Raw genomic sequence first — 144,179 nt, forward strand, 5'->3', positions numbered from 1 at the left:
AATGTTAATGTAATGTGCATACTAATGTTTCACATGTATTGCAATGTACTTTCTGGACACTCTTACACATATACATTTAGCATTTTACGGTATGCCCTGTATCATATGAATCTAATGTACTGATCATTCCTATTCATTTGTTTTTAAATATTCACAGGCATATTAAATGTGCACCTTTGAGTTAATATTTTAAGTTGTCTTTAGAAGGCCGGATTAACGTGCTGCATAAAATATTGTTTCCCATTTTCTGCTAACATGACATTTTTTGCAGGTATTCACACTCATTCTTAGTTTAAGACTAAATAGACTACTGTAATGGTGATAGAGATAGAGAGCCAGAGAAGACGACCTTGACGAAAGAACATGGAGAGCCAGAGTGTTATCTGAAAAGCCTATTCAGCAATGTTACAATCTGGCCTGTGTGTGGGATAATTTGCGACTGTTGCAGTCTACAACGTGAGAAGTGGAGAAAGACAGTAGGTCCTGATGACGCTTGTATAGGTGTGTTGCCCAGGAGACTCTTGTGCAATATAACTTGGGACCTGATTTAGATCTTGGAATTGGTTACTCTGTCCCAACGGTGACTGGTATCCCCAACACCAAAATATAAATCTCATAGGATATATTGGGATTTATGTTTCGACGGATGGGATATCCCTCACCGTTGTGATAGAGTAATCCGTCCGCCAAGATCTAAATTAGGCCCTTAGTGTTCACACAGTTGGAGATCAGATCCCTTCAGATTCCCTTCACAGACTTTCCAAAGAATGCTTAGAGCACTTTCCCCTAGACTTTGAGAGGTTTAGACCTCTATGCTTTCTTGTGAGTGTGGCTTAGGCTAACACTCCCTGACCGAAGAAGTCTCTTGACTGAGCTTATTTATTTATTTTATTTAATGAGTTTTATATAGCGCTGGTTAGACCTGTAGGTATCAGAGCGCTTTACATAAGGTTCCACAAAATACACAATACATTAGATTCGGATACCATCAGTTGCTAAAAAAACATTTCAAGAGCATGGAAGCGTAGAAGGGTAAGGGGGCAGGGAATGGGGGTAGGGGGAGATAGGACAGGGAGACAAAGGAATATCTGCCCGAAGACCAGCTGGGTAGGTGACGGCAGGGGGGAAGTCCAATGCCCATCTCCTCTTTAGCTATCCGGTAGCTCCACCGAGCAACGGCCAGAACGCTAGGTCTCTGTGGGAAAACATTAAAAGAGCAAAGAGGATGAGGTAAAAAGAGAGTAGAGGGGATGGGGTAAAAGGAGAGTAGAGTGGAAAGGGTAGGGTCAAGGGGTAGGAGGGAGAGAACAAAGGAGAGACGAGGGAAAGTCTGCCCAAAGTCGGGCTGGGTAGGTGAGGGCAGAGGGGAAGTCCGCGGCCCATCTCCTCTATAGCTAACATTCAGCTCCACCGGGCATCGGCCAAAACGCAAGGTCTCCACGGTCGCTCGCAGGTTCAGTGACTAGATGGGTAGGCCAGAAGAGGGCTATGATTCAAGTTCTGTTCGAAGTCCAGATTTAGTACCCAAGTAGTAGTACAGGGCGGAAGGGACCACTGAGGCAGCCATCTTGAGGTCATGTAAAGGGTTATGTCCATGGTGTTACATACCGCCAGTCCCCAGTTAATCATTCCCTAAGAGAGGGGGGTGTATTGATGTGCAATGGGGCAATGGTGCTCTACTTTTCTGATTAGTCTCTGCAAACGTCACTTTACTTAGGGGCTTGCCTCAACCCGCTTACTGCAGGCATCACGTGTGGTGTGTGCAGGAATGCACTCGTGGCTGCATAGAAGGCGCTTTCTGCCCTGTGCCCCTCCACCGCTCGCTGTACAAGACAATGTGCTCCCGGGTCTTGTTGTTGCCGCCGGGGGCTGCTAGGAAGGTGTCAATAGTCTAGCAAAATCAGACTTCCGTACCTGTAGCGCCGAGTCCATAGTCGCCGCAAATCGTATCACAGAGGTAGGCGCGGGCTGAGATCCCAGTCAAGGACCGGTCTCATGGGACGCTGCGTGTCAGGCTTGTGTGCCCATCCCTCTCCAGCCACAACCATACCTCAGAAGCAGCCACGGGTGCAGGTCGCGATAAAAGACCGGTCTCGTGGGACGCTGCAGGTCAGGCTCGTGTGCCCCTCCTACTCCAGTCGCGACCGAGTTCGGGCCCCGGTAGAAGTCCGGTTTTTGGGATGCAGCAGGACCGGTTTGTGCGCCCCTTCCCCTCCAGCCGCACCCGTAACTCAGTGGCAGTGCGGGCAAACGAGTGGCACAATGCGCGGTAATCTCCCCAGGGGGTGTCAGCCGGCAAGTCGGGATGTGGGCCTAGTGTTGGGGGCGTTTCTAGATGGAAAAAGACGGAGGTCAGAGGCATCCTGGAGCACTTCTTTCGGCCCCGGGAGCGTTCTCAAAGCTCCCCGAGCACCGGACGCCATCTTTGCATCTGCATTGGCACGGAAAGTCACGGCTCATTTCTCAGCAAAGCCGGAACGGAGAAAGTCGATATTGATCTTCAAATGATCAGCCTGCAATCCGGTAGCTGAATCGCTGTTCCGGGAGGAATAACAGTGCAGTGAATGCCAATCCAGAGACTGGTAAGATGGTTCACCGAGGAGCATCAGCTTCAAGAAGCCATAATGGGGTTGGCTCCTCCTCCTTATGACATGAGTGTCACTGGAAGGCTCGCGAGTACAGGCACCGTGGCGACTCGAGTTCTAGGTCGGAGCTGAGCAGAGAGATGAAGTCAGAGGGCATCGCAGCATGGTCTGGCGGGAGGGATACCGCCTCGGGCCCTGGTGCAGCGGCGCGAGGTGCAGGATTGTCCTCCATCGTGGCCCACCGGTCAACAGCACGTGACCCTCAGAGCTCAACCCTCCACGGAACCAGAGAACGGGGAGAGAGACAGAGTAGAATGACTTTGCTACTGGTGGACGTCCAGGGATCAAAACTGCACAGGGGACAGGGTCCGGGCTGCGTGTGCGGGCTCGGAAAGAAGAGCCACTGCTCGTCTCTCTTCGGAGCGGAGACGCGCCTGCGCACTGTTGCCTGCCTATGAAATGCAGACACCTTCCTACTTATTTCCTTGCTTATTTCTATTTTCCTTTTTGGAAATTCCTGATTTTTGAGATCTTTTACACTTTAGAACCATCCTTTTTGCTTGGACTTTACTTTAGGAGATTTAGATTTGCCAATGCATAGACAAGGAAATCTGAGACTCTTCTCTGAGCAACAAATATTTTTCTTAATCTTTTGTATTGCTGTGACTGAACTCCTTGTCTGCTTGATTTTAGTCTGCTTTAGTAGGTTAGGTCTTCCCGTTGTTACTTTGTATCTTTATAGCATGTTGTTAAGAGTCGTGTCTTAACTTGATTCTAAATTTGTAATAAATCTTCTAAATCATAGTTACTGGTCCTTATTGTGTAGCCAAATGTGGTACACTGTTAGTTAGATTTGACTGATGTAATGTTAACTCCTATCACATCTCCGGAGGAAAATAAAAGGTCTTTCAAAGGACCAATGGTAAGCAAGTGGACCCTAAAAACAGTGGATCAAAAACTAGACCATTAACTTTTTACAGGGGAGAAGGGTTAGCCAGCCAACCTCCCCAACTTCTCTCCACTCCCCTCTATCATATTTCTTTAAATAAACTGACACATTCTTCTCCCGTTTTTGCACTTGCAATATGTCAACCAGGCCTGATCACGATTCTCAATGAGATATTGTGCTTTATGTATCCATACGTAACAAAGAATTTTTCATTTTTCTTACTTTGTGCTTCATCCTGTGTTCTAATTATCCTTTTGTTAACAGTCAAGCAACAATTATTTGATCACCATGTGTAATTCATTGATCCCAGTTTGGACCCCATTTTAACAAAGTCAGGAGTCCTACCATCAAAGTATTACCCGATTCATTGACCAACGGTCTCAGTTTACAGAAGGGCTTTAAGTAAGATTAGAAAAGTCTGGGGTCTCTTAAGGGAAGCAGAACCTGGAATAACTTTCCAAAAGGTGTGACCTATATAATTAAAGGAATTTGTTAAAACATGTAAACTAAAATTCTATGCTTTCCATACTGTTAGACCTGGCATAATTGGCATGGGTTTCTCCTGTATGTGTGCCTGTGCCTTCTGTGTTTTTGCTGTGTGCTGGACTTTGTTTTGCTGCTCTAGATGCGTTGGGCACTTTGAGACTGCTGTTCAGTGCCAAAGTGCAAGTGCTCCCTGTAAATTGTTGTAACGGATTAGTGATTCCATGATTGGCATATTTGATTTACTAGTCAGTCCCTAGTACAGTGCACTGTGTGTGCCCAGGGCCTGTAAATCAAATGGTGCTAGTGGGCCTGCAGCACTGATTGTGCCACCCACATAAGCCACCTGTAAATGTAACTCAGACCAGCCACTGCAGTGTCTGTGAACAGTTTGGTACTGCCATGTCGACCTGGCAAGTGCACCCACTTGCCAGGCCCTAACCTTCCCTTTTCTTACATGCGAGTCACCCCTAAGGTAGCCCCATGGTACCCCTGTGGGCAGGGTGCAGTGTATGTGAAAGGTAGGACATGCCCTGATGTGTGTGGCATTTCCTGATAGTGAAATACTGCAGTTTTTGTTTTTCACTATTTTAAAGCTATCTGTCCCCATAGGATAGAATGGGGAGTTTGCCCATAACATCTTATGAGCATTACTGCCCATGGGAACAAGATAGAAAAATAAAGTTTAATATGCCTGAACTCAGAATGTTAAGACTTTTAGAAAGTATGTATTTTCTTGCCTAACCATCCAGCGTGCCTCTGTTAGGTTGTGTATTGACTGTCTGGCTTTGGAGTGAGAGAGGCTGGGTATGTGCATTCTAGTCAGACAGGCACTTGGGGGTTGAGGTGTGTCCTGCTTTTCCAGGGTGAGTCAGGGCTGGGCTGAATAGACCTTGGCTGCATTCAGAGTGGGGGGAGGAGATTTCTTTCACATCTGAATGGGCCTGGTCTGCCTTAGACAATGCTGTCTCCACTTCCTGCCAGAAAGCTGCCCCAGAGAGAACAGAACTAGATTTGGCTGAGCAAAGAGCTTCTCTACCACAGAAACCAAAGAGATTTACTGTATAAAAAGAGAGGCCCAGACCCCAGACTTTTAGATCACTTCTGGGAAATCAAGAGAAATCTTTGCCAAGTAGAAGAGTTGGAGAAACTGAGGAGGAATTCTGCCCCTGTGCTGTTTGCTGTCTGGGGTGTGGCTGCATTGGCTACTTTCTGCCAAGGAAAGGAGAAGGACTTTGCTGTTTGCTGTGTCCCCTGCTTGAGGAAGATCTCCAAGGGCTTGAAATTGGGCTTGCCTCCTGTTCTGAATTATCAGGGACAAAAATACATCAACCCCAGTCCCCCCTGAACTCCTTTGCTGGGAGTTCTGACCTGCTGAGAGGTGCCTGCCAGTGTTCTGGACCACTAGAGGTTGTTTTGGGACTGGAAACTGCAAGAACTGTGAAAATCAACACATCGCGTGTTTCAAGATGTATCGTAGCGGTGCAAGAAGAATTTTCCAATGCATTGCCACCGCAGAAGAATTAACGCAGCGCCTGCTTGCGGTAGAAGTGCCTGCCGTGCGACGAATCCTGTTCACCAATCTTTGACGTCCGAGATCACCGCACCAATTCTGATGCAGGCCCTGTTGGACCAGAGCAAACACATCAAGGGGACACAGCTGAAACCATCTCAGCACAGCAGATTGTCACACATCGCATCGAAGCGCCAAGTCTGTCGCATCGTTGGGGGATGCAGTAAGAAACCATTGCATCACCTCCCCACGTAGTAAGAAACCAACACATCACCTCCTCTCCGGTAAGGAACCGAAGTATCACCTCCCCTGAGCAGCATTACGGAACCAACACATCACCTCCCCCGGAGCAAGGAACTGGCTCATCACCTTCCCTGAGTATAAGGAACCGACCCATCGCCTTCCACGCAACCCTTTTTGCTTGCATTTTTCGACGCATCCAAGGTACTTTGTGTAAAAGTGTTGCATCCAACATTTTCTTGGAACAGAACTGTTTCTACCTTTTAAGAATCATATTTTTAGTACTGTATTGTGGATTTTTGTTGTTTGGTCTTGTTTTGGTTTAGATAAAGATTACCTATTTTTCTAAACTGGTGTGGTGTCCATTTGTAGTGTTTTCACTGTATTACTGTATGTGTTCACAAATGCTTTACACAAAGCCTCTGAGATAAGCCTGTCAGCTCATGCCAAGCTACCAAGGGGGGGAGCAGTTTTTTTAGAAGTGTATCCCCCTCACCCTGACTAGGAAGAAGGGTCCCTACTTGGACAAAGGTACCTACCCCTGCCAACTAGAGACCCCATTTCTAACACATACCATATTCACCGACCAGTACTTTGGTGCTTCTCTGTGCGCTTTTTAGGTTTCACCTGCACAGCGCTAGCGCTATGCTTGAGAAATCTATTGTTTTTAATATAAACTTAAAAGGAGGTTACATACCGCCTCCTCTCTTTCCTGGCTTCTCATTGGTTCTGTGCGTGCCACTTACCTTTCCTCCAATTCTATTGCCTGTAGCATATTTTCCTGCTTCTATCAATGCTTGCTCCTCGTCTGCTTCTCTTATCAAATTCCAGCCACCGAAATACTGTCAACATCCGCTTTTGTGGGAGAAGGTGGTCGTGGACCATGGCGGCTGGCTAACGCCGGTCGGGAGAGCTCCTGTGTGATGCGAGAAAAGTCCAGTGCTAGTGGTATTAGGGATCGGCAGAGAATGTGGGCGGTTTGAGCAGTGCTGCTGGGAGCCGTGATTTGGCGAGTGCGGTGAACGCTTTGCGAGGCTCCGGAACTGAAGCAGAAGTGGGAGAATAAAGAATATATAGTATATACGGCGCTGACGGTAGCCTTCTTACCGCATCATGCCCTGATTGTTGGGGTCATCACAACTACCGCGACCATCGCTTCGCCATGGTAAGGTCTTGTATGGGCCTGATTCCTACTCTCTCTGCTCCTGCCGCCGAGAGACGTGGCTCTGTCCCCTGGGGAGTTGGAGTCGGGCGGCAGAGTGTTGGAGGAAATTCTGCACAATCAAACTACTGTATGCGGGTAAGTGCGGCATTTTTGCTACTCTGGCGCATAAAAAGTGTGTGAGGAACAAGGTTCCTAAGCTTAGAACGGGTCAACCTACACTTCCTGGATTCCCCGATCTGATTACTTGTGAATCCCGAGGGCAAACTTTTTTCGCCTTCGGGTCCTTTTCAACAGCAGGACGGGGTTAACGGCCATATTAAAAGCGGGAAGGTGTGAATGGAGAGCGAGTCTCACCCCCGTGCCCCAGCATCTAATACACATTACCCTATAAGCTCTGGTGAAGGGGGGCTAGGGTACCTACACTAGGTTACGTGTCTTCGGAGGAACTAAACCCTCGGAGTGAGAATATCAATATTAAAGGTGGGAGGTCTCAGCCAGTTAGGAATAGATATCAACTTTGATCAGCTCCCGAAAAGAAAAGGAAAACGACAAGGAATGATAAAGCTGACGAATCCTCTTTGGTGGTGACTCCTAAGACACCCCTCAAAAAGAACCCCAAAAAAGCTCCAATCAAAAAATGTAGGTCAGGAGAACTGCGGACATTACTCAAACCACTTCCTTCTCTCAGGTCATACTTCAAAATAATGGAACAGGTTGCAGGTTCAAAACCCGTCGTTAGAGAGAATAAGAGCACATTAAACCCAGCACCAAACTCAGTGGACAAAACGGTATCCCCTGTGTTTCTGGGTATTCCATTGAGGCTTGAGAATCGTTTTACTCCGCTTGCGGAGGCTCAGGAAAATCTACCCAAGTCATCCCAGAACGGGGGAGGGATTGAAAATTACACGAATGGAGCAACTTTATATGATGCTGTGAGTCCTGTACTGTCGCATGTTCCTCGAGATGAAGCTACTCCAAGGGTCTCAGATGGTCAGTTGGTAGACCTCTTAAATAGTTTGAGACAAGAGATTTTAGCTAAATTTGAGACTTCTGAAAGTAAACATCCGCTTTGGTGGAACTATATTTTCATAAAGTTTTGCCTTTTACTCTTGTTGCATATTTATATAACGATTTTTCACCCGGAGAGATTACATGATTTGCATAGAAACACAGGATTTTACGCTGTGCCATTGAGACTCGAATTGGGATCCCTAGCTCTCGAGTCAGCAGCTCTGGACGCTGCGTTACATCCTCTCTACTCCTGTGTTATGTCAGGGAGCTCTTTCCTACTCCCAGACGATGATTGATGAAAACAGCACTTTATTCATTACATAGGTGAAACCGAAGCATTTCTAATGCTCGTTGTTATTGCATTGAGAGATATCACACAGTAACACGCATACACCTAAAACAGGCCAAACGTATTGGCCTTGCCAATACTTGTTAGCAGTATCAGATAAATGACTAACAACAATGATTTGGTGGTGAATAGTTTGAATTTAAAATATTCAATTGTGAAAAAGGGACTGTGAATTAAACATTACCAAGGTCTGTGGAAGGTGTAGTAGCCTTCAAGATGTCGGAGTCATTCCTGCTCATCCCTTCACAACACTCTTCTCTGCAGTCTCTCTGTTGGACACCTACACCCTTTTTCTCACCACATCTTTCTGAGATCCTCCCCTTTCATACCTCAGACCTCTTACCTCTTCAGCACCCTCTCCTGGAGTGGAGTTATGGACACCTTTGTGAACCTTCTCAAACTTACCTAAGCCAACAAGAACTGATGTATCAGCATACACAGTTTTCTGCTGTAAATTGAGTGCTTTTATTTGGCTCAGTATTTTATCAGGGGCAAAACAAGCATGTATTTCCTGCTGGGGAAAGATAATGCTTGTAGGTGCTGTGCCTGAGTTACTTCATTTGTTCCCCTTTACATCAGTTTCTGAAATTAAAGACTTTTTTTGTACAAATATCTTTTTTTAAGTATGCTCTAAAAGGGAGGGCTGGTCATATTTTTCCAAATGCTGTTGGCAGTATGAGAAGGCTGCTCAGAGTCTCCCTTGGGACAGTGTGTTTGTCTATGAAGGCCAGGATTTGCAAAGACCATGGGTAGGTCTGGTCAGACATTTGCTTTTAAGATTAATTACATGTTTGGAGATAATTGATGATTTTCAAACGGCTCTGGCACGTCTGTTGTCCCATGTTGGCAACTTCTCCTGCTGCCACAAAGCAGACTGGAAGATCTGAGAGAGAGTTGGTCCATTTCTAATCCTTTTACAGTCCCTTTAGGAAGCAACAAGAGAGAATTAACAACCATAAATTAATATTAATGCTTTCTTTGATACAAAAGCTTAAGAAATGCTTCTGTACGGTTCCGGATTACCAAATAGGCAAAGTAGGTAGGTGGGCCCCACTCCTTTTAGGGGCCCGCAATACAGATTTGATCGTGAAAAAAAAATTACAATCAAGCTTTATTGAATTGTTTCCAATTAATTTTGTTTAATGACCTTAATAATTGTTAATGTTTAGTTTTGTGTGATTGAATTGATGAATGAAAAGTGTTGGTTGCTAAAATTAAAAACGTATTAGGCGATAATTTGCGAGAGGGCCCCCGAAATTTCGACTGCCTAGGGGCCTCCACAAGATTTAATCCGGCACTGCGACTGTACATTAAATACATTGCTATAAAAACGCGAAAACGTGAACAGAATTGTTACTGGTCATTTCCCTCTTTGCACTCATGGTACTACGAGGCCTTGCAGATGCTGCAGTCGACCTTGCACAAAACAAAGCAAGCCCAACATGAGAAATACAAGTAGCTGCTTGCAACGAGAAGCTGGGCAGAGCTGGGTCTCGGCGTGGTTGGTACACACGAGGAGCGCGCACTGTGACGGGAGCCATGAATAAACAGGCCCAGATTATCTCGCCCTTTGGCCTCGAGTCACCTGTCAGGATTCAGGCAAAGATGATGCATGAACAACCGTCCAGTCCGTGCAGGAATTCATTTCAGTGTTCACCCATCCTTCCGTTTCTTTGCATATTATATTTTACAAGCACGGAGGGAAGAGGCATGCATTTCCGCTGTAGTGACTCATTGTCAGAAATGCTTGATTACTTTTACTCCGTTCCTGAGAGCATGCCAAACGACGCTGCTGATCCTGAATAGAGGCAATCTATGCGCTCTGTAGGAAATTGTGCTCCCTGTCGTTTTCACGCAATGGCCGCAAATCCCTGTACATTTCTTTTTTTTTTAAATGATCATTACACATTGAGCTACCTAATGTAGGACTGTAATACATGTTGTGGTGTGCTCTCTGCAAAACAATTCAAGGTTTGAAACCTCTAAGATTTCTCACTAGTATGGCATTTGCAGCTTTAGAAACAGTTATTCAACCATTATAGGAGCACAATACCCCTTTTTGAACGTGCTCCTCGTCCCAGTCCTGACATTTTGAGGTGGCCCGCCCCTCCCACAAGCCCCACAAGTATGGCTTTAGACTAGACATGGGGTCTCCAACCTTCTCTGTAGTGTGAGCTACTTCTGATTAGGGAAAATCATTGTGAGCTACTGATGTAAATTGATACTTGTATAGCTCACTACTCACTCGCAAGGGTCTCAAGGCGCTTGTACGAATACCGCTGTGGAACCCATCCTGGCTTTCCTCGTGAGGCGTCCACTCCTGGGCACCCCCAAGGTGGAGGCCAGGCATCCTTAGCGTTGTGGGGGCCGTTGTGGAGATTAAGCAAGCTATTGCCCAGAGTTGCAGAGTGGGACTCCATGATTGGAATGGCACCGAGGCGAGAATTATCAGGTCCGTGGAATTTTTTAGCCCAAGACCCCCCGAGGCGGGGAATTGAACCCTGGTCCCGGGTTAGACCTCTGCATCAGGGTCTGCCGCTCTAATCATTGAGCCACAGTTCTCCATGGCTAAACAACTCGCACATCTTAACCAGACACCCCCATGCCCAGCTTCATTGACTTTAAGCTCAATGTCAATAGAGACAGATGCTAGGGTTTTAACAAAATACTTCGACTAAGGGCACTATGACAGGGTTGCCATGTGTGCCGGTGAGTGTGGTCTTTGGGATTGTTTAAACATGTGTGCGTATGAATGGGATATATTTGTATGGGTAACTGAGAGCCTATGTCGTATGTACTTGCAGCACAGGTCATTCCTTGAAGCATATGTGGCACAGTTATATGTATAACACAAACATACAATTATTTTTAAAGGGGAGAAATTTAAAGTGTAGAACAAATTTCTGCAAAAATGTTCATAATATGGGAAAAATGTCTGTACTTTAAATTCCTCTCATTTAAAAAACATGGCCGTACTTTTCAGTTATACTTATGGCACAGTATGTACTGGCCACTGGGAGTAAGGGGAAACAGCGTTTACAACTCTGTCATTACATCGCAGTGCTATTGCAACAAGGTTGTTACAACGGCCGCGTTGTTAGTACGCGATACCTTTACATCGTAGGTCATTAGAACGACTTGCTGTTTGGGGCGCTAAAGTATTGGAAATGAATTACAACACCTTCCCTTCTGTTGCGCAAACTGGAATAGGAATAGTAAATAATACGATTCCTAAGTCCAGCACGCCCCCAACAGCAAGTCGTTCTAATGACTTGCGATGTAAAGGTGTCCTGTACTAACAACTCGGTCGTTGTAACAACCACGTTGTAAAAGCACGCGGTGTAATAGCATGCGTTGTGACATGCTATATTAGTTGGTAAATGTGACACGTTGAAATCTGAGAAAATTCAAATGGAGAGTTCACGTAACCTTCAGGGTAACTTTTCATTTTATTTTTCTTCCATTTGAAAGCATTCAGAAACATATTTTGTTCACAGCTTCAATATTGAGTTGACAAGTACTTTCATTTAACCCCTTCCATGCGCACGACGGCCGGGAGCCGTTGTGCGCAACGGTGCTCGTGTGCGCACGATGGCTCCCAGCCGTCATGGCACATGGCACCGGAAATCCCTCTGGTGCAGACACCAGAGGGATTTCTTTTTCATCCCCAAAGGCCCCCCGTAGTGTCTATGAAATGACGACCAGCGCGCACGTCGCACTGACGTCATTTCATAGAAACCGAAACTGAAATGAGCCTTTCTATGTGCTCAGAGGGCTATCTCAGCCCCCTGAGGACGTAGAAAGATGGGAGCGGTGTCATTGTAAAGGGGCGAATCTCCCCAGTGGATCCCTGCTTGGGGATCACCCCAGGAGGGCGATCCCCAAGCATGGATCCACCACTATACACCAGGGGGGGAGCGGCCCGTTGGGCAAGGGCCTTTGCTCCCCCGAAACAAATGGCCAAACTCAGTCTTTCTGCCCCCCCGGGGGGCAGATGGGGGAAGTAGCCATCTGCCACCACAGGGGAGCAGAAAGCCCACTGGACACCAGGGATGTTTTTTGGGGCAATTTCAATGCAGGTGGGGCCTGTCCAAAATGGGCATGCCAATGCCCCCACCCTGGCCACAACTACAGCCATTCTGCCCCCCCAAGGGGGGGTAGAAATCTCACTAGACACCAGGGATTTTTTTAGGGTAATTTTAATTGTGTGGGGGCTGCCCAAAACGGGCAAGCCAATGCCCCCACCCCGCCACAATTACAGCCTTTCTGCCCCCCGGGGCAGATTGGGGCAGTAGCCCCAATCTGCTCCCCCTGGGTGTGCAGAAAGCCCCCTGGACACCAGGGATTTTTTTTATATTCATGTAGAGGTGGGGGCTGCCCAAAATGGGCATGACAATACCCCAACTCCCCAGAGAAATTCCAGTCTCTCTGCCCACAGGGGGGCTGATGGGGGCAGTGGCCCCTCATCTTCCCCAAGGGGGGGCAGAAAGCCCACTAGGCGCCAGCGATTACACCGGCTTTTTTTATGCGTGGGGGTGGGGGCTGCACAGAATGGGCATACCAATGCCCCCACCCCCCAAAAAATAGCCACAGTCTTTCTGCCCCATTTCGGGACATATCGGGGCAAACCCCTTCCCCCCGATTCCTCCCAGGGCAGCACAAAGTCCCTTGGCGTAGACTTTTTTAGCAATGTGCATACCTGTGGATTTTGGGCCCTGGCGCAGCTGGCACATAGGGAAACCTATCAAACCTGTACATTTTTTAATGCTAGACACCAAGGGGAATCCAGGATGGGGTGACTTGTCTGGCTCTCACCACATTTTCTCCACATTTATGTGGTGGAAAAGTTCTGGAATCTGCTTGGATCCACAAAATTCCACCCACTCCACATTCCCCAAAATATTCTGAGAAAAATGGTACCTCACTTGTGTGGGTAGGCCTAGTGCCCGCGACAGGAAACGGTGCAAAACGCAACGTGGACACACCATATTTTACAGTGAAAACTGACACTATTTTGCAAAGTGCCTAGCTGTAGATTTTGAACCCTAGCTCTGCCGGCACCTAGGGAAACCTAGCAAACCTATGCATTTTTCAAAACAAGACACCCAGGGAAATCCAGGATGGGGTGACTCTCACCAGGTTCTGTTACCCAGAATCCCTTGCAAACCTCAAAATTTGTAAAAAAAGACACATTTCCCTCACATTTCTGTGATGGAAAGTTCTGGAATCTGTGTGGATCCACAAAATTCCAACCAGCCTGCATTCCCCAAAGTCTTCCGAGAAAAACGGTACCTCACTTGTGTGGGTGGGTCAAGTACCCGCGACAGCCAAAGGCTCAAAACATATTGAGGCGACTTCAAAATTACCTATCACAAAACAACCTGGTTTTGCAAGGGAGGTCCCATGAGTTTTTGGCCCCAGGCTCGGCCGCACCAAGGAAAACCTACCAAATCCACACATTTCTGAAAACTAGAAACCCACGGGAGTCCCCCAACATTCCCCTAACCAGAATTACCTGCAAACCTCAACTTTTGTTGAAAAAATCTTTTTTCTCATATGTTTGTGTGGGAAAGTTGTAGGATCACCGGGCTGATACAAAATTCCTACTACCCAGCGTTCCCCCAGGTCTCCTGATAAAAATGATACCTCACTTGTGTGGGTAGGCATAGTGGCTGCAACAGGAAACGGCCCAAATCATACTGTGGAGACTTCAAAATTACCTGTAACAAAACTACCTGGTTTTGGAGGGGGCACCTGGAGTTTTGGCCTCGGGCTCGCCGCCATCTAGGGAAACCTACCAAACCCACACATTTCTGGAAACTACACATCCTGGGGAGTCCAATGAGGTATGGCTTGAGTGGATCCCCCACCGTTTCCCTACCCAGAATCCCTTGCAAACCTCAAATTTAGCTGAAAAGAACACATGTTCCACATATTTTTGTGTGGAATAACCATGGCGGTACAAATGTCCTACCCCACAGCATTCTCCTTAGTCTCCCGAGTAACATGATACCTTACTTGTGTGGGTGTCCAATGCCGAATCGGCTAAAAACGTATTTTTAAAAACATGTAGCGCATCAAATTCTCGGTCCTTTACCCATATTCCCTATGTTTTGGGCTCTTCCCAGTCACAGGCCCTTGCCCCACCCACACAAGTGAGGTACCATATTACTCGGGAGACTGAGGGGAACGCTGTGGGGTTCCAGAACTTTCCACGACAGAAATGTGAGGAAAATGTGTTTTTTTAACAATGTTTTAGGTTTGCAAGGGATTCTGGTGAGAGCCAGTCAAGTCATCCCATCCTGGACTCCCCTGGGTGTCTAGTTTAAAAAAATGTATAGGTTTGCTAGGTTTCCGTAGGTGCCGACAGAGCTAGGGTTAAAAAACTACAGTAGGCACTTTGCAAAAAAGGGTCATTTTTCACTGTGAAAATCTGGTGTCTCAACGTTGCGTTTTGGGCCGTTTCCTGTTGCGGGCACTAGGCCTACCCACACAGGCGAGGTACCATTTTTCTTGGAAGACTATGGGGAATGCGGGGTGGGTGGAATTTAGTGGATCCATGCAGATTCCAGAACTTTCCACCCCAGAAATGTGAGGAAATTGTGTTTTATTGACAGTTTTTTAGGTTTGCAAGGGATTCTGGGTAACAGAACCTGGTGAGCGCCAGTCAATTCACCCCATCCTAGAATCCCCTGGGTGTCTAGTTTCCAAAAATGTATAGGTTTACTAGGTTTCCCTAGGTTCAGGCAGAGCTAGGGTTCAAAAACTACAGCTAGGCACTTTGCAAAAAAAGGGTAATTGTTCACTGTGAAGTGTCCACATTGCATTTTGAGCCGTTTCCTGCCGTGGGCACTAGGCCTACCCACACAAGTGAGGTACCATTTTTATCGGGAGACTTAGGGTAACACTTAATTGTAGAGCAAGTGTTATTACTTATGGACTTTCTATGCATTTCTGCCTTCCAAATGAAAGACAATGTGTAAAAAAGAAGTGATTTTGAAAAATGACCTATAATTCTCATGCTAGTATGGGTATTCCCAATTTCGGAAATGTGCAAATATCTACTGTTTCTAAACTCTATATTTTGTTCCCATTTCAGAAATACATAGGTGTCTTTCATACCGATTTTTCCATGTATACATTTTCCCAGAATAATTGCTATATACCCGGTACATAATAAAAAACCATTGCAAGTCGCTGCTCAGTTATTGGCTCTGGGTTCGTCGGGATCTCGGTGAACCTACAAGTCCTATATATCCCCACAGCCAGAAAGGTCCAGCAGATGTAACAGTATATTGCTTTCAAACAGCTGTCATACTTAGAAGAAGTTACAGGTGAAAACGTTGACACAAATAGCTGTTTTTTTCAACTAAATTTCAATGTTTCCTATATTTAACTGTTAGTTTCTATAAAGAAACCTTGAAGGATGTACACAAATGACCCCTTGCTGAATTCCGAATTTAGTCTACTTTTCTGAAATGTATAGCTTTCCAGGATCCATTATTGTTTTCATACCCATTTCTACCATTAACTGGAAGGAGGTTGAAAGCACAAAAAATAGCAAAAATAGGCTATGTCCCAGAAAAATGCCAAAACTGTGTGTACAAAATGTTGGTTTTCTGACAAAAGTCTGCTTGTCCCTGAAAGCTGGGAAGATAGTGATATCAGCACCACAACCCCTTTTTGATACCATTTGCAGGAAAAAAAACAGAAGCTTTCATCTGTAGCTCTTTTTCCCCAGTTTTTCCCCCAAAAGTAAAAGATTTGCTGTATTTTGGCTAATTTCTGGGTCCTCTCCAGGGGAATCCACAAACCCTGGGTACTTTTAGAATCCTCATGATGTTGGAAAAAAAGGACGCAAATTTGGCGTGGATAACTTATGTGGTCAAAATGTTACAGGGGCCTAAGCGCGAACTACCCCAAATAGCCAAAAAAAGGCTCAGCACAGGGCGGAAAAGGCCTAGCAGCGAAGGGGTTAAGAGTTAAATATCTCAGCACTTCAGTCCTTCCCCTCTGTGCCCCAACCCCAGCTTGGGTCATAAATCTGACAGAGCACTGCTCATTATCATGCCCTGCTGTCTACAGCCTGATGATAATAATGTAAAATACGGTGAACACCCGAAATATCGATTCCAAAATATCGACTGCCCAGAATATCGAAGTTAAAATATAGAGTGGACAGAATATCGAATTATCAAAATATAGATAGGTCAGAATATCGAAATTGGGGTACGAAATATCGATTTCCATAACATAGAATTTAAAAATATAGAATTTCATAATATCGAATTTTAAAATATAGATTACCATAATATCGAATTTAAAAATATAGATTACCATAATATCGAACTTTTTTTTAGTGTTATGTTTTGTAGTATATGTGTTAAAATTATGTATTATTTTTGTAATGTATGTTTAATTTTTATTTAAACTAATGAATGTTATGTAATTTAATTTTTGCGTAATTTAATTCCGTAGCGGGTTGTGGGTGTATAGGGGAATAGGGTGGGAAGTAATTTAATTATGGTTAATTAAATGTTAATTTTATTTATATGGTTTGATAATTAATTGATTGATAATTAATTATTAATTGGTAATTAATTTATATTAATTGGTAATTAATTTATAATAATTGATTAATTGATAATTATGTTAATTGTCTTTTTTATTATTAGAAGCGGGTTGTGGGTTTGTCGGGGAATTGGGTGGGAAGTAATTTAATTGTAATAAAGTAAATAATATTTTTTTTATGATGTGTATTGATCATTAATTGATAATTAATTATTAATTGGTAATTAATTTGTATTAATGGGTAAATAATTTGTATGAATTGCTAATTAATTTTTTTTAATTGCAAAATTATTTTTATTAATTGATTAATTGATAATGTTAATTGTATTTTTTATTATTGGGAGTGGGTTGTGGGTTTATAGGGGAGTTGGATGGGAAGTAAATTAATTGTAATAAAGTAAAAAAAAAAAAAATTATTTATGTGTATTGATAATTGATAATTAATTATTAATTGGTAATTTATTTGCATTTGGTAATTAATTTTTATTAATTGCTAATTAATTTTTTTCAATGGTAATTAATTGTTATTAATTGGTAATTATTTTTAATTAACTTTTTATTGGTAATGATCATTAATGTAATCTTATTTTAAAAATAAATCATTACTTTCCCTACTTTTGCACTCTCAGGAGTGGGAATAGTATTGTTTACCCTCCCGCTATCCAACTCTTTCCCTACTGTTGCACTCACTTGAGTGGGAATAGTAATTTTTACCCTCCTGCTATCCAACGCTTTCCCTACTGTTACACTCTTTGGATTGGGATTAGTAATTTTTACCCCTACACTATCCAGCGTTTTCCCTACTGTTGCATTCACTGAAGTGGGAATAGTAATTTGTACCCCTACGCTATAAAACGCTTTCCCTACTGTTGCACTCACTGGAGTGGGAATAGTAATTTTTCCCTTCTTGCTATCCAACGCTTTCCCTACTGTTGCACTCTCTGGAGTGGGAATAGTAAATTTTATCCTCCCGCTATCCAACGCTTTCCCTACTGTTGCACTCACTGGAGTGGGAATAGTAATTTTTACCCCTACGCTATCCAACGCTTTCCCTACTGTTGCACTCACTTGAGTGGGAATAGTAATTTTTACCCTCCTGCTATCCAAGGCTTTCCCTACTGTTACACTCTTTGGAGTGGGATTAGTAATTTTTACCCCTACACTATCCAGCGTTTTCCCTACTGTTGCATTCACTGAAGTGGGAATAGTAATTTGTCCCCCTACGCTATCCAACGCTTTCCCTACTGTTGCACTCACTGGAGTGGGAATAGTAATTTTTCCCTTCTTGCTATCCAACGCTTTCCCTACTGTTGCACTCTCTGGAGTGGGAATAGTACATTTTATCCTCCCGCTATCCAACGCTTTCCCTACTGTTGCACTCACTGGAGTGGGAATAGTAATTTTTACCCCTACGCTATCCAACGCTTTCCCTACTGTTGCACTCACTGGAGTGGGAATAGTAATGTTTACCCTCCTGCTATCCAACGCTTTCCCTACTGTTACACTCTTTGGAGTGGGAATAGTAATTTTTACCGCTACACTATCCAGCGTTTTCCCTACTGTTGCATTCACTGGAGTGGGAATAGTAATTTGTACCCCTACGCTATCCAACGCTTTCCATACCGTTGCACTCCCTGGAGTGGGAATAGTAATTTTTCCCTTCTTGCTATCCAACACTTTCCCTACTGTTGCACTCTCTGGAGTGGGAATAGTAAATGTTATCCTCCCTCTATCCAACGCTTTCCCTACTGTTGCACTCTTTGGAGTGGGAATAGTAATTTTTACCCCTACGCTATCCAACGCTTTCCCTACTGTTGCACTCACTGGAGTGGGAATAGTAATTTTTACCCTCCTGCTATCCAACACTTTCCCTACTGTTACACTCTTTGGAGTGGGAATAGTAATTTTTACACCTACACTATGCAGCGTTTTCCCTACTGTTGCATTCACTGGAGTGGGAATAGTAATTTGTACCCCTACGCTATCCAACGCTTTCCCTACTGTTGCACTCACTGGAGTGGGAATAGTAATGTTTCCCTTCTTGCTATCCAACGCTTTCCCTACTGTTGCACTCTCTGGAGTGGGAATAGTAAATGTTATCCTCCCACTATCCAACGCTTTTCCTACTGTTGCACTCTTTGGAGTGGGAATAGTAATTTTTACACCTACGCTATCCAACGTTTTCCCTACTGTTGCACTCAGTGGAGTGGGAATAGTAATTTTTACCTCTACGCTATCCAACGCTTTCCCTACTGTTGCACTCACTGGAGTGGGAATAGTAATTTTTACGCTCTCACTATCCAACAAAATCTCTACTTTTTTTACATTACTTTTATTATGTTTACATTTTAAGCTTTTTTATATTATATTATGTATGTTTTATTGAATTGTTTTTAATATTTAATTACTTTTATATTATTTTTAATACATTAAAAAAATTCGATATTTTAGCTAACTACATTTTAACATTCTGGTGCCGATTACGATCCGATAAAAACCGGGTACGAACCGTCGGTCGGAGAGTTTTCTCCGTCCGACTCGTACCCGGTCGGAAGACTTTACAAACATGGAATTACGATTCGCACGGAAACACCATTTCCGTACGAATCGTAAAAAACACCGACCGACGAAAATATACGTACGAATGTGATACGGGAATGCTGCGACGTGACGTCGGGACGCTTTCAGGCAGCGTTTCACGACCCAGGAAGTACGATTCGAACCGACAGCAGTCCGGACGGCGATATTTTCACGGCACCCAAAAAGTGCCGGAAAAGCGAATTACGGCGCGAAACGACCAGAGTAGGTGGCCCGGTACGCGCCGTACCCCCCCCAGCCCCCGTACGTACGTGTCGAACCCCCCCGTGTATGTACACCCGTGTACGTTCGAGTCGTACCCCCACCCGTCTATGTACACCCGTGTACGTGTCGTACCCCCCCGTGTATGTACACCCGTGTACGTTCGAGCCGTACCCCCACCCGTGTATGTACACCCGTGTACGTGTCGTACCCCCCGTGTATGTGTACATACACGGGTGGGGGTATGACTCGAACGTACACGGGTGTACATACACGGGGGGTACGACACGTACACGGGTGTACATACACGGGTGGGGGTACGACTCGAACGTACACGGGTGTACATACACGGGGTACGACTCGAACGTACGGGGGCTGGGGGGGTACGACTCGAACGTACGGGGCTGGGGGGGTCGGCGCATACATAGGGGGCTGGGGGGGTCGGCGTGTACATACGGGGGCTGGGGGGGTCGGCGCGTACATACGGGGCTGGGGGGGTCGGCGCGTATGCGGGCACATGTCTCCATGGTTGCTATGGGAGTTCGGTGCGGACGGTGTTTTTTCCATACGGTTGTAACATCGGACGCACGGGAAGGATCGTGATTCTGCGGTCGGACTTCACTTTTCACATTTGTACGGTAAATCGTCCGAGGACGTGTCGGATACATTTTCCGACCCGAGGACGTGTGGGGAATAATTCCCAATGCGATTCGTATGGACTTTTTCCCATGCAAATCGTACTTGGCAGTTTGTACGGCACTTGTACGATTCGTATGGTAAAAAGACTGGATACGAGTCGTACGGGGAAATTTTTTTACCGGATCGTAATCGGCACCTTAATATTTTGGAATCGATATTTTAGTACTTACCTGTTTGTAGATAGGGAGTCGATATTCTGTCTTTCTATATTTTGGCGTCGATATTTTGTCTCTCGATATTAAGTCACTGAATCGTAAAATACACACAGCCTTCCCTTAACTTGAAAAGGAAAATATGACCTTGTGCTTATTTAAAAATTAACTCAAGGCTAGGAGCTACTCTGCAGGTGTCTGGGAGATACTGGTAGCTCGTAATCAACTGAGAGATTTTAATTTCCACTGGGAAAGCAGCCCCCGAGAACCACAAGCTAAACAAATCGACATGACAATGTCGAACTTAGGATTTCACCAATTGGTAAACTGCCCCACCCACATCAAGGGGCACACCCTTGATCTGGTCTGGTCATCTAACCAGCAAGACAGGCTCCTAAACTGTCTCCCATGTGCTTGGCCGGACCATTCCCTAATCTCCTGCTGGGTTCCTCTGGATAGCCCTCCCACCCAATCTCTTTCAGAATGGAGGAGAGTGCGAAGCTGGCATAAGATCCAGACGGATAATTTCACAGATATCCTTCAGAGACTACCCTTATGCAGGTCGGAGGGGGGCTACACCAACATTGACTTAGCCAGTCAATCCCTCAGTAACACCCTCCAATCAGCTATTGACCATTTAGCTCCAGAACGCAGGGAAAGAATAAAGCCCAAACGTAAGGGGGCTCCCTGGTTCAATGAAGCTTTGCGGATAAATAGACAGAGCTTGCGTAAAGTGGAGAGACAGTGGAGGAAAGCTTATAACGCCACTGATCTGACCCTTTATAAAGCAGCTCTGGCCCTTTATAAGAAATCTATCACCTCCAGGAAAGCCAAATACTATGAGGCTCGGATTACAGATGCCTCTAATAAACAGAAGGAAACCTTCAAGATCTTAAAGGAACTTAGCAGAAAGGTTGACGCCAAATCAACCTCAATACCTTTCGACGTCAATACCTTGCAGACCTTTTTTCTGCAAAAAGTGATAGATATTCTTCATGAGATCGACAGATCTCCTATTGCTCTGAGCACTCAGGAACTGGCGCTGCCTCCCACCTCACCAGCTCAATTTCTTACACACTTTCCCCCTCTGGACTCAGAAGCTCTGGCTTCATTGATAAATAAAACCAAATCTGGTTCACCGGCCGATCCATGTCCACCTAGGATCTTCCAGATGGCCCTCCCAGTCTTGGATTGTCAGATCCTCACACTTCTCAATAATTCCCTGGCCACCGGCCAGGTACCATCTAATTTGAAGGAGGCTAGAGTTATCCCCTTATTGAAAAAGCCAGGAGCTGACAAGGCTGAGTTGAAAAACTATAGGCCAATCTCGCAACTCCCTTTCTTAGCTAAGGTCATGGAGCAGCATGTCCTGAAAACATTATCCGGCTTTCTTGAAAAATCTGAGCTCCTCCACCCACGTCAGGCCGGCTTTAGAGCCCACCACAGCACGGAGCTAGTTATGTTGTCTGTTCTTGATGATCTTAGATTAAAAGCTGATAACAGAGAGTCGAGCGCACTAGTACTCTTAGAGCTCTCCGCAGCATTCGACACGGTCTGTCATTCTATTCTACTGACTCGACTGGCGGTTTGGGGATTTAGGGGTTCTGTCTACAACTGGTTAAAATCCTTTCTATCTGGACGCTCGCAAAGGGTTCAACTCGGTGATTGTACTTCAAATAGGGGTGATATCCCCTGTGGCGTGCCCCAGGGCTCTGCATTATCCCCTCTGCTTTTTAATCTATATTTGCAGCCCTTAGTGACTGCACTGTCCAATATGGATTGCCGTGTTTTTAATTATGCTGATGACACTCAGCTTATCCTGAGGATCGACAACTCGGCCCATGCTCAAGAGACGGTTCAAAATATCCTAAGATTTACCACTAACTGGATGACGGTTAATTCCTTGAAAATTAACCCTGACAAAACGGAGGTTCTCGTCATTCCAGCAATTAACAACTCCTGGAGTGGCTTGTTCTGGCCCAAAGAACTCGGGGCCCCTCCATGTCCATCACCAGTCGTGAAAAGCCTGGGAATCAAGATCGATTCAGAACTCTCTTTGAGTCACCTGGTCTCCTCAGTGGTGGGCATCTGCACCGGCGTCCTGAGACAACTGAGGAAACTGGTTCCCCTTTTATCAGTTTCTTCCATGAAATCCATAGTCTCGGCTACTATTTTATCGCGCCTTGACTATGGGAATGCACTCTATCTAGGACTTCCTCTGAAACTCACGAACCGACTCCAGGTTGTACAGAATGATGCCGCTAGGCTGATTTTTAGCCTTCCCAGGAGGACCCACGCTTCACCCTTGTTGTTTAAGCTACACTGGCTGCCTGTCAGACAGCGCGCAAAATTCAAAGGCCTGTGTATTGCTCATAAAACCCTTTATGGTCACGCTCCTAGCTATATCAGGGAACGCTTAGTTAAATATGCTCCAGGACGAGCACTTCGCTCTGCAGATGCCTTTCAGCTACTCTGCCCTTGGAGCAACTTGGTCACCAAGGGTGGACGAGCTATTTCTGTCACTCTGCCACGACTTTGGAACCAACTGCCGGATACTTTACGAAAGGAACCGGGTCTGCTCCCTTTTCGGAAACTGCTGAAAACTTTGCTATTTAAAGACACATTTTAACTTTTTTCATCACCAGGACTGTCCGCACTGGTTTGAATGCAACCTCTTTTCTGTCAGCGCTAAGAGAACTGCCAGTATACACGCACTATATAAATAAACTTACAAATACAAATACAAACTGGTTGGAGACACCTGGACTAGACGTTACTGCAGGGCTGGTCCTCTTTCCACTCGTCACACAGTATTAACCCCTCTTCCTCTCCATTCGTTGACCTGTTGGTTTTGCTGTTGTATTTGGCACTTCCCACAGGTAAGTTAAGCATTCTTGTATAATAATCGTTTTACTATAAAGGTTTTGGACGTGGGGTCAAACCTTGGGACGTTTAGGTGCAGTGTATGTTTAAATGCTGCCCACTTATGTGCTGAGCTGGAGTGGGAATTGGGCAGGTTTCACAGTGACTCTCTGTGTAAACCCCTGTGCTTAGAGCAGTACTGGTTTCATGCAGCGCACACACCGCTGACCGCCATCTCGCGAGATGAGACATAGTACTCTGCAAAGAGGCACCACACCACCCTAGACTTTAATACAGAAAAGGTGGTTTCCATGTCAAAAGTGGAATTGGAAACCTTAATTAAAGAAGCTGTAAATGCTGCCTTGGCTGAATCCCAAGACACAAGGTCCAAACTTTGCAGTGATGCTAATGAGGACCAAAAATAAGGGCCTAAAGGAAAGTATGTGCAGAAGAAGCAGTTGGTGGAACTCTTTAAACACATAAAAGGGGTTCTTAAACATGAAGACAAACCTCCAAAACAAGAGGGGAATTTTTGTGTCCAAGTACACTACATTAAGGATGGCGGATTCAGCTTTCCATGATGTAATGATTAATTTATTGCTCGAAGAGTGGAAAGATGTTGGAAAAGCTTCACCTCTGAAACATTTATCATAAAGATACCCATTAAAACACTTTCATGAGAACTTTTCACAGGTCTCTAAAGTCAACTCAGTATTAGCTAGCATGACTTTATCATCTTCTCTGGCATCTGAAGAAGCATCTATCCAGCATGTTGTGGAATTGAAGATTGAATTGTTATTTAAAGGTCATATTTGGTAGCAAATTTCTCTATTGGTGCTGGAATGCACACAGCTTATGAATCGCAAGCCCTATTGAAAGATTTTCAGTCTCTGACTGTGTACAGGAGGCAGCTATTTTTGATAATATGGAACTTTTGGCTCAGTTTTTATCAGACACAACCTTAGATTCATTGTGGTCATCAGCTAGGGCACCTGGGGCTGCTGTCACTATGTGGTGCCCTGTTCATTCTAACAGCCAGGTCATGAGTCCTTTCCTGAATTCCCAGAGCAATGAGGTGGTCCTAAGGTGCATGGGAAGGTTGTTCCTCCCCTGTTAGTTCTGCGAATCCAGAGGCATCTCCAAGGAAGAGGGAGGTGGATCTCAGGTGTCTGGTCCATAGGTGGAATGTCAATCAAGTATTAATGTACGCTGGTCCTTCGTTATGCAGGGGTTTGTATGAGTGGGTAAACATCTTGAACTAACATCTCTTCTGGATTGGGAGCCAGTGTAGTTTCTTGAGGTGCGAAGTGATGAGAGTCCGTCTGGGAAGGTTGCGAATGAGTCTTGCCACTGAGTTTTGTATTGTCTGTAGTCTCTTCAGGAGGCGTGAAGTGATTCCTGCGTAGAGAGTGTTCCATATTCCAGCCTATTGGTGATGAGAGCCTTAGTGACAGTACTTCTGAAGTTGATGGGGGACCACCTGAAAATCTTACAGAGCATGGGTAGGGTGTTGAAACAGGCAGGCTAGACTGCATTTACCTGTTTCTGCATACATAATTTGCTGTCCAAGATGATTGTCAGTGTTGAGCTTCAGACAGTTGTCCTTCATCCAGTCAGATGGCTCTGGTGGTGGAGGGGTCTTCTGACAATGAGAGGATGACCTAGATGTCATCAGCATAGGAAATTATGTTGAGTCTGTGCGATCTGACTGTGTTGGCCAGGGGGGTCATGTACGTATTGAAGAGGGTGAGGCTGAGGTACGATCCTTGTGTGACCCTGCTTATGATCTTCTTGGGTTCCTGAGGAGAACAGCGGGAGACGGATTGTCTGGGTTCTTCCAAAGAGATATGAAGTGATCCATTTGAGGGTGTCTCCCTGGATTCTGATTTGGCAGAGTCTGTTTATTAGGATGTGGTGGACGATGGTGAAGAAAGCAGCTGACAGGTCCAGGGATTTGGGCTGCTGTTTAGACATGGTCCAGGAGGGCCCTGATGTCATTGATGGCTGTGATCAGGGCAGTTTCAGTGCTGTGGATACACCATTTACCTTTTTTAGGATCAAAGGTGTTGGGCCCTGAGCTTAATGACTTTTTGTAGAAGTGAAAAAATGTTGCAGGTATTTAGAACACCTTCAAGCACATAATCATTCCTTCAAAATAAGACATCTCAAGTTCTGTAAGACAACTATCAGCCCTTTTGAGGCCAGGCCTAAGATTGGTAGCCTGCGATGGCAGAAAAATCCCGACCACAGCCAAACACTCATTAACATGCACTGACGATATGATGGAGGCGATTGTATGAAGAATCAACAGTTTCTATCCTCAATGGTAATCTTGGTTTCAGATGGATAGATGGGTCTTATTAGTCATGAGGAACGGTTATGGGATAGAATTTGCTGCTCCTCCACCAGTTCCTCTTTTCAGTATAGCTCAGTTGCCATGGCTAGGGAAAAGGTGACAAGCCATGAAACAAGTGATACAATCTTTCTTACATAAAAGAGCAATTGCACCAGTTCGAAAATTGCAGAAAGAACTTGGAGTATGTTCCAGACTTTTTTTAGTGTGAAAGCCAGACTAGAGCTTCAGACCAGTGTTGGATGGAAAGACAGTGAACCCGTTTGTCCTTTGCACATCCTTATAATAATAAATCTGCAAAGCATAATTCCTCTTATTTTGCAAGATTTTTTGTTAATTCTGGAATAGTATTATGCATATTTCCAAGAAACCAGTGCATCAAGACAGCCAACAGTATTTTAGTATTCACAAAGGTTTTGAACTCTTGTTGTGGCTGCTTTACATTTACAAAAGGCTCAGATCTTTCCTTTATCTTGATGACTGGCTAATTGATGATTCTTCTTTCTTTAAGGCTGAATCCAGTGTGAACCAAGAGTGCAACTGCCTGTGTTCCCTGCGTTTAATCACCAATCGACAGAAATCCAGTTTGATTGCAGAACAGAAGAAAACATTTATCAGGGCCCCGTTTGACACTCGAAAGGGGCATACTCTCCAACTGAGACAAGAAGAGTAATTCAGCAAGTGCAATTGGAGAAGTTAATATTGCTTCCCCAGTCATCAGTCAAGAATTGGTTGAAAGTTCAAGGCCTGATGTCATCTATAACTGGGTTCACCACCACTTAAAGCCACAGGTTGCACATCTTCTCATCGTCTGGCCCCTGGAGTTCAGAGACTTTGATCTTATGAATCTGATACTGAGCAAAGTAAAACAAGACTTACAGTGGTGTTTGATTCCCCAAAATCTATAGAAGGGAGTTTGCTTCAGTTATTCAGTCACGGCAGTAGTGACCACAGATGCAAGTTATTTGGGTTAGAGGGCAACTCTACGGAAGATTCACATAAAACAGAGCTGGTCTCAGAAAAAGAGAGTACAGTCCTCCCCACTTTGGATGCACAGCACGTCCTATTTGCAGTGCTGCAAAACGATCCCACATTGCACAATTCTAAGGAAAATTCAAGATGGCACTGAATTACCTGCCTTTGGAGGGAGCTTGTTTGCCAGCCAGGGAAGCGTTCTTTCTATCTCACCAATGTATATTTATATATCTCAACCTTTTTTTTCTCTTTGCTTCCCTCTACCCCTGACTCTGTCTCTCTTTGCCCCGTGTCATCTAAAGTATTTCTGGGGCCCACAAAAATACATATTTCAAATGTTTTTGTGTGGCCCTCTTTCTAAAACTTTGTTTAGCATGATGTAGGCTTGAATTAGCAGAAATGTGGAACAAAATGAAAAGTTGTTCGGATCAGGGATCATCAAAATATATCTTGCCAGGGACCCTAAAAATCCTTACAACAACACTGAGTGCTGGTGTCAATTTACCAAGTTAAGAATCCCATCCTGGATTCCCCTGGGTATCTAGTTCTCAAAAATGTATAGGTTTGCTAGGCTTCCCTAGGTGCCGGCAGAGCTACGGTTCAAAAACTACAGCTAGGTACTTTGCCAAAAAAGGGTAATTTTTCGCTGAGAAATTGTGGTGTGTCCACGTTGCGTTTTGTGCCGTTTCCTGTCACGGGCACTAGGCCTACCCACACAAGTGAAGTACCATTTTTCTTGAAAGACTTTGGGGAAAGCGGGGTGGGTGGAAATGTGTGGATCCACGCAGATTCCAGAACTTTCCACCAGAGAAATGTGAGGAAAATGTGGGTTTTTTGACAATGTTTCAGGTTTGCAAGGGATTCTGGGTAACAGAACCTGGTAAGAGGCAGTCAAGTCACCCCATACTGGATTCCTCTGGGTGTCTAGTTTTAAAAAATGTATAGGTTTGTTAGGTTTCCCTAGGTGCCGGCAGAGCTAAGGTTAAAAAACTACAGCTAGGCACTTTGCAAAAAAGGATAATTTTTCATTGTGAAAATGTGGTGTGTTCACGTTGTGTTGTGAGCCATTTCCTGTCGTGGGCACTAAGCCTACGCACACAAGTGAGGTACCGTGTTTATCGGGAGACTTAGGGTAATTCAGATTTGTAATGCAACTGTTATTACCTATTGACTTTTGATGTATTTCTGCCTTCCAAATGAAAGACAATGTGTAACAAAGAAGTAATTTTGAAAAATGATCGATAATTCTCATGCTAGTATGATTATTCCCAATTTCGGAAATGTGCAAATATCTACTGTTTCTAAACTCTATATTTTGTTCCCATTTCAGAAATACATAGGTGTCTTTCATACCGATTTTTCCATGTACACATTTTCCCAGAATAATTGCTATATACCCGGTACATGATAAAAAACCATTGCAAGTCGTTGCTCAGTTTTTGGCTCTGGGTTCGTCGGGCTCTTGGTGAACCTACAAGTCCTATATATCACCACAACCAGGAAGGTCCAGCGGATGTAACGGTATATTGCTTTCAAAGGGGTGTCATAATTAGAAGACGTTACATGTGAAAATGGTGACACAAAATGCTGTTTTTTTAACTAATTTTCAATTTTTCCTATATTTAACTGTTAGTTTCTATAAAGAAACCTTGAAGGATATACACAAATGACCCCTTGCTGAATTCAGAATTTTGTCTACTTTTCTTAAATGTATAGCTTTCCTGGATCCATTATTGATTTTATACCCATTTCTACCATTAACTGGAAGGAGGTTGAAAGCACAAAAAATAGAAAAAATAGGCAATGTCCAAGAAAAATGTCAAAACTGTGTAAAAAATGTTGGTTTTCTGGAAAAAGTCTGCTTGTCCCTGAAAGCTGGGAAGATGGTGATTTCAGCACCACAACCCCTTTTTTCATACCATTTTCAGGGAAAAAACAGACGCTTTCATCTGTAGCCCTTTTTTCGCATTTTTCCCCCAAAAAGCTCAATTTTGCTGTATTTTGGCTAATTTTTTAGTCCCCTCCAGGGGAATCCACAAACCCTGGGTACCTTTGGAATCCCCATGATGCTGGAAAAAAAGGACGCAAATTTGGTGTGGATACCTTATGTGGTCAAAAAGTTACAGGGGCCTAAGCGCGAAGTACCCCAAATAGCCAAAAAAAGGCTTAGCACAGGGGGGGAAAAGGCCTAGCAGCGAAGGTGTTAAATGCACCGTTCTAACCATGAGTTATGAAATATATGTCAATAATGCTCTGAATGTACTTTCTTGTCAAAAACTGAACACCCAAAAAGTCTGTATCATGATTTAACGTCAACATCAACACCCACCTGACAATTTCCCATTACTAATTGTATTTTCTATGTGGGTGTTAGTATACAGAATATTATTTTCAGCATCCTCAGACCATGCAAGCATATTTTTACCACGTTGGGTTTTTGTGCTCCCATTATCAAATTGTGTTTATCTAGTATAGGTCCTATCTTGTTGACTTAGGCCCCATAGCCATTAATGTCCCCAGCTGTTCTGATCAGATTTCAGTGAGAAGAGTTATTTTTCAGGCACCAAGATGCCTATTTTGCTTGTTAGTATGTTATGTTATGTCATGTTGTGTTCTGTTATATGACATTTATTACACATATTATCCCCTAGGGTCTTCAGGAGAGTTGACTGAGTGTCAGCCTCCTAACTGAAGGGTAAACCTACAACTGTATTACAAAAAAGCCTGGCCGAAACGCTAAGTTTCGAGCTGACCACAGAACAAAGGTTGTAAGAAAGTGGATTATCATTTGGGATGGGTGGCCGCCGATCTCAAAGAATAATAATACTAACTTGTCAGAGTGAACCTCAAAGTCACTAAATTAAGGTGAGCACAACCCTCAGTAGTTAGAGCACAGAGCAAATAGTAGGCTTAACTTAGGGCAATGTGTAAAGTATTTATGCAGTACCAAAACAGTAAAGAAAAGTCAAAATACCAAACAAGAAAAATACCAAACAAGATTAGAAAAAATAATGTTCAATTTAATAAACCAAATGACTGCAAAATGACAAAAATCAAATAAGAGGAACTGGAGATATAACATTTTCAATGTTTAAGTAAAAAGAGCGGCAAAAAGCCCTAAGGGGACAATGATAGCCAATGGAAGTGGTAGAATGGGACCGAGATATGAGTCCAGGCAGACCTGATATACAAAGCAAGTTTGTTTTCATCAAAGATTTTAACTTCTGACCTAGACTTTTTTATGGAGCTCAATATCATTCAGCTGGGCGAGCCTGAAGATGTATCTAATGAAGCTGCATCGAGATAGGATACCTTTGCTGCAAGGTCCCACTGCAGAGGTCTTGGAAGTCCAAATACTTTCTGTAAGACCTGGTACCATTGGCGTGAGTCTCCCTTCCATTTTTTCTGATTGCCTCCTCTGTTTTTGATATGTTTTGCTGGTTTATATGCTTTGGGCACTGTGCCACTGCCATTCAGTGCCACAGTGCAAGTGCTCCCTATGTTAAATTGATGTATTGATTAGTGACTCCATGATTGGGTTATTTGATTTACTTCGAAAAAGGGTCTGAGGGATCACACGACCACCCTGGACAAGTCCCCCTACTGATAATGTCTGAACACAGAAGTCCAGAGGTGTAAAACTACAAAACATAAAAACAAACAAACAAGAAAGCGATTGAGCTCAAAGTGCCATATATAAACAGAACCTATCGTTGATGTACCCAGGATCCGCTATGAAAACCAGGTTTGGTTGAGAGGAGATCCCACATGATGAAGCATGCCACCACGGTGGGTGATGGGATTATGTCCTCTTTATGAGGACTTTGTTGACTTGGCTTTAGTTTAGACGCATCCAGGCACTTTGAGCTCAATCGCTTTCTTGTTTGTTTGTTTTTTTGTTTTGTAGTTTTACACCTCTGGACTTCTGTGTTTAGATATTTGATTTGCTTGTCAGACCCTAGTACAGTGCGCCATGTGTGCCCAGTGCTTGTAAATCAAATGCTGCTGGTGGGCATGCAGCATTGGCTGTGCCACCCACAGAAGCAGCTTGTAAAGTTTGTCTCAGGCCTGCCATTGCAGAGCCTATGTGCAGTCTGGTACTGCCATGTTGACTGACCAAGCGCACCCACTTGCCAGTCACTAAACCTTCTCTTATCTTCATATCAGACACCCCTATGGTAGGCCCAAGGTCAGGGTGAATTGTAAGTATTAGGTAGGACATGCCCTGGTGTGTGTGGCATGTCCTAATAGTGAATTACACCCATTTTCGTTTTTCACTATTGCAAGGCTACCTGTTCTCCATAGGCCAGAATGGGCAGTTTGATTATTACATCTTATAATTAGGGCTCCCGGTTTTCTGTTTAAACAAATTTTTACATATAAATACAGACGGAAAACAAGTTTTCCTTTATCTGTACTTATACATAAAAATGGGAAAATACTAGTACATTTTGTCATTGACCATCTGGTGTCTCCCCCTCCTTAGAGGGTTAAGAGGTGTCAGCCCGGGCTGAGACAGCTTCCTGGGCACACACTCAGCTGCACCGAGTACTTCACAGGTCTTTGAAAGACCGTTTCCTTGTTAATGAGGCTTTGATGTTCTTTCACCCTTAGCCTCTGCCAATTGCACCAGCACCCGTCTTTTCCTCACAGACTGGGTTTTACAATATCCAAGGCCTGCAGAGAAGGCTCGGCATTAGTGGCTGTTCGGGGACGGGCGGGGAGCAGAGAAGGAAAAGGTCTCCATCTCTTGCTTCCTGCCCAGACAAGACAAGGAAGGTGTCCGCTTCTGCTCTGCCGCTGGCAGCTGCCCGCCTCTCTTTCTTACTCTTATTCCCTCTCTGTCTGTCTAACTCCTCCTCACTTACCGAAAACCGTGACTCAAGAAATGGTTCTCACCCTCTTTTTCTTCCTGACGTTCAATTGTTCCCCTGTGAAATGGATGCAAAAAAGAAAACCGCTTTTGATGGAAATGCCGTTTTGACATTTTTCTATTCCAAAGTGCAGCCACGGAAATAAAAGGTTCAAAATATGAAAAATCAATAACTAAATAAAGCAAGACAGAGTGTTCTTAAAGTGGCCGGATCGGTTTTATTGAAACCCCCAAAACATTAGTGTCACTTTACCGAGTTTGCCAGTGAAGCGCTGTTTTCCCCCAGTGGGGAAGTGCGCCAAACCTGGAGGTACAGCAATACCTGGTTGATGGGTGGATTGGAAAACAAAGTGTACGGCGGCTTTGTGTTCACGAATGTGGTCTTTTTAAACAATACTGATTACGTTTTGTAAGCATATAAGCAGTGGACATTGAAATGGGTCCTTTCTGGGCCCTGTAGTTTTCTGGCATAAGCACTCAGTGATTTCTGAATAGTGAGTGTAAAAGCGTTAAGTTCACCATGTTGTTCCTGCTTATATTTCATTATTTAAACTGTCATTCCCAATGAATGTTTACTTTTTCCAGGGTGGTGTTAATATTTCCTTTAGGGAGCATATTGCTCTTGCCTAGTGCGTAATTTGAATTGAGTCGCATCCAGGTGTTTATAGCAGATCAAATTGAATTGTAGTTGAAGGTAGTGTGAATTTCTCTCTGTGGGGCAGTATGGTGTTCAGTGAGGGAGCGGATGTGGCACTCTGCCTATGACAGAAACTTCAAGGCTCTGAGACAAATGGCTTGTGATAGCACTTTTAGGCATATTTGGGACATTCTGCAAATGGCAAAGTTTTCAGATGAATGTATAGTGTTGACCAAAAAAAAACGAGCGCATGTGTGCATTGTCAATTTAAATAAATGTGGAAAAATACTAGCTGTAGCATCGTCTTTTGCTTGTGGCAAAAATAAATGTGGATAAATACAGAAAAAATGCCCAAAAAATAAATGTGGATAAATACAGACGGAAATGGCAAAAAAATAAATACCATAAAACCGGGAGCCCTACTTATAATCCTAACTGACTCAGGGAACATGGTAGAAATTCGAATTTAGTATGCCTGAACTCAGAATGCTAAAAGACATCTTTTAGTAAAGTTGGTTTTAACATTCTGGTGCCGATTCCAATCCTGTAAAACCCGGGTACGAATGGTCGTACGGAACGTATTCTCCGTACGACTCGTACCCGGGAAATCCACCTTACAAACCAGCAAGTACGATTCGTACAGAAATACCATTTCCGTACGAATCGTACAAAACTACGTCCGGCTAAAAAATACCAACAATTCTGATCCGGGACATCGTGTACGTGACGTCCGTACGGAGTCAGGCAGCGTTTTACGGACCAGCAAGTACGATTCGTGCCTACGTCACTCCGCACGGCTCATTTTTTACGGCAGCCAAAAACTCCTGGGGAATTGAGGACGACGCGAAGAAGGCGCACCGGTACGCGACAGACAGCCATGGACCCCATCCTACGTGTCATCCCGGCCCTCCTAGCCTACGACCTGGTGCACCGAACCCGACGCACACGCCGCAGAAGGTGAGAACAACACCCAGTGGTCAAGGGGGGGTGAGGGGCATGAAACATACCCCCTACACAAATTAAAACATACAATATGGAGGACATACATTACCTCCAGGGTCTGGTCACTTCGGGGGGCGTGTCCACCAATCCCTGCGTACCGCAACAACGGAAGTGGACGTGTACGCGTACCCGTCACCACTACAATGGTGATACGGACCATACCCATGCCCTCAGAGCATGGGTACGGTTCGTACCAGCATTGTAGTGGTGGCATAGGGGTACGCGTGGTACGGACCGTACCCACGCCCTCAGAGCGTGGGTACGGTCGGTACCACCATTGTAGTGGTGACGTATGGGTACATGTGGTACGGACCATACCCATGCTCTGAGGGCGTGGGTACGGTCCATACCATGTGTACTCCTACGCCACCACTACAATGGTGGTACGGACTGTACCCACACCCTCAGAGCTTGGGTACGGTCCGTACCACGTGTACCCCTACGTCACCACTACAATGGTGGTACCGACCGTACCCATGCTTTGAGGGCGTGGGTATGGTCCGTACCACGCGTACCCCTATGCCACCACTACAATGGTGGTACGAACCGTACCCATGCTCTGAGGGCGTGGGTACAGTCCGTACCACCATTGTAGTGATGACGTAGGGGTACGCGTGGTACGGACCGTACCCATGCCCTCAGAGCATGGGTATGGTCCGTACCACGCGTACCCCTACGTCACGACTACAATGGTGGTACGGACCGTACCCACGCTCTGAGGGTGTGGGTACAGTCGATACCACCATTGTAGTGGTGGCGTAGGAGTACACATGGTATGGACCGTACCCACGCCCTCAGAGCGTGGGTACGGTCCGTACCACCATTGTAGTCGTGACGTAGGGGTACGCGTGGTACGGACCATACCCATGCTCTGAGGGCATGGGTACGGTCCGTACCATGCGTACCCCTACGTCACCACTACAATGGTGGTACGGACCGTACCCACACCCTCAGAGCGTGGGTACGGTTCGTACCACCATTGTAGTGGTGGCATAGGGGTACGCGTGGTACGGACCATACCCACGCCCTCAGAGCATGGGTAAGGTCAGTACCACCATTGTAGTGGTGACGTAGGGGTACCCCTATGCCACCACTACAATGGTGGTACGAACCGTACCCATGCTCTGAGGGCGTGGGTACAGTCCGTACCACCATTGTTGTGATGACGTAGGGGTACGCGTGGTACGGACCGTACCCATGCCCTCAGAGCATGGGTATGGTCCGTACCACGCGTACCCCTACGTCACGACTACAATGGTGGTGCGGACCGTACCCACGCTCTGAGGGTGTGGGTACAGTCGATACCACCATTGTAGTGGTGGCGTAGGAGTACACATGGTATGGACCGTACCCACGCCCTCAGAGCGTGGGTACGGTCCGTACCACCATTGTAGTCGTGACGTAGGGGTACGCGTGGTACGGACCATACCCATGCTCTGAGGGCATGGGTACGGTCCGTACCACGCGTACCCCTACGTCACCACCACAATGGTGGTACGGACCGTACCCACACCCTCAGAGCATGGGTACGGTCTGTACCACGCATACCCCTACGTCACTACTACAATGGTGGCACGGACCGTACCCACGCCCTCAGAGCGTGGGTACGGTCTGTACCACCATTGTAGTGGTGACGTAGGAGTATGCGTGGTACGGACCGTACCCACCCTATGAATGCGGGGGTACGGTCCGCATCACCCGTACCCCTAGGGCACCAGTACATTTGTGATACAAGGCATACACACGCCACAAATGTTGGCTTAGGGCCTGGTGCAGCATATAACCAGTATATTGGGGTGTGTGTATACCCAGGACAGCAGTGTACTGCACCAAGGGTGCGGGTGGGTGGGTGGGTGGCTGCCTAGGATTCCCAGCAGTGGACAAAGACATGTGAGGTGTGGGTGCCTATCACTCCCAGCAGTGGACAGAGACATGTGAAGGGTGGGTGCAGAGGAATACCAGCAGTGGACAGAGACATGTGAGAGGTGGGTGCCTATCACTCCCATCAGTGGACAGAGACATGTGAGGGGTGGGTGCAGAGGAATACCAGCAGTGGACAGAGACATGTGAGGGGTGGGTGCAGAGGAATACTAGCAGTGGACAGTGACATGGGGGTGGGTGCCTATCACTCCCAGCAGTGGAGAGAGACATGTGAGGGGTGGGTGCAGAGGAATACCAGCAGTGGACAGAGACATGTGAGGGGTGGGTGCCTATGACTCCCATCAGTGGACAGAGACATGTGAGGGGTGGGTGCAGAGGAATACCAGCAGTGGACAGAGACATGTGAGGGGTGAGTGCAGAGGAATACCAGCAGTGGACAGAGACATGGGGGTGAGTGCCTATCACTCCCAGCAGTGGACAGAGACATGGGGGTGGGTGCCTATCACTCCCAGCAGTGGACAGAGACATGTGAGCGGTGGGTGCCTATCACTCCCATCAGTGGACAGAGACATGGGGGTGGGTGCCTATCACTCCCAGCAGTGGACAGAGACATGTGAGGGGTGGGTGCCTATCACTCCCAGCAGTGGACAGAGACATGGGGGTGGGTGCCTATCACTCCCAGCAGTGGACAGAGACATGTGAGGGGTGGGTGCCTATCACTCCCAGCAGTGGACAGAGACATGGGGTGGGTGCCTATCACTTCCAGCAGTGGACAGAGACATGTGAGGGGTGGGTGCAGGGGAATACCAGCAGTGGACAGAGACATGGGGGTGTGTACATCATCATCAGATGACCACAACTCCATGGGTGTGTGTACGCATCCCTAATTTTCGACTATGTTGATAGTGCCATAACAACACATCACTGACAGCAGTGTCCCACTCCCATGAGGATGGATGTCTTTCCCCCACTGCATGACACACCACATGTGGGTGTGAGGACAAATGACACATGCATACCCACCCCTGGCGGATGCAGCACAATACACACACAGAGATCATGCCACAAGACTGTATAGTCATGTCAATGCCTACTAAACTAAGAGAGCCAAAGGGAACACACACTGTCACGCACATCCCAGGACTGATAGGAATGTACAGGTGCTGGGACAGCCACCAAGATGTTGTCTCTCATGGAAGGAATAGGGTGGAGTTCCCACAGATACAATGCCCACAATTGTGAGTCAGGTGCCCAAATACCCTTCAGAACAAGTACCATATGTGTGCTAGGCTGGGATTACACACATGCATAGTGCGGAAAAGGGAGAATTTCTCCATGAAGGCATGTCAACATACTCAATACACAAGTACAGTGACTAGCAAGGATGGCACAGACGATGCAGCCGGAGACATTGCTGAGCAGGCATGGCCATAGTTGAAGGGATCCGCCACCAACAAAGGGAATGTATACACAGGTCAGCACAACAAATGTGCAAGTAAAAAGAAAATGCTTTAATCAGCATAACACATTTTTTTTCAAGAACACTATATACAAAGGCCAATGGCCAGTCCAGAATAGAAGTACTTGGGGGGACACATGGGCACGCAATTCTCTCCTAGCTTGCCTGCACAGTGGAACCCTCAGGTTCGTCTACTGGGGAGGGGGCATCATGTGGGGAAGGACCAGGCACCGCAGGGACAGGAGTTGTAAGAGTAGGTGTGGTGGGTGCAGGGCCGGACGCCTCCACCACAGGGGGTGGGGCAGCGCCAAAGGTGGAGGTGAGCTCGGCGGTGCACACTTCTGCCAGGGCGTCCAGAGTATCCCCTGCACCCGAAGAAACCACAGGCACAAAGGAGGGGGGGGTCGGAGGGATGGGGTGCAGCGCTTCTGGGGGAGGGGGTGGACATGGGGGGGACTCAACTCCCCTACCCGGGGAGTGCCTTGCCCGCTTGCGGGCTGGTGACACAGTGGGGCTGAGACCCAGCACAGACATGTAGCTCTCCTTGTCTGACTGTGTGGCAAGGGAGCCAATGGGAGTGCTTTTGGAGGGACTGGGTAGTGAGGCATGCAGACTCAGACTGTGGCTGTGTGTATGTCTGTGTGCCCCACACCCAGTGGGTGTGCCTTTATCCCCCTGAGTGAGCGTGCCAGGAGGTGTGTGCTTGCCCTTACGTGGTGGTGTGCTGCCTGTGTCTGGTAGAGTACGTGCTTGGGAATGTCTGGGTGTGCATGGGACAGGCATGGGAGTGGGAAGTGTGGATGGGGCTGGGGTAGGGGGGGACAAAGCGCTGCAGGAGACTCACTGCTGCCGTCAGTGAAGAGTCCATGGACCTCAGCAACATCCGTTGGTCAGACATCGCTGCTGACTTGCCCTCCATGAACGACACCATCTGTGTCAGCAGTGTGCTGTGGCCATGGAGGACATTCAGCATCGATGTCTGGCCAACCTGCAACTGCCGCTGAATGTCCACATACTCTGCAGTGAGTGCAGCAGGGGTGACAGGGGCAGGGGGTGCGGTGCCTGGCACGAAGGAGACATGGTGGTGCTCTGCACGGACAGAAGGGACCGGAGCAACTGGGAGGGCGGTGATGGGAATGGAGGAGGCGGGGACAGATGTTGTGCTGCTGCCAGGTGTTGTAGCAGCCTCCGTCCCCTCGATGAGACAGCCTCAGACCCATCAGCGTCGTAGTCGGTCTCGCCACCAGACAGGTCCTCAGCCTGACTCCGCTCGCCCTCCGTGCCACTTGCTCCCGCAGACTCGGCAGCACTGGTGGCACCGGTGCTGGATCCCTCCTCCAGGTCCGTGCAGCGGTCTCCCTCGGTTTCCTCCGATGATGCTGTGGGCAAGGTGAAGATACAGAAAATAATCAGTCATCTGTATACATCTGACACATGAGTCAAAACAAAATAGGTCACAGTGCATATAAGGCAATGCATCATGAGTAACATCTAGATTACTCCGCACATATGTAAGCCCTGTACTCCCCAGTTGGTTGACCCACCATGCCACTTGGAAACAAGGAAAAATAGGACACAACAGCCAAAAACTTGAATTACAAATATACTGAGAAGCTAGTGTCTGGGTACAGTTGAGCACAGCAATACTATGAAGGCATTCCCCCTTTAGTTTACTGTGAAAGAAACAGTATTGGTGCACCCAAGGCTAAATAACAGACCTCAATGCTGAAGTTGTCCCCACACTCAGAGACCTGTAAGTACTTTGCAAACCCAAACGAAATACATTTTGATCCCTTGGGAATCACACCACTTTACACAATCTACCTGTTTAGAATGTGTGAATGTGCCACTTTGTGAACAGAACACACATGTGCCTGTATAAAAGAAGTCACACAAGAAGGTGCACACAAAACTACATTTACACAGTCATTGTATGAGCTGCCAGCCTTATTCAAAGAAGCCACTGTTAGAAAGAAATGGGGTTTCAGAAAGTACATATACATGGGACCACGGCGGTCTGGATGACTTGACACTCGTAAGTTGGTATCAGCAACAACCAAGGACTTACCCAAATGCCACCACACTGTGGGAACATGGATATGTATAATCTGAAAAACAGTCTTATTCGAACTGTGCCTTTCTTTAAAATGTGCCAGCGTGTTCCCTGAAAGTGTAAAGGTGGTTTCTTGTGCACTTCCTTGGGAGACATCTGTCATGAAGGCACATTATTGTCCTTCACAACAAAACATCAAAGTCAAGCATTGAAAACATGAAGACATGTTGACAAGTGTAGTGAGTGCCAAGGTACAAGACTTTTTGACTAACAACTTGAATCATGCCACCTGTCACATGGCCATCCGTACCATGATGACACAGTTGGCAACACATCTGACCCACTGCCTGTCATGTGGAGTGGCACACATGTCCAAACACAGGACAATGCATGAGCTAATGGGCCTGCAATTGTGTTGGAATAAGGCACACCTGCACTGAGGAGACACCCTCATGGCAAGCCAGAATGTCCACACAGATGTCAGCACACAAAGACAAAACTATGTAGCATCTGGACCACACACTGGTGCCAAAAATGGATGAGCAGGAATCATGTATTTAAACTTTTGACACATGCTGCAAATCACAAACATTAAACCCTGCACAACATCACTGGGTCACTGCATGTTGAGTGTCTGTCCAAACAATTATCACACACAGGTCACACCTGGCAAGGAGACATAAGGTTTGGACATGTAGGCCTCGCCCGCACAAGCCCCCCATACCTGAGACAATGTGATTGAGACAGAAGTGACACCTCTTAATCAGGGTTTACAAAAATGTGCATCAAGAATTCCCAAATGTACTCCATATCACCTCGTGAGGCTGCCAACACATATTTGTGACAAACAACCATCAACAGATAGTTGTGAATAGACACACAGTCACTGCCCAGTGTGAGTATGCACAAGCCAAATGGGGTCACCCTGTCCAGTGGACACATGTAGCACACTTTAGATAAATACAAATGAGGCCAGGGAACAATGCCACAGAGGCCAACCTATGCTGAACACACAGAGAATGGGCACAGTGTTGGATGACACACATGATTACGAGGCAAGGGTGTCTCAGGGGACGGTAGTGGGCACACTGCTCCATGGTCCTGGAATGATCTGACTGTAACATGAGCAACCGTCCCGGCACTATGCATATCTCCCACTAATGCACATCATGCCTGAGGCCACAACATCGGTCATGCATGCTGCAAGTCTGTTCATTTGAAACCTCACACTCCTATGTTGAGACTCAGCATCAGTGCTAACAAATATGGACCCCCAAATGACTGAACAGGACAGGGCACAGGCAAGGTACCAACACATGTCACAGACCACCCCCACACATGATGCAGAAAGCAAAGTGCACTTGGATTAACTGGCACCCTAGATGACCATGTGCAATAGTGATTACACACAGACCAGGGAACACATGTCAAGGAGGAGAAGGGAGGAAGAACAGAACCGGTTGACTTGGGGGAACAGGATATGCACTGCACATATAAACCCTGGCAGTGTATCCAGGCAACTGAGCACTTCCAAAAGCTGCTGACACACAACAAACACACATGTACCTACCCCCTCCTTGCTGCTGTCTCTCCTGTAACTGCCTATCCATGTCAGGGAAGACCACCGCCAGGACATGCCTCATCTGGTGGGTCAGGCGTCGGCGCCCGCCGTGGGGGCGTGGAGGTGAGTCCCCCAGCAGGACCCGGGTGATTCTCCGGGTCCAGCACCGGATGTCCTGCCACCGTTTTCGGACTTGGGCTAGGCGCCGACTGCGACCCTCCACCGATCTCACAGCCCTGACGGCCTGCTTCCAGATCACCCCCTTCTCGTAGGCAGTTAGCTGTGAGGATGACAAAGTGAGACAACATCACTACACCTGCTCCATGTCAGAGAGACACACATTTGAACATCTTTGATATGTTGAACAGGGCATAGGATGCTGCCAAGGAATAGCATCTTTGTCATATGGACATTGGCCTCTGTGGAAGCCCCAATGCACTACATGGCATTGAAAGTACACAGGTGGCATGAGGGGTGCGACACACTCCATGATCATGGCACATACTGTGCATCACCAGGCTGATGGACAGCACCTCCAAGCAGTTACATGCCCCAGGCCACTGATGCAACCTCAGCAGATTACACAGACACACACAGGCCCAGATCAATCACATGCCATTGGCAACAGCTGATACAAACCTCACTCTGCACATGTGCCACTTGCCTGTCGGGTGTCACAGGTGTGGGGCTAGCTCAGCAAGTCAGACACACAGCACGGCTTACTTGTCACATCAGATGGGTAGAGCTGTTGCCTCCTCCATGCAGCTGTGGCGCAACACTTCACATAGACACTCACCCACATGACAAGGAACATTCACACACATCAATGTCCAGGGGGTGTACACATCACTTGGACACTCTCACCACAGCTCCACTCAACTCACACACATCTGTGGGTACAGTCACCTGTGACACCGGGGGGACCACTGAATCACCTCAGGACTATAGACAAAAAATGCCACAAAGGATTAGCCAGGCTGAATGTGTCATGCACTATGCAGTGAATGTCACAGTAAGCGCAATGCAAGTGAGTAGTGCACACATGAACTACATCATGCTCTGCATGGGAGACATAAGCCATTCCCCCCCCCCCCGAGACCCACTCTAAACAACATTGCATGTCTGTCACACCTGGACACAATGCCAGAAGTTACAGTCACAAAAAAGGTGCACAGTCAAAGGTAGTGGAGTCAGCACTCACCTGCTACATCCAGCAATGCCTCATTCACCTCCTGGGTGAATGGCTAGGCCCTCTCCACAGACCTTGACATGGTGCCAGAGGAAGCACAGACAGCAGCAATGTTGTCAACAGGAAAGTTGTGCAGGCAAGTGCCCTCTCATGGGTTCTGGCAGACTTATATCTGTCTTGCTGAGGGGCATTCATTTGGAGGAGTACATAGTGATTGGTCAGATTCATTTGCATCTTACATTTACTCCAATCCCTTTCCACATACACCAGTGACAGCATTTGCATCGTTCAAATTTTTAGCATCATGTCAAGTCAACAACCACTTTGCAACATTGTATTTTGTGGCCAACTGACTTTTCCAGGACACCTGATGGAAAAATGTGAACTGAAAACTCTGTATCCATGACAACCAGCATGCATTTAGTGCCTAATACTTGTCCCTTATGTGTCCCCTATGTAATTTTCAAATCCACAGACAGGTACGGTGCGTTTCATACGTACCCCTACGGCACCAGTTGCACAGTGCGTTTGACACGTACGTGTACGCACTGGTAGTACACGTACCCGTACGTGTACTACCAGTGCCTACACGTACGTGTACTACCAGTGCCTACAGGTACGTGTACGCACTGGTAGTACACGTACCTGTACGTGTACTACCAGTGCCTACACGTACGTGTACGCACTGGTAGTACACGTACCCTTACGTGTACTACCAGTGCCTACACGTACGGGTACGTACTGGTAGTACACGTACGGGTACGTGTACTTCCAGTGCGTACACGTACGTGTACGCACTGGTAGTACACATACGGGTACGTGTACTACCAGTGCGTACCCATACATGTAGGCACTGGTAGTACACGTATGTGTAGTCACTGGTAGTACACGTACCCGTACGTGTACTACCAGTGCGTACCCGTACGTGTAGGCACTGGTAGTACACGTAAGGGTACGTGTACTACCAGTGCGTACACGTACGTGTAGGCACTGGGAGTACACGTACGGGTACGTGTACTACCAGTGCCTACACGTACGTGTACTACCAGTGCCTACACGTATGGGTACGCACTGGTAGTACACATACTCGTATGTGTACTACCAGTGCGTACACATACGTGTACGCACTGGTAGTACACGTACCCGTACGTGTACTACCAGTGCAGACACGTACGTGTAGGCACTGGTAGTACACGTACGGGTATGTGTACTACCAGTGCCTACACATACGTGTAGGCACTGGTAGTACACGTACGTGTAGGCACTGGTAGTACACGTACGTGTGTACAGTCCATACCACGCGTGCTCCTATGGCACCACTACTATAGTGATACGGACCGTACACACACACTCAGAGCGTGTGTATGGTGCGTTTCACATGCTTACACTGTTGATAGGATGCGCACACGAAAGGAATGGAGGTCTCAGACTCGCACAAGGATGTACATCAAGTCATTGTCATTGCTGTCCTACATGTGCAGGGCCTAGGTGTGTCAGGCAGTGATATTGCACATGTCTCCTCATGTATTTGCACAATTGATGTGTGATGACCTGTGTACACATGTCATGTGTGATGGGGCACTATGTGGCACACTTCCCCTTCACACTTTGCACATGTGTGCATGTAGTACAAACATGTCAAGCACAGCATTACTGGTATGGCACAGTCACCACCACCCGCAACTGTCCCCTGATGCCAGGGACAGGGACACTAACAACTGACATTTAACCACCAGCGTGCACCGTTGTGACTATGTCATGTGTGTGTCATGTGTTCCCATGAGCTTGCTGTTGGTGTTCCGTCAACTGCATCTGCTAATGCTGCATCCAACATGTGTCTGTGTGTAGATGGGCATGGCACACATCTACGCACACCATGCCACATGTGGATTTCCACGTAACGTGTGTTTGTATGCATCGAACATGATATTTTGACATGAGGACAGATCTGCGTCGTCTCAATGTCTGTGTGTTTCACGTGTACCCCTTCATCGCAATGTGTGTGATCTGTACATTTGACATTCCATGTGATCTGTGCCTCTAGCATGCCGTCAGCTGTCTGTATGAGATGACATCCTTCAAATGCATCGAGGCGCCATCTTGCCGCATCGCGTCTGGGCTGCAGCATGAGAACCTACGCATCACCTCCTCTCTGGTAAGGTGGTAAGGATCAAGAAGCATCCCCTACTCTGCGCAAGCAATGAGGCGCGACGCATCATCTTCCCCAAAGCAAGGAACCGACGCATCTCCAACGCTGCAAGCCTTTTGTTTATTTTGCGTTACGCATCCAGGTACTTTTGTGAGAACTGTGTTGCATTTACCAACAACTTGAACTATGCTAATTCTACCATCTTTAAGTCAATTTTGAGTACAGTATTGTGGATTTTGGTTGTTTGTGGTCTTGTGTAAAGTCTATATAAAGAATACCTATTTTTATAAAACCTGTGTGGTGTCCATCTGTAGTGTTTTCACTGTATTACTGTATGTGTTCACAAATGCTTAACACACTGCCTCTGAGATAAGCCTGTCTGCTCGTGCCTAGCTACCAAGGGGGTGAGCAGTGGTTATCCAGTAGTGCAATCCCCTTTCCCTACTTAGAAGCAAGGGTCCCTATTTGCTCAAAGGTACCTACCTCTGCCAACTAAAGACCCCCAGTTCTAAAAATGGTGGTCAGCGGTGAGGATTTGAATCTGCATTTGTGACTCATATACAGTGATTGGTGTAAACTACTAGTAAGTGCAGACCAAATGCAACCACATACTTTTTTGGTAGAATTCTTTTTCTTTGGACTGTTATTTTCCTGAGAACTGCCAGTTCTTACTTCCATGAGTAGACCAGCACCTGTTGCATCTATGGATCTTGATTTTGAGGAAGATAGATTGGAAACCTACACTTTGAAACAGCTCAAGCATCTCTGCAAGAAATTGAAAGTTGCTATACCAGGCATTTCTAAAATGAATGACTACCAAAAGGCACTGAGGGCCTGGGTAGAAGCAAGAAATGACCCTGAGTCAGTGGTGGAGCCAGCTGGAGATTCAGATGGGCAACTGGATAGGCCAGTGTTTCCAGCCAGGGGAGGGGTGCCATCCCCACCTGGCAGTAGTGTCTCTTCCAAAGACCTGTCCCCCAGAGAGTTGGAAGACAGGGAAAGAAATAGGTCTCACAAGCTGGAGATGGCTAAACTTAAGATGGAGGGTCAGTGGGAAATGGAGAATAACAAGTTGTCCTTGGAGAGAGAGAGAATGAGAATGGAGCATGAGAGGATATTGAGGAAGTTAGAGATCAAGGCAAAGGGCTTAGAGATCAATCCCTCATCTGTGCCTTTAGAAAGCAGAGTGTATATTCCCAAGGATGTCATCAAAGATGTACACAAACATGAGGCTATTGGGCAGTGGTTTGCAGCCTATGAGATAGCAATGTTGGCCCACCGGGTCACTGAGAAGGATTGGGGAGCGGGGTTGTGGGGCCACTTTGTGAGTGAGGGGAGGGATACTTTGTTAGACCTGCCCAGTGAACATAGGATGTCTTATGCCCACATGAAGGAAGCCCTGATGACAAGGTATGGTTTGACCCCAGAACTCTATAGACAGAGATTCAGGAATTGTAAGAAACTGGAGGGAACCACTTGGGTAGAATATGTGTCTTTCTTTGACAGAGCTATGGGTGGTTGGGTGAAGGGTAGCAAAGTGAACACTTTTGAAGCGCTCTATGATTTGTTTGCCAGGGAGCACTTATCTGCTAATTGTTTTCCAGATCTACGCCAGCACCTTATTGACAGCAAGTTAACTAACCCTAGGAACTTTGCTGAGGAGGCAGACCGCTGGGTCAGTACCAGCGTCCACAAGGGTCATGTGGGAGACTCAGCCAAAGGTGGGCAGGGTCCCCAGCAGAAGAGTGGGGGGACAAGGGTAAACAGAAGGAGTTCCAGAAAGGGCCCCAAAGTAATTGCCAAGGGAACCAAGGGAAGGGTTCCCAGCCTCGCCCTGAGAAGAAGCAAGAGGCCCGACAGGTAAACCTGTTCAGAGGGGCCCCTACAAGTGCTTTACGTGTGGTCAAGTGGGCCACCATTGGTTTGATGCACAGTGTCCCATGAAGGATTCCAGAGTGCCACCACGTGCACCACCCCGTCAGATGGCAAGTGTAGCCCTGGGAGGGGGGGAGATGGGTGCCCAAGGTGGGTGTGGTCCAGCAGAAATGTCCCTTGTCTCATTAGGAGACTTTGAGATGGTCCCTCAAGCTCAGCTGCCTGATAACACTAAGAAATACAGGCAGTGGGTGACCATCAATGGCCATAGAGTGGAGGCTCTTAGAGACACAGGAGCCAGTGTGACAGCTGTCAAGTGTCACCTGGTGTCTCAAGAGCAGGTTGTCCCCAATGCCTTTTACCCAGTTGTTGCTGCTGACAACACAGACAGCCACTGCAAGGGGACTCAGGTTCCCTTTAAGTGGGGTGGGGTCTCTGGTACTCTTCAGGTAGCTGTGAGGCCAGCCATGCCTGTAGATTGTCTGTTGGGCAATGATTTGGAGAGCTCCCCTTGGGTTAAGGTGGAGAAGCAGGCTCATTTGGAGATGTTGGGTCTGCCTGAGTGGGTGTGTGTTACCACTTGGTCTATGGCAGCCAGTAAGGGTGTTGAAGAGGTCCTGGAGCCGGAAAGTATGGCCCAGGACCTGCCTTAACTTAAAAAGAAGAGGTAGGGGGCGCGGGAAACCAGCCCCCATTGTTCCCACGGTCCAGGAGGATGCAGACCTTGAGGTGGATGCCCTGGAACCTACAGGGGAACAGGTTACTGAACTGGGGGGCCTGCCTGAGCTGACCCATTGGCAGTAAGAAGGAGGACCCGCCAGGGAGGAATTTTGTGCAGAACAGAAGACGTGCCCTTCTCTTGTGGGTTTGTGGAAACAGGCCACAAGCCAGGCAGCAGGTGATCAGTCTGGATAACATTGGATCTACTGGGAGAACAACCTCCTGTATACAGAGCCTAAGGTTGCTGAGCCTGGGTCAGCCCATGTGCTGGTGGTACCCCAGCGCTTCAGAGCCTTCCTACTGAGGTTGGCTCATGATGTACCTTTAGCTGGACATCTGGTGCAGGACAAGACCTTTGAGAGGCTTGTCACCCACTTTTATTGGCCCCAGATGCAGAAGAGTTCAGATACTCATTGTAGGACCTATCAAACTTGCCAGGCAAGTGGGAAAAGTGGAAGGTAGCAAAAGGCTCCTCTCCAACCTTTCCCGGTAGTCAGTACCCCCTTTGAATGGGTGGGCATTGACATTGTGGGGCCACTGGACCCCAAGACAGCCATGGGCAACAGGTTTATCCTGGTCTTGGTGGACCATGCTACCCGGTACCCGAAAGCCATACCACTCAGGACAGTGACGGCCCCCGTGGTGGGACGTGCACTGATGGGGATTTTCTCCCGTGTGGGGTTCCCCAGAGAGGTAGTGTCAGACCGTGATACCAATTTCACATCCAGTTATATGAAATCCCTGTGGAAGGAGTCTGGTGTTACCTATAAGTTCACCACTCCTTACCACCCCCAAGGTAATGGGCTGGTTGAAAGATTCAACAGGACCCTTAAAGGCATGATCATGGGTCTTGAAGAACCAATGCGGTGTAAGTGGGACGTCCTCTTGCCATGCCTTCTGTTTGCTTACCGTGAGGTGCCACAAAAGTCCCTAGGGTTCAGTCCCTTTGAACTGTTGTATGGACACCCGATAAGAGGACCTTTGAGTCTATTCAAGGAAGGCTGGGAGCAATCTCCCAGGAAACCTCCCCAGGATGTATACAGTTAGATGCTGGCCTTCAGGAACCAGACTCGGCGATTCAGAGAGCTCGCTCAGGCGAATCTGGAAGCCAGCCAGGAAGAGATGAAGCGGTGGTACGATCAGAATGCCACTCTGATTGAGCTTCAACCTGGACAGAAAGTTTGGGTCATGGCCCCTGTAGAGTCTTGTGCGCTCCAGGACAGGTGGACCGGTCCATTTGAGGTGGTGTAGTGTGGGTTAACCGCGCCCTATGTACAACGCTAAGTTAGCATAACCTCGATAGCTGTTAGAAAGCCAGCTTGCCGCTTCTGCTGCTTTTGCACGCGACACTGTTGTTACATGTTATTCATTCAAGAACTGCTGACTCGACTTTGCTTCACATGAGAACCGTCTGTTGTTTAACATCTTTAACAGCGAGCTGTGACCTTGGTCTGTACACCGCGTAAGGAACGAGTCTGGGTCACTAGACGGGGCAGGTTGTTGTGTTCAGGTTGATCGTACCACTTCTTAGCCATAACATACATACATCTGCCAATACCTGAAAGACGAGCCCTTTAATATTACAGAGCAGCATGTTTTCTGTTACATTCAAAACGAAGAGCTGTTGCAGGAGAGAGCCTAGCTGATCCTGTGATGTGATTCCACTAAGCTGATCTATAAGGTATGGGGTCCCCCATGCAAGCCTAAGAGACTTTCTATTAGTCTAATAATACCTTATTAGTTGCTAGAGAAAGGAGGGTGGTTGCTTTCCACTGTCATTATTATTATGATTGCTCCTTTCATTTTCTATGGTAGTGTAACAATGCTGATGGTGCTGATCCTAACCATTTGTCTGCTTGTGTTAGCCAAAGTACTGCATCTTAGGACGCGAGGTTTATAAAATAAACTCTTTAACCTTTACCGTGTCTTTGTTATTCTGTTGTGGACTGATATATAGCTACCAACGGGTATTTCGGATTCCCACCACTCCTGAGAGTATCTAAGTCGCTTGTTCTGGGTTGTCTATACATTGGGACCGCCGAGCTAAATCTCGGATAACGAATGTGACACTAAGCTAGTCGGATAGGGGTTCTTAGTTCTGAGGGGAGTTTCTGGTACACCACAATTCTCTGAGGTCCTGGTTTCCTGCACATAGTTCTGTGCATAAGCAGAATCCCTGCAACATGGCGCACCTAACGTTTGGTCTTTTGATCTGAAATGCCTTAGTAGTGCTTTTATTAGTCCACAACGCCCTCACTCTGGTTTCCGGACAACGGGAGTGATGGCTTAACCTACCTAGGTTTCGACTAAAGGTTCTTTCAAGCTTGATAATTAAAAAGGTTTTCTTTTTCTGAACCCCAGTGCTACAGTATAGCTTTTCGTTGTTCTTGTAAGTGTCCCGATGTCGGTCAATGTTGCCGCGCATAGTCGGGTTCCCCTGACCCCACATTTGAGGGTCTATGGGGTCCCGGATGATGGCTTGGCTGTTATTTTAGTAGTAGGTGCTGATGCGGCGTTCCCGTATGAGTTGTTTTACTCTTGGGTGACGTTTGACAAAGTGGATGCAAATGACAATTTGTTCCACGAATATACTCACACCGCGATGCCTGTGACGAAGCCTGACGGATCGTACCGCCTAGTTTTGGATTACCGGCACTTAAATTCGCACTGCCGGACATGTGCGGTACAGAATACACACAGTTCGGCTCTCGTCGATAGTCTCGTGAGAAAACGTTTTAAAACTACTCTTGACATCTCCAATGGCTTTTATAGCCACAACCTGTCTCCTCATAGCTATGAGTGGACGGCGTTTAGCTCGGGTGGCAAACAAAAATGGTTCAAAAGGCTCCCAATGGGCTATAAAAACAGCCCCGGGTTCTTTGCTGCTCGTGTGGTCTCACTTTTGGAGATGATTGACCCGGAAGCATATTCCTATGTAGATGACATCTACCTAACGGACGACGAGTTGCTTCCACACCTTGCTCGCGTGGATAACATGATAACTATGTTTGCTGACTATGGTTACAAGTTCAACTTTGCCAAACCCACATTGCCGAGTTCACAGTGTTGTTCTTGGGGTACGACCTCAATCATGAGGGTCGAGGCTTGGCTCCGCAGTTCCTTGAGAAATGCGCACACCTTAGTACTCCTACGACACTGATGAAATTACAATCTTTGCTGGGTTTTCTGAATTTCGGTCGTACCTACATTCCTGATTATGCCCAGCGTATCAAGTCGCTTTATGACTTGGTACAACCTACTTTTACCGGTTGGTCGAGTCAAGCGGCAGGCGCTCAGTCAGGCAGTAGAGTCAGGCGGCAGAACGGGCAGCGCACTGTCCTCCTTGCGAAGAGCCTGAGCCGGGATCAAGTGTTTAACTGTTGTGTTTTTGTTGGTGTAACTGTTGGTATCCGAGCCTCCTATCTGATCTCCCTCTCTCTCGGAGGTAGGATCTCCTCCGCCTTCTCCTACTTTTACCAAATCTTGCTGGCTGCCTGAGCATTCGGCTGCATTGCAATCGTTGCAGTCTGATCTTCTAGCTTCAAAGTTTTTACAAACTCGTGATAACCACACTAACCTGGTCATTAGAATAGTACCGGGTGCAGTGGGTTTCACCTACTTGACGTTCAATGAGGGCGACACCGTCCCCATTGCATACAAATCTCATCTGTACACTTCGGCTGAGCTGCACTTCTCCGCTGTCGAGAAAGTACTGACAGCAGTTCAGATGGCGATCTTGAAAGAGCGAGCGCTATCACAGGGAAAGCACATGCTGGTGGTAACACCATACCCTGCCCATGAGGCGGTCACTAAAGCCAGTGTACCTAATTCTAAGGCTTTGCATCCAAAGTGGATACAATGGGCAACCTCCTTGACTTCGCCAGACGTCACATATATCTTTGACGCGGCATTACAGACACAGGAGTTCTTGGAGTATGAATTTGTTCATCCGGCTCCTCTGACTTTGCGCCCGCTCGAGGAGTACCATTGTGTCATATACACTGATGGGTCTGCGCAACCCGCAACTGGATCAAAGCACGCCTATTTAGCAGCCTGCGCAATTGTAGTAGGTACTTTCGTGAACGGTGAGTTCCAGTCTGATGTCGTGCATACGCAGTCATTGGGTGACTGTACCACGCAGTTGGCAGAGCTGAAAGCTCTGGTGCTTGCACTTTAGATTGCTGATCCTCGGGTCACCACTCTTATAGTGAGTGACTTGTTCTATTGTGTTCAATCATACAACGAGAATTTACACTTTTGGAGTCAAAATGACTTTCGTGATTCGAAAGGTAGCACAGTGAAGCACAAAACGCTTTGGGTTCGAGTGGCGGAACTTAAAGAAGGTCTGCCCCTCGTGAATGTAATTCACACTCTTGGTCACCAACGTGTTGGTGTCCATGCTGTCGGTAACAGTTTGGCTGACGAGGCAGCAAAAACCGCAGTGGCGACATATTTAGTAGCAGCAGTTACAAGATCCAAAACTAGGATTGATGATGACATCTTGGCAGCTATTGCTGCGTCCGAGACAGGGACGGGCTTTCCGAAAGGATTCCCTTCCCGCTACCATTATCGTTTAAGTCCTGATAACGTCCCGTTAGTGAGGATTAACGACGTTGGTGACAGATTGATTCCCAACGCGGACTGCAGACCATCTCTCATTACAGCTGCCCACGAAGGTGTTGCGTCTGCGCACGCCGGCGTTTCGGCAACTGTATCTCTTTTACAGCAACGTTACTGGTGGTACGGTTTGTACAAACAAACGCGAGCTTATGTCCTTTTATGTGACATTTGCCAGCAGATTAAACCTTCTACTGTCGCGCGTCCACCACAAACGCAGCTGTTTATATCTAATCAACCACTTGCGTGTGTTTATTTAGATCACTGCGGTCCTTTTTCCTCTGATACTGCGTACAAGTACATCTTGGTTGCAGTGGATTCGTGCACACGTTTTCTGTGGGTGTGGCCGCAAAGGAGTACTGATGCCCGGACGGTCATCAAGGATTTGCGTGTCTTTATTGGGAGTTTTTCATGTGGTACCCTTCATTCCTACCAGGGCCCTGCGTTTGCCTCTAGGGCTTACAAAGAAACCATGAGAAGTTTGGGGTCCAAGTCAAATTTTCGTCTCCATACCGGCCTGAGGGCAATAGTGTTGTGGAGCGAATGAACCGTGACCTAAAGCAATCTTTGACAGCGAGGGTGTTAGGTACAGGCCGAAGCTGGCTGACCCACTTGTATGACGTGCAACATGCACTTAATAACCTCCCTAGAAGGTCTCTGGGTGGGCGGACCCCATACATGATGCTCTTTGGAGTAAGAATGTTTGTTCCAGACCTTGAGGGTCTAGACATGGCGGCGGCTGCCGCGCCTTTTGACCTAGATGATCACTGTGCTGTATTGTAGGATCTACAAGAAGCAAGAGACACTCTGGCGAAGGAACACGTACCCTCTACATGCGAAGCTGAGCTCCTGATTCCGGTAGTCGGCTAGCTACCTCGAGTTGGCGATCTGGTCCGTGAGAAGGTGACGAACAAGAAAGAGTTTGGCCCCTCTTGACGTGCACCAGTCCCGGTACTTGGAGTCCAGGGTACACGTACAGTTATTTTACCACCACTTCCTGGTCGCAAGGAAAACAGGTACATCTCCATTGACAATGTCAAGCTACAGCGAGTGGCCAATACTTCATAGTATGACACCTTCAGTTTCTTGCCCTTCCATTCTGCGAAATTCTGTTGTGATACCGCCCTCGACCATCATGCCTGAGGTTGCCGTTGAGATGCATGCTGTTGCTTCCCCTCCTATACCGCCTTTTGATGGTGGTTTGCCTGATGATCCTGAGTATGCTTATCCTGCAAGTGTCCCGTTGCCTCTTTTACATTCAACAGCGATTAACCAGTCCCGTTCATCCTTTGACACTGAATCAATGACTTCCACTGCCCCTTCCAAAATTGCTATATTTTTTGCCTGGTTCAAGAGACATTTTTAAGTGGCACCATGGACTTACATCTGGCTGGTGCTAATATGTATTTTTTTGTTCATGACAATTGGCTTTGTGGTAGTGTTTTTTAAAATTATAAATGGACACTACCTGACTGAACGATCTACAATTGGATCAATTGCTGGAACTTTGGCCCCCCATTCCTCCTCACACATTATGAAAAGGGACCAGACTTTTGTGAACATTACTGCCTGGCCTGTGCGTGATGGGATCGCTTGGGATGCTGTTAAATTTCAAATTCATGGACCTACTGAAGTGATTAATGTGCCTAATGTATTTCGTGTTTCTATGGGTGATGTCGTTAAACAGAATATCAGATCTGATGATTGGGATGTACAAGCAATAGAAGCACTATTTTCTGATCTAAAATATTATGCTGCATTTGATGCTGAAGATTTATATTTAAATTCTGCTAATTATGGTGAACAATTTTGTTATCAACATTATGGCACACATTTCTTACATAGAGCAAATACCTTTCAAAATGTTGTTAATTACACACAATGGGAACATTGTCCGGCCCCTCATCAGGGCAGTTCTACAACGTTAGTGAATAAGTTCACATACTTTTCGGATTTTAGTGTGTCAAAACCAGCCTCCTTTTATTTTAAGATGATGCCTGAAACCGCCTCGAAGGTAAGGTTGACACATACCACATTATTATATTCCAAATCCTTTATGGATGAATTGGCTATCGGAGGCTATGAGCTATGGAAAGATACTATCGATCTTAAATCAGTTTGGGGTACTAAACCATGGCAGGTTCAGGGAACTGAGGCTTTACATCGCGCCTGTCTTATCCCAAACCATATTTTATTTTTGAATTCATCTATTTTTCGGACGACTTGTTTTGGTTTGGCAACGTCTAAAAAACTGAATTCCCCCACAGTCCCGGATCTGGGTGCTTACCCCGGCTCGGGTAATTTCACAGATCTATCCCTCATTAAGTTGCAGTCCCTCATTTCCAACACCTCCTTTAATGTTTCGGCATTTAATCCTGAGGGGTGGTTGGTATGGCAAACTGGTTCAGATTCCTGTCAACGTCGATTTTTAGCACTGGCACCTGGGTACACTAAAGTCAGGGTTGATCCTCGTTTTGAGTCATCACACACTGTAACTACCTACTCGGTGGGTAAGCTATGCCAGTCGTGGCTGCAACATTCCACATTAGCGTCTGTTAAACTTCATTTGTCACGTTTAGACGACAAAATTGATTTGAATGATTTTATTAAAGGTCCTGCAGTAGGCAGGTCCAAAAGATGGGTATATGCTATTTACAACGAAGTTTGGAAATTGTCACAAATTGAGGCTGCCTCCAGATTACGTGCTATTGACCAGGCCAATATGGAAAAAGTGTTGGCTGTGATTGATAATAGTATAAACACCTTGTCTTCTAGAATTTACACTTTAGATAATATTGTTTCATCGGTCGTAGACATTGTGCAGGATGATTTGTCTGTGTTGTACCATGGCCAGAATCAGTTGCGTTCTGTTATGCAGTTTGCATGGACTTTACAAACGTTAAAGGCAGGGAAGGTCCCATGGGATTACATGAATGTTTCCTCTTTGTTCCTCCCTTTTAATTTAACTGCCAAACAACAGTTTATGTCTATGAAGGATGCGACTTATTCATTACTGCACATTGAAAAATTAGAACCATTGCCTTTCTCTATTGCTGTGTTAAATTCGGCCGTGTGGCTTATCCACGGCGTAATCACTTTACCTTTTTCGCTTTTTAAATTTAGTTCATGCATGAAACATTATGCTCTTGGCAGATATGAACAACTTGGTAGTGCATTCCTGCACGAAGTTTGGTCGCTCCCGTTTACCTATAGATGCATGCGGGAGGGCACAGAGGTTTATCTGAAGGGTGAGGAATGCACTTCTGCTCCTGATCATTCTGTGGTGTGTAGACACATACATTTACATGGTGCTTGCAATGTACACGCTCCTAATTTGGCTTGCGTCCTGAAAGGTATACTGGTGCCGGTTATAACCCCTTCTTTCACGCTGCTTGCTAACGGTAGTTATTTGCTTTTAAATAATGAAAATTGCTGTGGGATGCTAAAGGGCATTCCATACATAGTCACTGTTTCACAGCGTGTAGTTTGCTGTAATAATGTCCTTTTCCCACCCTCGCATGGCCGGCTCGATGTTTCTATCTGGCCTTCGATTCCAACCTTGAGCGCAGAATTCAACCAGATGAGCAGAATAAGGGCTCTTTTGTCTCAAAGGGAGGTCGCTTTAACTTCGTCCCGTGAAACCTTTCTTCTTCACGTGGCAAACACCCGCACGGAGGTGCAGGCGCTTTTGAATACTGACCTCCCCTTCCATTTTGGAACATTGATACAGACTATCTTTAATGCCTCGTCTACGACCGGCATAGTTCATTTTTTTAAACTAGTGGGCTCCGGCCTCGTGACCTCCTTTCAGACTATTTTTGGTGTGATTCCCGCATTTTTTCATTCTATTTTTTCCAGCGTCTTCGGAGGTCTTCCTTTGCTTCTTGCCCTTATTGCTGGAATACTTTTGCTGGTTTGCGTCCTACGCAATGGCTGCGCAACTTGCGTACAGAGACAACATGCCCCGGCTGTTTCATCTGCGTAACCAGATGCTTGAATACTATGGCACATTGCCTTTGGCGACTTTAAGTGTCGCGTATGGATTATCCTTCCGGTTTCCCTTCTTTACCTGTGTGCAACCCGTCTTTCACTGCCTGGATTGTCCATTCCAGTGGGCTCTGGATTTGTGCCTTTCAACCACGGTGTCACCTTTGCCGGATTTTGGTCAACTGATGGGTCCCTTAACAGCTCCTGAGTATGAATGTTCTGGTGTTGGGTTTATGGCCTTGGGTGCGGCCCATGGAGTCCTTGGAAATTGGGCCATTGAAGAGGCTGCGATTGACTTTCTGGGAACAAAGTTATATCGAGGAACCTTCCTGTTGTCCCCGTGTGGTGCTGGAGGCTCCGATTGTGAGTGTACGTTCGAGTCGAACCCCCCCGTGTACGTTCGAGTCGAACCCCCCTGTACCCCCACCCGTGTATGTACGGTGCGTACCCCCAGCGCGTACATACACGGGTGGGGGTACGACTCGAACATACACGGGTGTACATACAGGGGGGTTTGACTCGAACGTACACGGGGGGGTTCGACTCGAACGTACACGGGGGGGTTCGACTCGAACGTACACGGGTGTACATACAGGGGGGTTCGACTCGAACGTACACGGGTGTACATACAGGGGGGTTCGACTCGAACGTACACGGGGGGGTTCGACTCGAACGTACACGGGGGGTTCGACTCGAACGTACACGGGGGGGTTCGACTCGAACGTACACGGGTGTACATACACGGGGGGGTCGGCGCGTACATACGGGGGCTGGGGGGGGTCGGCGTGTACGTACGGGGGCTGGGGGGGTCGGCACGTACGTACGGGGGCTGGGGGGGGTCGGCGCATACGTACGGGGGCTGGGGGGTACGGCACGTACCGGGCACCTGTTTGGACGTCTCCATGGTTGTTATAGGAGTTCGGCGCGGACAGTCTTTTAACCATACGGTTGTACATTCGGACGCCCGGGACGGATCGTGATTCCCCGGTCGGATTTCGCTTTTCACGTTTGTACGGTAAATCGTACGAGGACGTGTCGGACACTTTTTCCGACCCGAGGACGTGTGGGGAATTATTCCCAATGCGATTTGTATGGTCTTTTTCCCATGCGAATCGTGATTGCCAGTTCGTACGGCACTTGTACGATTCGTACGGTAAAAAGACCGGATACGAGTCGCACAGGGAAATTTTTTACCGGATCCTAATCGGCACCTTATTGTGCCTATACTTTTCTGAATTGACTTTTTATCTTGATCGACCCTTGATGTATCGATCGGTGTCGTTTTTTCCCATTTTTTCATGGTTTTTTTCCACCTGACGACATCTTTTTTCTGTTTTTGAATTTTTTTTCTTTTTCAAACTTTACACTTACCTTATATGGACTTATAGTTCATGCCCTTGGTTCCGTTCTTTCTAACTTGAATTCTGCGTTCTTGATAAGTGCGCCCCTAGTGGTTAGTAGTCCGATCAAAGGGGGATGTAGTGTGGGTAAACCGCGCCCTATGTACAACGCTAAGTTAGCATAACCTCGATAGCTGTTAGAAAGCCAGCTTGCTGCTTCTGCTGCTTTTGCACGCGACAATGTTGTTACAGGTTATTCATTCGAGAACTGCTGACTCGACTTTGCTTCACATGAGAACCGTCTGTTGTTTAACATCTTTAACAGCGAGCTGTGACCTTGGTCTGTACACCGTGTAAGGAACGAGTCTGCGTCACTAGACGGGGCAGGATGTTGTGTTCAGGTTGATCGTACCACTTCTTAGCCATAACATACATACAGCTGCCAATACCTGAAAGACGAGCCCTTTAATATTACAGAGCAGCATGTTTTCTGTTACATTCGAAACGAAGAGCTGTTGCAGGAGAGAGCCTAGCTGATCCTGTGATGTGATTCCACTAAGCTGATCTATAAGGTATGTGGTCCCCCATGCAAGCCTAAGAGACCTTCTATTAGTCTAATAATACCTTATTAGTTGCTAGAGAAAGGAGGGTGGTTGCTTTCCACTGTCATTATTATTATGATTGCTCCTTTCACTTTCTATGGTATTGTAACAATGCTGATGGTGCTGATCCTAACCATTTGTCTGCTTGTGTTAGCCAAAGTACTGCATCTTAGGACGCGAGGTTTATAAAATAAACTCTTTAACCTTTACCGTGTCTTTGTTATTCTGTTGTGGACTGATATATAGCTACCAACGGGTATTTCGGATTCCCACCACTCCTGAGAGTATCTAAGTCGCTTGTTCTGGGTTGTCTATACATTGGGACCGCCGAGCTAAATCTCGGATAACGAATGTGACACTAAGCTAGTCGGATAGGGGTTCTTAGTTCTGAGGGGAGTTTCTGGTACACCACAATTCTCTGAGGTCCTGTTTTCCTGCGCATAGTTCTGTGCATAAGCAGAATCCCTGCAACAGTGGTGGAGCGTAAGAGTGATGTCACCTACTTGGTGAACTTGCGGTCTCCAAGGAACCCTTTGCAGGTCCTAAATGTTAACCGCCTGAAGCCCCACTTAGAAAGGTCCGAAGTGGGCATGCTCCTAGCAACGGATGATGGAATGGAGGAGGAGACCGATCCTCTTCCTGACCTCCTGTCTGCAACAGAGCAAGATGGGTCAGTGGATGGGGTCAGCCTCTCTGCCACACTGACCCCTGATTAGCAGCAAGATTGTCGCCAACTGTTGGGACAATTCTCTGCTTTGTTTTCCTTGGTTCCTGGTGTCACTGAGTGGTGCGTCCATGATGTGGACACTGGGGACAGACCTCCTGTGAAGCACAAGGCTTACAGAGTGACTGACAAGGTCAGGACTTACATCCAGGAGTAAGTCTCCAAGATGTTTGCCTTAGGGGTGATTGAGTCCTCCAACAGTCCTTGGGCCAGCCCAGTGGTCTTGGTCCCAAAGGCTGCCTCGCCTGGTGACACACCTGAACTCAGGTTCTGTGTGGACTACCGAGGACTCAATTCAGTCACCAGGACTGACGCGCACCACATCCCCAGAGCTGATGAGCTCATTGATCGGTTAGGGGCTGCACGGTACCTCAGCACGTTTGAGTTGACGTCTGGGTACTGGCAGATCACCTTAACTGATGGGGCCAAAGAGAGGTCAGCATTCTCCACACCAGATGGGCACTACCAATTCCGGGTTATGAAGAATGCCCCTGCCACCTTTCAGATGTTGGTCAACCAGGTAAATTAGTTTACCCTTAGAAAACCTATAAAAAGAGACGTCCACCATTGGTACACTGCTTTCTGATGACTACATGCACCAAAGTGTAGAGGAGTGACAGATACTGTGGACCATTACCATCTATCTATGAAAGTAAGTATAATTTTCACTATAATTTACACTATTTTTTCGTAAATAAATTCCAAGTTATATTATATGAATGGAAATTGGTTATTTTTTTACATCTACAGACATTAATTCAGTGGATTCTCAAACCTACCCACCGCTTGTGAACCTTTTAAAAGTAGACAATAATGTCAGTTAAAATACAAGAATAGTTTGCTTCTTTTCTTAAAATGTAAGGATAATATTTCCTCAACAGAGTCAATGTCCAAGTAAAAAAAAAAAAAATCAGTGTAGTTAGAGAATGCACTGGTCAGTGGCTGGGGGGGGGCAGATTTATTATTCTAACTCTACCAAGTGTTACCTCAGGAAAGTTGCAGGACAGAGGTTGCAGGGGCAGATGTACTATTCTAATTCTGCCAAGTGTTACCTCAGGGAAGGTGCGGGACAGTGGCTGTTGGGCAGATTTACTATTCTAACTCCGCCAAGTGTTACTTCTGAGAAGGTGCTAGACAGTGGCAAGGGGGGAGATTGACTTTTCTAACTCTGCCAAGTGTTACCTCGGTGAAGGTGCTGGACAGTGGCCATGGAGCACATTTACCATTCTAACTCTGCCAAATGTTACCTCTGGGAATGTGCTGCACAATGGCTGAGGGGGAAGATTTACTATTCTAACTCCGCCAAGTGTTACCTCACTGAGGGTGGTGGACAGTGACTTGGGGGGTGTAGATGTACTATTCTAATTCTGCCAAGTGTTACCTCAGGGAAGGTGCGGGACAGTGGCTGTTGAGCAGATTTACTATTCTAACTCCGCCAAGTGTTACTTCTGAGAAGGTGCTAGACAGTGGCAAGGGGGCAGATTGACTTTTCTAACTCTGCCAAGTGCTACCTCGGTGAAGGTGCTGGACAGTGGCCATGGAGCACATTTACCATTCTAACTCTGCCAAATGTTACCTCTGGGAATGTGCTGCACAATGGCTGAGGGGGAAGATTTACTATTCTAACTCCGCCAAGTGTTACCTCACTGAGGGTGGTGGACAGTGACTTGGGGGGTGTAGATTTACTATTCTAACTCTGCAAAGTGTTACCTCTGGGAAGGTTCTGTACAGTGGCTGGGGGGCAAATTTCATATTCTAACTCCACCAAGTGTCACCTCATACACGGTGCTGGACAGTGGCTGAGAAACAAATTTACTATTTTAACCCTGCCAAGTGTTACACCAGGGAAAGTACTGGTCAGTGGCTGGGGGCAGATTTTCTATTCTAACCCTGCCAAGTGTTACCTCAGGGAAGGTGTTGGACAGTGGTTGGGGAGCAGATTTACTATTCTAACTCCGCCAAGTATTTCCTCAGGATAAGTGCTGGGCAGTGTCTATGGTTCAATTTACTCTTCTAACTCCTTCAAGTATTACCTCAGGGATGGGGCCGGACAGTGGCTATGGGGACAAGTCACTATTGTATCACCTCAGGGAAGGTGCTACATAGTGACAAGGGTGCATATTTCATTTTTTTTTTTCGTTTTCGAACATAAAACTAAATAAACCTCAAAAGAGAATAAAGTATTTATAAACCAAATCATCGATCCATACCAAACAAAGAGCACCAAAATGAAGGTAAACAATTAAAAAGTTTGAAGTAAACTCATGCATTTCAGAAATGAATAAAAATCACAACATAATTTCTAATTTCTCTCTAACCTTAGATACACTTCAAAGAAACAAAGACCACAACAAACCTGAAAACACTAACGAGAAAGGAACAATCAGGATATAAATGATTTTGCATGAAACATAAATGTACAATAATAACCATATTCCTTTTAAAGACAGGAAACTAACATAGATCTAATTTCCTGAGTTTCAACAGTACAAATTAAAAACATTTTATCAACAGACCTCATCAGTTAACCTTACAATATTTTATTTCTCAGCAGGCTCAATCATAAAGAAGAAAATAATATTCAACATTATAACATCAACCTCATATAATTATTTTTCTTTTGCAGATAATTTAAAAATGGAAAACCCAAGACAAGCCAGTTACATTAAATTGAAATGTGGTAATAGACTGTTAAAATATGGTGGCTATATTTATTGTAGGGAGAGATTAACTGAGCCCAGGAGTCATTGGAGATGTGTTGAATATTTTCATCTCATTGCAAATGCAGAGCAGTTAGGTGACATGGTGGAAAGAACCACAGAGCATAACCACTCTGCCTCTGCAATGGAGATTGCAGTTAGGGAAAATATTCAACAAATAAAAACACTTGCAGTCACCGCCAATAAACCCTGTGGTTCAGTTTGCTGGCGGTACCCCTGAACATCCACATTCACATTGCCAGAAGTATGCTTATGACCCCAAATTTAAGAAGAACGGCTCAACAACAAAAGCAGGCATGTAATCCCCAAACAGTAACTCTTCAATCCTACTCTGACATTGACATCCTCCTAAACTTCTGTTCTTTTACTAACGAACCTTTTCCAATCTAAGATAATGAGATCCCTCTAAAATGAATACTAATCTTTAGTACTGTACAATACACAGTAACCCTGCAGAATTGCAAAATTTGGATGATGGATGGAACCTTTAAATCAACTCCCTATTCAGTCACCCAAATTTATACTATTCATGCAAACAACAACATTTCTTAACTTACACTGAATTTGTATTAGTTGTAAAATCTAAAACAGTGAATTAAAGTCCTAATTAAAGTCCTAGGAAAATAATAATTGACTTTGAATTGCAAAGAAGTAATACAATTACTAAAATGTATCCAAACACTCAAATTCAATTATGTTTTCTTCACTTTTCCCAAGCATAAAAAAAAATATCCTTAGCTGTGGTTTATATGCCAAATAGTAAACTGCAACACAAACTGAAAAAAAATAACTGCATTGTGTTTTGTACCTCCTGAACGTGTGGATGACTTCTACACTTCAATTATACAATCACAATATTTTGCACAAAACTAGGAAAAATTGGCCCTAAGTCCTAAATTACTTCGAAGACACATGAATTGGCCATCTAAGCAAGTTGGGTAACAGAACAAAAACAAGGTTTCCTATTGAATGGTGGAACTGTTACTCGACCTGCTTAAAGGGAGGTGCAGAAACCAATAATGAACTGAGGGTCGGCATAATTCTTTCAACAACTCAATTAGAAAAAGTCACCCCAACCTTTATCATTTCCTGGAATTTTTTTTAAAGAAGAAAAAATGTATCCAGGAAATGGGAATTCACAGTCATTGGTAGGTAGTCTGAACCCTTGGATATCTAAAAATAAAAAAGCAACTAAACTATTGGCCAAAGTTCATAAATTTCCATTAATGGGAGCATCAGAATACCTTGACAATATTTCATACCTATTACACTTCTAACCACAACTAATACCTTCTAAAATTACTCTCCTGTTTTGACTGTAGAAACGAATTTAATTTACATTTTTTAACTTATGTTTTAAATCTTAATTTGTTTTTCACTTCCTACCCGTAGTTGTCTTCTTTCTTCAACTCTTGGTGATATTTTAAGAAAGCTCTCATCAAGCATCTCAAGCAATCCAACAATACAGAAAATTCAACTGAAATCAGAACGACCCATCAAAAAAAAAAGCAATCCACTTTTCATGTTGCATTCTTCATAGATCCAGAAATAACACAATCCAAAAAACAGGTTACATGAAAAATGTAATAAAAAAATAAAAATAAAAAACAAATTCAATCCTCAGGCGAATTGAATACTAAATCGGAAAAGCAATCCAAAGATCTAGATTTTTTTCTTCAAAAGCATTGTCTTCTTCTTCCAGAAAGAGAAACATTCTAAAAAAACACAAAAATAATGAAAATGTTACTTTTATTTCAAATAAGTTTAAAAAAAACTTGTAATTTTTTTCTCTTTTTTAAAACCTATGTTGGAAAATAAACAAACCATCCTGATGGTGCATAAAAAAGCAACATGTATGGGAATATACAACATTTTTTTTAACTAAATAACATCTAACTATCTCTCTACATCTCTCCTTACAATACATTTCCTTACCAATATGTCTTAAAAAGTCAATTTTATCGTTCTTACCTGACCGCAGTTCCTCATTCCTTCCTATTTTGACTACTGCACAACTGTAGAAACAGGCCCTGAATGGTTGCGTAAGGATGGGGAAAAAAAGGACAACTTTTTCCATTTAAGTCACTGGAAAACCATGGAAATTTTTTTAATCAAGTCAATAAATATATTTTACTTTATCTTAAAATATGGTTTAGAATTTTTTAAATAAATTGCATTTTGTTATTATATTTTGTTGTATTTTATAAATAAGTCTAAATAAATATGATAATGATAAAATATTTACTGCAAATAAATGAACTGCCTTTTTTAAAATCTTAATTTAAATATTATAAATTAACTGTGATGTTTTTTAGAAAAATAATATTTCTCGATCAATTTTTTAAGATTGCTAGCCACCATTTTTACATATTTCTTTTTACTTAAAGTAAAATGTAAAAGATAATTCCATTAATTGTTAAAATAAATACTTAGCTTATCATATTTGATACCTGAGTATTAATTCACTTGTCCGCACATTGCCCTTATATCCCTTACAACCAGCTCCTAAACTTTTTTTGATATTTTTTAATTTATTTGCATCAATTATTTTTAAAATATTAAAATATTTTTAAATGCATTACATATTTAATGCTCAGATATCATAGTTGATACCAGAGTATTAATAAACCTCCCAACCCATTGCTCCTAATGGTTTTGTCTCATATATTAAAATTAATTTGCATAAGTTATTTTTAAAAACATTAGATTATTTTTAAATGTATTAGATATTTGATGCTTACCCACCCCTTACCCCTATCCCACTCCTAAAACTTTCTTTTGATATTTTAAATTAATGTGCATAATTTATTTCGAAAACATTTTTTTTGTTTTAAATGTATTTCCCACCCATTACCACTATATCCCTTACATCCCACTCCTAAATCTATATTTTGATATTATTAATTAATTTGCATAAATTATTTGAAAATGATAAATTATTAGTGGCTGTATTACATATTTCATACTCAGGTATCATAGCTGATAATGGTGTTTTAATACACTTCCCCACCCAGTACCCCTATATCCCTTACATCCTGTTCCTAAAACTGCATTTACACATATTTAGCTGAAGGCTTTGGCCTAAACTCGTCATGGCAGAAATAGTTTAAACATTCATTAAACCACTGTGGAGAGCATTGTTTGAGTCTGTGCCTGATCCTTTTTGGATATTGTATTTCGCATATGATTTTTGAATATATATTATAAATATAAAACTTTAATTAATATATTTACTATAACTGTAGGAAAAAACATTTCTTAAATGTTTTTTAAAGACAAGCACTTACCAATAAATACTTATACTTACAATTATGCATGGTAAAGGCACGTATTGTAACGACACGCATGGTAAAGGCATGCTTGGTAAAGGCATATGCGTGGTAAAGACATTTGTGGTAAAGGTGTATAAGTGGTAATGGCATTGCATGGCAAAGACTGCGTGGTGAAGGATGTTTCCCATTCTACAGTTGGCCACAACTTTTTAGTATGGGCAGCAGTTCTCTGGAGTGTGATTCCTCTATCACTGCATTTTTAATCTACTTACACCAGTTTTGAGAAAAAAAGAAAACCTTCTTAACTGCAGCTTAATTCACCTCTGTAGCTTTTTCCAGTAGGACACTGAGTGCAGAACCAAGACGCCCTCTGGTAATAGTTTTTGGTGTTAGTATGATTAAGTCCACTACTGTGAGCAGTACAGTAGAGGATCTGAGACTGGAACTTATGCCTTTCTTTCAATAACACACAATACAGAGCACAAAACAACTTCAGAAATAGAGAGAGTCTGATTTCTCCTTCAATTGTATTGTACTTGTATTGTAATTGCATTTATATAGCAAAAGTAATTTGTGCAGTAGATATGTTAGTGAGTTATTTGGATTGAGAAGGATAGCGAAGGGGGAGAAGACATAAAAAGGTAAAAAGGTTTGCATTTGTATAACGCTTAGTACCCCTGATGAGGTGTTGAAGTGGATTTTTGGTGAGTAGCACTCTACTCCAGAACCCATAAAGGATTAGTTGTGAATAAGTATAGTGAAATATGAAATTATTTAGAGTGGTGGACATGTTAGTCAGTTTTTTGGATTGAAAAGGATAGTGGAGGGATAGAAGGGAAGGATTTCGATTTTTTCTTTATTTTTTGGAGCTCATAGTAGTAGGAGGAGGCTAGGGATGAGTAAAAGAGAGGTGGAGGGGAATGAGTAAAAGGAAGGTGGAGGGGAAGAGTCAAAGGGAGGGTTTAGAAAGGCTTGTTTTGGGGATTGGATTAGTAAAAAGAGGTATGAGATGATGCACGGAGGGGTGGAGTAGGGAAGAGTCTCGAAAGGGTTATTTTGGGGATCATAGTACTGGTATGGGGTTTGAGATGAATGAGAGACTGTAGGTAATGGGTACATTGATAGATGTATAGGGTGGGAAATAGGGTAGTGCATTGGAAAGAGAAGTGGAAAGATGTTTGAGATGAGTCAGAGGGTTGAGCTAGAGGATCTATTGAGAGCAACATAGGGTGAATAATACATTAGTTCATTGGATATGCTGAATTAGAAGAAAAGTAATACATAAGTAAAAGTAATAAATATATAGATCCTAAAGTAATAAAGATATAGATCCATGAGTACATGGAAGGTATATAGATGCAAAAGGGAAAGTAGTACATGTAGATTAAAGATGCATTAAAAAAAACTCTGGCTTTCAAGCATTGTACTTTCAATTAGTTTTATTATTTATATATACATATATTTTTGTAGATCAATAGTGAAGCAAATGTAAATAAATAGTTGTGATAAAAAGATTTACTTTTTATTCAGTCACTTACATACATGTTAAAAACATAGAATAATGTAACTATCAGTAATGTGTACATTTATTAAGCAGACCTAATGAATATCTATATATAAATATTTTTTAAACATAAGTATTTTACATGTTTATACAAAACAATACACATATATAGGTACATATCTATAATACGAATAAATGCTTATACGCTGAGAGATATGCTGTATATTTCTATCTGTTTGCGTATTGTGGCTATGTGAGGCAGGGCCAAATCTTCGCCTTATTTCGGGTTCTTCCCAACAAAATGACTCACTCGCTACAATCCCTTGTTTTTCTCTTACCTTCCTCGACTCACCAGACACTCACCTTTACTTCCATCAATACTTCTTATAATGCTTATTTACTGCACCCACTCAATTTTATCACAGGCAGCACAAATTTCAAATTTTAATAAATTTGGAAACATTGGTCAGCGTGCATAGGATCAAGTACTCTGCAACTTGTTCGCCCCGTTGACTTAGCCAATTATGTTATTTCTTACAGGGAGCTATCAGGGTTTCATGGGTTTAGGATTGATATTTAATCTCAGAAGCCTTATCATTTTAAAGTGTACAGCCTACCTGCTTGTGGTCTGTCCATATGCCTACATTTCAGGTGTAGTTGCAGCACAGTTGTCTTTCTGTGGGGCTCCTTGGAATCATCTCTATGCTACTTTGCTTCAAATGTAAACCTACAGCCATGCTTCCAAGTAACAACAGCTCTCTTTTGAAGGGTTCAAACTGAAGCCTGACTATGCCGCTTCTTAACTCTTGTGTTTAATAGTATGTGCTGCACCATACAGCAGACTGTAGGTGTACATGTCTGACCACAATGCAGTAGCTCAGACATGGTCAGGTTCTGAGAGGTATGCACTCACAACCCCTGTGAGCAGTGGCGGCTCGCCGAGGGAGTGCTGTGGGGCAGTGGGGTGGGGCAGGGGAGGTGCAGGGTGGAGGGGGTAGTGGAGTCCAACAAACGACAGACAAGAGTAAGGTAAGTAATTTCTTTTCTTTATTTAATTACTTACCTTACTCCTGTCCCTCGTATGTTGGACTCCACTACTCCCCTACCCTGCTCCTCCCCCCATCCCACCGCCCCACAGTACTCCCTCGACGAGTCACCACTGCCTGTGAGGTGCACGTATCATCTACTTTGGGATGCCACAAACACCCTCTCCAAGTAGGCATGGTTATTTGAAATAAAAAAATCCTCAATTTACTTGTAGACAATTTTATAATCCTCACGCCCACCATCCTAACTTTACTGGTTTTTCACATTACTGGTTTGAGCCAAAACAAGGGCAAAGAAAAAGATCTGCATCAAAGTGCCTCTGTACGAGGTGCCCACTGGGTAATGTACCACCCACCCAGCGAGCAGCACAACCAGATAATGAAGCATGCCACTTTTGTGGGTGACGGGATGTGCATCCTGAAAAGATTATTTCCAGGGATCTCGGGACAACAGACATTGTATACAAGGTAAATAAATGTAAAAGATACAAAATCAGATTTCACCTGAATATGGGCAGATAACAGTACGGAATGTCACATGTTTTATTTCTAGATTATTCAAAACCATGACCTGATGTATCTTCAAAGTTGTGGTGCAGGTCCCTCTTAATATTGCTCACTGAAAAAATGTTTCTATATGACGCCATGTTGAATGTCCTCAGTTTAATGATGAATCTTTAGAAATGCATCCTAGTTATTTCTATAAATTGCATTCTTTTGCTGTCATTGAGGTCACTATATATGAACAATGGTTCCGAAGGGAAAGCAATTAATTGCAATTGAGATAAATCAATTTAAAACAACACACAGCATTAGTTGATCAAGCAACCAGGTTCCAATACTTAAAAAAATAAAATAAAAAAATAAAAAAGTGAAAGGGCTAGTGATAGAATGGTATGTGTCACCACCTTTAATCCAGACAGCCAATCTATCAAGAAAACAATTGTTAAGTATTGGAACCTGGTGGCTACAGAAATTGGGACTACGGAATTACCACTATTTGCTTTTAAACGTGGCAAAAGTGTGAAAGATACTGTGGTTAGTGCCTACCTTCAGAGTCCCCCCAGACCAGACTTACGCTCGCAACTAGCATTACCACCGATCCTGGGCCACAAAAAATGCGGCAATTGTAAAGCTTGTGTTTCATCAATAGAGGGTACTGTATTTGCTTATGGTACCAAAAGCTACACACGACCTATATTTACCAACTGCAACAGCAACAACGTTATTTATGCAATTTATTGCCCATGCGATAAAGTATATGTAGGGCAAACTACACAAAAAATCAAGTGTAGAATCTTGCAACACATGAGCAGGATTAAGTGTAAAACACAAGGGGCACCTCTGGTGGACCACTTTCTAAGCCTCAACCATCTACCAGATAGTTTGAGATGGACAGTAATTGAGAGGGTGCGGCTGCTTCCGAGAGGTGGTAACATTCATTCCATGCTCAACTATAAGGAGTGTAGATGGATTCACTCTCTGGATTCTGTAAAGACAGGGCTTAATGAAAATGAGGAGACCAATAAACAACTGGGAATGTTATGCTTCAGGTAATTATAGATTACTTCTACGTTAAGCATGTTTGATCATCGACAATAGTACATAGTTTCCTGTTATGATCACCATTTTTTGTCTTATTTCTAAGGCGTGACGAACATTTGGTGAACAATGCATATGTAATGACACCGTCTTTACATCACGTTTACACAGCAAGGTTTAAAACCATCTTAATGTTACCTAACTCTATACAAACTGCTCTTCTATATGTATATACGCTATGTATAAACTGGCCCATACGAATTGTCTGAGTGGATACCTATGTCCACTACTTTTGCACTATCTAGTACAACTGCCATTGTTATTTGCGGCATGACTTTGTTATATGATGTCAAACTTGGAGTTAAACAAGCATTGTAAACCCTGTATTTTTATTGTTCGCATGATTCAGTTATTGTGTCTAAGCATTTAAAATAATATGGCACTGTGATTGCTGCTGTTAAGAACTATTTAACATTGTGTTGAATATGGAAATGCTCGTAAGCTATTTTCCGATTGGATTCGCAAGGTCGAGTATTTGTATCATCCGCCTAAATACTTCATGTTCTCGCCCGACTTAGATCCCATGCACATAAACATTGCCATTAACTTGACTCTGCTGACTTTGGTGCGATAAACCCGAATAATTAGTTTGTGTTTTTTTTGGGGGAGATCAATCGCTAAGACCCACACTAAGTCCTGTTTCTATATCCATGGGCAGCTAGTATTTAGCTGCTGCACGCTCTGCACTCGGGCTGGCGGCGTGCTTCAGACGGACTCCCCGTGATTAAGAAAAACAAACCGAACACATCAGGTAGGAGATGTCTCCAATTACTGTAGTCGGACACTTGTTGAGCGCAACTAAGCCATAGTTAAAATGACGGCGGATTTGTGTATGTGGTTTTATTAGTTAGACCTGGTAGAAATTTGTAATGGTCTATTATACACTGGATTTTGCTCGTATGCATTGAATATGTTGACTCATCATTAGCATATGAGACTCGGCAGATTCGCACTCCATTAGGATCGCATATTGTAACATGTTAATGAAGGGAACCAAGGCATGCGTTTTTATATCTGAAAATGTATTAGTTTGAACTTTGTACAGACCACACGAGTTCAGTGGCACTAAATGAGGGTTGATCTATGGTTTTTTCTAGTTGAAATTATATCCTGATGACTGTGCCCCCTGCAGTACTATACGTAAAGTATCTACCTTGAAGTCAGGTGAGCCATCACGGGGTCCACTAATTTATAATTTATAATGGTACCTAATGTGGGTCACATGAATATCATTCTGATTATGCCTATCTGCGTTTATATCTGTAGCGATTCACAACAGGTCTCGTTAATCAGATTGGAAAGAGAGGAAAAGATTAAATAACTAGATGAAGACGAATCTAGATCCACTACGACACTGGTAATTAATTTTCCATGGCCTTAATGTTGTTAAATTAAGTTTCGCATTCAACATATGCTTACTAATGTACACACATGTCACCAGGTAGTCCCTTCTGATTGAAATCGAGTGGCAACTACGTCATACTGGTGGTCAGTTGTCCTATCACCTACAATTAGGTGAGTTGATGGGGAAACTTTTATTTTCCTTGTTTTTAAACCTTTAACACAGCTTAGATATTGATCTATATATATTTATCTTATGTAGGCTGTTATACACTTCCTGTGTCCTGAAGAAGACCCGATATGACTGTATACAACAACTGGTTGATATAGGGTCGAAACGTTGACGGTTCCACAGTCCCGTACCAATTGGAATTCCTTGTATATACAGAAAAGTTAGGACTTGTGCTTTACAAGGTTTATTATCTATTCATAATTCAGCTGAGGACTTTTTTGCAAAAATGTTGCAAAAACTTTTTGTGTATTTTATTGACAATCACGTACATACATTGTAAATATTCACATTTTCACTATCACACCCAGTCACCTTATTCACTTTGTCACTGCGTCGTTTTCTTGCAAATATTATTGTATATACAGCCTTTTTCATTTTTTGCTCATATCCAAAGGAGTTGATAAATGTTTTGAAAATTATATGAAAATCAAAATAAATCATTATGTTCTTTTGAATTATTATTCATTGTTTTGCTTGATCAACTAATGCTGTGTGTTGTTTTAAATTGATTTATCTCAATTGCAATTAATTGCTTTCCCTTCGGAACCATTGTTCATATATATTGATGAGGCCCAGGTTCCTTGGGTTATAGGGTTACCCCTGTGTGCTTAACTCTTGTCATTGAGGTCACAGCTGCATCCAAAAAGCAATGCGAGCACCTGTACATTGTACAAGACAATCTATTCCTTTATAGAACAGAGAACATGTTTGGCAAAAGCACCCCCTCTAAACAAAATTTAAATTTTATGCTTGTAAAATCAAAATTGAAGGTGAAGAAGACTAATATTGTGAATTTCAATCTTTACACGAAAATTAGGCAAACCCATGCTGCTGGTTATATAGGCTGCCAGTTGAAAATCTGTCATTTAAACAAGGGGCTCTCCCTTTCTTGTTCAGTGGTTTATTGCCACCCTGGGGCTAAAGCACACCTGCAAAAAATGATTATCAATCATCCAGAGCCATAAATATATGTTACAATAATTGCAAATTTTAAAAAGGAGGCTTTTGTTTTTCTCATCATCATTGTTATTTACTCTCACACTTTAGTGCACAGCCGCCGCAAAGCTATTAACTAATTAAGGTCTATTGTGTCTGCACACAATACAGATTAGTCCCAATGGGACTATGATTCTATGGTGCAGAGTGCAGATATTCACTAATCGGCTATTGCACAGCACAGTTCGGTACATGTACTGAATTCTCCTTTCAGATGCCTGTATGAGGTCATTTATCATAGAAGGATTGTGCCCTTGCTGCAGTGGTGACAAAAGTATGGGCACTAACTGTGTCATTTGCAGAGCTGGACAGGCACCGGACTGGGAAAGAATGGCAGGCTTAATTCTTCTCAGCTTTCATGGCTCTATGCCTTATTTAGAGTTTGGTAGTTGGGATACTCATTACAAACCTGACTTTTACTTTTTCAGTAAAACTGTGCAATTGTTGGACAATATAAACAACAACACTGTGTGAACTGAGTCACACACATCATCAGTATATGTTGGCCTCAGTCCTGTTAGCTCACAGTCCACCATCTGAACCCTTAACCCAACAAGGTAACAGGTGGAATGTGCAACCTCTAAGCATGACAACCTTGACTCCCCAAGGAAATCGTGGAAACAAATCTAGAACCCTTTCGTTTGGTAACTCATGCATGTCCAAAGAGATACCGAAGGAATACACATCTTGGCATTTCAATATTTATTGAAACAATATGAGTGTTGTGTAAAATACGTGTGCTGCAATTATCAATAGAAGGAAACAAAGCAAAGTAATCAGCATCATGAGAATGGTAAAGAAAATGAACAATTCAACCAGTGTGCTGTTACATAGATTAAATGCTCGCATATCAGTACAGCTATAATTTGTGATCCTACCTAGAACTACCTATCCTAGTGTGCATAGGGTGGGAGACTCTGTCAGAATTCCTGTAGGGTGATCTTACTCCCCTCGTTGCCTGTGGGTAAGTGTCATCAGGAGTCCGTCTTTTAGGAGAGCTGGGCACCATCACTCGCAGGAGGTAAGCAGGAATTAGCTGGGCTAGAATTCAAGCATGGAGTGACCTCAGCAATGTCAGCGAAATGCTCCTCTGTCTGAAAAAGGATTTATATTGTTTATATAGTAAACTTTACTCATGTAGTTATGTCGAAGTCCTAGTCAGGCCGCTATTGTTGATTCTTTTGCAATAGCTCTGGTGCCAAGCGGACAATAACAAATACAGAATGGTCAAGGAACTTGATAATATGCCTATGAAGACGTGTAAATGTAAGCAAAGCCATTTCAGAGAATATTATCCTCTACAGGCATGCAAGCAAATCTGTGTCAAATGTCAATGTTTAAGAAAAGATGTCAACTCTAAAACATGTTTTTGAAACAAACTACAGGAGGGTACCCTAAAACCCAGTTGAGACCGGGTCATTAGTATATAGAACAAACAACAATGTCTCAACAGGTAATATTTAAAGACAATAATAAACAATGATACACATACATTGCAAAAAAAACGAGACAGGGAGACACAAATCATAGTATCACTGAATGTAAGGAGTGGTCTGTATTTAAAGCCGAGTAGGATAAAGACAAGAGTAACATTCTGTTACACTAAGGGGCGATTCCAATCCGGGTCGGAAAGCACCCTGACCGAGCCGGATCCGGAGTGTTTTCCGACCGAGCCGGAGTCCTGCAGTCCAACCGAGCGAGTACGATGCGGCTGTATGCTGTCGAACTCGGTTCGGTCGGACTCCCATAGAAGTCAATGGTAGCCGGTCGTACGACGCGTACATGGGCTCCCATTGACTGAATGGGTACGTCGTGGACAAGTGCGCCCCCTACAGTGAGTAGACGTCGGTGCCATACACACTGTACATGCCTGGGTTGGGGAGACCCATGGGTCTCCCCTTGTGTCCGAGTCGTAGGGCTGCGGGTGACAGGGGGTCCGACGCGGACCCCCAAAGGCAACCACCTGGACGATTTGCAAGCCGGACACTCCGGCTCGCACAGGCTGTCCGATGCGTGCATCGTACTGGCTCGGTCGTGAATCGCATCCATTGCACGCCACAGTTAGCTTCTGACCGAGACGTACGGAGCGGTTCGTACCCGGAAACGAGTCGGTCGGTGAATTTCATGTAGCTCGCATCGTACAGCTGTACGAGTCGGGCAGAAAACACGTGTACGGCGCGTAATTTTTCCAGCCAGATCGCGTTCATGCCCTTCCGACCCGGATCGGAATCGGCCCCTAAATGTATATATAACCTGTACAATCTTGTGCCCAATCGTGCTCGTGTAAAGCAACGTGAATGACACAAGTGACAAGTGAAAATAATTTGTGAAAAAACGGTGCAAGAAGAACAAGATAGTAAATATATACAAACGACTTCTATGTGCTCTCAGTTTATTAACAAAGAAATTAAAAGGAGATAAATGATTGTAGGAGATCACAAAAGTTGTACCTAAAATGACGCTGTGTTGTCAATGGTGTTTCAACCTGAATTTATTTCATGTCATCATCAGGACCAGGTTAAGTGATTTTAGAGAGTGCTGCATGAAAAAGAAGGATAGTGTGAAGGGAAGGTTCCAGGGACCAGAGAAAGCAGAAATTCAGCCGGAAAGGTAATACATACTTGGAGCTGGAAATCAAATCCACCGACTCGAAGCAGCACCTACGAGTAAGTGTGCTGGGGGGTGGCTGGTTGAGGCGGAGAGCCAGGTAATCTGTGGAGTAAAAGTCCAATAATATATAGGAGCAATACTACAGGCTCCCAGGGACTAGAACTAAATCTGCATTGGAAATGTGTGTGTTTACCCGTATCAGTGGTAGACCCAGGTAGCTGATGAGTCTGATCAGAGGAGCACGGACTCACCCAAGGTAGAAGGCAGTCCTATGTACCAACAGTGGAGCACGGTTCATCTAGAGCGTGTTGCCCCGGTGGCAAAAAAGAAATCCAGGAAATGGGGAGGAGAGCGTCGTATCGAAACAACGGGCAGCGTCAGGGTCTGGAAAGGAAGAAATCAGGCTAAAACCTTAATACGTGGGATCAGGGTCAAGCATAGGCAGCAAGGTTCAAGCAGCGATGGGGCACTTACCTGAATTGATACAGGGCAGAGAGAATTTCAGTGAAGAGGAGATCTGGAACAAGTGGCCAGATCCTTAGGGTATGGCAGCTACAGAGGCATTAGTCCGGAGCAGGAGCCGTCAAGTAGGGGATATGGCATTAAATAACAAGTGACATCAGGGCGACGTGCTGTCATGGCTGGAGGGGGGGCGATGCAGTAAAGAGAGGGACAAGGTCCCAGACAGGAAACATGGAAATAGACAAAGGGGTAGGGCCCAAAGGGAACGTTAAAATGAAGGAAAAGTGCTTTACGAGTAAAGAGGCACTTAGTGTGGAGAGAAGTAGACGTGCAAGTAACTGGTATTTGACAATTGTTGAAATTAAACAGCTAGCAAGTCTACTGATGCAAGTCAGTACATAAAAGGGGCTGAGGGCGAGGGAAGTGAGGGGAGAGCCATAATAGTACATTGCAAATGGTATTCGTTGTAGAAATCTGTGAACATTAGTCAATCCAAAGTCTTAAGTAATGCTCTAGAGTGGGAACACAAAGGTATAGAATAACGATTGAAGATAACATCATCGATTAATTTAGACATTAGAGATGTGAGAGCACAAAGGCGAGGTATAACAATTGAAATAACATCATAGATTAATTTAGACATTGATAAAAGTAGGTTAGCGAGAAACAAATCGAACTACATGTCGGTCTCTCGTATACAAGCTATTTGGTTCAATATTATGATTAGGTCTAGATAGACAAAATACACATGATCATATGTGAAGTCATAACAATTCAACCATATTGACATTAGGGTGAGGAAGCAAGGGAAAGTGTAATTATTGTTAACAGGAGCGGGTTTAGTCCAACAAAGGAAGAGAGTGGGGAGGTAGGGAACAGGGATGATCAAAATACTTGGGATAAAGGCAAGGGAAGGGATGAGCACTTGGCCACAGGAATCCAATAGATCAAAGGAGTCAGAAGCAGGGAGTGAATGAACCTGAATAAAGTAGGATTAGGGACTCATTGAAGAGGTATAGTGTTATTTAACTCCTCCAGAGTGTTGAGACCATGGTCTACCAAGTTGCAACCTGCGATCCATCTGCATTCACATCTGTCCAGAAGTTCCTGTAGGTTGCCACCTCTTTGGGGTAGTTTTGGTTGGTCAATGACCTACTAGGTCAAATCGGTTTCACTGTGTTTCTGTTTGAGAAAGCGTATGACAAGGGGTGCTGTCTCAACTTTACAGCGTATACCGCTCATGTGTTGAATGATCCATTGTTTGACTATGTGTGTTGTTTGTCCTATGTAAAGAAGGTTACAGAGACAGCATATAGCATAAATGATGTTGGTGGAACAGCAATTGGTAAAGTTCTTTAATGGGTACACATGTTCATTCACCTTGAATTCTTTGGTATTGTACTTTAGAGGACAGACTGCGCAATTTTGACATTTGAAATGTCCTAAGACAGGCGGAAGGCCCCATAATGATTTAATATATTGGGTTTTGTCAGGTTTCTTGGGCCATGTGATTGCGTGTACTAAATGGTCCACAATATTTTCACCTCTTTTGAACGAAAACAATGGTGGTTGTTTGAAGGATTCATGTATGTGTAGAATATTCCAGTTTTTTGTGATGATTTTGCTTATTTTGTTGCTTGATGGACTAAAAGTGGAAACAAAAGGAATACGTTTGTTGACACATTTCTCCTTGAAGGTGAGTAGACAGCAGACAGCGGACGATGTGGGTAACCGCGTTGGATCAGTTTCTCAGTAAGTATTGTGGCTTCAAGGAAGTAGCCCTTCTTCAATTTGAAGTTCCGCCGTATGCTAAGGATTTGTCCATACGGGAGACCACCCCGAAGGCCATGAGGGTGAGAGCTGAAGTAAAGTAAAAGTGTATTCCACTCTGTGGGTTTGCGGAAAAGGGAGGTCCCAACTTTTCCTTCTTCTACGTGAAGGGTAAGGTCGAGGAATGGGAGATCATTATCCGTGGGGTCAGAAGTGAACTTCATATGTGGTTGGCAGTTGTTACGCCACTGTTTCTGTGCCATAGTAGGAGGATCGTTACAACAAACAAATGATGGACGGAATGCTGACAATGCAGACATTCTCCCCCAGTCAAAAGATCTGGATTAAATCCATCGTTCTTTTGCCCACTACACCACCCCAGTTTAGACATGGCCATATGCAAATCAGTCTTGACCCTGTGCCTCATGGGAACAGTCCAGCCCGAACTGCCAAGCCATGTCTTCCCTGGACCGGAATCAAGCATCCTAGGACCGGTTTCTGGCTATCAGCCGTCATCAGCCAGGATAGCTTGACTCCAGTGGCGTAGTGAGTACGGGTCCCACGTCTGGGAATACCCATCCCACTTAGGGCGAAAAGCGTTACAACAAACAAATGATGGACGGAATGCTGACAATGCAGACATTCTCCCCCAGTCAAGAGATCTGGGTTAAATCCATCGTTCTTTTGCCCACTACACCACTCCAGTTTAGACATGGCCATATGCAAATCAGTCTTGACCCTGTGCCTCATGGGAACAGTCCAGCCCGAACTGCCAAGCCATGTCTTCCCTGGACCGGAATCAAGCATCCTAGGACCGGTTTCTGGCTATCAGCCGTCATCAGCCAGGATAGCTTGACTCCAGTGGCGTAGTGAGCACGGGTCCCACGTCTGGGAATACCCATCCCACTTAGGGCGAAAAGCGTTACAACAAACAAATGATGGACGGAATGCTGACAATGCAGACATTCTCCCCCAGTCAAGAGATCTGGGTTAAATCCATCGTTCTTTTGCCCACTACACCACCCCAGTTTAGACATGGCCATATGCAAATCAGTCTTGACCCTGTGCCTCATGGGAACAGTCTAGCCCGAACTGCCAAGCCATGTCTTCCCTGGACCGGAATCAAGCATCCTAGGACCGATTTCTGGCTATCAGCCGTCATCAGCCAGGATAGCTTGACTCCAGTGGCGTAGTGAGCACGGGTCCCACGTCTGGGAATACCCATCCCACTTAGGGCGAAAAGCGTTACAACAAACAAATGATGGACGGAATGCTGACAATGCAGACATTCTCCCCCAGTCAAGAGATCTGGGTTAAATCCATCGTTCTTTTGCCCACTACACCACCCCAGTTGAGACATGGCCATATGCAAATCAGTCTTGACCCTGTGCCTCATGGGAACAGTCCAGCCCGAACTGCCAAGCCATATCTTCCCTGGACTGGAATCAAGCATCCTAGGACCGGTTTCTGGCTATCAGCCGTCATCAGCCAGGATAGCTTGACTCCAGTGGCGTAGTGAGCACGGGTCCCACGTCTGGGAATACCCATCCCACTTAGGGCGAAAATCGATGTATTCTCATCAGAATTCTATTCGGGCAAAGAAAGAGTTGGTGTAGACCAAAATGTGTGTTTTTCGAGATTGTGCATGTACAGAATGGTGAAATTGGGGACAAAACATGCTCCCATAGATACTCCTTTTAGTTCATAAGTAAAAAGTATATTTGTACAAAACATTGTTGTTGTTAAGGGCAATTTGGAGTAAATCAACAATGAAATCAGTTGGAATACGTGTAGGTCGGGTCTGATGTCAAGTAGATTTTTTAAGATCAGTAATCCCTCATCTTGAGAGATGTTGGTGTAAAGGGCTTCAATGTCAAGTCCGACCATTAGGTCTGTTTTAGTATTAAAAGGTCTATCCTCAATGAGAATAATGAGATCCATGCTGTCCCTAATACAGTCAGTGGTAGGGACAAATTCCTTAATAACAGCATCAATATATTTACCAAATGGTTCGAGAATGGAGTCACAGCCTGAGATTCTGGGTCGACCAGGGGGGTTAGTGGCATCCTTATGTATTTTGGGGAGTACATACATAACGGGTGCCTGGGAATGGGTTGTTGGGAAACAACTATTCTTTCTTGGTCATGGTATCAGGTACTTGAGCAGAATCAGTAACACTTCGTATTTTAGACCTGATGTCAGGTAAGGGGTCAGTGGTCAGGGCAAGCTAATGTGAACTTTTAGACCGGTGTCTCATTATTTCTGTGTCATATTCTGTGTTGTCCATGATAACAATACCACCACCCTTGTCAGCTTGTTTGAATATGATCTCAGTGTTGGCATTAAGGTTCAAGAGTGCCTGTTTTTCGGCGAGGGAGAGGATGTACGGAATAAAATTTGAATTCCTTCTCGAGGGCCGCGACTTCATGGAGTATTAATCTTTCAAATGATAATATTTCAGGTGACATGAGGGAGGCTGGGGAATGAAAGGTGGAAGGGGGATGGAAAGGAGAGTAGGATATATGATCACTTGTTGGTTTGGCCGTGAAGAATTGTTTAAGTCTCATTCATCTGAAGAATTGTTGTCAGTGTTACTGAAGGACAAATAAGTTGCTCCAATCAGTGGGAACAAATGAAAGACCTTAGCTTAGGAGAGCATTTCCTGGTGGGACAAATTGTGCTTAGAAAGATTGAAAATGTGTATAGTATTAGGGTACAAGGCTGGTGAGTAGCTGGATGTGGTTATTCGGGTAGACCCCATTGGTAGAATTCGCGGAGTGTCTGCTGTTCCCCTGAGTACCAGTATTGGTAGTTGACTCTGGATCTGCCCCGCCTGTGTCCGCGGTTTACATCTAAAAAATGGGCTGGCAAAGGAGGAGGTGGTCTGTTCTGTACTCTATTGGCACTTGTACTCTCCCCGGAATCTTCTATTGAGGTATTGGATGAGTCAGAGAAGGTTATTCTCTGGTTATTTCTGTATCTATCCCAGTTGTGTGTTCTTGGTGGTTGATATGAGGTAACGTAGAATTCGTCCCACAGGTAAGGATATGTTTTTTCCTTGTCGTAATTGTTGATGTCTTTTTGTATTTTGTTGATGTTCTTGTTTTGCTCAAAAGTGTTGAAGGTAGCTATAGTGCTATCAATCTTTTCTAGAAGATTTTTGGCATCAGTGAATGTGCTGTCTTCTAATATGAGTTTTTCTAATTCAGCGATTTCTTTTAGTTCTTTTCGGCAATGTTCGATCATGGAGTCAATGCCTAGGACCATCCAATGCCGAGAACAGTTGGTGGCCAAGTGACTAAAGCCTGTCCAAAATTTGGGGATCCTGTGTGAAAATGGCTGGGGTATTGCGGATCTGAAGGCTAAGCGGGCTAGTGTTGGATTTTAACTATTCAGTCAGAATACGGACATGTAGGCTGGTACAAATTTGTTTTTTCTTTTGTTTCTCGAGTCTATCTAAGAGCATCCGTGATGTGTTTGGTGGCAGATGTGAGGGGGTAGAGGAAGAAGAAAGGAGAGACGGACCAGTCAAAATCCTTTAAATGTAGTCATCTGAGTAATTTGGAAACTGCCTGGACATCATTGTGTGTAGGTTAATTGCATATTATGTGTCAAACAAATGACAGGTATGTGAAGGGTCTAGAGACCCACTCTTGCAACCCGGCATTTGCTCAAAGTCATAGAAACAAACAACAGGAGTGTACCCTTAAACCCAGTTGAGACCAGGTGATTAGTATATATAACAAACAACAGTGTCTCAACAGGAAATATTTAAAGACAATTATAAACAATGATACACATAACTTGCAAAAAGAGCAAGACAAAGAGGCAAAATCGTAGTATCACTGAATGTAAGGGGTGGTCTGTATTTAAAACAGAGTAGTATAAAGACAAGAGTAACACTCTGTTACATTAAATATCATGTGCAGATTGCCAACATCAAACATATATAAAAATGTAGAAACGAGAACTAATAGTTTTGTTGAAGAACTGAAAAGGATTTGAATTACAGGCGTTTTCTATACACAGTAAGCATGATCCAAAGAGAACAAATGTCCAGAGAGGAAAGAGAGGGGGCAAAAGGTGAACAAGATGAACGGCAAACATCAGTAGTAAAAAAAGGATCACAGGTACTAGGGGAGAAGATGCAAGTCAGAATATTATTGTCACTCTGTCAGACATACCACTAGCACATTTGGTAGGAAAGGGATTACAGAAAGGTCTATCATTTGCTCTCACTAGACATTGTGACAAATGTGAACTTACATTTTTTTTTTCATGAATTTAATACAATTTTGTAAGCTCAAAAAGCATTTTGCAATTCACTCTAGAATATCACATGAAGCAACCCCTAACATTTCCGATACAACTATTCAAGATATACAGAAAATACACCTTCTCTTAAGACAAGTTGATGAGACAACCCAAGATATTGGAGAGTTTGCAAAACAACTCAGCATGGAAGAACTTATTATCCATAGTTGCTGTCTGGCTAATAAATCTTGTTTTGGACCCAGTACGACAAAAGAAAATGTTATTGACATTTTTTCAAACATGGTTTATTGCTATTTTGATAAGATGCAAAAGATTGTTGGCAAAAATAATTTGACCATTACAGAAAGAGAAGTTATCTATAACTTATGTGATGGCCTTTGCCTCAAAATCCACCAGAGGGATTAAGGGGGTAATGTGGTGGTTTTGAACCATGACAGCTACATTTAGGAAGCATTGAAACATATTTCAGTCAATAAAGACTATGCCAAATGTAAATCCAATAAATTGGGTAATAATCAGAAAGAATCATCCCTGTGCCTTAAAGAAATGTACTGACAAAGGCATATTTGATCGGGGAATATATAGATGCCTCAAAGTAAAGAACCCTGTTACACTGATTATCTAATTCCTTGTTAAATTCTATAAAGAAGGATATAATCCTCCACGTTGTCCTATAATAGCAGGAATAGAATGCGTACAGAAAACAATTCAGAATATGTATACATCTTTCTTGCTCCCATTGTTAGCAGTCTGCCATCTTATGTAAAAAACACCAAAGATCTCTTGACAAAACTGTATTAAATTCCATGAGAGAAATCTTTTTTGTTTGTAACATGGATGTAAAAAGTCTTTACACTATTATAGAACAAGGAGATGGTTTGAAAGCTCTTAGATATGTCTCACTTCGTAATCTGCTAGTTATTATCAGCATGTTAATATGATATTGGAATTTACCAATTTTGCCCTATACAACAATTACTTTTTTATCCGAAGGATCTACACCCCCAATTATGTGGAACAGCAACGGGAGCCAATTTTGCTCCTTCTAATGCCAACCTCTTTTTGGGCTTGTATGATTGGAAGCATGCCTGGAACAAATCTTTATTTGATGGTTACACCTTTGTAGTACTATGGCACTGCTACATAGATGATAGTCCTGTGATTTGGAACGGCACAGAAGAAGAACTTAAACACTATTATGTGAACTAGAATGGTAACAATGTAAATGTTGAATTATCTATGGGATGCCATCTAATGTCAATTACATTTTTAGACTTGGAACTATACGTTAAAGACCAATCATTACTTAAAAGATGCCCTAGAACAATAACTGATAGCAATATGATTTCACAATTTCATTCAAGGCATCTGTACATAAGAAGCTTTTGGGGCGTGGCCTGACTGAGCATGGCTTTGGGCATCTATTGCCTCATCTCCGGAATCCATTGGCCTATCCATCACATCTACTGCATCAGGGCTGGTGAGATGTACCGTGCCAGACAGCATTAAAACTGTACTACACTCATGCTCTGCCGGGATGTTGTAGATGCCCCAGAGAATCGCGTAGTCATTGCTATTGGTGCTATTGCCAGACAACCGGTGTTAAGGTGCTGCCAACTTGGATGTGGACCTGTGGAGCATCAGCCCTAAATCAGTGGGTTCCAGCCTACTGTACCCGGTCTGGGCGTGCTGCCCTGGAGGCCCCGTAGGCCCAGCATTCAAGCACCCTGGACGGCGATAGCTCTTCCACCCCTGGGATATCAGTTTGCTGAGTTTGCTGAGGGGAGGGAGATACAGGTACGGCAGTGACTCAGGAGCCTGGCTCGTATACGGCCACGTCGAGCTGCTGACACAGAGCTTCACCCTATCTGTGGCGATGAATGTGCTGGTGGGCTCATGAGGATGCCGGCCTCATTCTACACCATTTGCTGACTCAGCGGCCTTCAGAGGTGGACTGGTGAAAGTTGTGGCCTTGCAATGATGCGGTTGCTGGGAACACCTGATCACCGTGCCTGGAACCTCGTGGACCTGCGGCAACCCCCACGTCTCCTGGTGAGGAGGAGATTGCCACAGTGCTACAATGCTACTTGGACCCCTCATGTTCCTGCTGGTCAACTGCTGCCCTTCCCCTTGGGCTGCTTTGGTGAGACAGAGAAATCTACAGCCATGCCCCGGGAAACTGATTCCAAGGGGGTGGCTCTGCAAGAGTGCTGGTGAGCCCAGAAGATTGCGCTGGAGGCCAGCGTGGAAGGTGAGGAGAAGGTGAGCCCAGCAGAGAGATCGGGGTGGAATTCCTTGGCCCCAGTTGGTGGGATTCTACAATTCACTCTCCTTGCACTCCCCCCTGTGTGAATCCCGGTGTGCTTTACTATTTGGACCATCTGATAGAGCCTGGCTTGGACATTTTGGTTTAAGCCCCTGAAAGGCAACCCTCACTCTCATAAAGACCCTCTGCAGCTGTGCTTTGCTGTGACTGAGTTAGGGGTCTCCGGGCCCTGTCGTTGCATCCTCCTGTGATCTGTGTATTGTGACCACAGCCCCCTGAGTGCAGTGTGTGACTCCCTTCTTTTACCCCTGGGGACACCTGGATTTCAATTAGAGAACACCTGTTACACCTTCCTAGAGGGGCAGTTTCTTTAATGCTTGGGGGCCCACACCTCCATATCCTCTGGCAAGCACGTGCAATTATGTACCTAGGAGACCCATGCTACCGTTCTGTTCCGTGACTGTAGCCCCCCTTGTTTTGCACCGTGATTTGGTATACTCTTTCCTCTTTGATACTACACCTGGACCCTTGATCTGCAGTGGAAGAGACATCCTACCATATCCTTAACTCCCCGTCATGCCCCTTGGCAAATCCAATAGGGATACATCTGGTACTGTGGCTAAAGACATTTCAGTCATCTCCCTCTGCAATAAAGCAAATATTCTGTCAATTAAGTCCTCTACAGCTGGAACGGAGTTCTCATTGGAGATGACACCATCTGCTACCCTTACCCAAGCCTATATGGACAACTTCTTCAGGAACTTCGAACGGAGATTGGCTTCTCAAGTCGGAATTCAAATCCTACATACTTGACATTCAAAGAGATGTAGAGCAGCGTGGTGAACGAGTCATGGAACAAACACTAGACTCCCGCACAGAAGACCTCGAGGCCCTGTGGTGCCAGATGGCGACCCTGGAAGACCAGAAAATCGACCTCCAGCTAAAGCAAGAAGATACTGAAAATCGCAGCCAGAGAAACAATATTCATATCAGAGGTGTTGCGAGGAGCATGGACGGCTCAGATATTATGGCCTTTACAACAGATCTTCTCTACGCCATTCGGATAGCAACCAGAAGGCTCTCCCCCAGTACTCGACAGGGCACATCGTGTGGTGGAAATCCCTGGTTGTCCAGACTTTCCTCCTGACATTCTCATGCGAGGACACTACTTTGTAGAGAAAGAGACAATACTGCAAGCTTGATCACATAATGAGACATATTTACAAAGTCATCTTTTGAAGTGCTACACACACCACGTGACCGCCAATCAGAATAATCATGAAATACAGACTATGACCTCAAATATTTTAAAGTTCATTAATTGTTAAAAACTGTATTTAAACTGTTTTTGATCTTAAAAACACAGCTTAGCTGATGTTAACAGTAAAGCTAGTATCCAACATCATAGTTACTTTCATCCCTTCCTATATAGCTACCATAAACCACTGTGTGGGTTATTTGACTTGATATTTGCTCCAATGCTGCTTGATTTAATCGTCACCACATGCTGCTAAAAACTGGGTACAATTTATCCTTTGAGAACATATAAAGTGCACATGTGCCATTAAAATATCTGATATCGTTAAACAAATATTTCCACATTGTATTGGTTAATAGGAGGTGCAACATGGCTTAAAAATAAATAAACAAATAAGAATACTGTCTTAAATGCAATAAATTCCTAACACCTATAGCCATTACTTCTTATTGAGTACCCTTCAACTAAACATAATTCCTAGTTTTTACAGTACATATCTCCTTATAGATTTATAATAAGGTGCCTAGTGCAAACATATCCTTTCTAGATACAGTACCTATCTCCACTTGGGGTTATAGTAAAGTGCATGGTGCAGGTACGTTGTAAATACCAATACATTCCTGTTGATTATTAATGCTCCAAAGAAGTAAATTAAACAAATCTAGTTCAATACTAATAAGCATATTGACCATTACATTCACTTAAAAATAAATCTTTTTTAGGTCAAACTATTATGAGACAACTGAACTTTCATGCTTCAAACAATCAGTGAAAAAGGTTTTTAAAAGTGCCATAGTGCGTGAAAAAGTGCTTTTAATTAAAACCTAATAATTACTAGGGGATGGGAGGGGCAGAAGCAAATATTCTCTTAGTTAACAGAGCAGCCTGCTCTGTTCTGCTTATTTTTCTCAGCAGGACTTGAATCATCTCTAGTAAATTACTCTGGGTGGGAGACCCCCTCCTTTGTGGGGAAGAATGTTTTTTTTTTTTAAAGATATTTTTATTAAAGTTTTGCAACATACATCTGAGATAGTATCAGTGCCGCATCCCACGCAGGGGAGTCAAGTGGTGCAATAACTGGATAAAGGCCACAAGAAGAACAATGACCAGTTCAAATCAAGCTCCGTCCTAATGGAGTGCTCCAGATCAAGGGTACAGTGTACAAACAGTGTGGAGCTTGAGAGTAGACTTCTCTGATTCAAATCGAGAGGCAGCATTCGTCCCTGATTGTCATGTACTATTTGTAACAACTCATCTCATCTATAACATGGCATATATAACACAGAGTAAGCAATAGGCCTTTAACATTGTACCTCAGATGTACAAAAAAGAAGAAACTAAGAAACCAAAGAAGAAAAAAAACAAAAAAAGTCAAAACACCCCTCCGTTAATCCCACCCCCCACCCTCCCCGTGGTGGCGGCAACAATCATACAGTGAAAAAGTCACCTTATATTGGAACCGTGATCAAAATTGAAAGAGGTGAAGCGCTCTTATGGAGGCGGGACTGACAGCGGATGGAAGGCCTCGTGAAAGTTCTTGTAGATACCTCTACAAATGTCAGACATACGCTCCAAATTGAGCAGTTTCCAAAGGTGGGAGTGCCAAAGGGAAATAGCTGGTGCCTCCTTTCTCTTCCAAGCAGCCGCTAAGGTAATCTTAGCTGCTCCAATACATAGCCACATGATCATTTTCTCAGCTCGGTCTGATGTTCTAGGGATGGATCCCGAAGCCCCAGAAGTATGTGTGCCATGGTAGTGGGGATGGGATATCCCAGCATATCCTTTATGTGTGCAAGTATTTCCTCCCAATAGGGGCGGATGGACGGGCAATCCCACCATATGTGTTGAACGTCTCCTAGCAGCCCGCACCCCCTCCAGCACATATCAGAAGAGGCGGGAAAGATTCGACGTAACTGGGCGGGATGCAGATACCAATCCATCATGGTTTTCAAGTGTGCTTCCCTAAGTTCCGTGGAGTGATTAAAACGTGTAATATCAGACCATAAGTGCGTCCACTCCTCTTCAGAAATGGGACGCTGTATCATACCTTCACACATGGGCATGTATCGTGGGCATGGAATCCGAGCCGTTTTAAGCAGGAAATTATATAAAAAAGTAATTGCCCCTTTAATAGAGGAGGTCTTGGTGAGGAAGGCTTCAAACTTTGTGAGGAGTCGGGTGGCTGCGTCTCGCACAGGCGGTGTCAGGGCCCAGTGCCTCAACTGAGCATAGTGGTATCGTTCCGTGCGTCCTACTTCATAGTCCCGTTTACAATTGTCAAAGGTAAGAGGATCGAAGCCGTGGAATAGGTGAGTCAGCGCTAAGCAACCACCCTTCCTCAAAGCATCAAAGGTCCCTCATGCAGAGCCGGAGGAAAAGCGGGGTTGAAATGGATCGGTGTGAAGGGGGAGGGGAACGAGGTCCATCTATCGTCACTTGAGACAGAGCCCCAGACCTTGAGAGTGGTGTGCGTGGGAGTGCTGATGTATATATTTTTAGGCCTGTCTTGTCTAGGGTGCCAGATCAAATCCCAGATTGTCCTACCCATCACGCTACGGTCCATGGGCAACCAATGCTTCTCCGATTCCTGTTTAGACCACTCAACTAAGACCCTTAATTGAGCAGCTTTATAATATAATTGGATATCTGGGAGCCCAACTCCCCCATCCCTGCGGGAGCGATGCAGTAAAGAGTAGGAGAAGCGAGCACGTCTCCCCTGCCAGAGAAAGCGTAAGATCATGACCTTCACTTTACAGAAAAATCACCCCCCAGCTCAATAGGTAAGGCTTGAAACAAATAGAGGAGCTTAGGCAGAAGGGTCATCTTCACCGCGTGAATACGACCAAACCATGACAGAAAGAGAGGCTTCCACTTCGTGAGTTCTGTTTGGATGCATGCAAGGATGGGAGGGAAATTGGCAGCATAAAGACCCTCAAGTTTGGGCATTAGTTGAATCCCCAAATATTGGATGGAGGATGCAGCCCAGGGTAGAGGAGTAAGGGCCTGGAGTTCAAGAACTTCTGCCGCTGGAAGGGTGAGGTTAAGAATATATGATTTATCTACATTAATTTTATACCCAGACACCCCTTCAAACCGCGCAAGCTCCGAATGCAGCTTAGGTAATGACGTGGTGGGCTCGGAGAGGGACAGAAGGACATCATCCGCGAAAACCCGACTGGTCCGGATGTATAAGATTGGGCAGAAGATCATTCAGGCGTTTGGCTACGATTGAGGAGGAAAGTTTTGCGTCTAAGTTTAATATGGCAATCGGCCTATAAGATGAACAGTGCTGGGGATCTTTCCCTGGTTTGGGTATCACCAAAATCACGGCCTCGGCCATGGTGTCGGTGGTGGTGCCGTTTTCCGCCATAGTGTTAAAAAGGCGAACAAGATGAGAGGTAATATCTGGGGCAAATGTTTTATAAAAGAGTGCTGCAAAACCATCCGGCCCAGGGGCCTTGTGGAGCTTCAGGGCTTTAATGACCGCAGCTACTTCGTCTTCTGTGATAGGAGCCGTGAGCACAGCATTCCATTTGTCCGATACCTGGGGTATGGGTAGAGTCTGTAGGTAGTCTCGTTGAGCGTCTGGGTCTAAAATAACCCCTGTATGAAGATTTTTATAAAAAGTATCAAAGAGGTCGACTTTCCCCTCGTCATTATATGTAATTTCCCCCGTTGGTCCCCTAATGCCACTATATATTCTCTCTCCCGCTTATCTCTCAATTGTCTGGCAAGATGTTTACCAATTTTATTGCCCTGGGTGTATGACAGATGTTGTAACTTGAGGACTGTAAATTCCGCCAATTATTATAGATAGCCCTGAGTTTTCGCCGTGAGGTTACATAGGGTTTGTCGTGTGGGGTTGAGTTTGTGAGAACGCTCAGTAACAATCAACTCATTTTCTAATTGCTCCCTCTCTTTAGCCCTTTGTCTTTTCAATGCCGCATTGGGGGAAATACATTCCCCCCGAATTACATCTTTAAAAGTATCCCAGGTATTAAGCTCTGAAGTATCCTCTGGACTGTTTCCCGTAATTTAGTACAGGAATCCCTATCTCGAATTAGCGATGGGGGGAAATAATGTATTTTTAAATGGTACATGGCTTTCTGCCTAGTGGAAGCAAATCAAATTAGGACTGTCATGACACAGATTCTACCTGTTCTTCTTCCATTACTGTGTCTCATATCTACAAATATAGTCCATGAATCATGGGTCTCAGACCCTGATTACATGCCCATTGTCACTATAAATAATTATGGAGTTCCCCCCCATTGTTCAACCCATTTGGTGTTCGTGTGACTAATTACAAAATAAATTTGGACTCCAACCTTCTCAAAAGTTTCTCTCTATTTCCTCCTCTTCTTAGTGGAGGCACTGCACCAATGACAAATATTTTAAGCAGCTCAGGTCGTTGCACTGTTTTAAAGTCCCTGGCAACTGGGTAGGACATGTCAAAGTTAACTATTGCTCTGAGATGTCGAAGAATTCACACATGTATTTGCAGTTTAGTACTCCCCCTGTATTGTAAACCGCAGGAGGAAGTTAAAACATAAACTGCGAATTCTGTGTGGCAGTTATACCTCCGTTTAAGCTGAATTATGTTGGGGCCAAACACAGAAGAATATTGGGTCGTATTAGTGCCAAATTTACATGCTCTGCATGAGCTGCACTTATAGAAACCGTTCTTAAGTCCCAGCCATGTTGTTTTAGGTTCTGAGTCCTCAAATGGTATCTCCGGGCTGGTTCTAACCAAGGCATTATGCATTGATTTAGCTTCTCTGAAAGCTAAAGCGGGTTGGGATGAAACTAGTTCTGCTAAAATCACATCTATTCTTATGATGGACCAATTGTTATTAATAATAGCCCTAATTTGTCTATATATAATTTACTATTGCACAGTTAGTTATCACGTGGAACCTCTTTAACCCTATCAAGGGCTAGCTGGATAATATGATTACTGTAATATGTGACGTCATCAGCAGTGCATTGCGGCGGCGCGAGTTATACTTAGCTGAACTAACTATAACAGGGGAATTTCTAGGGTTTTGTACGAGGGAAATGTCCAGCTAACTATAATGCCCCTGAAACCTATGGTTTTTTCAGTGAATTTCTAAGGTTTTTTAAATGCTAATTCCTAACTATAACGTGCCTGAAACCTATGGTTTTTTCAGTGAATTTCTAAGGTTTTTTAAATGCTAATTTCTAACTATAACGTCCCTGAAACCTATGGCTTTTTCAGTGAATTTCCAGGTTTTTTAAAATGCAAATTTCTAACTATAACGTCTGTAAAACCTATGGTTTTTTCAGTGAATTGCAAAGGTTTTTTAAATATCGAACTACCATTGTGCTATTTGTCATTACTACTGTTTTTTCTAACTTTTCAACTACATAAAATAAACTGCAAAACTACTATGTAATGTAATATATTTCACAAATTACAGTGAGTTTTTAAATAATACAAAATAATTTAACATTCAGAAAACAATTTTTCTCCCTTTTTTGCTGTCATCAGCTACTACTTAACATCACTATTCACAGTGATGTCAGAGTAGTTTCATCATAAACAGCAGGGGGAAAAAAACAATCAACTAGATTGTTAAAAAAAAAAATCCCTAATTCTCACAAATATAATGCAAAATCAACACAAATAACACATCCAATACTATTTCCAATCTTCAAATCTTACCTTTACTTCGTAGTTTCTGTGAACATTTAACCAATACACCAAATAATTTCCTTAAAGTATCTTTACACCTTCCCACAAAGCTGAATGGTGTATCTAAAATCTTTGTTTCAGAAATATCAAGTATGAGTTGGGTAATTCATAAGGCAATCTAGGTTTCATTTCCAAGTGTGTATCGTTGCAGTGACTCCAACCATTATTACACTTTAAACAAACTGTATAATGTCCACTTGTGGTAGCATGGAAAACAATAGCAACTGTTGCAAAAGTTCTTCCAGAAATAGATACTTGACTAGCAACAAAAGTTTTAATTTTGGTTTCCACTTTTCTTCCATTTGGTCTACAGCGTTGTAGCATTGTAATCAAATATTTTCCATATCTTTGTAGGCATAATGTAGATACCATTGTTGATTTCCAATGAGAACAGATCATCTCGTGATCTGCTTCATTTAGTAATTTGGAAAATGGTACAGATTTGCAGTCAGGTATTGTCAAATATAGAAATCGTTCTCTGTCAACTATAGTGCTTGAAGTTAACGAACACTGTTCACATTTATGTTCCCATTTGTAACTGAGTCCAAATAAACTCTCAATCTGAATTCCTTCATCTTCTAGTACTCCAAGTATAACCATCAGAAATTCTTGTGCATCTTGTTGTATATTAGTACTGAACGTTAAAGATCCAGTACATGTATCCAACAGTTGGCGAATACCAGAAGCAGAATGGATCTTACTTCTATCAGTTCTCAATTCTTGAAATAAAGTGTAAAGTGCCGAACATAATCTTTTTTCCTGACTTTCCATAATTTCACCATCAACATCTTCAAGATAAAATATAATGTTTAGGATAACATTACCATAGCAGTTGACACCAGAAGCATTTTCTAATTGGAATCCGACAACATCATCACTTGTTTGTATTTTCTGCTTCTTTACATCTTTTCTTTTCTCTTGATTTTGTTTCTGCTATCCAACCATAGTTGATTCTTCACCATGTTTGCATTTTGAACACACAACACGTTTCTCATAAATAGGATATTCAAACTTGGAGCATAATGCCTTCTCAAACAATAATATTCTCTTACACAATTAACATCAGCACTAACCTTGTTCTCATCAAAATCAATTAAATACTAACCAGACAACGTTCTAACTCGATATAATGCAACATATACCATTCCCTCTTTAAACACAGTTCTTCCTACATTTATCAAAGCATTATCTACGCTTAAATCTTGAGATTTATGAATAGTTGTTGCATATGCTAAACAGAAGGGAAAATGTTTTCTACGAATATACACGTCTTTTACAAGCAAAAAACGTACAGCACAACAAGCAATTTGTCTTAACTCTGTAATCTGATCACATTTAACTTTCAAGAATTCAATGCCATTTCTATTTTGATATTTCACAAAATCAACAACTTTCCCCATTGCTTCATTCACTAAACCTTCTTCTACATTCAGATTACGCTTCAAAATTACCCGAAAGTTTAAACATACATCTAAAAAAAATTCTAAGCCAGCAGTTTTTGATACAGTTTTTTCCAAAGAATCCAATTTAGTCTGTAATTTTTCTGAAAGAAGAATTGTTATTCCTTGATGCTGTATTTTATCAATAGCTTCAATGTCAACTATTTCTTCGTTTTCCAATTTCATAAACTGTCTATTAAATGTATAACACTCTTCCACTGTAGGCATTAAGCAAACTATAGACTTTTTTTCTTTCATTTCCTTGTACATTACTTCTGCTGGTGTGTTTTCATTTGTAAACAAGTTCTATAGTAGACGACTTTTAAAAGCTTTGTTACCATGTTTGCTTAGAACACCAATTCTTACATCTTTTAGAATATTTCCATAATCTTCATCTCTTGCTCGTCGCATATTCTGAGTGAGTTCTTTATATTCAAAATATAACCACAGATTCACATTTCCAATACTTCCAATACTTCCCAGAGATTTCTTTGTGTCTTAATGTAGAAGAGTTTTAAACACTGGTTCTCCTTTTACAGGTGTTAGTTGTAGCAGATCTCCAAATACAATTAAATGTTTTCCTCCAAAGAGAACATCATAATCTGTTTTTAATACCTGCTGCAATCTTAAGTGTACAAAAGCAAGCATTAAGTTTGAGACCATGCTCACCTCATCAATAATTAATAGTTTCATTTTCTTCAGCACTCTTGACACTTCATGAGAAGCTTCTCCAGACAACTTCTGATATTGTAATTTACTATCATGCTCAACTGGTAACATCAATAATCTATGCAAAGTAACTGCTTTAACATTGTGTGCAGCTAATCCAGTTGGAGCTGTTACCACAGAAAATAAATGTGAACCAGTAGTTTTTTTAAGATAACTGGTCAAAACTTTAATTAAAAAACGTTTACCTGTCCTAGCATGACCACTGATGTACATCAGAAGAGGTTTAAAATATGAACACACACATTCTTTTTTTCATGCAACAAACCATGTTCTATCTGTTCTCTCACTTGTACATATATTTCTTTCTGTTCAACATTTAGTTGTTCTTCTAACTTTTCCAATGTAATATTCTCCTCATGTGCTTGTTGCATTGCAATTTCGACTTCATGTATAGCAATCGCTGCTTCATTTTCCAGTATTGGTTGTCCAAGAGGATCTTGACTACATTGACCACTACTTTGACTATCTTGACAACTTTCATTTGCTATTTCGGCTGTAATAGTCTTTTCCTGTTCAACTTCATCATTCAACATTTTTGAATATGTAGGGAAAATTGTACATGCAAAGCTATCTTTACATGCATTAAAAGAATCTTCATAGCAGTCAAAGTCTCCAAGTAATTCACTTTCGCTACGCCTTGGTTTAAAGAGTTGGAGAAGTGCTAAATAGTAAAATTCTCGCTTATCTGGAGTTTCACAACTGAGTTTCTTGTAGTTTATAAGATTACCCTTTGCATGTTTTACTAAACAACCATGACATCCAACTACTGCATATTTTCCTTCTTTTAAATTCTGTTTAACATTTCTTTTGAAGCTGTAATGTTAAAGTACTTCATACAGACATAGCTGTTCCAGATGTCGACTCCTTTTCGGATAGTATGTGTCCAACATATTAGTTTTAAGACTGTCTGTACTGTCTGGTTCATTTGCTGCTAAGTATTCAATTTCTTCTAATGATTTCAACACTCCAATCCGTGAGCAGGCAAGACCTAAACTTACCCAAATGATTTCTCGAGACTTTGAATTTAAACTTGAAGAGCACAAGCGGTCTGAACATTCATAGGATCCAATTTCTCGGTGGGAAAGCATTTTCAAAGTAAAGCTGTACAATATTTTGCTAACGCTTTTCTCTTGGGCAATTTCTTCCCACATTTGTTTCATCTCTGTTTTTTCTGATTTTGTTATGTATGATGTAACATAACGGGCAACAGCAATTGAGTTATCTGCAACATACTGGATGTCCATGTTCACATTCCACATTTTTAAAATGACTGGATTGTAGTCATTGATATACTTTGACACTTCTGTACTTTTTAAGTTGTAGGTATTCTTTGGAGATTTCCTAGTTAGTGTGTGCTTTACAAAAGAAAAAAAAGAATTTACTCTTCCTTTACAAATGACTGGACGTGGAAAACCAAACCGACATTTGGTGTAAAATTTTCCTTTAGACTTGTATTTTCTTCTGCAGTACTTTCCACAACGGTGACTTTGGAAACGTAAAACTTGCTGTCTCACGCTTCTATCTCCTTCTTCTCTCAGAATCTCACGTTACATACTGTTCGATGAAAGACAATACTGTTTCATTAGAATCAGTTCCAAATTTAGGTGCATCCTTGACCCATAGTAGCATATGTATATGAGGTGCACCTCTTGCTTGGTACTCCTTTCTCCAAAAGAAATCGGTAACTTCTCCAAGAGGTGGATTCTTTTTATTGCAGATAAAAGACATCATAGCTTGAAACCTATGATTAAAATATCTGCACACATTTACAGGATCCAATGAACACAGTTCACCAGGAGTCATTATTTCAACATTTTTAATATTGGAATTCACTTCTCTTAGAAACTCAAGCAAATCTTCCCATGCATACTCTGCACAGCTAAGTGTGACAAACCATGTTGGTGTACCTAAGTTCCGTAACATACACTTGAGTTCTCCATGACGACGATACCAATACTCATTTGTCCACGTTGACATGCCATCAAATTGATTAACTGTGCTTCTAAATTTTCATCTGTTTTTTCAACTTTCTCCACAAACTCTTTCGCAGAAAGAAGTGATTGATGAACTCCAGTTTTAAGTATGTGGTTCACTGCATATGACAGAGAAGATAAATCACTTTCAAACAAAAGGTGAAATATGTATCGAATGCATTGTCGAAATCTAGGATCTTCAGAATATAATCTTGTTGACCGATATTCTGAAACTGGAATCCATACAGGTCGGTCATCATATCGTCCACCTTCTCCAGTAGGAAACAGCTGTGGAAAACAACGAGCTTCCAAGCTCTTCTCCCATACACTCATTGGAGTTCCCTGTGCTTTTTTCATTTGAAAGAACTCAATGGTGCTTCCTATTACTTCTTTTGAATGCAAAGGACATATTGTGTAATGTTCATAAATCTCTTCAGTCCTTGACTTGTCCACTTTCTCTATTTGACCACTTGAAATTTCACATTCATCTTCTAAACTTATTACCTGTTCATCCACATTTACAGTTTTGTAATAAATATTGTTCTCTATAAGATATAAGGTAGCCTTTTCAACTTTATTAACATCCACAAATTATTGCCATATTTTCCGACTCTTTGTTAGTACACCATTTACTAGAATGACTACTGCCTCATTTTCCTCTTTCTCTCCAGCAATAGTTTCAATATTTTTCTTAAAATCCAAAGGTAAGTACAACACTCTTCCTTTCAGCCCTCTTTGCAAGTCTGTTGGTGGCAGCTTACCTGTTTTAGGCTCCATCCGAATTATAGTTTGAGAAGGATGAACAGATTGAATTAGAACCGACTCATATGTATTCAATTCTGCCAGTTCCTCCGGAATAGCTACGAATTCGCAGTTATTATGTACTGCGCTAGCAGGCATTTTGTTCTCTTCTAATTTGTTGTAACAATATTTACACATACATGGATCACTACCTAACTCAAATCGACCTTCCACCAACAAGTTGCAAATTCTTCCCACTTACTATTGTTCTCCTTTTCACTTTTCAAATACAAATCAACATTCCTAGTTTGACTTTTATAATGAGTACGTCGACAACAAACACAAACATAGTTTGGTATTTCAGAGCACACTATATTAAACCTTCCACTTTCTTCTTCAAACTGATCAGTGCTAATCACTTTCCCATCTCCTTCAACATCTGTAATTGTCAAACTTTCACTTTCTATTGACTGCTCTTCTGAACCAAAATATCGCATTTCAATATCATCACACTTTTCTGATAAAGAACCATATAAAAGAGCTGTATTCAGTTCACTTAAACATAATGCAGGACTTTTTACATAGTACAGTTTCCTTACAAACTTCTGCATTTCTGAATGGTGTACTGCTAACATCCTCAAGTGATGAAAAACACTTTTACACACTTTTCTTGAAAGACAAGCCAGAGAATACCCATGTTTCTTACATTACATGGATCTAGTCCTAGCAACAACTTAATCTTCTGTTTAATACTTTTCTGTGTATATTCTCGTAGCAAATTTCGCATGATATCAATAGATTCCTGTTGAATACTACAAATACTGCTACAACCCCACTTATACACAGGAGGTTGTGTACGTTTCCCTTGCACTTCTTCAACTATTAACTCTTCTGCACTATTACCAACCAATTCCTCTTTTGGAAGGGGACAACCATCCTGAACTTCTTAGCAATGACCTACAGTATCAACTGCAAATGGTAAACTATTTTCCTGGTAACTTTCCTCATTAAAAAAAGGCTCACTACTAGAAGTATGTTTCCAATGTCCACTAAAGATTTTGCAAAAGTTGGTCTGTTCACAAGTCTTTTTCTTCTAATTTTCTCTTTCAACACTTTGATTACTTTATCTAATACTTTGATCCTCTTCAAAATCACAATGAATAACTTCTGTTTTAAAGTAAAAGCAGGGTCCACTATACTTTCGATATGCTGCTTCTGTTTGAATTGCAGCACTTTCTTTTTATATTTGCAGCATATTCTCATTAAATTCTGAATCAATCTAGTTTGAAAAAGTGTCTGACGAATTTCTTGAAATTGTTTTTGTCTCCGGGTAACAGATACTGTTTATTTATCATGTTTTCTTTTCCTTATATTTGAAATTGAAGTTTCCTTCTCCTTACTTGAAAAATTCTTCTTTTTCCTTTGTGTGATGTTATTTTCATTAAATGTTCGTAATATTTTTTTCAGAAATTGTCTAGTGTTTTTACCAGAAGAAACAGTTTGTGTAGTGCTCTCATTTTTTTGTAATTCAAAATCTTTTATTTTCTGCAAATATAAATGCTTCTTTTCTTGTCTTTTTTTCTTAGTTCTTGTCGGCATTTTCAAATTTTTATCCAAACGAAATAATTTTCTGAAAAAACAAAATAGATTCAATTATTTTTTACATCGGTTCAATATATTACAATAATAACATACAACTACATAAATTCTACTGACAGTTTCCAGAGGCAGTGCTGCAACGTGATGGAGCATGGCAGGGGAGCAGTAAGATGACGGGTTGTGCCAAGAACATACAGCAAGTATTTATTTAATCATTTACATAGACCTTTACAATTTACATGTAACTGCACTACCTCGTGCTTTTCACCTCTCCACCACACCCCACCACCCCACACACTCCCTCTGCAACCCACCGCAGGCAACTTTATAGATAATCATTTTTTAAATTGTAATCTATATACTTAGGATGATATTACCAGCCAAACGGTACACAGAAAAATGACCATTATTAGCCTAACAATTTTATCTAAAACTTCGCAAACATAACACTGCACCCAAAGGTTTAATTGGAGGGGAGGGAGTCTGAGCACCGGCAGTTTATTTTTGGGGGCCTCGAAATGGTTCTCTATGGGGCTCTATTTTCGGGCCTCGCAAAGGTAGTCCGTTGTTTTTTTTTTATTGGACTGTAGTGAGACCATGCACATTGCTCACTACTAAAAAGTGGAGACATCATGCCAGGTGAGTCACGTTGTAGGAGAAAAGAAATCCTTTAAAGAGACCCATTTTCTCTCACGATTTCCCTTCTCTTTTTGCAGCGCAGGAGCAACATCATCGTGGCGTGATTAGCAGAGAGACCACCAGGTGCCCAACGCCCATTGCCTCGGACTCCGTGAGACAGCTTCCCAATAGCACACACAGAGCCGCACCCGAGTAGTTCACAGGTCTTCAAAAGACTATTTGCTTGTAAATGATGATCTGTTTTATTCCACCCCTTTTTAGAGCCCCTACATCCCCACTCTGCCTATTGCTGAAAGAACTAGCCTCCCAGAAATTTCTCTCTGATTGCGCCTTTGAAGACAACCACACACAGCCAACTCCAACACAACCTTGCTCTCACCTTTCACAGGGTGTTGTTGTAGAGCTATGAAAACACACGCTTTGCCTGGCTCACTTAGGGGCATATTATCAAGAACGGCGTTAAAATTATCGCTGCTTTAGCGGCAGGAAACTGCCGCTAAAGCGGCAATAATGAGCTTAATAATATGCCCTTGTGAATTCCCATAGAAGCCCAGTTTAACACCACAACCTGGCCGGCTGTGGGAATTGACAAGGTCATATTATCAAGCCCATTCTCGCCACTTTAGCGGCAGTTTCCTGCCGCTAAAGCGGTAATAATTTTAATGCCGTTCTTGATAATATACCCCGATATCTTTCTAAATTAATGTCTTACACTGAAAAGCTGCTTTACATTTCTTTCCCTACATCAACCTTTGTTTAAAACACCACCAGAGAAGGGTGGTGAACTCTGGTCCGCAAAGAGCAACTCAAAGCTTTCTTGTTCTTTATCAGAAACTTCATCTGCCTCTCAATGATTATTGCAAGCCTTTTCAGAGAGTGCACGAAAAAAAGGACGGGTAGTTGAATAAAGGGCGACTGGATGGATGGCCAGATGGATTAATGGATAGCTAGATGGATGGATGTATGGATATATGGATGAATGGAAGGATAAATGGATGCATGGACCAGTACTTAGTATACACGGGTGGGCTGACAGACGCGTAGGATTGGTTCTGGGACAGATGTATGTATGAATATATGGGCGTATAACTATATGGATGACACAGTGTTTACCATAGGCGAGTGGGCTGATAGATACTTAGAATAACTGCCGGGACAGATGTATGTATGTATGTATGTATGTAGGTAGGAATGTCTGAATGAATTGAAAGATGGTTGGATGGCGCAGTGCTTAGGGTGAATGGATGCAGGGCTTTAAGTGGGCCGACTCTGAGCACCGGCAGTTATTTTCAGAAAAACTCAAAACGGGTCTCTATCGGGCTCTATTTTCGGCCCTCGCAAAGGTAGCCAAGTTTTCTTTTCTTTTTTATTGCACTGCAGTCAGAGCATGCACATCAATGTGCGCATGTTCATTTTGCTCACTACTGAGACATCATGCTACGTGAGCCACGTTGTAGGAGGAAGGACAATCCTTTAAAGAGCGTGTTTCCCGAACGTAGGATAATTCGAGGGGATTTTTTTAAGCACACAATGCTAGTTATCTTCATGTAGACCACGCCCCTACTTGGATAGCCCACACCCCTTTAACAGGTTTGCCCCGCCCCTTTTAGAGCACCCCCAGTTTTTTTCCCACTTAAAGCCCTCACTGCACCATAGTAACAAAGAAATTATCCAAGCTTCCATTTAGATGTACAATGGCACCAAGTTTCATAATTTGCCATCAACGCTGGCAGCCTTCTACCACAGTGCAAGAGTGTCTATCAGCACGAAGATTTGTTATCCACAGAAATGTTGTCTGATTTGCGTAGCTGTCTGCTGGAACACTCATCACCAAAAGGTATTAAAACATGCAAATTTGTGAGAAAAATGTATACCATACCATAAACCGCTTCATAAATGGGCCCAGTGCCACTACACCACCCTCATCCCCATTCTTGTTTAACCTTACGAAATCAAAGAAAGACCCCAGCAAACCTGGTAGAGCCACTATAGCAATACAGGGACTTAGTTTGAACAAGTCTCTGCCGGAACGCCCAGCAACAAAAGGTATTAAAACATGCACATTTTCGGATAAAACATATACCATGTCATAGAGCGCTTTATAAATTGACCCAGTGACACTACATCACCTTTACTAGCTACACAAATGCACGTTACAAATGTTTGTGTTATAATCAGCAACATACCCTCCTCTCCCACCCCCACCCCTTCCCTTGCTGAACCTTACAAAATCAAAACAAGCCCCAGCTCTCCCGTCAGCGCCACTAAAGCCATACATAGCCTTAATTTCAACAGGTGTCTGACCGTAACGCTCATCAGCAAAAGGTATTGAAACCTACAATTTTCCAAGTAAAACATACACCATACCATAAGGCGGTTTATAAATATTCCCAGTACCACTACACCACCTCCACACACGCCCTTGCTTAACATTACGCAATAAAACAAAGAGCCCCAGGAAACCTGGAAGCACCACTATAGCCATACAGAGGCTTAATTTCAACAGATATCTCCCAAAACACTCATCAGCAAAACGTATTAAAACATGCTAATTTGCGGGTAAAACATATACCATGCCATAGGGCGCTTTATAAATGGTCCCAGTGGTACTACATCACCTTTAGTAGCTAGACATCTGCACGTTTCTAAAGTCTGTGTTTTAATCACCAACATACCCACCTCCCCCAGCCCATCCCTGCCATTGCTTAACCGTACGAAATCAAAGAGAAACCGCCACCATTCCTAGTAGCGGCACTATACCCATACTCAGGCTTAATTTTTAAAGGTGTCTTCCGTAACACTTATCATCCAAAAGTATTCAAACATGCAAATTGGCGGGTAAAACATAAACCATCCCATAGCACGGTTTATAAATTGGCCCTGTGGCACTACACCACATTTACTAGCTATACATCTATATGTTAATAAAGTCGCTTAAACACTCTGTACAGTGTATAGCAGAGGATGGGGAGAGTAAACAAAGTTGTAATTCCCAAACTTTTGATATACCGTCCCTTTACTGTATGTATATTAAGGACATTAAATTGAATGAAAAAATTGACGAGTGTCTCAAAAGAGATAGCGAAACTGAGCACCGGTAAAACCCGGACCACTTAAACACCTACGTATATTCAGCACAGGAACACAGCCTGACAATTACTATCACTTGTAATGACATGTACTTTATTAATGTCAAGAAAGTCATACAGAAAATATACGGAACATTTTCATTTCTTTTTTATCTCTCACACATTTATAAAACATCTCTTCTAAAGAAACACTCCCCAACCACTTCTATTTCATAGGAACAGACAATAATTAATATGTTTACTACCATATATTTGAGTATATCTACCTTTTTATTATTCACTAGTCACAAACTACTAAAACTATTAACTATACCCAAATGCAAACCAGAAACCATGTTCATATTATATCTCAACCTATATTCAAATGATTCAAACTATGCGTACATATAAAAGGAGCATATCACTTTTACTATCTCCATCTCCTCTCAATGTAATCTCCAAACACTGTAGACGGCCTCACAGTACAACAACCTACCTAGACTTATATTCAAATCCACCTCTCACTGTCAAAAATGAGACCACAACCTGTCCACATAACATTTCTGGCTTTGGTTTTATCGCTTTTAACTTAATAACACATACATCTCCTACCCCCCCTTCCCCACTACTTCCACAGAAAGTATAATTTGCAAACGTGGGACATTTTGTTTATCTTGCCTGAATACATTAACAAACCCAAATTGACGCTGTACCTCATTTTCAAAATCATTCACTCCTTTAAGGATGACAAACTACATTTCTTCTTTGTGAAAAATTCCTAAACATATATAAAGTACTTATATAACAACAGGTCAAACTTTATGCATGTTTTATAACCAATATGAAGCACCACACTTTACTAACAGGATATCATTTAGAGATACAAAATACTTTCAAACTTAAAAATATCACCTCAAATACTTAATCACTACTACAGAACACGTAACACACCTTGTTCATTTCTACCTCACCTTTATAGTTGGTATGCAGATTTCAAATGTCACACACGCATGCAATTCTTTCTTTGTCACACAGTACATGTAATGCACCACTTTCATCAAGAATGGAACCAGTAATGGCACAATTTCTCTGTCGCTCCACATACAAATACATGTAAAGAACAAATCAGAATACTTCATTCCTTCATCGAAATTCCAAAACTTATCTCCATTGGTTATTTTTGAATTTTCCATCTGAAAAGCTACTTAATATTCCGCGCCACATACAGGTCAGAAGTTCAACCTATTTTATCACCACACTTTTTGGAACATTCTACGACACCTGCAGGTTAAAAGTTCATGATGTTTTTTAAACGTAGCTTTTCTTTTCCAGCATATTCTCGAACATTTAACAGCACCTGCAGGTTAAAAGTTCACCATTGTTTTAAGTTCCAAATGTACCTTCCAAATGCAAGTAACACGTCTCGTTGAGCTTTGCACATTTCATCCTATCGAATGTACTTCACGTTTAGACTGCTCTTTATTAACCAATGACAAACATGCTTTTTTCACGCAACTAATATGCACCCTATTTTTTAGTACCCAATGCTTCTTATCTTCCAATCAATTATCATTTTCTGTGTAGTTTGCACTTTACAAATACTGTATTGATTTACCTTCGCACTCCCTGTATAACACCACCTAATCACCATATACAAATTACCATGTTCCAAGCAAAACTTCCTCCTACTACATATAAAATATTACTGACACTACGCGTCTCGGCGTTTGCTTTTGTCATAGGCAAACGCCGAAATGCGTCGTCCTTGAAAAGCTAGCGCACAATAAAGTTTTGTGCCATTTCCTGGTGTGCTGTCCCGTTATTCTTGGAATTTACTTACGGAATAAAGGATTTTGAAGTATACTATAGTGGCTGCTGCTGCCACTGACAGCACCAACGTCGCAGGCAAGGGGACTGCTCTGGCAGCAAGCTGACGAATATATATATATTCACTGAAAAAACCATAGGTTTCACACATGTTATAGTTAGGAATTAGCATTTAAAAAACCTTGCAAATTCACTGAAAAAACCATAGGTTTCACACATGTTATAGTTAGCGGAAATTTTACTGATAAAAAACCAATGAAATTCCCCCGTTATAGTTAGTGCAGGCAACTATAACTCACGCGACCGCAATCCTCTGCTGATGCTAATACTGTATTTAGACACTTATTTGCCCATGTCTTCTTCCATACATTTTTAGCTATACATATATTACAAATATTTTTTTTTCATAAAGACACATATGTCATCAGCAGAAGATTGCGGTCGCGTGAGTTATAGTTGCCTGCACTAACTATAACGGGGGAATTTCATTGGTTTTTTATCAGTAAAATTTCCGCTAACTATAACATGTGTGAAACCTATGGTTTTTTCAGTGAATTTGCAAGGTTTTTTAAATGCTAATTCCTAACTATAACGTGTGTGAAACCTATGGTTTTTTCAGTGAATTTGTACGGTTTTTTAAATGCTAAGTTACTTTACGCCATTCGTGGCGTGCGCGCCCACTTAACGCAGTTCATTCCGTGCGCGCGTGGTGCGCTTCGCGCACCGCGCGACCACTTTACGCAGTTAGTGCCGTGCACGCACGGTGGGCACGCGGTGCGCTACGCGCACCGCGTGCCCACGTTACGCTAGATGGGCCATGTACGCACAATGCGCTTCGCGCACCGTGCGCACATGGAGGACATATGATGCACTTCGTTTTGAAAGGTAATATTTTAATTTTTCGTATATGTTATAAGCCATGCACAAATGGTGCCCTTCGGGCACCATTTGCACACGGGGTGGAGAGAGTGTGGATAATTTTTTTTTTTATTATTATTTTTTTTAATATTTTAGTTTAACTCATCTTTAATAAGCCATGCTCAATTGGTGCCCTTCGGGCACCAATTGCACACGGGGTGGGGAGAGTGTGTATAATTTTTTTTTTTTTATAATTTTTTACCGTACGCGTACGGTAAGCGTAATCGGCGAAATTTGCGAAAAAATTAAAATTCCATTTTTGGCCTTGGGGGATCTTTGGGGACTCCCTCAATATTGCTATGTGTGTGGGAGCTGTCTAAACAGCCCCTTTACATGTTTTTGTGCTTTATATTTTAAACATCACTCTCAGTGCGAGAGAGAAAATGGCGGCCGCCGCTTCCTGGTTTCGGCCGATTCGAATGTTTACTAAGATCTAAGAGCCAATCAGAATCGCCCTCGCGCACGCCACCGTACGCGTACGGTAAGCGTACCGTAAGCGCACCGTAAGCTGGCTCAGATATATATATTGATTTAAAGGCTATTTTCTCAGAATCTACTGAACAGATTTACACCAAACCTACAAAAGGCACTTCCTTGACCTGAGGACTACCTCTCTGCCAAATTTCTAGTAATTCTGTTCAGCCGTTCGGGCTGTAGCCCTGTCTAAAGGTCCTATGGAAAAATGCATGGGAAAAACGTGTTTTGAGACCCCCCTTTTATCTCAGCCCCCGCTTGACGAATCCCCCCGAGACTTTCAGGGTAGGAGCGGAGCGTAGCGCCCCACCTATTTTGAAAAATTCACGAGGATTCGTCGACCGGCGCCAAAGTTATTCAAAATAGAATGTTGCGGATTTCCTATGGAAACGTGGTCCTAACTATAACTACCTACTGGCGACCGCCAGTAGGTAATATATATATATATATATATATATATATATATATATATATATATATATATATATATATATATATATATATATATATATATTACGTGATTCCAGCCTGAATCCAATTCTCCGGAAACAAACATGGTGGACACGGACCCAAATTCGTGCTTTAAAAGTTTTTATTTCCTGCTGTCAAGACGCATTTCAGATATATATATACACATATATATAGTATGTGCATATATGTATATGTATATATATATAGATCCAAAAACAAGTTGCTCCTCCCGGAGTGCTGGGACCCAAGAAAGGTGGCGTACACGCCGGCAGAGCGTACCGGCAAATAGATGTATTCCTGTGTTGTATACATCTACCATCTTCATAGGCATAACATGTGTAAGAATACATGTGCAAGTAGAAACATACCTCAGTCACAAGACCATAAATTCCCTTAAACTTGACAGACTGCATTTCCCATTTCAAGGAGACACCTAAATTAATGTGGCGTACTTCAAGTGTACATCTCCACAGACTGACACAATGTAGCCTAATCACTAATCCCTCTGCCAACATATCTTAAACCTAATTTTTGCGCTGCAACTTCACTATTCAGCAACTACTGAGAGTGTACGGCCTAGCCAAATATAAAGCAGCAACCCTTTGCATGTCTCTGTTGTAAGTCTCACCATATTCCTGAAAGCATGCATGCATTTGTCTGTACCTTTTGCTAGTGATATTATATTTAAAAGAAACATACAAATAGAAGTATAACTGTGTTTTATATGTCTAGCATCTTCAGATGCATACCACATGCGAGAATACATGAGCAAATAGAAACATACCTCAGTCACAAGACCATGATGTCCCCTAAACTTGACAGACTGCACTTCCCATTTCAAGGAGACACCTAAATTTATGTAGCGTACTTCAAGTGTACCTTTCCACAGACTCATATGAAGTAGTCTAATCACTAATCCCTCTGCCAACATGTCTTAAACCTCACTTTTGTGCTGCAGCTTCACTCTTCTGCACCTACTCTGAGTGTTGCACCTAGCCAAATACAAAGCAGCAACCCTTCGCGTGTGTCTTTTGTAAGTCTCACCATATTCCTGAAAACATGCATGCATGTGTCTGTACCTTTTGCTAGTGGCATCATATATAAAAGAAACATACAAATAGATGTGTACCTGTGCTACATACATGTAGCATCTTCAGATGCATAACATGTGTGAAAATACATGAGCAACTAGAGATATACCTCAACCACAAAACCATGCGGTCCTTTAAACTTGATAGACTGCACTTCCCATTTCAAGCAAACGCCTAAATTTATGCAGCGTACTTCAAGTACTCACTCACAGACTCATACAAAGTAGCCTAATCACTAATCCTTCTGCCAACATATCTTAAACCTCACTTTTGTGCTGCAACTTCACTATTCAGCGACTACTGATAGTATTGGATCTAGCCAAATATAAAGCAGCAACCCTTTGCATGTGTCTGTTGTAACTCTCACCATACTCCTGAAAACATGCATGCATGTCCTGTACCTTTTGCTAGTGGCATCATATATAAAAGAAACATACAAATAGATGTATACCTGTGTTTTATACGTCTACCATCTTCATAGGCAAAACATGTTTGAAAATGCATGTGCATGTAGAGACATACCTCAGTCTGAAGACCATGCATACCTTTAATCTTAACAGACTGCACTTCCCATTTCAAATAGACACCTACATTTATGTGGCATACTTCAAATGTACCTTTGCACAGACTCATACAAACTACCATATTCACTAATCCATCTACCAAAGTACACATATTAGTATGCACAAACTATTTTAATCGTTATTCCCGTACAATAAAACTAACTACACTACACATCTGTACATTTTGTAACGTATTTCAAACATCACACTTCTCTAATAATTTCAAAACTTTGAAAATAATGCTTTTCAAATTTAAAAATATCACTACAAAGAGTGAAGCACTAGTACATAATACATAACACCCTACCATTTGAAACTCACCTTTCAAATAGTATTGCAGAAAATGAAATATCAGAAACTCATAAAAGATTTTCTTTTTCACACAATAAATGTAATGCAGCACTCTCAACATGGTAAAACCAGTAATGGCAAACTTTCCCTCTCTTTCTGCACACAAATAAATGTAAGTAACAAATCAAACTGTTTCCTTCATTATTTCAAATTGTGAAACACATGTCTATTGATTAGACATTTTAACGCTTTCTAAATGTCTTCTAAAAGTGCTCAAACTGGTTGCGTAATTTTCTGGAGTCGCGACTCCACCACGGTGCCGCAAGTGTAGCGTCGTGATGGAGCTGCGAATCCATTCGGGAGTTCAAAAACCTATTTCCAATAATACTAGTATTATTTTTTAAGAACATACTACTTCTAAACATAGTACTGATTTGGGAAATCTTACTTTAGTAGCATTTCACTTGTATATAACTTAGCATTTCATATTTTAAAACGACAGTTAAGTTTTAGCCCTTACCCCATTCTGTTAAATACTTGTTTCCAAAGTCAATCAATCAATCAGTGACATTTATAGAGCGCACCACATACCCGTAGGGTCTCAAGGTGCTGAGTAACACTTTCTGCAACATTCAACTGTACCAAGAATTCACAAGTTCACCACATTTTGAAATTCAGCACACAAGCTTACAAATGCAAATAGCAGGTGTGGTTGACTTTTGCAAATTATTACCTTATCCTATTTACTGTACCTTACAAACATTTTTAAATAACCAATCAGAAACATGCTTCTTCAAGAAAGTAACACACATCCTATTTTTGAGTGCACAATGTTGATTAACAGCCAATCACTTATCTGTTTTCTCAAAATCAGCATGTTCTCCACCATTTTAGATACCTCTCCTTCTACCAACTGACTACCTCAGCTACAGACATCTTTTCATTCCTTCCAGACTTCCCTTCAAGATGCTTACAGTATGGATTGTAGGGCACAGCTATGTTTTCTGGTGCAAAAGGTATGCTTAACACAGAGGTATTGACAAAGACCTAGGTTTGAATCTCCAACCCCCTGACCTCATGATTTTGCATTGTGGTGGCAATGACCTAGGCACATTGGCTGGGGTAGGGCTGGAAATACTAATGAAGGATCTGCACAATTGATGTTGCTTTTGCCCTAAACAATCTATGTATACTCTAATATATGCCAAAGACAGAAATGGAAGTGGTCAAATCAAATCCGTCCACAGATTGAGAAAGCTAAGAAGAATGTCAATAAAGTTGTTTCTGCTTACCTCAGAGACCATAAGATGGGCTCCATCTATAACAACAATCTACGTTTTGATATTGATGACATCTACAGAAGTGATGGAGTTCACTTCACAGATGAAGGGAACAGAGTGTTTCTAAACAACCTTAAGATGTGCATCCGCACTTACATGACGCTGCAACAAAGTCATAATGAAAACAAGGGCTCTTCTTAAAAAGTCAAAAAGGTTTCAACCAAAGGCAGCAATTGGTGCCACTTTGATTTTCTCTGCGCTAACCATTTAATATTCACATTTTGCAAACCAAGGCCTTTGTGAATTCCTCTGTGTTCAGCATATCTTTTGCCCCAGAAAATATAGCTGTGCCCTACAATCCATACTTTAAGGATTCTGAAGGGATGTGTGCCAGGTATCAAAAGATGTCTGTAGCTGAGTAAGTCACTCGGTATAATGAGAGGTATCTATAATGGTGGACAAAATGTTTGTTTAACAAAAAGCAGATAATTAATTGGCTATTCATAAGCTTTGTGTGCTTAAAAATAGGTTGCATGTTACTTTGGAAAACAAGTATCTTTCTGATTGATCATGGCGAAAGGTTTGAAAGGTACAGTAGACCAGATAAGCTAGTATTTTGCAAAAGTCAACCACACCTGTTATTTGGATTTGGAAGCTAATATGTTGCATTAAAAAATATGGTGAACTTCTGACCTACTGGAACAGTTGAATGGTGCAGAAACTGTTACTATGGAAACTAAGATGAACCACTATGGAGGAAGGGTTTAAAGTAAACTGTGGATTTTAAATATAGAATGGAATGTTATATATATGTTATATGCTTGTAAATTTAATTTTAGCAAATCAGTAGTATGTTTAGAAGTGGTATATTCTGAAAGAAATATACTAGTAGTATTGGAAATGGGTTTTTGAACTCACGTAAGGGCTCGCAACTCTGTCGCAACGTTACACTGGGGCACCACGGTGGAGTTGCATCTCCAGTAAATTAGTGAAGCAGATTGGGCTCTTTAAGAAGAGATTTTGAAAAAATGAAGGGAGTATATTGGTTAGTTGCTTACATTTAATTTTGTGGAAAATGAGAGGGGAAATTTGCCGTTACTGATTTTACCTTATTGAGAGTGGTGCGTCAGATTTAATGTATGGAAAAGAAAAATAATTAAGAGTTTCTGATATCTTCATGTTGTACAACAGGATTTTAGAGTTAAGTTACAAATGTGTAAGGTGTGTTATGTATGGTGTGGGATTGGTTCAATGATTGTAATTACATTTTTTATATTGAGATGTAATACTTATAAAAGTTGAGAAGCATTAGGGAAATTTGATGTTTTAAACATGTTAAGAAAAGTAGGACCTTATATTGTATTCTATATAATTGTACTGAAATGAAGATTGCAAATAGGTTGTACATACTGAGACTTGTGTATATCAAAGCTTGGATATTAGCGCTTTTGGTGGGAATTATTTTAACACTGCTGCCTGAAGAAATTTTCACCCAGATGGATAGGCCTCCAGAAGGTCGGCCTTGTTTGGGGAGGTGTGCGATAATATTGAGGCATTCATACCCTTCCAGATATAGGTCTATTGTTGCCCAAGTCTCTTGGAACATTAAGATGTCATATTTGTTTACCATCTTGACCCAATCGTCACTACTTAGTTTAGAGGCCAAGCCGGCAATATTCCAGCTTAGAACATGTAACTTTGGGTCATATAGCTCAGAATCTTTGTTTTCCAAAGTGGCCAACATAGGCGTCAAAGGAATGATTTCAGTGGGTTTTTGTGTGTATGACGGTCAATCTAACCTATCAAGATCAGAGAGGGCAGAGAACATGTTTTGTAACGGAGATGAGGAGATAGCTGGAGTGTGCTGCTCAAAGTTTGGTTTATAAAATAAACCAAGAGGTAATGCCCAAATGTTAGTGGGTAAAAAGTTATTAGTCTCCTTCGCCATCAATATTGACCTAACAAGTGCTGGTCGACGAAAGTTAATAACAATGCAATCTCCCTCAATAGTCTTGTCTGACAATCCAACCCAGCCAACCCTGCGTACCATTAAGATGTTGTTAATATTAAACCTCCTGAACCCTTTGTGTTTGACCAACCAGTCAATACTCTTATTACGTAGTTGGTCCCAAGACTCAGATTTATTCTTCCCTAATGGGGGAACCCCTGCAAGAATCAGGACATACGGACACGCTGCCGCTGGTAGATTTAAAACATCATTACTTTCCTCAGCAGGCCCACAAACATTATTACGAACAATATTTGCGGGGGCTGTAGGCAGGGCGTAATCAATGATTTGACTAGGTGAGTATACTGTGGTGGAAATGACTGGATTTTGAGGTTTAACAGAATCAATACGGGGTTTAGGAGGAATACTATCTTTAGATTTGCGACAAGTATCACAGAAAACAGGAGGCTGTGTAGGATTTATAATTCCCTGTCATTCATTGGCAATTGTGTCACTCTGAGTCTGTGGTTTGGAAACGACGCCCTGTGAAGATAACTGCTTAGGTTCATTACTATGCGAATTTAACTTATTAGTTAGTGATTCTAAGAGGTCCAAGCGCTTCCATAGTGGGTTAAAATTCTTATCTACAAGCTCTTTGACTCGCTCATACATCGTATCTACAAGAATGTCAATTGCAGTATCCCCAAGTCTAAGATTTGAGAAGGGTGTCAGTGTTGATTCAGTTTGGGTATATACAGAGTAATTTGGTTTCTCAGGGGATGTTAGATCAACAGAGGCACTGACAGATACTTGGTCGGCTGAGACTGCAGGACCTTGAATCCATGTAGTTAGCGCAGTGCGTTGTGGATTTGAACGGGAGGGTTGTTTCCGTTTAGAGCAAACCGGCTTAGCTGTTTTCCTTTTTCTTTTCGCCCCAGTAACTTCAGGGTTCGGTGAAACATTCACAGTTGCAGTTGCAGGAATGTCATTAGAACAAGCCAGTGATGAGGGATCCTCCATCTCCCTAATATGCCCAATATCCTCACTTCCCTCATGGCCTATTTCACTTTGTCGAGCTGGCAATTTTAAACTGTGGAAGGCTGATATAATCGATGTTGGTTGAAATCATTACAATCGGTATTCTCAATTTGTAGAGGGAACTGGGGTCTTGCTAGGCCCATGGACAAGTTCCTCTCGGTTAGCTCGATTTCAGTGCTGACAATATTACCTGCTCTCTCCAGCATACTATCTATAGACGTAGTGTTACGCGGGGCTGGAGTAATATTACGTTTGCCCATAGCGATTGCTGTCTCAGACATAAAACTTGAATGAATCACCACTCACTGCAACCAAGCAGAGATGATCAAAGATGTCAGTGGGGTGGCCCAGACTGACCTCTGACGGCCCCTGACGGGCACAGACATGCCCGCCCTTGGTCTGGGCTGTGTCCTGCGCGCATCCCGCACCGCGGGTAGAGAGGCAACGATATATGCGCGTTGACCACGCCTCCCCCTCACTCGCGGCAGCTGGACCAGGGAAATGGCACTCTGGGAGTTGGAGTCCTCTCCCAGAGTGCTGGCGGCAGCACTGGAATCGAATAGCATGGAAAATTAGCCCTCGAACCTCCTCCCACCAGGGTGCTTCTGCCAACAACAGAGAGAAGTGGAGCCAAGCAGGGTAATAAGCGGAGCCTCCTCGACAGCACACAGAACGGCAACAAAGAATCACTGATACTTGTGCTTGAAACTAGAAGCATATTCTGTGAAATTTGAATGATTAACCGGTACCATGTGTCAGATTTCATTGTAGTTTCCTGTGTTATTTGTCACATGTGATGCAAGTATTGATAAGAACTTAAAAAATATTTGGTCTATCAAACCCCTAGAGAAATATTGTGAAAGCTACATTAGGATTGCGTTTTACAAGCAAAGATCAGTTAGGTAGACAGGGTTTGTGAAACTGATTTAACACATGGTTTCAGCTCTGACAGCTCTGTATAGTAAGGAAAAGAGATCCATGCAGTTTCTTTTACATACATATTTTGACAGGATAAGGTGTAAAATAGAGATAGTGTTGTATGTATACTATACTTTGCATGTGTTACCTCACCCCTAAAAGATATTGAGACAATCATTGGTGTGTCTAGAAACATAGTGACACAAATACGACACATATGACGACAGACGATTTTTCATTCTATTAGCTAGGCAGGCATAATCAAATTAGTTGAAAACACATGTTTACATCTGAGTGCCCTGTGTAATGAGCAGAAAGTGATTTATGCAGGTTGTTCTACACATATTTAAAAAGCATGTGGTATCAAACAGGGATAGTCTAGTATGTATAGGGTTGTTTGAATATATAATTTTGCTTCTAGAAAGGCACTGGCACAGTCATTGAGGTTTTTAGAAACAAGCTGACATTCACAAGAGTGGCATGACAGGAGTCAGTCTTCCATTTTGGCTTAGGCCTGGTTTTGCGAGTTTGTTCTCTCTCTCTTATGAAAATGGAAGAGAAAAGCATGTTTCCAGATGTATTAACCTCTATTCTAGTCCATATAAGTTTATTAATAGGTAAACTGGCAGTAGGTCCTAGATAGTGAGGCGTGTGCTTTAAACCGAAAGTTTGAATATCTGACCTATACCATGTCTCATGTATGTCTGCATTTGAACATGTAGTTTGATATGTGTGGTGCAGCTGATCAGCCGAACTAAGAAACTATACAGGCTATCACCCCCTTGCACAAATCTTGTGAGGTGTACTTCAGCATTGAGTCCCAAAAGCATAGATGTCTTAGCTAGGCAGGGATCACTAAATTAGTTGAACACATACATCTCTCTCTGGCAGCCCTCTGTAATGAGTAGAAAGTGATTCATGCAGGGTTTTGTACAGACAGTTAGAGAACATGCAGTGTGAAACTGAGGTAGTGTTTCACCTATAAGCTTCTTTATATATGTTGTCTCACCTTTAAACTTTATACACACACTAGGGTGTTTAGAAAGATGCTGAAATTCACAAGAGTGGCATGACCAAAGTTAGCCTTTTATTTTGGCGTAAGCCGGCATTGTGAGCTCTGATTCTCTAATGAAACTAATACAGAACAGTGAGGTTTAAAAGATGTTGGCCGATGTATTCTAGTTCACATAGGTCTCCCCAAATGTAAACTTCATGTAGACCATAGATAGTGAGGTGTGTGCTTAAAACTGAAAGCATACTCTGTCAAGTTTGAATGTCTGACTGCTATAATGTCTCAGGTATGTCTGTACTTCTACTTGTAGTCTGACATGTGTGGTGCAGCTGATGACCCTAAGTGAAAAACTATGCAGTCTTTCATACTCCTGCACAAAATATTGTCAGAAGTACTTCAGCATTCAATCCCAGAACCATAGATCTGTTAGCTAGGTAGGCATCACAGAAGTGCTCAAACACTCAGTTGCATACTGGCCTACCGTGTATAAAGAGCAGAAAGTGATCCATGCAGCTTATTTAACAAACATTTAGAGAGTATACGGTGTGAAATAGAGGTAGCCTAATAGCTATAGGCTTCTTTACATGTGTTATCTTACCCATAAAAGGTACAAACACAGTTACTGATGTGTTTAAAAAGATGCTGACATTCATAAGAGTGGCATGAGAGGAGTTAGCCTTTCATTTGGCATGTTTAGTGAGCACTATATAATCTATACAGCTTCTTTACAAATAGTTTGAGGGGATGCAGTGTGAAACAGAGGTAGTCTAATACATATAGGCTTTTTTTGATGTATCATCTCACTTGTAAAAGGTGAGGAGATACTTACTGAGGTGTTTAGAAAGACGCTGAGACTCACAAGAGTGACAACAGAAGAGTTGGCATTTCATTTTGGTGTAGGCCTGGCATTGTCATCTCTGACTTTCTAAGCAAGCTGCTAGAGAAAAGTGAGGTTTAAAACATGTGGGAAGATGTATTATCTCTGCAATACTACAATGCTAGTATGTTGTACATAGTGAGGTGTATGCTTTAAACTGAAAGTACACTGGTAAAATGTGAATGTCTAACTGCTACTACGTGTTAGGTATGTCACTACTTGTAGGTTTAGTTTGACATGTATAATATAGCTGATTATAGTAAGTGAAAAAGTATACAGTCTATTGTACCCATGGGAAATATTATCAAAAGTAGTTCACATTCTAGTACTACAAAGATAGATCTGTTTGCTAGACAGGACTCATGTAAGCATTGTATTACACAGGTTCATACCTGTCTATCCTGTAAAATAAATAGAAAGTCATTGATGTAGAAAATAAAAGGGTATACCAATTTATAAAAGTTTCTGAAAGTCTTTCGACCATATACAACTTTTATAATGTGCATAGTTAGATATCCTACAAATTTATAGCTCATGGAGACAATGGCAATGTAATTGTAAATAGCTGGCTAGTGATTATTATGAAAAATAATATTTAATTAATTTACAATTATTAATGTATGTAACATACTATTGAACCTGTTCTTTGTTTTTTAGATATTTACTTTATTTAATAAAAAACTTGAAGATGGCAAGAAAACATGTAAAGAGAAGAGAACAAAAAAACAGTACTAGTTAAAGAAGAGTGAAAAGAAGAATTTAGATGACACACAAAATGTTATAGACGGAAAAAAATCTTCTGATAAGGGAACTAAACAGGTTCTTAAAACCGTAATACAAAGATTGAAAAAAAATGTTTAAAAGAAAAAGAAAAGTTTAACAACAAATCAGAAACAAAAGAGAATTACTCATGTTGAAAGAACTTCAAATTATAGAAGAACAACACATCTGACAAATAGGCAGAAACCGTTTAAGGATATAAGACGAGTGTTTAGAAGTAATTCAAAATGTATTAAAAAATAAAAAATTATATAAAAGATCAGCAGCTTATAAGAAAAAGCAACAGTTTGAAAGTGTAGTAGATAGAGCTTTTGAGTTGAAATGAAAATTATTTATCTTACAATTACTGAAGAGAATGAGAACATTGGATAAAACAATGGTATTTATGAAGGAGAAAAGCAAAAGAAAGACTGGTTAATAGAACTAAAGGGTTAATTAGAATGGCAGTCGGACTTTTGTCCGACCACCATCCTTACATAGAAGGAACCACCCGACAGGTTGTCGGCGGTCCTGTCATGGGTATTAGGATGCAACCGCCATCAAGGCGGCCGCAATGCCTATGTTTTGTACTGCGGTGGGTGCTGCTGGCTGCAGTACACGCCTCAATACAAAAAGGGTAGTCATTATAAACAATGGGGTATTCCCAAATGGTCCCTGAACCTGGGTATCGATTATTATAAAGAAACAATGGTCCTGGACCAATTATTCAAGGAAGAGTTAGATTAACAGAATTATCAATTTATTTGAGCTTACATTATTCAGCTCACAAACGTCTATAAATCGTGAAAATAATTAATTAGAACAAGCAGATATGTAGAAAAACCACTAAGTATTATTACAATATATTTATTTAGTCATTTAAAGGAACAATCATTAGAGGGTCAAGAAGGTAGGAGAATGTTCTAGGGAACGTGTAAGAAAGAGTGCTCAAGTGTATATATAAGAGTCAAGAGATCTCAAAATGTGTAGAAAAGTAAAGGGCATATATTTACAAGACTGTACAAAACTGATATCCAATAAACAGTTAGATGCAACCTGGCCACATGCAAAATATTCATTTGAATTGTATTTTCTAAAGTTGTAAAGAGAGTTTCCTTAAGGCTGTAAACAGGGGTAATGGGGAAGGGGAAATAGGTCCAGGTGCGGTAGGGGGTAGCGTCGACGTTTTGATCCGCCTTATCGGCAAACGAGGGACTTTAATACCTCAGCCATGCGGATCTTCCTCAGGACAAGGGGACAGGTGAAGTGACACTCATCAATCTTTCAATGAACAATTGTAGTGTAAAACCTGGTAACACCAATGCCCATAAACTGGCAAGGGCTAACTAAGGATAATTCCCGTTATTCAGTAGACCAGACCATCCATCGAACGGAATATTCAGGCCCATATGTGTGGCAAGAGTTTGCTTAATGAATCAGGCAATCTGGGGCATAGCGTAATTTGTACGGCTGGAGACGAGCTGATCAACGTCCTTACTCCATCGCGGTAGCTACCCACACACATACAGGCCTGAATATTTCGTTCCATGGATGGTCTGGTCTATTATTGACATAATATGATTTGTTTTACACAAATATATAAATAAAATTGTTAAACGGAAGATTAAGATGTTGCAAGGACCAGATCCATGTAAAATAAGAAAATATACTAAGTTGCAGGGTCATTCTCTGGCTTGTCTTTCAAGAAAAGTGTGCCAAAGCACTTTATCATTTAAGAATCTTAGCTGTACACCACTCTGAAATGCGGAAGTTAGTAAGGAGACTTTACTATGTAAAAACTCCTGCATTATGTTTAAGTGAAATGGATACAGCTCTTTTGCATGGTTGTGTAGCAGATGTACAGAAGTTTGTGATGATGTACAGTTTCTTTTTTTGGTTCTGAAGAGGAGTGTATAGAAACTGAGGACTTGATAACTTTTGGTGTAGTAAAACAGGACAAAGAGATTATTATTGATGATTTTGCATAAGAAATTACAAAGTTTAACACTGTTTCCTCTGAAAAACCAAACTATTGTGTCTATTAGGATGGAGGTCGGAAAAACACCCCGACCGCCATGGTAGCAGAAATCAACCATCCCCCGGTATCGTGCGAAACCGGTGGTCCTATTAGAATCAACCGCCAAAAAAATCAGACCGCGGCGGAGCGAGGCCACCAAAGACCGCCCATAGCGGGCGGAAAAGGCGGAAATCCGTCCGTGGCGGTCAGATTCATAGCGGAAACACACCAAACCGCCACCAGGACAGCGGAGAGACCGCACGGAAAATTAGGATATCCCCGATGTGACCGCGGTACGTTCCGCTGTTTCCTACCGCCGCAGTCGCAAACAGTGATAAATGGGAGATCCGGCGGAAGGTCTGTAGCATAGTCATCGCTATTACCGTGTGTGCTCCTTTTGGAAGAAACATTCAAAGGCTCGGCGGAATACGGCGGTGAGTTAATCGCGTATTACCGTGTGGGCAGACCTTGGTACTTTTGAGGGTACAGGCATTCTGCCAACCCTGGATTACAATTTTATCAGACAAAAGGAGAGGGATATAGAGGTGGAGTAACCTCTGGACTACTGGTGAACGGCATTAGGGGAGAGCATCGATCTCCATTAGCAGACGCTATTCCTTGGTTCTTTTTCAAGACTGTTATCTCCTCAGGGATTCTCCAGGAGAGAAGGTTCTTGAGTTCTTTTAAACAATCTGCTTGGATGTACCCTGGTATGTGGAAGTTGTGATGGGCGAACGTTGCATGAAGAGTGCTAGGGGTTGCGGAGATAATAATTAGTCCTTTCTGTCTACTAGGTTGGGTGTTAGTCAAAAGATGTACAGACCTTTCCGGGTGATACAGCCTTGGTTATATGCAGGTATATGTCTTTCCTAGCGAGATCATACCGAGAGTAGAATGTGATTGCGGTATATTACAACTGTCTGTTTTGTTTTCACAGATTCTATTCCACTGCTGTCCCTTCCCACTCCTTTTCCCCCGCCTGATCTTTCACGCACCCAGTTCCCTCCAGTGTCTGTGTGTTGGTAAGATCTGGAGGTGGACCTATTTTCTGCGGCAATTGGATCCTGCGAAGCTGGGCCGTGACACCATTAGCCACCAGAACTCAAATGTGGGTATGGTTAGTTGACAAGGTCAATGCAGTAGGGACCACCCCGCACAACAAACAGGAAATCATGAAGCGGTGGCATGACCTAAAGAGTGTTGTGAAAAAGAAGAGGAACAGGAACCATGAGCTGGCTCAGAGGACTGGCGGTGGCCCTCCCATTCCACCAAGAACATTCACTGCATGGGAGGAGAAGGTGCTTGACATACTGCATCCAGAGAGTCTCACAGGAATAGCCAGGGGAGTGCAGGCTGGTAAGTACCAACCAATGTATATCAACAACTACAAAGCTACAACTCCGAGGCCCAAGTACATTCATCTGCACCACAATACCCAACACAGGTCTCACAGATGTAACATTCACTCCATCTGAATCACCCAAAGGTAGCCAACATTTACAGGTTTGTATGTGTCGAGGCAACCAGCACTACAACTCCTATCAGGACCCCCTGTCCCACCCCTGAGCAGGATGTAGCACTCCACACCCACCCAGAAGCAGTTGGCAGCCATTGTATGGTTTACCCTCACCGAACAGGTAGGTAGCCATCTTCCCAGGGAGGGCTGTTTGGGGGTGGGAGGCCTGCACCATGCCCCCTTGTTCCCCAGCTCATCAACATGGAGCACTCCCACCCACCCAGATGCATGTGTCAGCCATTGCATTGTACACTCCAACCTAACAGGTAGGCAGCCATTTTCCAAGGTTGTACTGTTTGTGGGTGGGAGGCCAGCACTACTACTCCCACCATGTCCCCTTGTTTCCCAGCTCATCAACATGGAACACTCCCGCACACCCAGATGCATGTGTCAGCCATTGCATTGTACACTTCAAACTAACAGGTAGGTAGCCATCTTATGCTCTCTTGTCCCACACCTGAGCAGGATGGAGCCCTCCACCACACACACACAGAGATGTGTCACAAATTCTACATAAATGTGACAACAGAACAGGTAAGTAGACAGTGCATGCACCCAGCCATTCCTCTAAAAAAACATGATGCCATATGACAACACCAGCCCTCTCATTCCACAAAAATTCACACAGATCCAATTGCCACTTACTGTGTGCAGACATCTAAGCGAATTTAACTGTCACAGCATCCAAAGACTCACTAATTCACATGTTGAAGAAAGTCTGTGCACAATCATGCACAGCACTGAATGCCATGTGTAAGTGCCATGTAGGCAGAGCATCAAGGCTCATATGAAAACAAAGCAAGCATGGTCTGTAGTACAAATTGAGATTTGCACATGACATAACAAAGGTATGCATGAGATAACAATGGCTTGTTCATGCTTAGATGAAATGTCTGCCAGGCTGAGAAAGCAACAAAGTTCTTTCACATAAATTCGTTGTGGCGCTAGTCGTTAGATGACAACATGTCCTTGTAATCACAAAATATGCACGTGGTGCATGGTATGTATTTACATGTCACACCATGGACACGTAATGCATGTACCTCTACATCATGGCAGGATGCACAGTATTGTGCTGACAAACAATGTGATAACTAGTAAACTGTGTGGTGTATAACCTCTGAATAAGATACATCTAACACCAAGGGGTGCACTTCAATGACCATTTTCCCTCAGTCCCACAGGTGACCAAGAACTGACTGCAGAGGACGATAACAGCAACCTGCAGAGCCAGTCCCCCCCGGAACATGGACTCTCGGATGTGGACTCCCTGGATCCTTCGGACGCGGAGCTCAAAGCCAGCCCATCTGGTGTGCCAGGGCGCAACAGGTTCCAGGACCCCATTGTCCCCCCACCACATATGCAGCAACACCAACATCTATGCAGACCCCTGCTGTAATGGCTTGTGCGGCCTCCATCACCCCCACCATCAGTGCTGCCTGCAATACTCTCCCTGCCCCAGAGGGTGACCACTCCACACCAACAACTGAGGAGGGCAGGGAGAGGATGTGGGTGCCTACAGTGGTGAGGCAACAGGTCCTTAGCAGCAGGGCAGGTGGGAGGGCAAGGGTCAGTCACAGGCAACCGGACACTGGGACCAAAGCCCTAGACAACATCAACAGAGTCCTTGGAGCCTATGAACGGGCCCAGGGACGAACGGGCCGGGCTGAGGAAGACTCATGTGAGCCACTTCTGCTGATGAGGTCCATGGACACCCCGCATGGGCCAAATAGTGGACCTCTTGGGCCAGCTAGTGGCGGTACTGAGGGACAGGCCTGCACCACAACCAAAACCTCCACCTCCCTCTGGTGGCCCGCAGGATGACAGTTCACCATCCTCCCCTACGGCCACAGAGAGGAGGGAGTCCTCAGACCCTACTGGCACGCAGCAGAGGCCCCCCCCTACCAAACAATCAAGGGGCCGTCCCAAGAAATCCTAGGGAGGATCCCGTGACAAAGCACCTGCCAATTGCCAGTCACGGAGCCAGCCATGATGGCAACACTCTTCACCACTGCATTGACTTTTTGGACTGTCCTTCCCCACACTGCTTTGTGAATGGCATCCGTCTGTTGGACTGGGTCACCACATCAATGTGGTGACTACTCGATTGTCTCATGTACCATCACTAATCTCCTTATTGTAAATATTCACCCCATGTCACATGTCCCCATTGTAAATAAACACTCCTTACACACACATGTCATTGTGTCTGCTCCATGTTTATTCCAGGATGTGCAGTCTTCACCATGATTACAATGTACCTGGAGTATGGAATGTATGTAACAAGGAGAGGCTGAAGGGACCTAGGAAAACACAACAGAACAATATTCACTAGTCAGGTCTTGGCATCACAGCCATCACACAACACTTGTCATCAAGGTACTCCAATCTGCACACATTACAATGAGCAACAGTACCAACATAAACATCCTGTAGATTTGCCAAACTACCCTGTCTCAGAAACATTGGCAGCCAGCACTAAGTCAACAACAGACTGCAGTCACAAAGCTCACATACACCTTGCCAACAACAACGACATCAGCAGACAATGGCTCCATTGTACATTGTTACTCACCTTCAAGTAAGTAGCGGTTGATGAGCTGTTGATGCAGGTTGCCACCTTCCTCCTCTCCACTATCCTCGTCACTGGACATGAGTTGGTTTGCAGGCGGGGTCCTTGGCGGCTCATCAGCATCCAGGAGCAGGGGGATCTCCTTGCGCAAGGCCAGGTTGTGGAGCATGCAGCATGCAACTACAATCTGACACACCTTCTTGGGCGAGTACATCAGTGCACCTCCGGTCTTGTCTAGGCAACAGAAGTGTGACTTCAGGAGACCAAAAGTACGCTCCACCACACGACGTGTCCTCCCATGGGCATCATTGTAGTGGACTTCAGCTGGTGTCCTGGGATTCCGCAGTGGGCTCAGCAACCAAGGATGGTTGGGATATGCTGAATCACCAAGGTGTGAGATACACAGAGCAACTTTGTAATGTAACTGTGGCAGAGGACAGCATGTCACACACACAGCATGCTACTGGACTCGTCGTACTCACCCACAATCCATGCATGCTCCGGAAGCAGATTATCCATCAGTCGTGGCACAATGCTGTTACGCATGATGTACAAGTCATGGGCCGAGCCTGGGAATTTGGCACAGACGTGTAAGATGGTCATATCCACCTGGCACACCACTTGCACATTCATGGAATAGAAATGCTTCCTGTTCCTGTAGATGTGCTCATGTGCCTGTGGTGGAACCAGGCCAACATGTGTGCAGTCAATGGCACCAATAACATTGAGGATGTGCCCAAGTGCATAAAAATCTCTCTTGACAGCCACCAATTCATGCCTCCTGGGGAAATGGATATATCTGTCCTTGTAGATCATCATAGCGAACAGGACATCACGTAGCACTATGCTGAACATAGGTTGCGATATCCCACCAGTGCTCGACACCGTGTACTGGAAAGATGTGGAAGAAAAAAAATGCAGGTCCGCCATCACCTTAGACATTGGTGTGAAAGCACCCGGATATGTCCTGCGGGGCTGCAGGTCGGGCTCAAACATAGCACATAGGTCTTGGAGGGTGTCCCGATCCAGACAGAATTTCCGTGTGACCTCCTCATCCTCCATGTCTGCCAGCACTGTGAAGGGACGATGCACATTTGGTCTCTTCCTAGGTAAGATCAAATGTGGTAAATTTAAATTACCTAGACTTAATTTATGCGGTAAAATTCAATAAGAATAACTCAGTAAAAATAAGAGGCAGAATCCGTGGTATTTGAGGTTATAAAAGGGAATTTATTCCTTACAAAGGAATTATGGTTCGAACCAGGCAATCGAGTCCCGTCACCACGAAGGTTCAGGAAGGGATCAGCAATACATTATTGACAGGTTATCATATTTATAGTAAAATGCATTACAGTAAAGACATATGCAGAAGGCGTTACAGCTGAGAAGAGAGATAAGAATACACATACGTAATAAAAAGGCGTTACAATAGGCGTGCATAAAGGCGTATACTAGAGACGTCATTATGATGATGACACAAGTGGGTGGATCCATAAGAGAATCCTGCAAAGTCAGCAGAAATATATGGCAGAGATGCGCGCGCAGCCGCATGACGTGTGATTGACGTGTAACTAGAGGGTGAAGAAGACTTGACATTTAGCCCTACATGAGGAGACAGAAGTCTGGGATGTCAGGACAACCTAATCCCAAATCGTATCTAATATCTTGTGTTTAAGGAACTATATTATCTGGAAGGAAAGGTCTTTCGGACAGAGCCTATTCTATACTGACTGCTAGTGCGTGTACATGCGTCTAAGTGTCTACATGAGATGCGAGGGGGCATGGGCCTACCATGGTAACGAAAGTCATGAATTACTTGCACGGAGACAGTAAGGCCGGGCCCTTTTCTCTGCAGCTGGAGGGATGTTTACCTAAGCCACTAGACAGGAATGCATTTCTCGAGGAGCGGAGCAGATAACTTGAAGGCTGAATACAGTTTTGGCAGGCAACAGGCCGGGCTAGGCACCGTTAGCCGCGCAGGAAGTAAGACAAAGGTCATGGATACAGATGCAGGTCCAGGCTGGAGCATTCAGAGGCAGAAGCAGGAAAAGCTCGATGGCAGAATTCAGGGCCTACCTTGCCAGAGCTGGAAAACGTGAAAGACGTGAAAAGTATACCATATAAAGACGGTGGCAAGGCATACTTAAGAACGGAATATCTGACCCATTCATGGCAGATCTGAAAGATGACATATTAACGTTGGACACAATTGTATTTGCGTCTTCATAGCTTGAAGTGGAGGGAACATACATGTACTTGCAGCATGTACATGGAGCCGTTGGGGTCTAGATAGGGGACACAATTGATCATAAAAATTCATATTTCCTCATTCCCTCCTTGTCCCCTACGGACCCTTCATGAAATATCGATCTTCAGGAATCCATCAATCTGTTCATGTAACATAATTTGCTCTTCTTTCTTCTTCCGGGATTTTGAATGAGAACTTGAACGTGGAATACACGATGTGGCACACAGGCCGCAAATCGCTGGTCCACATTGTAGACACAGGCAACAACTGAATACTATGAGAAGGCCAATACCTAGGAAGGATAGGACTTTCCATCCCCAGGCTGACAACACGCTCCAGAACCAACCGGACCATGTCCAGGTGCCTGGATTCTGATGTATCTGGTTTGCAATCTTGTGAAGACGAGTTATGGCTTTATATACGGATGGCGCGTTTTCTGGAATGAAAACACAGCAACTTGATCCGATGACCCTACAGGCTCCGCCCCTATCGGCTAGGATGACGTCAAGGACAAGATGATTTTGGAGAACAACAATCCGCATTGCAGACTGCTCCTCTGTTAAGTTGCCTAGGGCGGAAGTAGTTTCATTCACTACTGCTTCAAGGGTTCTGGTTAATCTACGTATCAGTTTACTATTTGAGACAACACCTATATAAGGAAAGAGACCTTTATTGAAGTCTGTATATTGTTCCCATGCTGTTTCAGTGTAGTCAACAATCGGGATATCTCTCTGGGGTCTATGGTGTACTAGATTGGTATTTCTATGATAATCAGGAGGGGCTAGGAAAACAGGTGGCAGAAGGAATGCAATGTAACAGGTACCATCCCAATCTAGAGGTAGGCGTATATATGCGGTATGACCACATATGAAGTAGGAATGACGGGAAGCTCTAAATGTAGACTTGCCTTGATCACTGAATTCGATCACAGTAGTACATTTACTATGACCCAGGTGTACTGAACCATTCTTTCTTACACATAATTCACCTTTGACTGGTAATACTGACATAGCAGGCAAGACTAGTGCAGCTTCAGATTCAACATTCAGAATCATGAGGTTAAGTGTAAAATTACCTAATCCATATACTTCATTTTCTAGGTCAGTTCCTGTTCTTTTGGGAAGTCCCTCCTTGTTAGGATAACAGGCTTTAAGCAAAACTAAGTTCAGGTTTCCCCATACCCAGTTGCTCTGGTAAACTACAGTGTTTGAATCTAAAGAATTAATCAAACTAAACCATGCTCCACAGGAACCATTGTGTGTGAACGGGTACGGAAAGAGAGGCAGAACTCCTTTGTATTTCTGATAGGGAGGAAGTCGGCCACATATCCAACAATTTGTAGCATTGCTGGTCTGATGGGAATGATGTAACATACTAATGAATGTGTTGTTGCGCAGCGCAAATCTGTAGTACAACTCATGTGGAGGTAGTTCACTAAAAGAATGTTCAGCAGTAACATTGTAAACAGAATGAGCACGCTTGAAAATAGGATAGTACATGTGCAACAGTATACTTGCAGCAATAATAGAAAGACTTAGAAAAAACATAATCAACAATGTCACTATACAGTGACTATGAAGTGATTTACAGTATGCATGTTTCTTGAGCTGTTTCTGTCTATTTCTCTCTCTAATTCGGTCTAGAGGATACATGTCAGAGACTTATTCAACCGATTCACCTTGGAGAGGACTTAAACAATCGAATTGTCTGACTTACTAGACCTTAGTTTCAGTTTATAGTTTTGAGATTCGGTCTTTTCAACCAGGGGGAGTTTTGAATCAGTCTGTGAAAGGGGGCAGGGCTGAGAGTTCAAATCAGATGGTAGTCCATGAAATTTCTTGATATGGCTCGAGTGTAACCAACCCTTGCGACCCTCGACCTTCACTGCTGTCCTCGTGGTTAGAAGTACCAGCTTTGGCGTTTGCCAGCGAGGCTCCAACGGGCTCCTCCTGTCGAAGTTTCTGATGAAAACAAAGTTTCCAGGAACCACTTCATGGGGCTTCACCTCGGTGTTGTCGGGAAAGGCTGCAGCTACCTGTGAACGGCAAGATTGTAGTGCAGACATCAAGGAAGCAAGGTAATCTGTCAGCATATTACAATCAACATCAGTGATTTTACGAGGTATAGGCGTCCCCCACATATTTGGTGGCCTACCGAAGACCACCTCGTACGGGGATAGCCCTGTGCGAGAATGTGCTACCATTCTCATGTAAAAGAGTGCAACTGGTAAGGCTACTATCCAGTCGACACCTTTCTCTCTACAGATTTTAGAAAGTCGTATTTTCAGGGTCTGATTATGACGTTCCTCGAGACCTGCTGCCTCGGGATGTCGGACACAGTGGAATTTCCATTGATAGCCTAACAAGAGTGAAATGTGTTTCATTAGCTCAGATGAGAACGGCTGGCCATTATCTGAGTACACGATACGGGGCAAACCATACCGTGGGAAGAATTCACGAACTAACTGTTTGGCAGTAGTCGGGGCAGTGTAATCTGAGACGGGATATGCCTCTGTCCAACGGGAAAGAGCGCATACAACTACGAGGACATACTTGAATCCTCGACATCGTTCCATCTGGATATAATCCATCTGGAGGACTTCAAAAGGGTGATCGGGAGGTTGAAATCCACCCTGCTCTACAGGTACGCCTTTACCTGGATTGAACTGACAACAAATCATACAAGTTCGGACTTTCTGTTTGGCTGCAGCTCGTAAGTGTTTGTTGAACCAAATGTGTTGAATACTGTTTAACATAGTGTTGTAGTTTGAAGAAAACCATGAAGTCAAGAAGACGAGGTAAGTAAAGCATTTATTTCCTGTCATCCACTCTCCTGAACTGAAGAGCTCTCCTCAACATTCTACTGTCACCTCTCAAGGGACATACCAAACAGGGTGGGAAACAGAGGGGTGTGCGGAGCATACCATTTAATACAGAACTGAGATTACAACACATCTCCCTATATATATGTATTAAGTGAAAACATAACATGACATATGCAATTTTGGCATCCCTGATACACCAACTACAGTTGCGATGCCACAGCGATTCTGTCCTTGCTCCACGTCTGACCATTCTCTAGGCGTACCACATTCTTGCCATCTTTATCCACTTTTTGTTGTGTCTGATACTTGCTCAACCCTGGTTGTACATGTGTGGGCTTCTTTACAACTACAGTGGTACCCCTCGTGTACTCTTGTGTTTTGACTCCCTGACTATGATCATACCAACCCTTGTACCTACTTTGATGTTGGGATCTCAGCTGCTTACTGACCCCCAGGTCTGGGTTCACCATTTTTCCACCTCCCAGCCAGTGCGGGACCAGTTTGGTACACGGTTCCCTTCCCCTTAAGTTAACGAACGGAGACACTCCCGTGACCAGATTGGGGGTAGTGTGGTATGCCCAAATGCACTCTCTCAGGGAATCTTCCACGTTGAACCCACTAGCAATGGCCAACTGAATGTGCTCTTTTATGAACCTGTTAGTTCTCTCCACCAACCCATTGGCTCTCGGACAATAGAGTGCAGTTCTCTCGTGTTTTATGTTCAACTCTTCGAGAAAAGTGGTCATGGCCTCTGAGGTAAACTGCACTCCATTGTCTGTAACCAATGTTGCCGGAATGCCTTCATATACAAATACATTTTTCAAGAATGTGATGAGGTTACTCGTGGTAGTCTGCGGTGTGAACTTTACGTTTACCCAATGTGACGTGTAGTCCACCAAAACAAACATAAACCTCTTCTGGGTGCCAAGAACTTCCATGGGACCAATTATGTCGACTGCCAATTTGGTCCAAGGAACTTCTGGCACTACTACAGGGGATAAAGGTGTCTTACGTGTAACCTTGCTCTTATCACTACTAGCACAGCTGTTGCATTCCTTTACTTTAATCTCAATCATGGAGTCCATCTTTGGAAACCAGAAATCATTCCTGACTTTGCATTTGGTCAGGCTCCTCCCCAAATGGCCCTCATGGGCCAGGTCAATTATTTTGTTTCTCATGCTGTAAGGAGGAACAACTCTTCTCCCCCTATGTATTATATCCGACATAACTGATAATTCATATCTCACTTCCCAGAAATCCTTTACTTCATCTGGGACTTGAGAACGGTGTTCAGGCCAACCATTGAGAATTAGCTCTCTGAGGATGCTCATTTCCTTGTCCCCCGCCATGCTTTTCTCCCACTCTTCCTTCGACAAGGAAGAAAGATGCATTGAAAAAATAGGAGCGTCTAACTGTTCTTCTTTTGCATACTCCTGCAGGGGTGACCTTGACAAGTAGTCTGCAATTATATTCTTAGGACCTGGTAAATACTCTACCTTGAAGCAATAGTTTTGTAACCCCAGGACCCATTTAGCAATGCGTGGGGAATTGTTGTGTATATTTTTTGGTGAAAACATGAAGGTCAAAGGCTTGTGGTCAGTGTGTATAACAAATTGTATCCCCCACAGGAAAAATTTAAAATGGTTCACTGCCCAGAAACACGCCAAAGCCTCCCTCTCAATCACGGAATAGTTCTTCTCCGCCGAGTTGAGCGTCCGTGATGCAAATGCAATAATGGTGACCTTCCCTTGTTCATGTTGAGATAGCATTGCTCCCAACCCTTTGTTGGAAGCATCTGTGGTCAGGACCGTTTTCTTGCATGGGTCGAATGTGCCCAACGCAGGTGACTCAAGAATGCTCTTCTTTATTGCCTTAACCGCCATGCTGTGTTTTTCCTCCCACAGAAATTCCTTGTCTTTTTTTAGCATGTCACGCAACTCATCACACATGTCAGCAAAGTTCCTTACATATTTAGACATGTATTCAGCAAGACCTAGAAATGATTTAAGTTCTTCCTTGTTGGTAGGATCATGGGCGTCTATAACTGCATGGACCAAACTATACTTAGGTTTGAACCCATCTTTGGAAATGGTATGACCCAAATAGTCAACAGAGTCTACTTTAATTTTACACTTTTCCAGTTTCACGGTTAAACCTGCCCTGGTCAATCTTTGACACACCGTGTTGAAAATGGCATCATGTTCTTCTTCCGTAGCCCCATACATTAAAATGTCATCTTGGAAACATAACGTGTTTTTGACACCATCCAACACTTGTTGCATCACTTTCTGGAAGATAGATGCCGCCGAGGCTAAACCAAACGGCATCCTTACAAACATGTAAGCACCAAACGGCGAGGAAAACGCCGTTAGCGGTCTAGAATCGGGGTGTAACTCGACTTGGTGGTAGGCCATGGACAAATCGAGGACTGAGAAAAAACACCCTTTACCCATTGTGCTCAACATTTCATTTATGTTGGGCAGAGGAAACCTCTCCACCCAGATGTTGTCGTTTAGGCTGCGTAAGTCAACACACACGCGGATACCCTTGTCGTTGGCCTTGGACGCTAAGACCAGGGGGGCCAACCATTCAGATGCATCAATGGGTTGTATAACCCCCATGTCGCATAGTTTGTCCAATTCGTTTTTTAGAACTTCTCTCAAGCGCAACTGCACAGGGCGCGCCCTATGAACTACTGGTTTTGCGCCTTTCTTAACTCTGATTTTGTGCTGGAACTCTTTCAGTTTACCTAGTTTTTCTGTAAACAGGTCAGGAAAGGCCTTTTGTAGACGATAGCATTCATTGTTGTCAAGGGTGTCTACCAAAATGACTTGTTCCTTGTTATTTGGATCAAGGATGATACCTAGTACTTTTTGGTGCTGCCATCCCAAAAGGTTCGCCCCTCTTTCAACCACATACACTTTTCCCATCATAGATCTGCCTTTAAATTCTATGTGGCTATTCAACATCCCCACTAGGGGAATGGGGTCTCTAGTGTACCCCTCAGGAGAAATGTCAGGGGGATGTAGCATGTTTTTGCTGCAACCTAGGATTTCCTCGAAGTCCTTTTCATTTATGAGAGTATACGGGGAACACGAATCAGCAAACACTTCAATGGCTTTGTTGTCTATATGTATTACACATTTGGGATAGTTGGGCTTGGACGTTTCATCACTGTCCTTGACTTGGAAAACGAATCTTGCCTGAGTTTCTCCACTGGGATTGCTGACCCTGGAAGTGTTACTAGTCCCTTCCCTGCATACTCTGGCCAAATGCCCTCTTCTGTTGCATTTTTTACACATAATACTGCGTGCTGGGCAAAATGGGCTATTCGCTAAGTGGTTGCTGCTTCCACACCTGTAGCATTTCAAATTTTGACCTTCCTTGTGGACGGATAGATTTTTCGCACTTTCCCTATTATGCACCTTAAGCACTTCTCCATCAACTTCTTCACATTGAATGGGGGCGACCACTTCTTCCTTTGCTTTCATCTCTCTAACACACTTGGCCGTGTGCTCAATAGATTGGGCAATGGCAACGGCCTCCTTTAAGGACGGATTTTTTGCAAGTAATTTTTCCTGGACTTTCCCACTGTTAGTACATCTTACTAGTTGGTCTCTTATTAAAGAATCATTAAGCTCCCCAAAGTCGCACAATTGCGTCAACCCTCTAAGAGCCGCTATGTAATTATTGATGGATTCGCTCTTTCCTTGTACTCTGCTAAAGAATTTGTGGCGTTCAAGCACTACGTTGACTTTGTCTCCAAAATGAATTTCTAATTTCATCAGTGTCAGGTCGTACGCATCAGCATCATCCTCTTCCTCCAGTTCAGGCTCAGGTAAAGTTTCGTAAACTTTACGACCATGCACCCCCAAATTATGCAATAGTATGTGTTGTTTACGCAACGGAGAAAACCTTTCTCCACCCATCGCAATCAAATAGGATTCAAACAGCTTAGTCCAGTCCTTCCAGTGTATTTCTGGATCACCACAATCATTTAAAAATGAGGGCGGTTGGCTCATGCCAGGCGTACCCATAATGTGTGAAAAGGAGGGTACTTGGTTGACGTAACCTGCCTGGCAGGTGTGTGAAAACACGGTGCGGTCAATCACCCGCTGGTTAAATCCACACTAACAGAGCCTTGTATAGGGGATACTCCAAGTCACACTAATCCCCTAGTAACGCAATATAGGTTGTGGGACTCTGGGGAAACCCCTGCTGAGGAGACCTTAAATAGCGTAGCTTACAGTGTGTGTGCGCATCACAGCACAGAACAGAAACGCACTGTAGTACAAGAAGCAGGGGTTCTACCTCCTTCTTTGGGTGCGCATCGTAGAACTCCAAGAAGGCACGTGGAATGTGTGCCCATCACAGTGGAAGCAAACAAAGAGAAATGGAAAGGTCTTACTTTAAAAGACGAATTTTCTCCCTGGCTGGCAGATCGCTGCGCAGAACCCGAAGATCGGTGGCTTTCCGATTCACGGAGGCAGGACCCGGCTGATGTTGACTGGAACACCGGTGATTTGCCCTGAGGCGTCGACTGCCAGCTTCGCCGTGGTATTGGCTCGAAACTGCTGAAGCGCTGGGACTGACAGGGAGTGTGTCGACTTCCAACTTCACCGTGGTCCCGGCAGGCACAGCTGAAATGCCGGTAACTGACAGGAGGCGTGTCCCCCTCACAGCCGCTGAACTCAATGAGGCGAGGACGTGAACTTTCCCGCTGCGAAAACAGAGCCTGCCGGCTGACTGAGACGCCGGCAACTGACAGGAGGCGTGTCACCCTCACGGCCGCTGTATTCGATGAGGCGAGGACGTGAACTTTCCTGCTGCGGAGACAGCTGACTGAGGGAGACCCAAGGTACGTACACTCCTCTAGTGTCAACGCGCCTGGGGGAACAAGAACATGTAGAGTTCCGCGCCGCTGACTGGATGAACGAAGGAGAGTCTTCCTCAGCTGAGGAGACTGAGGTTCCACGGCGGGTTTACACCACAGGATAAGCGGAGAGCACCATGAGGAGGTTGTCAAGGACCCAGTTGCTGCGATTCCTCGCGTAGGTTCGTCGTGGAGTCAAACTGCCCCAAACGTTTTCCTGTCGTCCTTTTCAGCAAATCTGGAGAGAATGTAACGAAAGGGGAGATGACAGGCTGCCCCCTGCGCAGAGACGTCGCCAGTGTTGTAGTTTGAAGAAAACCATGAAGTCAAGAAGACGAGGTAAGTAACGCATTTATTTCCTGTCATCCACTCTCCTGAACTGAAGAGCTCTCCTCAACATTCTACTGTCACCTCTCAAGGGACATACCAAACAGGGTGGGAAACAGAGGGGTGTGCGGAGCATACCATTTAATACAGAACTGAGATTACAACACATAGCTTTTTCTCCTAGATGTGCTGGACTATGTATTGTGTTAATGATAACTTGAACCATTGAGTCGGGGAGAAACCATATAGATTTTCCCTTCGTCATCCATCCCTGATCTGTTTGGATCCCTCCTAATTCAGTCCATTTCTTTATTTCCTCTGCTGTAGCATGTGTCTGTATGTCAATTACATCAAGGGCGGGATCCCTAACTGTCATGCAGTGTGTCGATGTCGGAACTATTGTCTTTGTCAAGTCAGTTGCATGAGTCCTATTCTGTGCTGTTTGCTTAGCTGTTCGGTCTGCTAGGTCGTTACCCTGGGAAATAATATCGGTGACTTTTGTATGGGCCTTACACTTCATGATAGATATTGAAGTAGGTAGATGTATTGCATCTAACAGAGCTTGAATGAGGGGACCGTGTTGAATGTTGGCACCGTGAGAAGTCAAATAACCTCTCTCTCGCCAAAGGACTCCGAAGTCGTGTACAACTCCGAATGCATAACGTGAATCTGTGTATATGTTAACTTTTCTATTCTTGGCTTGAATACAGGCTTGTGTCAGAGCAATGAGCTCTGCTGCTTGAGCTGATAATGTGTCAATACAATTTGTTTCAATGACTTCAGGGTCTGTCGTGACTGCATAAGCGGCCACTAACTCTCCTGTACTTGTTCTCATACATGAACCATCTACATAAAATGTCAGGTCTGGGTCTGGTAATGGGACGTCTGTCAAGTCTCGTCTGGGTTTTGTCGTAATAGTAATGACTTCGATGCAATCATGTGCCAGTGGGTCTGTTCCACTTAATGGCAAAAGTGTGGCAGGATTTAATGTACTACAACGTCTGATTTCTATGTGTGGCTGAAACAATGTTAGTTCGTAACCTGTCAGTCGTGCTATAGTCAAGTGTTGTGTTTGTGTCCGGTTCAAGAGAACCTCCACTGCGTGTGGTACTTGTACTGTCAATTGATGTCCTAATACTATGGAATCGCTTTGTCTGATCGCTAGAGCTGTCGCTGCGACTGATTTCAGGCACGCAGGAAGAGCTTGAGCTACGGGATCTAACGTGCTAGAAAAGTAAGCACATGGTTTGTGTGATCCTGCTTGTTCCTGAGTGAGTACTGACAAGGCAGTACCTTCACGTTCTGTAACAAAGAGTGTAAAAGGCTTACTGTAACATGGTGTCGCTAAAACAGGTGCTTGGCATAAAGCTTTCTTTAAGTCTTCAAAAGCTTGTGTATGTTCTGGAGTCCAAGGGAGGACAGTCGATGTCGCTGCCTCCTGGGTTGTCAACTGAATGAGTGGTTTTGCTAGAAATGCATATTGGGGGATCCACTGCCTACAGTACGAAGTGAGGCCTATGAAGGCCCGTACCTCCTTTTGTGTCTTGGGTGGTGGCATGTTTACAATTAACTGGATGCGGTCAGGTGTGAGCTGTCTCCCCCCCTTGGACAGCAAGTGCCCAAGGTACACAACTTGCTGAACACAGAATTGTAGCTTCGAAGGGGACACCTTGTGCCCCTTGTCAGCCAGAAAATGTAAAACCGTCAGTGATGCTTTTTCACATTCGGGTTCGCTTCGGGCGGTGATCAGCAGATCATCGACATACTGAAGCAGTGCAGTGTTAACTGGCATGTGGATACTGTCAAGTTGTCTTTTTAGTGCTTGGCTGTAGATGCTAGGACTTTCTGTAAATCCTTGAGGTGCGCGTGCAAATTTAAAACTTCGTCCATTTAAACTAAATCCGAACAAATATTGGCTTTCCGGATCGATTGGGACGCTAAAGAAGGCGTTCTTGAGGTCAATTACAGTAAAGAACGTTGCCTCTGAATCAATAGCTGTTAGTAATGAAGAGATATCTGGGACCACGGGATATTGTGGTACAATGCATTTATTCAATTCGCGCAGATCAATAACTAATCGATATACTGGGGGTGCTTTTGGATCAGTTCGTTTAAGAATCGGAATGATCGGAGAATTACATACATTGGAGTCGGTTTCCACAACCACTCCTTGTGCAATGAGCTCGTCAATGATTTGCAGTAAAGCCACTACAGCATCTGGAGGTAACTTGTATTGTCGCATTCGTGGTAATACCACACCTGCTTTGAGTGTGACTCGATATGGTGTAATGTGCATACAACCTACATCAGTGGGGCCTTGTGCCCATAAATGTGCAGGTAGATTCTGTAACCGGTGATCCATGTCTCTTGACACGTAGTGACCTTTAAAGTCACGCAAAAATAGTCGTACTCCGTCCGGAGAACAACATATTATAGCTCCTAGAGCTTTCAATGTTTTTATACCTAACAAGTTTTCTGGGCATGATTTTGTAAGCAATAGATCTGTAGTCCGTGTCAATGGACCAACTGTAAGTGCAAGCGGTTGTGATACTTCGTTAATAGTAGGCTTTCCTGAGAAACCAAGGGAAATATTTTGTGAGCCTGAGAGGGGTGCCCCTGGGACTTCGTTGTGACTTATAGTTGTTCTGCTTGCCCCTGTATCCCTAATACTTGACTCTGTACATAAGGACCCTCTTGATCTACAGGAACCTCAATAAGGGGTAAGCCAACTTCCCTCTCTAGGCTATTTCATGTGTAGCGCTGATAATCTGGATAGTCATTTTGTGCATACTGGTACATCTGTTGTGTCGTGTTTTGTGTTGCGGCAATAGGCTGTGGCTGTGGTACCACTACGGTCTGTTGTGGAACCGGCATAGGCTGTACATGTTGAGGTGCTTGTTGTTGGATCTGATCCTGTCTAGGCGGACGTGGTCTCTCCTTGGTTTTACCCGTAGAGATATTATGTTTCAGAACTGCACAGTCGTTTATATAATGACCTGGCTGTTTACAATAGTTGCATGTCCCTTTAACGGGAACCGCTGAATTACTGGACTGTGTCGCACCCTTTTTATGACCGTCAGCTGGAACTGACTGAGCGACGAGCATTTTCATTTTCGTGTCTTTCATACGTCTTTGTTCGTGTTCTTGTTCTTCTCTAATTCTATTCTGGTGATACTGTAACATTTGTAACATTTGTGAAGGAGTGTTAGCTTGCCAAGTGCTCTCAACTTTCAATACTCTGTTTTTAACCTGTGGCAGGGAATTCTCGACTAGTTTTGTTACAAAAAGATGTGGATATGAATCGCTACTTGCTTTCAGGCCGCTATTAATACCAAAACATTTTTCAAATCGGGAATAAAAATCACTAGTGTCTTCATCGGGTTTCTGTTTACAAGCTGAGATTGCTCCCCAGTCTTCCTTTTTCGTAGTTAATAAACGTGGCAATACTTGTACTAATAATCCTGGTAATGCTTTAGTTTTGTCCCCAAGCCCTACGCCTGCAGTTCGGGCATTTTCTTTGGTTTTTAATGCGGTCCAATCAATCTTTTGGTCTCCCACTTCCCACTCTTTTTCTTTGAGTTTCTCGTAAATACCGGCAGGCAGTAATACTTTCAATATTTTCATAATGTCAGGATAGGTATAATCACCCATGAGTAACATGTCCTTTAGTTCACGGTGAAAACCTGCTGGATCTTTGTCATGGCTGGGCACTAATTTTTTCATTTCCAATAGTTCTATTTTAGTTATGGGCGTGTACACAAACACGCGTCTAAACGTATTATCATCATTTCTAACTGGGTGTACTTCGCGTAAGGGATTCTGTCTGTCTATGTAATACGTTTTTCTTTCCATGGAGGGAGCTGGATCATGTTCTGGACACAAAAAGGCACTATATCTATGTCGGTATTCTAGAATTACTTTAATTAGATCGGTACCTAGACCTCTCCATTTGTTCATGAGTAGTTCTATCAGTATATCAGGTAGGGGACCAGGATCGGAGTGTTGGCCTTTATATAATATAAGGAGATGTTGTATCATGTATATACTAGCTAAACGCTGCTCATCTGGTGTGAGATTCAGAAACGTGTGTACTAGTGCATCATCACTGTATTTTTCAGAACTGTCAGCCCATTGTACTGCTGACCTGGCTAGTTCTTGTTCATCCATAGAATCGAGCACATGGTACCCCCTTCGTTCTCGAAGTAATTTATCAGTAGCCTGGAATAAGTGTTCAGGGGTCCTTGGATTTGAGATAACTGTTTGAAAAATTCTGTTACATTCTGGACGTATCGGACGCATTGGATTATTGAAAGATCTTCCTTTTCCTACATAAGCTATCGTTTGTCTAGCTGGTAATTCTAATTGTCCTGTGTTCATTTCTGACTGTTCCTCCTCCTCTTCCTCTGATTCAGTTTTATCTGCTTCTAATCTTCTTTCATGTATTCGTTCTACTTCTTTTCTGATCTTTCGGCACATGACTTCTATATACTTCTGTTTATCATGTTTTCCGTCTGCTATATTCTGACCCCATCTGGTAAGTACTTGCATTTCCTCTGGATCTACCTCAGGCCTATCTCTGTTTCTGATCAAGCAGTTTATGAAAAAGCGTAACAATAATTTCTGCATGTCCACCTTCTGGTATTCCATGGCCTCGCCAATACTTTCAGGACCTTGCCCTGTTTGGACAAAGCGATATATTTTGTCTAGATGTTCCACCATTCCTGGTAATGTCATTAAATAGTTTGCAACTCGTCGTAAACGTACTGAGGATAGCAACATTCTGTCGTGTTTACCTGGCACTGGATCGTATCTACAATCTGTAAGAGGCTCATTAAATATGTTGTCATTAGCACTTTGGGGTGTACGTTGGTGTGCTAAATCCCTATAAGTCAATCTAGTTGCTAGCGGTGGCGTGGAAAAACCTCCTGTCGCACCTCCTGAGGTGCCAAGTCCAAAAGGATTTGTTGGGTGTAGGGTAGAGAGTGTGGATGCAGGAAGGACTGTAGAAACAGGTGGAACGGTTTGAACGTGAGGAGGAGTTTGTTGCTGCGGAGGTGGGGGCAGCTGATCTTGGGGTTGAGCGTCGTTAACAGGTGGCGTGCGTGGCTGCGCACCATTAGCATATTCGGGGGCTGCATCATCTAAATAGGAAGAAAGGAAAATGTCCTTTGCGGTCTTGGGATGTACTTTAATCGGGAGTAATGGAGGTGGCAGATCTTTTGGTACCTCCATGGTGGCCTTAGGCAAACCCTCGGCCAGAAGGGGATACATACCATTCATAAGAGTGTTTCGTTGTCTGTCTACTTGTTCTGTTTTTACTCGGATACCTTCGTCAATTAATATCTTTTCTCGGGCTCTTTCTGAATCTTCCCTACTTTTCTCTTCTTTTCTGAGCGCTTTCTCTGTGCGTCTATGCGATTCTTTACGCCATAGTTCAATGGCATCTTTCTGTGACTGTCTGGCTTTCTTTTTCCATAATACTTCTTCTACTCTCATGATGCAATCTGCATCCCATGTCCCAGCAGCGGGCCATCTCTGACTCTCTGCTAAAGTAGTCCACCCATAGATCAAGATATAATACGGCATCTAGGCCATGTTTATGGTACATAAAGTACCCTGGAGTGTCCCTAGGTGGAATGGGAACAGCTTCCTCGAGTATCCCTTTTCTAGTTTTTATCTGTTTTAATTTTGAAAATAACGGCATCTTGAACCTTGCTACTTAATTCTTACTCGGTCTTGAACACAATAATTACAATAAACACAATAATGAAGATCGAACAATCACTCATACCACGACATTTAAAACATATCAAAAACTTTTTAGAAACGAACAATAATAATTAGAATAAAACTAGTTAACTGCATAATACTAAATATACTGGATGTACTGCTAAACAGTACAGATACACTGCTAAAACAGTGCAGACCAGGTCTGTGTACCCAAACCCGTCTTGACCGGCACAAACTAATGCGCACGTCTAGATGCGTCCCCAGCAACGGTACTCACCGGGAAGCACGGAACGGAAGGCCTCGGAAGTCTGGACTGGACTAGACCAAACTGGACTGGACTCGACTCGTGACTTAGATACTTCGGAACTTCGGAATCAGGTGGGCCTCTGTATACCTCGGATCTTGCTCTCTCAGCTAGGCTCTGGTCGGGATTCTCCGCACTCCTCACCGCCTCGTCTGGGTGTTGATCGCAGCCTCAGTCGCCCCCGTTGGCCTGAGGGAGATACAGGAAATCCTGCGGGTACGCGTAATTGTCCGTCCGGCTGTGGCAGGAGACCGGGTCTGCAACGCACCTCCGGCGCGTGGGGTGTGAGAGGTGTCCCTATTCGGGCGCCAATTATGTGGTAAATTTAAATTACCTAGACTTAATTTATGCGGTAAAATTCAATAAGAATAACTCAGTAAAAATAAGAGGCAGAATCCGTGGTATTTGAGGTTATAAAAGGGAATTTATTCCTTACAAAGGAATTATGGTTCGAACCAGGCAATCGAGTCCCGTCACCACGAAGGTTCAGGAAGGGATCAGCAATACATTATTGACAGGTTATCATATTTATAGTAAAATGCATTACAGTAAAGACATATGCAGAAGGCGTTACAGCTGAGAAGAGAGATAAGAATACACATACGTAATAAAAAGGCGTTACAATAGGCGTGCATAAAGGCGTATACTAGAGACGTCATTATGATGATGACACAAGTGGGTGGATCCATAAGAGAATCCTGCAAAGTCAGCAGAAATATATGGCAGAGATGCGCGCGCAGCCGCATGACGTGTGATTGACGTGTAACTAGAGGGTGAAGAAGACTTGACATTTAGCCCTACATGAGGAGACAGAAGTCTGGGATGTCAGGACAACCTAATCCCAAATCGTATCTAATATCTTGTGTTTAAGGAACTATATTATCTGGAAGGAAAGGTCTTTCGGACAGAGCCTATTCTATACTGACTGCTAGTGCGTGTACAAGCGTCTAAGTGTCTACATGAGATGCGAGGGGGCATGGGCCTACCATGGTAACGAAAGTCATGAATTACTTGCACGGAGACAGTAAGGCCGGGCCCTTTTCTCTGCAGCTGGAGGGATGTTTACCTAAGCCACTAGACAGGAATGCATTTCTCGAGGAGCGGAGCAGATAACTTGAAGGCTGAATACAGTTTTGGCAGGCAACAGGCCGGGCTAGGCACCGTTAGCCGCGCAGGAAGTAAGACAAAGGTCATGGATACAGATGCAGGTCCAGGCTGGAGCATTCAGAGGCAGAAGCAGGAAAAGCTCGATGGCAGAATTCAGGGCCTACCTTGCCAGAGCTGGAAAATGTGAAAGACGTGAAAAGTATACCATATAAAGACGGTGGCAAGGCATACTTAAGAACGGAATATCTGACCCATTCATGGCAGATCTGAAAGATGACATATTAACGTTGGACACAATTGTATTTGCGTCTTCATAGCTTGAAGTGGAGGGAACATACATGTACTTGCAGCATGTACATGGAGCCGTTGGGGTCTAGATAGGGGACACAATTGATCATAAAAATTCATATTTCCTCAACATGTCAATGCAATCCACCAGGAGATGTGTCCAAAATCTTACGTTTTGAGTGACACAACGGCAACAATAACTAGCATCACAGTCCAGCTTACAGCACAATTTACTTGTAGGGACACCTTCAGCTACACCATCCATAAACCTGTCCACTTTTCACACAGCTAGCATCTCACAAACAATATCCGACTATGTGAATGCACAAAGGGATATGGCCGCATCTTGCATGGGCAGCCCTGAGAGTAGTAACAACAGCATATGTGTGAAACTGCCACACTACTGTCTCCTACCTAGCTGCTGTACCTGCCACACCTTCTTGCATAAGTCACACAGGGCACACATCAACCACACTGTGACCCAAGACTGTGCGTTTATTGACAAGTATGTGCATGAGCCAAGAAAAATAGACAGTCAAATCTGCACATTGTTTAGGAAGACATTCATCACTGTGAGTTTCTCAGTCCTTTCACACATTGACATGTGTACCCATTGGGGAGTCAATCACAACACTGCCCTGCAAAATCACAAGTGACATGTGAGGGAGTACATGCCAATGTTTCTAATCATATAAAACAACATGGGATTTGTAGTCAGCAGTGGGATAAAGGTTAAATTGGAATTGAGTGCACAATCTTGTGCCATGAATCATATGTTTACTGTGCACTGTTGAGAACTGGCCATTGGCCAGTCACACTGCATGACGTGTCCATAGGTGCTGTCAAGGTGATCTAACACCAAAATCATGGTCACTGGCTTAAATGCATGGCAGCCATATCGTGGTAGCTATCGCCTGTCCCCAGCGGTGTGTCACCCCCAATGCCCAGGCCACACTTGCGGTAGTGATAGTGATATGTGTATTGTCAAATGGCGGTTGGCATGATCCACCACCGAAATCACGGTGATCCTTAGCAATGTATGGCACATATATCGTGGTAGATACCGCCTGGCCCCTGTGGTGTATCACCCCCATGCCCAGGCCACACTCGTGGTAGTGATAGGCATATACCCATGGTCAAATGGCGGTTGGCATGCTCCGCCACCCAAATCAGGGTCATCCTTAGCAATGTATGGCACACATATCGTGGTAGCTACCAGTGGTGTGTCACCGTCAATGCCCCGGCCACACTTGCGGTAGTGATAGGCATATACCCATGAGCAAATGGCAGTTGGCGTGCTCTGCCACCCAAATCACAGTCATCCTTAACAATGAATGACACACATATTGCGGTAGCTACTGCCTGGCCCCTGCGGTGTGTCACAGCCAATGCCCAGGCCACACTTGTGGTAGTGATAGGCACATACCCATGGTCAAATGGCAGTTGGCAGGCTCCGCCGCCCAAATCATGGTCATTCTTAGCAATGTATGGCACACATATTGCGGTAGCTACCGCCTGGCCCCTACGGTGTGTCACCGCCAATGTCCAATCCACACTCGCGGTAGTGATAGTGATATGTGTATTGTCAAATGGCGGTTGGCATGCTCCGCCACCCAAATCACGGTCATTCTCAGCAAAGTATGGCACACATATCGCTGTAGCTATTGCCTTGCCCCTGCGGTGTGTCACCGCCAATGCCCAGGCCACACTCGCGGTAGTGATTGACATATACCCATGGTCAGATGGTGGTTGGCATGCTCTGCCACCCAAATCACGGTCATTCTTAGCAATGTATGGCACACATATTGCGGTAGCTACCGCCTGGCCTCTGCGGTGTGTCACCACCATGGACCATGCCCTTACAGCCAATGGGAACCGCAATTGCGGTAGACTAATGCAATTTTGAAAATTGCGATAGCCGTGCCCCGCCACTGCGGGGCCGGTCATTGGATGCAATTGAAAGATGCAGGACCGAGGTAGTGACTGCCTGGCCCCTGTGGTGTGCCACCGCCATGGACCATGCCCTTACAGCCAATGGGAACCGCAATCGCGGTAGATCAATGCAATTTTGAAAATCGCGGTAGGCGTGCTAAGCCACCGCGGAGCCGGTCATTGGATGCATTTGAAAAAGGCTGACCAGGAACACAAATTGCAGCAGCTTAGAACCACTGAATGTACCCCAGGGGGCTATATATGTGTGGGAGAGAGCCTCACATTTCTACAGCTCCCAGAGCCTGCTGCCTGACACCCTTCACCACCAACTGATGCTGCTGCTGTCTCCAGAGCCTGCTGCCTGACACCCCTCACCACCAACTGCTGCTGCTGCTGTCTCCAGAGCCTGCTGCCTGACACCCCTCACCACCAACTGCTGCTGCTCCTGTCTCCTGGACACAGTGATGGGGAGGACTGAGAAGATCCGGGCCAGTCCCTTCACCGCCGAGGAGCTTGAGGTCCTGGAGGATGAGGTGCTCACACATTGTGGGAGGCTATATGGTGCTCCTAATGTCATGGTAAGTCTTTCAGTGTGGAAGTGAGAGTGCAGGGGGTGCACACATGACATTGATCTTCTGCAGTATGTGCCTGAGAGTGTGAGGTTGTGTCATGCACTGCCTAGCATGCTGTCACCAGGGGAAAGGGGTGTGCAGCCTATTTCACACGTTTCCCTGCCTGCACATCAAAATAGAAGGGACATGTATTGTCTTGTCAGCCATACAGTGACGCAGCAAGTTGGAAATGCAGGAGTTAGGACAGTAATTACTTGTGTGAATGGCTGTGTGGGTCCCTGATGTCCTTCACAGGCTCATCTGTGGCCTTAGCAAGGGTTTACCTCCAGAGGGTAGTGATGGAATTGTGTCTGACTCAAAATTGACATCATGTATAGGTCAGCACTATGCTCAGGACTTTAATACCAGACGGTGACACACTTGGTGGTCATTCACCTACAACACAGCAGATTGTCGTACTGTTGTGCGTAGCCCCTTCCATTTCCACCAGCATGTGTACTGACTGGCATGTGTAGGCATTGTTTATGTTCTCAATTTCTCCCTTCATGTGACATTTCTGATGCCCCACGTTGGACCTCAGTGTGAGCCCACCTGGCCTGCACAGTCACTGCCCAATCTGACAAGGACAAATCACTGAATGTACAGAGTGTAAAGTGTGTTGTTTGCTGGACTCTCCATCAAAGAGCCATCTCAGCCCTGTAGATTGCACATGGCAGGCCTTGTGAGAAGGGTGTGGGATTGTAAGTTCATGTCCCTCAATGTGACCTCCATGACACAGTGAGCTATTCATAGGGCAAGGACATTGTTGGCTGCACATGTTGGACACAGCGAGTCTGCCCTTAAACATGTGTTGAAACGTAATGTATGTCTTGCTCACCCTCAAACTAGATAGTAGATGTGGGCAGCCTACACATAGCTTTTTGTGCTTGCATCCTGCATGTGTATGAGATGGGCAGGTACTGTGTCCACCTTCATACCTGCATGCATTTTCGTATGATTCCCCCATGTTAATGTACCATGTGAGATGCAGTGTTGTCTCTGCTAGACATATCTGTGAAGTTGGGCTTAGTTAGTATCATGCTCCTGTACTGAGAGATGGTGGTACATAAGCGTGTCACTGATTTTTCCCCAACTTGTCTCCCATGCCTGCAGCTCAAAGTACACCAGCGTAAGGCCATGCGGAGGGCCATTGCACGCAAGGTGCGGGCTCTGGGTGTCTCCATCCGACGGCGCGCACACTGTCACAAGAGGTGGGATGACATCTGCCGGCTGAGCAAGAATGTGGCAGAGATGACGCTGCGGCTGCTCCCTCGGACTGGCAGGTTGGTGCGCAGGAGAATGTCACCACTAATGGCCCGCATCTTAGCTGTGACACAGCCTGAGCTGGATGCATGTTTGAAGGAGCATCAGCAGCAATCTTGGGGTGAGTATTCTGGGAAGAGTGACTTTGGTTGTGAGTGGCTGCATGTGTTCCAAGCCTGGGCTAGTGCTGGGCTCTGTGATGTTGCTAATGTGATGGAGTGGCTTGTAAGTGGCCTCTGTGTTGGGTGCAGCTGTCATGCATTTGCCCTACCTGTACTTTCTCATGTCATTGGAGTAGTGGCCCTTGACATTGCATTCTGAGTCGTGGCCTTCTGGCATCGTCTGCATTGGGGTAGTCAGGGACATCCCATGAAAGGCAACGGCAGTGTGCATCATCTGAGTGTGCTTTCATCAATGTGTGCATTGCCTGACATCAGAATTGTGAGGACTAGAGATCTGACACCAATGTGCAACTGTAGTTGTGCCCCAAAGTACAACATGGTGGATGGCATGAGCTCATGTCCATTGTGGACTGTGATGTTGTAGTCTGTATCTGTGTTGTTCCCTTCTGCTCCCTCCAGATGTGACAGTGGCAACATGTTGGGAGGTACATCTTTGCCCCCCTCAGGGCCCTAGGTGTGCTCAGAGGGATTTGTGTGTCTGGTCAGACGGAGCCACCGGCAGGCAATTTGGCTGTGTGGTCATCACATGACTCACTTATGCCACGTTTGCATGTTAACACGCAAAAATCAAGTTTTGAATTGAGGTTGCACAATGTTACTGCACAGGGTAGTGTGCAACATGGGAATATCATCATCTTGTTTAGTGCTTTGCTTGCATATGATGGTTGTGTTGATGCCAATGAACTGACCCTACATCTCTGTATCATGCAGCATCTCCCATGGGCATGGAAGGACAGGGGACGGACACCAGTGGTGAGGCATTGAGCAAGACTGCTACACACGAGCACAGTGACACTGATGTGACCAGCGCCTCGGAGGGGTACAGGAGTCTGCTTGAGGAATCACAGCCAGAGACACCAACCTCAACGTCATCTGACGCCAGCAGTGACATATCTATGTTGGCGGGCACAGGGAGTGAGAACTCTGCCTCCTCTTCCACCACACAGCGTACAGTGCCCACCCTCCCACCTACTTCCACTGTTGCTGCCCATGTTCGCACCAGTAAGAAGGGAAGATTGTCCTTCACCCCAGGCACCGCTGCCCCTGTCTCCCCTGCTGCCCTCAGTGTTGAGTCTGTGGACCTTTTTCGCCAGCTGTGTGTGGGCCAGACAACTCTCATCAATGCCTTCCTAGACCACGACAAAAAGGTAGCACAGGTCGTTGCTTTCATGGGGGGCATTCATTTAGATGTGGGTGGGCTACACCGGACTGTCCAGTCTTTGTCCTCCACAGTGACGGCAGCCATTCAACTGGCACAATCTCAGAGTCCAGCTCCAGTCCCTTTGGCCACCCCCCTGCCAGTGGCTACATCTGACGATAGTGACCACACACCACAGACCTCAAGTGCAAGATACAGCAAACACAGCATAAACAGCAGCAGCCCAAGCGGTCCAGGGCACAGACACCATCCCCACAGAAAACTAATGCCACCCCAGAGCGCAAAGGCAAATGCCCTTCAGGCAACACACAGGGCTATAAAGCCAAGAAGCAGGCCTCAGGCTCACATGCCTCAGAGGCATCCCCATACAAGGACTCTCCTGTCCCAAAAACGTCTCGCAAAGACAAGCAGACAGTTGCCATGCCCGCTGAGAAGCTGGTGCCTGCTAAGAGTACACATAAAAAGAGCTCCAAGGCTGATTCACCCACAACCTCAACTCCCATCCAGAGCCCTGTGAAGCAGGGAAAGGAGGGCATTGTAGGGGGTACACCTGGTAAACAGGGGTTGGAGGGGCAAAGGCAAGGCCAGGCAAAGCGTACAGCTGGATCCAGCAAGTCCCCAGAGGGAGGGCCACCTGCTGCTCCTGATGCAGCTTTGTTGGAGAGTGTGCCTGTTGTGCCTGCCCCACTTACCACTCCTACCAAGACAGTTCTTGGCTATTGAGTCCCCAAGAAGTGGAAAGGCACCCCTCTTCATTCTCCCACCCACACTGTATCTCACGGCAGCATGACTCCAGCTCCACGTGCCACCACACCACCCAGTCCAAGCAGCCCTTCAGCTTCCAAAGTCACTGATGCCTCTACCTCAGCTGGGCCTCTCTCGCTGTGGTTCAGTCCTCCAACTGTCCCCAACACTCAGCCACCTCCCAGTCCGACTAACAGCCAAGTCTGAGTGAAAGTTCCCCTCACACGCCTGTCTCTCCCACAGCGGTGCCTGGACTGCCCATTGTGATCCCTCTAACTGTGTTGCTGACCATGGCAGGGTACAGTCTCACCCATTCCCTGTGCAGGATCTCATGTACTTCATCTGCACTTTGTACTGGCCACTGGCCTTGCTGTTTGCCCATTCCCTGTGCAGCTTCTCATGTACTTACTCTGCACCTTGGACTGACCACTGGCCTTGATGTTCACTGCTGTTTGCTCCTTCCCTGTGCAGAATCTCATGTACCTCATCTGCACTTTGTACTGGCCACTGGCCTTGCTTTTCACTGCTGTTTGCCCCTTCCCTGTGCAGGATCTCATGTACCTCATCTGCACCTTGGACTGGCCACTGGCCTTGCTGTTCACTGCTGTTTGCCCCTTCCCTGTGCAGGATCTCATGAACCTATTCTGCTCCTTGGACTGGCCACTGGCCTTGCTGTTTGCCCATTCCCTGTGCAGCTTCTCACGTACTTACTCTGCACCTTGGACTGGCCACTGGCCTTGATGTTCACTGCTGTTTGCCCCTTCTTGTGCAGGAGCTCATGTACCTCATCTGCACTTTGTACTGGTCACTGGCCTTGATGTTCACTGCTGTTTGCCCCTTCCCTGTGCAGGATCTCATGTACCTCATTTGCACCTTGGACTGGCCACCTGCCTTGCTTTTCACTGCTGTTTGCCCCTACCCTGTGCAGGATCTCATGTACCTGATCTGCACCTTGGACTGGCAACTGGCCTTGTTGTTCACTGCTGTTGCCCCTTCCCTGTGCAGGATCTCATGTACCTACTCTGCACCTTTGACTGGCAGGATCTAATGTACCTCATCTGCACTTTGTACTGGCCACTGGCCTTGATGTTTACTGCTGTTTGCCCCTTCCCTGTGCATGATCTCATGTACCTCATCTGCACTTTGTACTGGCCACTGGCCTTGATGTTCACTGTTGTTTGCCCCTTCCCTGTGCATGATCTCATGTACCTCATTTGCACCTTGGACTGGCCACTGGCCTTGCTTTTCACTGCTGTTTGCCCCTACCCTGTGCAGGATCTCATGTACCTCATCTGCACTTTGTACTGGCCACTGGGTTGCTCTTGTCTACTTTTGGTGCCTATCTGTGTAATATGTGAATAAAGACAGTTACTCCTGTTGTCTGCCTTGTCAGTGTCCTTGATAAATAAGGGTTTTCTGTGTGGGTATGGTTTACTGTGACACGTGCTTTATATGCCACTTTCATTTTTGCAGGGTTTTACAGAGGTGACAGGCACTTCAGTTCTTCTTGACTCTGAGGCTTGTTGGGTGCAATGATGGTAGTTTGTGATGAACTACTGTTATCATAATCACTTTTGGTCAGGTTAGCTATATTGTACACATGTCATGTTTATATGCACTGCAAGCACAACGTGGGATTCTATCCACAGTATTGCAGGCTGGCTGGCCAGGGTCATCATGTCTGTGTGATCGTTCTTGATGTGTGCACATCAGTGTTGGTGTATGCTCATCTTGTGATGGCCAGGCATCCTAGTCACATGGGTAAATTTCAATGTGTGCACTTGGGTGGTCAAGAAGTGTGCAGTGTGAAAGGGGTGACATTGTCAGTAGTGTTGATGTGTGTGTGCCCCTGCAATGTTATCTGCACACGTGTCACCCAGGAGTTGAGTGCCTGTTAGTTGGATTGGTCAGCCCTGTGCTTGTGATTGTGTGCACATGTGGTAGTTGTAGGTTGTGCACTGTGCAGTGCGTTGGTGTGTCCTTGCACTTCTGGGGGACACCTACTTGTTGTTGGTGGCAATTGTGAGTATGCAGAGTGTGTGACTGAAAAGTCAGTGTTGTGTTTTGTTGTTCAGCCATGTGTCTTGATACTGTTTGTATTCACTGTGCAGACCTGCTCAGCCACACTGACATTGTGTGTGTGTTTTCTCATGCATTGCTGTCACTTGGGGCTTTTTTGGCTCCATTATGGCATGTGGGGTGTGGAGTTATACCATCCCTTATCTGTGCTTCTGATGCCTACCCATTGTGAGTCTGCACTCCATCCATTTTTGTATGGGGCACTTCTCACCTGTCCACTACTGATGTACACACCACTTCACTCTCATGTCAGCTGTCCCCTTGGATTGCCAGTGTGTGTGCCTCCCCATCACTTCATTTGTT

Source organism: Triturus cristatus, chromosome 5_2 (assembly GCF_964204655.1).
Source record: "Triturus cristatus chromosome 5_2, aTriCri1.1, whole genome shotgun sequence".
Classification (NCBI taxonomy): Eukaryota; Metazoa; Chordata; class Amphibia; order Caudata; family Salamandridae; genus Triturus; species Triturus cristatus.